Raw genomic sequence first — 144,179 nt, forward strand, 5'->3', positions numbered from 1 at the left:
CATGAAGCCCATTACACAGCACAGGCAGGGCAACCAGGGCATCAAACCCAGCAATCATGGATTTACAAAAGGCAGGTTCTGCTTGACCAACCTGATCTCCTTCTATGACACAGAAATCTGCTTAGTAGATGAAGGAGGCTGTGGGTGTTATCTATCTAGATTTCAGTAAAGCATTTGATACCATTTCCCACAGAATCCTTCTAGAAAAAATGCTTGTGGCTTGGATAAGTGGACTCTTTGATGGGTGAAAAACTGCCAGGACAGCTGGGCCCAGAGAATGGTGGTGAATGGAATTAAATCAAGCTGATGACCTTTCACCAATGATGTTTCCCAGGGCTCTTTTTGGGGATGATTTAAAGATGTTTGACATCTTTATCAATTATCTGGGTGTTGCAATTGAGTGTCTCCTCAGTCAGTTCATGGACAACACCAAGCTGTGTGGGAGTGTTGATCTGCTGGAGGGCAGGCAGGCTCTGCAGAGGGATCTGGACAGGCTGGATCATGGGCCAAGGCCGTGCTGTGAGGTTCAACAAGGCCCAGAGCTGGGTCCTGCCCTTGGGTCACAACAGCCCTAGGCAGTGCCACAGGCTGGGGCAGAGTGGCTGGAAAGCTGCCCAGAGGAAAAGGCCCTGGGGGTGCTGGTGACAGCAGCTGAACAGGAGCCAGCAGTGCCCAGGTGGCCAAGAAGGCCAATGGCATCCTGGCCTGTGCCAGCAATAGTGTGGCCAGCAGGAGCAGGGCAGGGGTTGTCCCCTGTACTCAGGGCTGGTGAAGCTTGAATCATGTGTTCAGTTTTTGGTCCCTCACCTTAAAAAGGACATTGAGGAGCTGAAGCTTGTTCACAGAAGGGCAACACAGTTCGTGAAAGCTTTAGACCATGTCATATGAGGAACAGTTTTGAGAGATGGGTTTGATGAGACTTGAGGAGGCTCAGGGTGGACCTCACTGCTCTCTACAGCTGCCTGAAAGGAGGCTGCAGTGAGGTGAGGGTTCATCTCTTTTGCTGTGCTTGCAGTGAGAGGACAAGAGGGAATGACCTTAAGCAGAAAGAGGGGAGATTCAGATACTAGAAAAATTTTTTCGCTGTTAGGGTGGTCAGAGATCAGACCAGTTTGCCCACAGAGGTGGTGAAGTGACTACCCCTAGACGTGTTCAAGAGGCATCTGGGTGTGGTAATGTGGTTTGGTGGCTTATGGGTCACAAGGATAGTGCAGAGTGGACGGTTGGACTGGATGATCTTGAAGGTTTTTTTCAACCTTGGCAATTCCATGACTCTTTAGTTGCAACTGGTTACTGGTGTAGTTGTAGTCTTGTAAGGTATGATGCAATGCAGGGATCACTATTGTACTATACTAAGCTTTTGGTCCTTATTTGAAATTGAAGATTAGGCAATATGAGTGTACCATAATTTACGGCTGAACATCCTGAGAGAAGTAAGCTTTAAGGTGGAACTCTTCTACCTTTATCACAGTTTTGTGTAAAATGCCCGTTTTAATCTTGGTAGCCAATAGTTATTTTGATGTTCTGGCTTCTATCACTTGGTGGGTCCTCCCTGTTAAAATAAAATTCAGCATTTCTTTATATGAAATATAATATGAAACATATATGGTGCCTGCAACACATACTAGAGATCCATAGAATATATGAATCGGTAAGATTAGGCCTTCAACTATATTTTTTGAAATTGTCAAAATATCTAACACATTAGCATAATGCAGAACATTTACAGCAAAAATCGCAGAAGTAGGTTCTGCTGGTGCCAAACTGACACCACTAATTCCCGGAGGCCAAAGTCTGCATGCCTCTCACTGTTAGCTGTTAACTACACAAATTTGTAATGGGAAATTACTGTTAACATTGAAATTAATAAATACATTACAGTCTCTATTTACTGGGAATATGAGAGCAACTCAGTTGAACTGGCACTTCATAGGTGATCCTGCCTTGGCAGGGTGGGATGGATTAGATGATCTTCAGAGGTTCCTTCCAATCCTAGCAGTTCTGTGATTCTGTGATTCAAAATTTTTGCCATCTGAGACACAATTGTTACTTAGTTTTGTTGTTGTTAAATAAAAAAAAAGTGATCTCATTTCAAAGGTGTAAGTGAAATAATTTTTCTCTCAAAATCAACAGTACAACAGTCTAAAATATCTAGCTATATAAAAACTGAAGCCATTCAGATATGTTTGTAACAAGAAAACAAATTTATTGATTTTAAAAGACAAGACACAATTTTGTTTTGAAAAACACAAGAAAGCTAGCCTGAGTTCAAGTCTGAAATATTCAGAAAAATCCTACTGTCTTTAGTATGTTCCAGTCATTTTTTATACAACACACTAAAAGTTAATATATATTTTTATAATTATAAAAGGTCCCCAGTTATTGTACAGTACACAATACAAATTGCCAACAAACTATTATTTAGCTCCTGCCAGTTTTGAGAGGACATTATATACTAAAAGATTTAGCATTTGTCACAAAAATCACATCAGGAAATACGTATTTACAAAATCAAATACATTATACAAAAAAAACCATCACGTTATTCTGTAAAGATGTCTTCTTTAAATAATTAAAAAGTATATTCAACTGTAGCCCAAAAACTGGAAAAGAACATTACATTATCTCACACATACAATCTACAAAAAGTTGCTTACCTCATTTACATAATATATTCAGTCAACTGGAAAATAAGAGTTTGAATATGTCCTAGTGTTATGATGTTTCTGTGCTGTGGGACTGGATAATGTAATCTGCCACTTACTAAGTGAAATTTAAATGATGGCACTTAAAAAAAATAGTGTATAAAATAAATGCAACAAGGGAAGTTTCCTAGAAGGTAAGAAAGCCCTGAGTGATGATAAAATTACTGATTGGTAGCTCTAGAATTAACCTAATTAAAGTTTACCACCTCAGGCACAATTTTCCAAGTTTTTAAAAGGCACTCGAAGTTTCTTTAACAGCCTCATTGGTTATTAACTGTAAATCCAAATTTTCAGTGGATATGAGTGAAAATGGGCAACTTGCTTTGGTACAAAGTGGTATTTTCCCAACATATTTTAAATTGCTTAACTGGGTTACTTTAAGATGGGTATTTAATGTTTAAATACAAGGCAGTCACTTTAATATTGTACGGAAGGAAACTTTACTTGGGGAACCCATTAAATATTCTTTGTGTAAAAAGCTTTTGCTGGTATCAGTGAGTCAAAAAGAATTGAACTGAGTTCCTGTTAAAAACCAATCCATTCAAGGTTGTTCCTCTGAAGTCTAAATTCCTCCTAAAATAACATTTATTATTTCAGAACAATATTAATCTAGAACTGAAAATTCCTGTAAGATGTTTGCACCATAACCAAGAAAGTGCTTAAGAACATACAAAGAACTTCTTCCTGAATTAGTGTTAAGTGAGGCTCATTTGATGCCCACAGTTTTTTTCTGGGCCTTGTTTTCTACAATGAATTTCAGCCTTAATGAGCAATCTCCAAGAACAATTCTTACCAAATATTTAACTACTCAGGGCTTCCAATCCCAAAATGCCAATTTATTTATTTTTTTTTTCAACAGGAAAAGGAGAAAAAAATCAGAATAAAACAAGAGTTAAAATGATCATTTTCAAACTAAGGCATTTTTTACTTCAAACAAACACTAGGCAGTCACTTTGTAAGTGGCTTTTACTATTTCTTAGTTAAACTGGTAAATTAAACTCAGGTCTACTGGCACATAAAATCACTAGCAGCAATGATCAAGGCATGCAAACTCAGAAGCATTTACAGTAAATTATGAATAAAAAAAGTTGTTAAATTAAAACCCTTTGAGTATTGCATTTATGTTAATTAATTATGCATTAATTTGCATGAACTGACTAAAAATGTTTACAACTTACTTGCACTATACTACTGACGCAATTCCCTTAAATAACTTTAAATGATACCCTTTTTCTTTGCCCTCAGCTGGACTTATTTAAGTCCAGCTGCTTTAGTGTTTGCTGACTGATATTGCAAGAAACCAGTAAAAAATGTACTGTATTCTCACTTAGTAAGGTGGCATCAGTATCTCTAAGTTAAAAGAATCTTTACTTGCTAACACTTGTTCCCTTGTTCCTGTAAGCAGTCATTTTAAGAACAAAGGGGCTTTTAAAAATATTAGCTCGTGCAATTTCTAGGTTGCTTTTAAAATTCTGACATTCAATAAGGGCCATCCAAACTATACCCTTATATGTGAAATTTAATTAAATACCTTCATCTTCTAGCTAGTCATTATTGCAGTGACTGAGTTTTAAAAGGAATATTAACATAATTGTGCACTTTTTGTTCCTGTTTCTCACAAACACTGCCAAAAATTTCAATGCAAACACATCAAATATTCTGCAAAATTTATTATTACTAAACCTTCTTTTAGTCCTAAAGATTTCTCTTTTACAGTACCAGAGTATTCCAACACTAATCTATCTCAGGAAATTTTCAAAATAGCTGAATATATTTTCTAAACCTTTATCTTCTAAAGGCATCTTAAAGTAGACAACTTCATATCTGTAGAATCATGTTTGATTTTCTTTGTATATATATATGCAGTTACGAAAACCAGGGAGCTGAGGTACTGCTTTATATTACACAGTACGTATCAATGGCAATGAATATTTTGCCTACATCTACTGAGCCCCCTATTAATAAAAAATCCCCATGTTGTATGCAAGTTTATGCAATCTATTTACTTTAGACATAATAAAAAAAATTTTACAACACTATAAACTATTTCAGAGTATATGCTCAGTGGACTAGTTAAATTATCTAAAAATCTTTGTTCCCATCATGTTACTTACAATGCTCAAAGGGTTAATGCAAGGCATTATATCAAATTAATTTCCTAATTCTAGAACTAAGCACTGTGTGTTTATGCTTCTATTCCAGTTTTCATTGTCAGTGTTAAATCACCAAACAAATTAGCAGAGATACTAGAATTCCATGTATCAATTTGCTTTAAACTGTATACAAAGAGCATGTCCTGTTAGTGTGACAAGGGCCCAATTTTCAGAAATTCATCTTGCTCTCTCAAATTTGTATTTTAAACTCTGAAATGATTGTTGTATACTTATATTACTAATAAATCTGGGGTTTTTGTCAGCACATTTATGGCTCTCAGTGGTTGGTTTTGTTTTGTAAAAGCATTCTGAACTGAATTGGATTGCAGTGCATCTCTAACATGGATTTTTTTCTGAACAGTGCAGATGTCAATGGTGAGAATGATAAAGATATCTGATCATTTCTTCTAGGGAAAACAAGATAAAACAAAAAGTGTTACAGATATTTAAAAATACCTCGTTTTAAATTAAATGGGTATATAGACCTATGAATTCCTGAATGACAGAACATTATTTTCTTATTTTTTTGAACTAAAGGCAGTAATGCTGTAAATAATCATTTCATAGGCAAATAATTTAACATCTATTTCCCAAATTTTTATGGAACTTTTTAAAAATGAAGGTGCTTAGAGCATGCTACAGTACAAGCAAAAAAAAAAATGAAAAAAAAGAAAAAATATGTTGAAAACTGATTTACCACAAGAAAGATGAAAATGTAACAAAACACTTTAACAAATACAAAACTTTTGAAAATTGGGCCCTGTGCTTTGAAAAGGTAGTTCAACAAGACCTCTTCCCCCACACTTTTCACTGTGCTATTTTGTGCTAATGGGGGAAATGCCTCTAAAATAATTATTCTGGATTCCATCTCAAGGTTAGATAAAACACACAAATCATGTCAACTCTCATAATGCCTACCCTGTGGACACATGCTACACCGCTCCATAGCATTGACAACAGACTTCAGAGCTGGTGTGGCAATGCAGCCGCACGCTACACATTGCAGAATACACACTGAGGTATTCATATCTCTCTACTTCAATGATTACTAAAATCCAGCTATTAAACAGCAAGAGTGTGCAAAAGGTTTTATCTAAGTGTTTGATTGAAATTTCAGTAAAAACAAAACAAAAGACCCCCAAATCTGTAAGACTACAACATAATAAGATAGTCGCTCTAAAAATATCTGGTAAAATCTTTAGAATTTAAGCATAAGAATACAGACTCCAGTCAGTTTTCTGAACCTGTGAAAGTTTCAATTTGTCTTGATAATTCCTTGTTTTCAGAAACTATGAAATACATTCCATTTCATGTATTCAGATTTTTGTTCAGTTTTGTTTTTTCACTTTATGACAGTTAACAACTGAGTGGAGTGGAGAGCTAAATAATGAAAGAAGACTTGAGTCCCAACATATTTAGCAATCTAATTTACCTTTTACAATTGTACTCTTTTCTCAGCAACAACAAATTCAACATTAAAGCAAGAAACAATAAGAATAAGAGAACACAAACAAACACAAAAATTAAAACAACTACTACAGTATTAAAAAAAAGTTGAAAATTAAAAAAATGTTGAATTATTTTACTTTATTTTACGTGTAAACATCTTATAATGCACAATGAAGGGGAGTAAATATTTATCACAGCTTAGTTTTAGCATTTTTGGTGAAGGGTACAGATGTGCTGATTTCTAAGGAAAAATCAGGACACACTGAGCGATATATGTGACAACAAAATCTATAATGAGATTCAGTGCATTTATGAGTTTAGAAATAATGAATATAAACCTCACTTTTACTTTTTACTGAGGCAAAAGCCATCTACTGACATTAGTAGGAATTATGCCAACACAGAATGAGCTGGATGGGTTCACAATTCTGCAAAGGAATTAAAATTTATTTTTGTGCATCAATAGTGTTAGGACATTTTAGTTTATGTGCAGCTGTATTTGGAGCATATGTAAACTCTAGCAACAAACTCGTTTCCTATAAATACACTTCCATTTTACATGCTCTTCTCCCATTTGGTATATATGACTTTAAAGTCATTTTCAGACACACTAGATAAACCAGAATAAAAGAATCCTAATTTTTTTACAAAGTCTTTCCTGTAAAGTTGATCTTTTTGTGTTCTCATTCACTTTTTGGCTTTTTTTTTCTTATGTAATTTCACTATGTTAGTGTAGCAAATTCATGTGTCTGCATAATGAAATGTTTGTGAAGAAAAACTCGAGTTCTTTTATGTTAATTAATATGGTTTCTATAAACTGATATTATTTAACCATTAAAATGTAATATCTGGCTGATACACCACAAAATATAGAAATTGAAAACATGCACTGCATTATGTACCTGCTCATTTATTTCTTTTTAGTTTTTAAAATTAAAAGTAGGCAAGGGTTTAGAAAATATATAATCATGCTTGGGACTATGGTCAATCTATTTTGACATTTGAAGTTGGTATTAAAGCTAGTTTTGCTTTCCAAATTCCCAAGCAAATTTTATTTCTATTAAAGTGAAATCCAGCTAGAAACGAGAAAAAATAGGTCTATTGTCATTCTAAGAGGGATATTAAAATCATTTAATAATAAAAAAATCCTTTTATTCTTTTGAAGGCTGTGTAACCTGTCCTTACTTCTTAGGGAATTTGAAAATGACAGGCACACCTTGTTGAATTAATTTAAGAGTTAAGAATAACAAAAAGTACTAAGTCTTAGCTTCAGTTCTGTTTAAGGCACCATGTAATAGCCGAGGTACAATGATCCCTGATGTACATTCTTAAATGGCAATGGTCCATCTAGCCACCTATTCAAATTCTACACAATTGGGAATAAGTACAAGTGAGGTGTGCCAGTTACACTGCCTTGTCTAATTTTTGTAAAAATTTAAATCCACTTTGACAACAAGGAAATGTTTTTGAAAGGAAAATGATGCAGGTTGCTACATTCCTTGCATTCTATAAATCATCTTTTCTAAGAGCAGCAGATTGAACCACTAGTAGGAAAAGACCTGGAATAGAAGAAAGTCATCCAAATGGAATGTTTTCCTGTATGTCCAGTTCAGCATAAGTAGCACATACACTTAAAATTAACAATAATCAAGTCACTTCTTTTTAGCTTCAGTTTCTAACATCTGCAGTGCCACTGAACAATCAAAAGTTCAGTGGCCTCACATACAGAATCAGTAGTCTTCAAAACAGAGGAACTGGTATGCAAATAATATCTGAAACTGTTGATTATAAATGAAGCTTGCATTGTTTACATCACGTTCAAATAATTAGGTACATTTATGCCATTCAGATTACCACATTCTGATACAATTCTGTCACTTAAACAGCTTCTTCCTCACAGGAAGAAACTAGGAGATCTTCTCAACCCTCCAGCATTATTACAAAAAAATCCCCCTGAATACTCACAATTTTATCAAAATAGTGTCTTCTCGTAGTACGAAGAAAAGCACCTTTTATAACAAATTTGATACATCTGCTGTCAAATAAGTATGCCTCCAGTGTAAATCAAAGAAAATAGTTCTTTTGATATTTCACAGAAGTGCATCTAATTAAAAACCTATCTATATGAAATCAGCATAACTAATAATTAACATTAAAATATTTTTTTAAACTATGAAAAAAAATTAAATTATTATAAGAGGACAAAACATTAACATTAAACTTTGCAAAAATCTTCCTTGCATTTGATACAAAGAAACCTCTTCATATTGAGTGGCCAATGTAGAATGATTTCGTTTACAAAAATTTTTTCTAAATTTTTCTAAACAGACCTGGCAAAATACATACACCCATTCCATTTAACAACTCCAACAAAATAATGATCAGAACAGTTACATTTGACAACAGTCAACCTTCGGACTTATTCTTTTTTTTTCTTTTTCATATTAAACCTAAACAGCTAATGCAATGGGGCGTGTGTTGGAGGCCAGGGGAAGTTTCACATTAGACTGCAGTATATGTATTTCCAGTAGCACTGCATTGTCTGATAGTCTGAGTAGTTGCAACAATGTGCTCATTATGAATTGGGTTCAGGAGGTTCTGCTGGACTCCACTCTCAAGCACTGGCTGCATGCAGCCCACCTGGAATGCCTGGTTTAGCTCAGTTTTCTCTCTCTTAGCTTGTGGCTCTCCACTTTCATCCAGCTCTTCATCTATTTCACTTTCAACTTCGCTGCCCTCATCTGCACAAACAAACCAGCATGTAACTACCACAAAGTGAGAAGTTTCTAATACAAGGCTCTTTATTTTGGAAATAATAGTTGAAATACAGGGGAGCAATCTGATAAAGCACAAACTGAAAATTAAAATTTTAATGGAAAAAAGTCAGCTGTTATCTCAAATAGACAAACAGATTCAGGTTTGATCACTTGAGCTACACACTTCTGATGTGAAAAAACCCCCTGCTATCTCAAAAGGTCTAACAAACAATGTTAACTTCTTATTGGAAAATGCCTCCTTTCCTAAACATGATGAGCAAAAGTTGCTACTTTTAGGGATAGATATGGAAACTGAGGTGAGGAGAGTTGTGGTCACTTAACCCCAAATTTTGGCAAACATTCTTATACTCACTAGTTGGGTGTTCTGAGGTCAAATCACCGCAAATCACTCAAGCAGTCAGTACAAGAATGCATGTCAAAATAGGGCATAAAGAGAATATAAGGAACTAATTTTCCCCTGACTACCTGCATACAATTCTGCTTCCTGACTTAGTGAAACATTCACTGCAGTTCAACATCCATAAGCATACTCTTGTCTTTCTTCCCACAGCTGTTACCCTCCTCCATCCTATTAGATTTAACAAAATTTGCATAAAAATTGGAATATTTCTTTGTGACAACAATAAGCATCTTTAAATTATTATTGTAGAACAAACCTACAGTATTGCAGTCATTATGACATGTGGCATATTATATACATAGCTATTGTATTATATCAGTGTATCCATTAATCATATACATGTACTTTAAAGAAGGATACAGCTCTAAATTCTGTTTGACTGTGTTTTTGAAACATAAGGATTTATTTTGTTCAGAGACACATTAGCTCTACATAGAATTACACCCTGGAGACACTAAAATGCTTACCTTTATCCATATTTCCCGGGGACACAGCATTTAAATCACCAAACTGTAAAATAAACAATAAAAAAAAAATGGACACAGTCTTAAGGAAATGAGGACTTAGAATATCTATGATGTAGGGAATCTGTGCTCCACTGGTTTGATGGTTGCATTCATTCAAATGCATGATCTTAGCTGCAGCCACATCCATAGCAGAGCAATTTCCCATTCCATTTCAGTCTTGTGCTTATTAAGACAATTATCACTAAGTAAACCCTCAAAAATTAGAATGGAGAAGACCAACCTTTTTTAAAGATTGCTTCCTCAGGGCCTTTGTTGTTTCAAGTGAACTATTTCTGTGTTTTATAAAGCCATAAATTATATTGGATATTCATTCTGAACTGCCAACATTACAACAAAAAACTCCTTTAAATTTTCCCAGGCACCAGTTTAATTGTGCTGGAACAAAAATGAAGCATGTCACAGTGTTGTTAATCCACCTGTAAGGCAGATGAATGGCACTGCTGAGAAGGGGTTTGTAACTTGGTAACTGATTTACTTCAAAATTTTCTTTTAAAAGAAGCAGCATGTAAGTTAGAAACCTTCTTCCCTTTCCTTCCTCCGTTTCTTTTGTGTAAAATTTGGAAGAATAAAATGCCACCAATGGATATCTAAACATTGTTTAGATAGATACATTTCTAACTTATAAATGATGATACCAGTCTTTTTCAGAAGAATTTTGCCGATACCTGTGTCCACGGGTGGAAGAAGAGGAAGGGAAAAGTATCAGAATGCTTTTCTCAGCTGCAACCAGTTTATACTGTTTTAAAGTGCTTGTTGGACAGTAATCTTCCTCATTTTATTTCAGCCATTGAACACACAGAAATGTAAGAAGACATGCATTTCATGCATTACTTCTGCCCTCACCTCCAAAAATTCTGCAGTACTTATTTCCTCACAGTATTTCCACCTTCAGTCTCATAAACTTTGTGGAAGGCCCTGTGCTACATTTATGCCTAACATTTTAAAGTCTTCTGAGACAACAAGAATGTAGTACCTGCATACTTGTGCAGTACCTTCTGCAAATGTAAGGCAAGAAATGTAAGAGCATGTACACTGATGGTGGGTCCTTCTACTAAGTAGAAACATTATTTAATTTTTCTGAAACATGTCATGACACATGATATAAAAAATTTGACAAAGCAAGATGAGACATTATCCAACTTCCCTTGAAAGTATATAATATCTTTATAATATTTGGTAAGTCTATCAATATATCTTGTGGGAAGGATGACAACTTAACTGACAAAATTACCTGTAATTTATAGGTAACACAGAACACGATAGAGTGACTTGCAAGTGCGAAAATGTAACAAATCTGTCCTATTAACAATTTAGCATATTTTCAAATATATCCATTTTCCAGCACCTTTGAAGCATTACTGTTTGGGAACAGTTCAGGCTTTCCTTACTTTCTTACTCAAAAGAAAAGGTCAGATGAACTACTGAAAGGAAGAAGATAAGAGAAACTTTGCCCTGCAGATACCATAGCTGAGTATAAAAAAAGAGTTATGAATTGAGACTCTAGATCTGCTTTTTAAACCAATTGTCTTTGAAATGCGTTGCAAATCTCTATGTATGTCTGCACTGGTATGTGAACGGCCAAAATTCCGTACAGCCAAAATTCTGCGTGTAAACCAGCTTTCATATGTCAAAGAGGGCATACATTTTGTGTGGGAATTATGCATGCAAATGCATGTAAACATATCCGCAGAAGTAACGTTTTCCTATTACTATGCTCTTTTTTATTTTCACATAAAATGTTTGGATTTCAAAAAGTGGAAAATGGCTGTGGGTTGATCAACATGCTTCAAACTATGCACATGAATCTGTGTGCAGATTCATAAAAGAGCAAGTTCATTTAGAAATAATTGATTTTAAGAATTCAGTGTGATTTTAGTATTCTTACAATGAACCAGTGAAACAAATTTGAAACCACTGTATATATTTGTAACTTACTCTATTGGCCTACCATTCCACAAACACACTTAAATATGTGCAGAAACACTTTCTCCAATTCATCACTAAATCTATCAGTCTAGTCTCTTACAATTATCTTACCTCTCCCATAACTGCAATAGGTGTCTCTCCTGTTGCCTGAGCAACACGATGTTCTACTAAGTAAAACATGTATTCATCGTATAGCAAGCGGATCAGATGAAAAGAGCCAAAGCTAGCAGCACTGCGCAAGGTTAAATCCCGAATCACCATTGAGCTATTTGAAAATAAAAAATATATATATGTTTATGTATTATATGTCACAGCCATTTTAACATTTATCCATGTAGACAGACATTTCACCTCAAAACCAATATTCTCAAAAGCAACATTATCCTTAAATGTCTGATTTAAAGGGATGACCAGGAAAGGGCAATTGTTTGCTTCTCTCCTTTCTCTGAAGATACTGTTGGACACCACATAAGAAATAACCAGACTGGATTGGTTTTGGTATTGACCTATGCATAACTACCCCTAATTCAGCAAGTGTAAAACTTGAAAAAACTTTGTCGAAAAATTAAACAACTAAAATGGCAAGAAAATTATTTGATTTTAAAGAAAGTATTGCTTAAATAGTGTCTCTTGTGTCAAACTTTCCAGGGCAATGCTTTTAATTGCCAGAATTTAAAAAGCTTTGAATCCTAGAATTCAAAAACAATAGGCTTGTGTGTTCATATTATATCTTCGTATCTTCAGCAAGCAGTTGCTACAGTCAGGTTCAAAGAACAAGGTTTACTCTGATAACTGTTTCAATAAGCAGCTAACATGGAATGCTTGTCTTAATGTTCTTTTCATATATTAAAAACAGCTTTTGCCTTTCTTATCTAATAAACATTGATGCCACAATGTTTTAATAAGTAATACTAAAAACAGTGACTTGATGACTGTGTAGTTTTTTAACCAAAACAATTCATAATATGTTTCGAACTCTGGACAAAATTACACCTTTATTCATTTTCAGATGGCTTTTAAATCAATAAACAAGGGCCATTTAGGTCCCTGTTAATTTGCTGATAGCCTTGAGTTCAATGTTAGTAACAGAAGTCCACTGAAAAAAACCCCATGTTTTTCATGATGTACCAAGCCACTGTTTGATATTAGATTTATCAACTTCAGTACAATGCACAATTCATCAATTAATAGAACAGTTAGAATGTTTTAAAATCTATTAAATACTACCTGTAGAAAGACCATTTTAACAGAAATTGCCGTGCTGCTTTAGGAAAGCTGGGTCTTCCTTCATATGGTTTCAATGCTTGCATCATTACATTATCCAGCCAGGCAGCCCACTGCTCCAGAGTGCTCTGCTGTTGAAGAGTCATCTTGAAATCTGTTTCCAGTCTCTGAACCATGTTGTCATCACACTGGCACACCCAGGAAGCCTGCTCCTGTTACAGCACATGGCAATTCTTGAATTGACAATACATAAGCCAAAGCACACAATGTGATTGTATCTCAAAGGTTAAGCTTTTCAACGGGTGAAAGAGATTGGACCCACTTACTAGACAGACTAAGAAGTGGTTTTTATTTTACATCTACTGTAATTTTGTTGAAAGCAAGTAGCTGGGAAAAGCATAGCAAAAAAACCAGACATCAAATGAAGTAATTAGAACAAACAATGAAAACAACAAAGGTTTCCTGTTTCCCACATTAATTTGTGAAAAAAGGCTTCTACTTTTGTAATTTTTCTGGTGAAATACTTATATCTTGTAATTTTTTTCTGACAGGAAGAAGTGTCAAATGCAGGGGACTAAAGTAATAAAAGTAGCAAGAAATCAAATGCAACATTCCTTTTATTCTGAAGAAGTTAAGCTTAAAGGCAAATCCTGTTACATCTTTATATAAAAGAAAATTTGTATGCAAACAAGGATTGTTTGCTGATTCTGTGCAGTAATAGATTACACATTACTTAAAGACAACATAAGCTGCACACAAGTGGAGAAACACATTATGCATATAGTAATCAGCAATTTAGTCAGTGTTACCAAGTTTAAATAAAGCTAACTTTTCAATTCAGAAAATGAGAAAAAATGACAGCTCACTAACTGCAAGCCATTTCCATTTAAACTCTAGCTGTCATGTGCCAAGTTAACATCTCATTCACAGACTCTGTATCCATGTCAACATATTACTGTACTTAATATATTCTATCTTTGGTCAAGAACTTTTGACTAGATTCCTGTTAAGTGTGTTAGCAAGTAAATACTTGTTCACAATGAAGAGAAACAGAGAACTACCAGGAATTGGAATTTTTCACTTTACTAGCTAAAAGGACAAAATTATTTTTCCTCAGACAAGCAAAAACACGTAGAGAAATTAAGCTTAGTAAAAACATTCATTTATGCTCTATAGGTTAACCATACTAATCTAATCTATTATTCAGGAGTGTTCAGGAGATCTTGTAAATTCAGGCAGAGCAAGGTAGAAAAAATATACTAATGTATAGGGTTTTAAATAATAGAGACAGTCTCTATTGAAAACACAATGCATTTAATAACTTTAAGAGAAATTCAGAAGATACGCTACTGCGATCAAATCCTAAAATACCATTTTTGCTATTAGTAAGCCACGATTCGTGGTGAATCCAAGAAAGTATCTGCTCTACATTTGCATAGAAGTTGGAAGAATATGTGCATTTCAAGAGAGTAAATGGAAACCAGGTAATGGTTCTGAGCTCTTATCTTCCTAAAGTGTAAGCTGTCACATTTGGACTGAGTCACTACATATATGAATGAACAAAATATTAGCGCTTGACATTCTTGATAGAATGATGCCTGACAATGATGTTCAAAAATCACAGACAAAGTAACACTTAAAAACCCCCTGCTATTCAAAACTAAATTTTACCTGAACATTGGCAAAATCAACACGGTTGAGATCATTGAGCATCTGGTTGATTTGTGAAGTATTTTGAAGCACAGCACGAGCTGCTTGAGCCAGGTGATTAAGAGATGTGTATCTTCGCAGAGTCTGGGCAAAGGCACTTACAGCGGCAACCTATGAAGAAATTAATTATTTTTAAATATTGTACTCCGCAGAGTAATTCTACAGATTGGCTTCCATCTCAATGGTGTATATTAATGGACTGTCATATTTATATTATATTATGTAGCAGATCAAATAATGTTATTGCCTCTCCCATTATTTGATGCTTGATGCTAAACATGAAATTTAGCATTAAAGTTAAAATGCATCTCCTTGAAAATGCTATTGCCCACTTGATTTGCCACTGCAAGAATAGTACTTCAAGTTTCATCTACCTTGGTTTGTATCATCCTCTGTGGAATATTGTTCATGGCATTTGAAAGCCAACCTTCAAGGCTTTTTGCAAAATTGCGAATGGCTTGGGTCAAGGCACCTGCGCATTGGAGAATAAAAACAGAATGAAAAGAAAGCAGTGTACCTGTCTTGAAATGTTTTACATCCTCAGAACTCTTGTACACAACTTTCAGGTCTGCTGCGTTTACTTACTAGACAAATCTAGTCTAGGTTAGAAATGCCTAACTGAGATAAAGATTACACAATAATGATTTTAGTTTTGGTTTAATAAGCAGTTGTGACTTGTTTGCGAATTTGCAGTATTGTTTTGGGCACTCCTATACAAGAACACCACAAATTGAAGCAGTTGTGGTGGAATTTCCCATCACAAACTTTCAGCTTTCCATTTTACCTAAGCACCTATTTTAAAAAACAAAAGTCTGGGGATAAATCCACTTACAGGAGAACTGCAGTTTTCCCTAAGTCCAAAGAAATCTTAAACTATGTTGTAGTGCTGCTTAATTCAGTTTTAAAGAATAAATTCCATTCACATGCAGTACTTAAGGATACCATCAATAAGCAAGATACAGGAGTGTGTTTCACTGACAGAAAGTGAAATTTTAATAATTTTAGTAAGTGAAATTTTATAATTTCAAATTACCACAATTTCATTTTACAAAGTATCTGTGTTAGCTGAGCCCTCTTATGGTATCAGGTTTTTTTCTCCTTTAAGGTTTACACATGAAGAAGCAGCTTTTTCCTTCAACTGCCAATCCCCTACCTCACTTGTGCTGCTTTGTAAATTATTTCTGTGCACTTACTGACTATGTATTCACCCACATTTTTTTAACTATCAGACAAGATGGAAGTAATATACATAAATTCTGTATGAATGGTACTTAGACATTTAATAAAAATATTACTGCTTTTTCACTTCTGGTGTTCTCATTACTCCTTTTTACCCAAGTATACATATGTTACAAAATTATTTGCATCACTGCAATGCTGATGTCCTTTAAAAATAAATATGGAAAAGCAGCTCAGGCCTTAAGAAAGGCCTTTAACTAGAAAGAAAAATAAACAAATTAAAGGAATTCCAAGTTCTGAAAAAATAAAATAGCTAAAGTAGCTAATCAGGCATCACTACTGTATAGAACCACCAGGAATTTCAAATGAACTTTGGAGATATATTAAACATACATTTTCTCATATCCGTATGTATACATTTAGCCATTACCAAAACCATAACCATACCTACATCCTTGAACTTCTTGAATTCCTTGGAGTTCATCTGAACCCTTCCAGAGGATTGTTGCATGATAAGCATGATGCAAAGTAAATGGCCTAAATCATTAACTGTTACTAGTCACACACGAAATGATGTGGCAATGGCTGAAAGTTGATTTGCATATATACCTAAAAAGCTTAATTTCTAAACCAAAACCCCTCTGACTTGTACAAAACTGAGCTCTACAGTCTTTCCAGTACTTTAATGTTTTGTCTGTCTGGAATTGTGTAATATGGTGTGGAAGTCTATTTTGCATAAATTCTCCACCTATCATGGAAACTAACTCACAAGCAAATTTGTTACTGGCCATTCTGCCACGTGTGAAGATGCAAGATGTCCATTCTAAAACATAATAGCTCTTGTCTATTGTCAAGGACGTTAGATAATTATGGTCTTTATTCCCGACTCAAAGGAATAAAGCAGCATTTCACCTTTGTCAGGGAAAGGAATTTTGTTGTTTTATACACAGCAATTCTTCACATTCTGTGGCTGCGAAATATTTCAGCTGACAAATTTAATACAGAGGTTAAAAATAAAACCATTTTTTTCCTCAACAGCCTATTTTTTCTGCTCCAGTAATATGTATCAACAATAGGACTTGTCTAAAAGAAAAAACACTGAAGATCTAAACAAAAAAAAAACCTTTTGAAAAATTATGCTTTCTTCAAGCCCCTTTCAAATTAATATTTTTCCCTGTTTTGAGCAGCAGCTGCTGCTATCTTTCCATTTATTTAAAAAAAACATAAACATGCCTTTAATGAAGCATTTACAGTCCCAGCTCCTCTACTGAGTGCAAACTTTCCTACAAACTACTATTTTCCCACAGAGGATGATGAATTTGTCTGCTTCATCCAGCTGCATTTTTGTTGTATTCAACCTTAATCCATTATCTCAGTGTCTTGTAATGACTGGAGATGCTTTTATTCAAAAGCAGGAATTAAATTGTAAGATTTTAACCATTTAATAGTGAAGAAGAACCTTAGATGGCCCATCATTAAAGGAAAGCTGCTTAATAAAGCCATTTAGTTAGCTGGCCCTAAAGGGTAAAGCAAGAAAATATGTTAGCGGTCTTCCAAATTGCCAGTGAGTGCAATTCTAAGCAGAAAACCACTGGACTGTTCACAAAAAAGAGGCAGAAGTCTCTTGGAATGAATTTGTCCAGGCATCAGATAATGTATTTGAACCCAATAGTCCGATAATCATTTCCAATAACACAGTAGGTATTAATTATTTAAATATGACTGGTAATTCTAGAAAGAAGGAAATAGCATGAAAAGGACATGATGCATCTAGTTATTGATATTAATTGATTTCGTCCCATTTTCTTGAAATCCTGTACTGGCAATGTCCAATGCACCTTATGAAGCAAGGCAGAAAGACAGCATAATGTCATTTAAGCAGCTGTCTAGAGACTGCCAGGCTTTGCAGGAAAAACAACTGAGAAGGAGAGGAACAGGTTTGATGAAAAACTGTGTCTGCATTACCTTTTTATTCAGAAATTAACTTGCTTTTGCAAGTGAGAATTTTCATTCAACCTGTTAAATTTAATTTATAATTAAATTTGTGGGGGTTTTTATTTAACCATTATTACTACATAATTGTTTATGATACACTATATTACTCTAAAATCCTCTAAAATCCTCTAAAATACATAATGGTATTCTCATTAGAGATGTAAAACCTGAAATATAAACCAATGCAAAACAAATTACACAAGTAATAATTGTCAATAATTGCATGCATTTGAGAAAACATTTTTCCTCTTTTCTGCTATATAGATGCATAAATTATGTCAATTGCTACCAAGAACTTACTTATTCCTAAAAAAAAAAAAATAAATGTAAAATGTGCATTGTAAATGGCAAACATTCATATTTTATACATTTCCAGTTTCACTTTTTTTTGGTATTATACATAATTTGCTAAAACCTGGTTTTATTCCTCTGGCCAGCAAGAAGTCAATAAAACTTTTTTGCAAGGTACTACCACCAAATATTCTTACTGAGTGCTTATTGATGCTGGAGTCACTATAGCAGAGGAGGTGTTCACAGCATGAAAATACAGCTTTGTTACCTGAAAAACTACTTACGGCCCTCATTAAAAAAAAAAAAAAAATCCAACTTTCTAAAGTAAATACTGTTTTTCACTGGAAGAAGATAATACATAGGAAATACGAGGATTTTAGTGGATTGCTAACATGATTTCTTTATAATATTTAGGACAGTATATGTGAGACAATAAATACTTCATGAAGGAATTGAACTTCACATAAATTTGTTTTCAACCAAAGATAGCCATAAAAATACACTGTTAGAGCAATGACAGGTTCCAGAAAAATTAAATTTAAAAAGAAAGTTCTACTCCTGGTAATGATGGTATGACTGGACAATTACTCACTATTTCATGCAGGATGTATGACAGGAAAACAGTAGATTGGAGTAATAAATTGGACTAGGAATTTCTCATTGACTTAATAGAACTGACTTCAGCAGTCAGGGACAAAGGACCTCTCCAAACATGGAATCACAAAAAACACAGTTCTCTTCCAGACTATTCGAAGATTAATATGTGATGTTTGAACTGAAAACTACTGAATTTAGTGGAAGGATTGACTGACAATAGTGCACATTGCCACAGAGCCACAGTACTTCCTCCTATCAGGCATCCTGGAGCCAGGGTAAAAGGGAAACATTTTTACCTGAAGACATAACAGATATAGACAAAGAAGTACATTTAGTATGAAATTTTATCCTAAAAACTGGATCTACGAACTTTTAGAATTCAAGGCATTTCCCAGCACAACTCCTCATACAACAAACTAAGGATAAACTATACATGGTATTTTGTAATTTTCAAACTTTTTTCTTAAGCTGCCCTGTGAGGCACAAATACACTACCATACACATGCTTGCAGAAAAATGTAATGATTTAGGTGTTGAACTTACTAGGAATAGGTCTAAGGACGTCAGGAATGAGAATCTCCACCAAAGCCTGGTACATCACATGGTCACAGTTACACATCCATTTCAGAATAGACTCATTCTTGCACAGAGTAATCAGCTTTGCTTTAGGAAGTCGACTTTCTATTTCACTCAGATTGCTGGTGTTAGAAAAAATGTAGCAAATTATAAATGATAATGCAATTATGGCACCTAGGTATATGGTTTAGCACTAACACAGCAGTGCTAGGTTAACAATTTGACTTCTCTGACCTAAAGTTTCTACAATTCCATGATTTACAGCAAGTAAAAACCTGGGTGTTAAAACATACTTTTTTAAACAGGCGTCATGGATGTCTCAGCTGCACCCAATATAACTTATTTACATGTTGTTTCACACGGAAATGGATTTAAGAAATGTCTCCATAATTCTTCTACAGCTGATAAATGGTGCAAACATATGAATGATCCTTTTGGCTTAAAAGAAGTGTATCAAATATTGGGAAGAGACATCTTCACTATAGTTGTCCATACCCCCATGGATGACACAACTGTTTCATGACTGCCCTTTGGCATATGCCCAGACTATACAAAACTGACAATATAAATTTAATTTGGAAAATAATCATAGGAGAAAAAATTATTAAGTTAAAGCTAATATGATTTTTTAAATTTCACACTTAGATTATCATGAGACACATTAAACAAAGAGAAACATTTACTGACCTTGGTTCATTAACAGGAGTGCCATCAGGTGGAGCAGAAGGAGAATAGCGCCAGAAAGTTTGCCACAATTTTTCTATCAGGCTGAATTGAAGATTAACAACCACATCCAGTATTGCCTGAAAAAATAAAACAAGAGATTGTACTGCCTTTTACCCAGAATCCCTGCACTCCCAACTCCAACTAGATCTACTGCTCTTTTCCTTCACCACATAGTGGAACCAAGGCAAACTGGACATTTTATAAATTGTATCTGTTTTAATACCGTTGATATCCATAAATTATCCAGCACTATAAACTGTTGTGCACAGAGACTTGCAGAAGACTTGCATGGAAGCCTCCTGGAACTAGTATGGCCTATGTAAATATCAGAGGAATTTAAGCACAAAAAATATTTACTGCTACTGCAAATAAAATAGTAAACCTGACATGTTGCTCCTTTTCATAATGCCTTATAAGTTGGAAGCGCCTTCAAAAATAATTTTAAAGGACATATTGTTCAGTATCAAATGCAGCTTAAATGTCTCAATGTTTCTTTGATAAAAGAAAAAAGTTATTGCTTATAATGTCAAAGAAAATAAAATCATAATCTATCCTGATTTACATTTCCTGTTGACTAAACCAAAGATCTGCATGCACAATCTGAAGTTTAACACTCTGAAACATTTAATTCTCAGCATCTATTACATATTACTCTTTCTCCTGTAAAGGGGATCCTCAAGGAAACCCTTTTTGTTATCCTTTTCAATGAGATAAATAAAATATAGTGGGGAAAGTCACACGCCACTACCATGGCTGGAATATATTTGGCACTATTCTCCTGTACTGACCTTTGGTTAAAGTCGTGGAGTTTCAAAAATAAATGGTTTAACAGAAATACCTCACAGTGCTCTCTATAAAGACTCTGTAGTGATTTGATGTCCTCAAAGGTAGTACCATCTGGCAGAGAAGATATTTCAACTTCTCCAAACTCTGGCAGTACTCGAGATGCATCTGTTGTCATGACAACATAATGACAGAGGTGCCAGTTACAGTATGGTTAAAAAAAAATTAAGGATTATACAAAGAAATAAATAAATTCCAAATGGTCGTAATATTAAAAGATTAAAGTATTTAATATCTATTGTATGCCAAAACACTAAATACATTAATAATTTTTAGTGAAAAAAATACAAAGTTATACTTGAATAGATTAAAATGCTATCATGTACACAGTATATCTATATAGAGAAGCTAACATGCGTTTTCAGATTATTACAGTGTGAAAAGAAAATATCTAGAGTCAGTGCAGGAGAGACTAATTCTTGAGTAATTTTTTTGTTGTTCAGCTGAAGAGTTTCTATGCTGCCAGGTGTGAAGGGGCTTAATAAACTCAATATACATTTTTACTTGGCATTTACTAGACTTTCAGGTAGAGCTAATATGTGCTTTTACTATTTGCCACAAATGTTTCCAAGAGACAAGCTGTTAAGATAAAAATACTGGACTGAAAGGTACCTGGAAAAGAAGACTCAAAACATTTTAATGCTACCCTTATGCTCCAAGTAGTTTTATTAAAAGCAAAATCCCAACCAAATAAGCCTACACTAATAGCAAACTCTATCAGCACAGCCGAGGACTCCTTTTACATGAACAATTAACTAAATTATGATTTGTTTCTATGACTGGAATACATGCTTAACTGGATCAATAAATCCATAATTTGGATATTTTTAAACATGACCTTTAGGGTTTCAGTTGAAACTATTTGTCCCATTCCACTTGCAACACTAGAATATCTGCTCAAAACATCCAGGGGTGGCTAACCTGCATAGTAGTTCAATGTCATCCTCCTACCCCAACTTTCATGAAATAAAAGACACTGTAATGCATGTGAAGGAAACAACTTTCATAGCAAGAATTTCAATAAGCCCATTTAATATAATTATGCAAAGCAACCTCATTTATGTAATATGAAGTATATCTCACCCTATTTTTCCTTTTATACTTACATGATACATATTAAATATTGCATAAAGCTCACATGTGTGAAAGTGCCTTTCTGCTCTGTTGAGAAAAAGGATTTTAGAGAGGGCATGATAACTTCAGAAGCAACTATTGTACTTGTCTGGCTTGATATTCACTGTGAATAACAAAGTTCATCTTATTTATATAGCAGTATAAAACCTGCTTTCATACCTAGAAACTGCTGATGATGTTGACTTTGGGCAATTACAGTTTGTTCAACAGATGTGCCTGTCTGTTGACCACTTCCTGTGAAGCCATCTGCAACTCCATCCACTTTCTGCATAGGCTTATACCTGCAAAAATATCAAGTACAAAATTATCCTTTCTTTATACTACTTCATAAATGGAACACAGAGTTTGCTTTTTCCATCTCAAAATAAAATTTTCAGGACAAGTGACAAAAGAATTTAGAGATTCTTACTTACTTTGTAAATAACAGAAGAATAATAGAAGCTAGAGTGTTAACAATGCTTTACAGAATTCACAAAGGTGGTATTCCAGCAGTACTCCAAATTTCTGGTAGAATTTAGCTTAGTAATAGCATATTGTAACACCGGCAAATTTATATCAAAAACAATCAAATCCTTCCCTTTCCACACAGCTTGACATAATTTTGTAATACAAAGGTAATGTTTCATTACTTTTAAGGAGAAACAACATTACTGTCTAAGGATAACGAAGACTTTAACATGAGCACTTTGGGATACTGAAGTTATGCAAATAAAAAAGGTGCATGGTTCCCAGATTAAGAAAAGGAATGAAGAAAAATGATGTGTGGCACACATTTAGTCTACAGCCTTTGCTGAAGAGGACTAGAAATGTTTATTCTATTAGACATACCTGACAGAGATGGTAGAATTGGTATAACTACCCAGAAAAAATATTGACTGCAATTTACCACTAAATTAAAAGACAAAAGAACCACGACAAATATTAATAAGCTGACAAAAGAGCAATATTACTATAATCATAAAAATTACAATATTTGTTCTTTTAGTTCTCTCTCAACAAATCCTCCTAGAATTTTTCAATACACTTGGGTAACAATGCTAAAAACACATACAGTCATATATGAAACACTGAAGTTAAATACTAAGCCTCCTATAGCACAGTATTTTTCATGTAACAGCTACCTATTGTGCATAATGGTACCTTGCAGTTCCCACCCCTCATCAACACCTTTACAGATTCCTGCAGCAGAGTTTAGGATTGGTGTGAATTGAGCCCTACTTGGGTGCATGTTGGTGCAGGTAGATGTGTGCAAGTGCAAAACATGAGGCACAGGAGAAGTGTGCAGGAACTGCACACAGAGCCGTATGTGTGATTTCAGATATAATTAAGGAACATACTGACACAAAGTTAAGAAAATGATGCCAAACAGACTTAGGTAAGGAAAATAAGGGAACTATGTAAGACATATGGTGGTGTTAAGTAAAAGAATCAAGCAAATAATACAGGAAAAAATATGCAACTATATAATGAAATTCCAAAATCACTTTTTCATTGTGAATCATGAAGAAGACAAGAGATATGACAATGTTTGGCTGACTAGCATAATTTTTCCAGAAATAATTCTAGTTAGACCACTGTAGCAAATGTTTTGGTGTACATACGTAATTCTGAATCCAAGTGAATGAAATGTCTAAGTCAATGACATTAAGTTGGTAAAGTAAGCTTGCTGCGAGATTTTGTAAATATCTATTATCATTCCTTACTATATAATTCTGCCATGGTTTTTGTAACAAGCATTTTCTACATAATGTTATTACGACACATCTCTTGCTCCTGTATTATGCTCAGAAAAAGGCAGTTAAGACCATATATCTTACCATGAGCTTCCATTTAGTGTTGTAGCTACTCTGTACTGTCTGGAAATGACAGTAAAATAATTTCAGATAGAAGTGACCTTTGTGTTTGAAGTTAAAGTTTGAAGTTCCATATCTCAGTCGTGTGCAAGGACACTAAATATACTTGGTACACTATACCAAACAGTTCATTCAACTGAATTTTTTTGAATGAATAAGTGTTCTAAAGGTGACTTGCCTGATATGGTGCTCTCCTATCTGTTAGTGTCATGAAATTATGCATCTAATATATTTTACTTTAAGGTAATATGGATGGCTAGTGACACCTGTCAAATCAAAATTAATTTCAAAAAAATTTACTCATTTTTTCCCATAAAATTTTCTGTTTAACATAATTTTTAATATGCATATTCACACATTCTTTCACCACCAGTACAGCCCTGTGCCACTGCTTGCAGCTAGTTCTGAGCTATCACAGGTTCCTCAGGAGCCACAGATACTAAGGGAACATACTTACATGTACTTGGAGGCAAATCATTGTGGTCATGTTAATTCTTCACAGGGAGATGAAATAAATACCAAGCAACTTAATAATAAGTTCTCTGATACGAAGTGTGAACATAAAATGATACAGCAATGAAAAGAAACAGGAATGTTTGAAATTAAAGCTCTTACTGCTTTTATTCAGCTTGTGGGGCAAGAACACAGTATAGTTAAGAAGAATCTGTTCATATTATAGGTCATTTTATTATTATTTATTTTCTAAAAATTTACGACAATTTCTAAATAAATATTCTTTCACATTGATTGGTGCCTGACGTCACTGACATCAACCGGCTATCCAACACACTTTTATTTTCACAGCAGAAAAGCTGAACAGGAATTCCAACTTGTCCATGTAAGGAAAAGTAAGGCTTGATGAACTAGAAATCGCAGTGAATAGCTGTGTTTCACACTTTACCTTTGTTTCTGCTGCATGGGCTGCTGTCTCATGGCCATATATTGCATGTCCTCTTGTAGTCGATTAAGAGGAGAATCTGGCTTGACACGAATCCCATAGTAATGATATTTGGAGTTTCCCCTTTATGAAAGAGTAAAAGAGCAGTAATACTAGTTTTACATATTTACATTACAATTACTTTACAATTTACATTGACTGGAAAATAACACACAAAACAGATCTGGCTCTCCTGTCATACCTGTTTTACATGAATGTCATTTTACTACCTTTGGGAAATTAATTTACTCTCTTAAATATTATCAGCATATTAACCTGCACTCACTAGAGTAACAAAATAAAATGCAAATGCAATTTATATAGTTATGGGCAAACAGTATTCTTAGTGATTTCCAAATGGCAAGTTATGTTTTATTTGTAATGATAAAAATCTGAAATGTAGGTACCAAAATATAAGCACAGAAACCTTCAAAAGCAGAAGAAATAAAACTATAATAGCATCTTGAGAAAACGTAAAACTCTTAAACATGAAGAAATATAACTGACAGACAAACAATAATATTTTAATGCAGGTTTTGTGTATTCTCTTGCCTGGCAGACAAGTTTATTATTCATAATTGCTACCTTTTTTTTTTTACTATAATTCAGGATTTTAACGGCACAAACCTAGTTCCAAGTCTTCTGGTCCGCAGTCCCATGAAGATTGACCGTATGAGTTTTCCAAAGGAGGCAGCATTGACTGGATCCAACTTGTGCTCCTGACAGTGTCGTAAGTAATGGTTGTAAAGGGTACTTCTTGGAAGGCTCACTCCTTCTGCAGTTTCATAGTTGTCTAAAAGCCACTGAAGCTATATCACATACAAAACAGAAAAAAACCACCCTATTACATACTTTATTAAAAATATTGTAGCCATACAGCATTAACTTCTGACTATCGGAACCACTCTTCTGGTCTATTAAAAAATTACTTCCTTCCTAAGATTGTCTTTAAATGTTAATTAAACAATAATGCTTTAATATATTCAGAATTACCAGGAAATAGCAGAACTCATTGCACTTGTGACCTCAAGAAAGTGTCCTTTTCTTAAAATATTTTTGGTTCAGTACCACACAGCAGTACAAAGTGACAAAGGTATCTATGCTTTGAAGACAAATTGTTAGTACCACAAAGAAATAAAGTAGTCATGAATGTAATGCACATAAATTGCAGAAAACAAACTCCTTGGACACAATAGGTAGTTAATGTATTTTTAAACCTGGAATATGATACTGTTGTTCTGTTATTAAAAACCATTAAGATCCAAATAAGATAAAAGTTACTGCATAAAAGTCAAAAAACTACCTAGGTAACATTGAAAATAACTGGTACAATCATTAGGGATACAAACCCATTCAGCTGTAGCCTGCTTGCCTTTGACTTCCAAAAGGAACAGAATGAATTTCTTGGTAATCTTAGTAATCTTTTCATGTAATTGTGGTAGATAATTAGAAACACGCAAGAAGAGACTTTATGTAACATCACAGCATGTTCTAAGAACAGCACACTCATGAAAAACTTCTAGTTATTGCTATTATAAAAAAATGTAAAAAGGACAATTTAATACTCCTAGATTAAATATTAAAGGAAAATGGGAAATTATGTAAAAACCAATATAGTCTGAGAATATTAATTTTTTTATAATGAATATTATTTTTTTATAATGAAACAATTTTTATTGTTTTATAATGGAACAAATTTCATTGTTTTAGTTTTTTTGATAAGTCAATATTTTCCCTATATTTCCCAGTACTTGTCATGGATCCCTAGCATTTTCTAAGCTCTAGAAAAAATACAGAAAGAAGATGCAAATGATTCCAAGACAAAACATTTTTAGCTTGGTTTGCAGGCAATTTTGCATTTCAAATAAAGAAAATGGAGTACAGTAAATTATCTCTTATCATATTATTGTTTTATATGTCCTAACACTCACAAGTTCTTCCAAACTGAGCGTCTGTCATTTTGAAATAAAGCTGAAGAAAAGGTGTAACTGTAAACATTTGAGTTTTGTGAGAATGTATTAAAGTTATTTCACTAGTAATCTGACATAAGCCTGTCTTGGCTTACAAACAAAGGTAATTATAACTTTCAACGGTTGCAATCTAGCCATACCGAAAATCTGTATTACATATATATATAGAGATATACTATATCTATATTTATTATATAAATCTGATATTGAAAATCTACTATTACAACTCTATTTTTATTAAAACATTTATATAACATTTTTCATATATTATTGGATCTAGAACTGAATCAAAGTGATACAGAATGTGAAGTACTTCTGCTTTCCCCAAGCGGGAAAACTCTGTCAATCCCCAAAGACTGACAAACAAAAAATAATTATTTTGTAATTAAGTTCTGCATGTATCATTAAAGATATTTTCTTCCAGATGGTTTCTAATATATTATTAATCACTTCGAGTGCACTTCATTAATTATATGAACTTCTAACAGATGTTATTTCAAACATAACTTGCATTATTCAACACACAAAAAGCTCCAAATCGAAAGTTAAGTTCGATATAAGAATTTTTGGTCTTGGAAGGAGTTACTAAGTAGCAAGGGCTTGAAATCCTTACTTGATAGATTACAGTCTGCAAAAAAAGTGTAGTTAATTCATGATTTTAAGAGAAAATTGAATCCAAATATTATTGTAAATAACTTTAGAAATAACCCAAACATTTGTCTACCAAGCTGAAATACAATTCTAAAGCTGTTCAGGTTTGAGTCTTGGCTTATAAATTTGTAGTACTGACCATAATGTATTGGTAAGATGGGGAAAGGTATGAAATATTTAGAGAGCCAGACCTGTTAAATTGAGTGTCACTTCAATTAAGCTTCAATGTTTATAAAACACTCAACTATCAATTAGTTGAATAAGTTGATCCCATGCAGAAATACACCAAGAAACAAGAAAACAGAGGAGAAATGACAAACTCCTTAAAATGAGAACTCATATATTTAGGAAGAAAAAAATCCTACAAAACATTGAGATATCAAAGGATGAAAATTTAAACCTGAACTAAAATATTCCCACAAATTAATCACCTACAAAGTGTGTAAGTTAATTAAAAACACAATTTAGAATTCTATTTTAAAATCTGTTAAGCCAATTATTTTAATAAATGGCAAACCAAACCATTAGAAGACAAATTCAAGAAAAGTTTAAAGAGACAAAGTGTACATCTACACTTAAACTTACTTTACACTCTCCTTGAGTTTAAAGAAAATAAGCATTGCTTTAAAAACAAGCAAAACATCCTGTAGGCTTGGTCTAGATTTTAAACTTCTTTCAAAATGACGAAAAACAGGAAAGACTAATTGCCACAAAAATATGCACAAGGGTTGTTTTAAATTTTTCTTTCCTCACAGAATCAAAGATATATCCCTATCAGAGTAGTTTTCACAAAGCGTTCACAGTCAAGAAATATTGTAAGTCTTTACAGCTGGAAGGACTGTGATCTTCTTATTAGGAAGACACTGAATAGTGCCTAGAACTAGAAATGAGTGAAACACAGTTTACTGAGGCACTGCAGCTTATCTTTTGATCTTTCTTGGTTTTATACAAAGACTGTGGACTTCCTAACATGTTTAAGCAGAAACTTACAATAGTTCTAGTGTTTCAAGTCTTTCCAGAAAGTTCTAAAACATTACCAAAAAAGTTATGATCTGTTAAAAATTACGTTTAAACAATGACTTTGATATTACCAGTCTAATAATATCTATTATTATTTAAATAATAATTTTGATATTATCTTATCTTCAAAATAATTATTTTGTAAGCACACAGGAAATCTAAATGTCCTACTGTATATAATTTCCTGTGAATTTTTATAATACAGCTTTCCTCTTCCAATTTTAGATTTAAGAAAAAAAAAATTACCTAAATTCTCAACAAAACATTTTAAATTTTAACTTCAATAAAACTGGACTCCTACAGGAAAAAAAAAAATAAAAAATTCAAACCCAAACCTTCTAAAGCATACATTTTTAATTTGATTTCCAAAGGACAACCTCTACCATCATATTCTACATTCAGACTGCAAACTAAATTTCAATTTCTTCTGTAAAGCAATAAGGGTATTTGAATTTTATATAATAACTAAATCTGAGAAGGAAAAAAAAAGCAGTATGAATACAAACCAATCAACATGGCAAAAATACAAACTTTAAAACTTTAAGTACCAACAGAAAAAAAAAAAACATTTCAGAAAGACTAACAAGTTACAAAGTAATAGTATTATTTATATAATATGTTTAAAATTAACATGGTCTTTTTCTTTTATGATTATATATAATGAACTTTTCACTCTATTTGGAGATGATGTTTTTGCCCAAATATATTTTAGTTTTGTCTATGAGAAGTTCTTAACTTTAAGACTTGCAGGGTAAGAACAAAGTAAAAGGCAGATGAATAAGACATTTCTGTGTACTCCAAACTAAGGCACTGCTTTCAATTTTTACCAGGTCAGCATAAGGATCTTTAGGATTCTTAAATAAGTAATTTCAAAATACAGTCTCTAGTCAGAATAAATGAAGAAACACCTACTAACAACCTAAATAATTATTTAGGTGTGCTGTTTGTTTCTTCTCTTCCTCTTCACATGCCCCAAAATTAGTATATGGTACACAGTTCTTACGACATAGAGAATTTAATTTAAAATGCCAAAAGCCAGCTAATTTAGAATTAATTGAACCTTAGCTTGACATTTACACTGTAACCCGCAAAACAGTCAAATGTGTTAACTCATCCTAACACAGGTGTTGAGCATAGGGAACAGGTAACACTCTGCAATATACCATAAAGACATTTAATCTGACAAAATAAAGCCATGGGAGGTGTAGTAAAAGATTACAAGCAACTAAGATGGGAAGATTAGAGCAAAAAGTAATAATAAAATAAAACAAACATTTAGAGGCAGGCTAAGCATGCAGAACAAGCAAGAGAGAGTGTATGTGAAGAAGAGACAACTTACATGGCTGTTGAGAAGAGAGCTTCTGTGAGTGGACAGACCATCAGACTTTTGCAGTGTCTCAATCGCCATTTCAATCTGATAATAGATGTCATTAAAAAAAGGACTCAAGATGGGATAGTAAAAAAGCCTGATCAGAGAAGTTTTGACAGATTCCTTACAGATCAACAGAAATGCCTGCTTTATTCCTGGCTAGGGCATATATTTTATCAAAAGGCCTCATTCTAGTGTCCCAGTGAACACAAGCCTCCTCAATGAGGTCAGAAAGTAATTTTGTTTTGCTTGTACATATACTGCAGGATCACAGCCTCAAAGTTCATTTTACCTTCCAAGCTGCTCAGAATGAGCTCAAAGAAGTAGAATTACTGGTGAGCTGCATTGAAATAAAAATAACCCAGACTGAACAAAAATATAATCACTAAAGTAAAAATAAAAATCAAATAAAAAAATCCCTAAATGATTTTCAGAAAGGCCTCCATATGTTTTCCCTTCAACTAGACCAGGAAGAAACATGCAGAGCTTGCAATAAGAGTTGAATTAGAAACAAAACTTTAACTATCTGAAATCACAGAATCAAATCCCAAACCAAAGTAATTCAATAGGTTTTACTCCGTTAGCTTCACTGGGACAGGACATCAACCCTTACTCCTGTCAGCACCCTTTGAAGATCCCCAGCTGTCAAAGTAAATGGAAAGTCAGGAGTTACACAGACTGCAGGATCCAGCCTTTAGAAAAGAGATTTGTTCACAATAATTTTGCTTTTAAAAAGGAAAAGAAATCACAGTACAACTAAAATACAAAGTGGATTTTTTTTTTTAAAATGCAAATGTATGGTTACTCTCACATCCATTTTCTTTCTTTTCCTTTTAAATAACAATGGGTATTTTGATTTTGATCAGTTTGGCAACAACATTAAAGGAAAAAACCTAAGTGCAATTTATCTGGGGGGCCAGAAGAGCAAAAACCAACAATGAAAATGACAGAGACAATGGAATGCACAGTAAGAAAAGGCACACAATTATTAGCTACAATAAATAGCCAAAATGAAAGCAATGGAACCACCACTTACACTTTAAAAATTACTTATAATTATCTCTGTAAACATTTTTAATGAGCCCTCTCTTTCTTACTTCAAATACCACAGTACTAATTATAATTTTAGTGACATATTTATCAGTATTGTCTGAATTTACTCTCTGTAAACTAGAAACAGAAAGCTGCTATAGCTGATATTTGAATTTACCTGTAAAATTACTTTCTACTTTTTTTCCAGGGCAATTGACAAGTATTTTAATGTATTAGCTGTGAGGAGTAATTTATTTTAATTGTATAATATTAACTTTGCAAGTCTTTGAAGAAAGGTATATTATTAAATATATACAATTTTTATGTAAGAAAACTTTCTTGCTTGGCAATTATGTTCTTCCTTTTAACAGTCTGACTTCTTCACTGACTTGCTTCAGTGGAAAATGCTATGAGGTCAAATTATTCAATCACACAGGAAAGATCAAATTTTAAAAACATGCCACATGATAACAACTACAAGCTGAAAAGATCATCATAAGGTCAGTTCACTATATATTGTAGCCAGAGAGTTTCCCTCCCTAACAAAATGCTACAATCAAACAATTGAGACTGTATAGATATTTAAATCCTAAATCTGAATGTTAGGTCACAAGTACCACAGTGCTTAATCTCCAGCAGCACTGTACACCAGGGTTACACAGCCTGCTACCCATTCCCACTACTGCCTTACTCTCATTTTGTTACTGCAACTTGTGGACTTCTTTGTTCAGGGAACTAATTTGTTAAAAAGATTGGCATCTCTAGTAATATCTCTTGAAAAGTGGCATTACAGATGACACTGACTCCTCACTGCCATGTTGATTCCGGGGCTTTTGGGGATTTGTCGGGCTTTTCATTATTTGGGAGAATTTTGTTGCTGGAGTGTCTTTTAGGAGATTTCATCAGTATGACCACTGAAGATGAAGAATCTGTGTTCACATTTAGTACATCACACAAGTCAAGCAACACTAATCACCACTAAAAGATGTTAATTACTTTATCAGGCTCAGACATGGGATCTATATTTAAAATTAGTCTCCACCATATTCTACTAGGAAAAGCTTAAAGATAAATTATTTTCACTACTAATTATTTTGTTCATAATTTTTAGGTTATATTTTGATTAAATAAACTTTCAACTTTATCTGTTTTTTTAAACACTAAGTGATTCACTTACCCTTTCTGAAAACTTACAGCTGCTTCTTGTTTTACTCTATTGGTCCCCTGCAGGGCTCAATTCTAGGGCCAGCTCTGTTCGTATTTTTATCAATGATCTGGATACAGGCGTTGAATGCACCATTAATAATTTTGCCAGTGTTATTAAACTGGGAGGTGCTGCTGACTCCTGAAGGACAAGAGCCCTTGCAGAGTGAGGGATCTAAATACAGTGGAGCACTGGGCATCACCAGTGCCATGAAAATGACAAGTCAAAATGCCAGTTTCTGCACCTGGGATAGGGAAATGCCAGATACAAATCTAAACTGGGAGAGGGGCAGTTCTGGGGGTGCTGGTTGGCAGCAGGCTCTGTGGCAGCAGGCAGGATGCCCTGGCAGCCAGAAGGGCAGCAAACCCCATCCTGGGAGGACCAAACCCCATCCTGGGAGCACCAAACTCCATCCTGGGAGCACAAAACTCCATCCTGGGAGCACCAAACCCCATCCCAGGTGCAGCAAACCCCATCCTGGGAGCACCAAACTTGGCATCTCTGGCCATCCAAAGAGGTGACCGTCCCTCTGTGTCCAGCACTAGGGCAGGGCCTCCCTAGTGCAGGGCCACCAGTGCTGGGTGCAGGTCTGGGCTCCACCACTTCAGAATGACAGGAAGGTCCTCGAAGGTGTCTGGAGAAGGGTAAGACAGCTGGTGGAAGGACTGGATACCATGGCCTGTGAGGAGCTGCTAAGGGCTTTGGGCTTTCTAGTTTGGAGAAAAGGAGGCTGAGGGGCAACCCCCTTGCTCTCTACAGCTTCCTGGGGAGGGGAAGTGGAGAGGGAGGTGCTGATCTCTTCTCCCTGGGATCCAGTGATAGGATGTGTGGGAATGGTTCAAAGCTGTGCCGGGGAGGTTCAGACTTGCCATTGGGAAGCATTTCTTTATAGGCATCCTATATAGGATGGTCAAGCCTGATGATGCCCTGAGCCTGTCAGTGTGTAAGGGGAATTCAGACAGAGCCCTTAACAACCTGTTTTACCTTTGGGTCAGCCTTGAACTGCAGCAGTTGTGCTAAATGATTCTTGTAGGTCCCTCACAACTGAAATGTTTTAATTTTTTTGTACTCTGTTATTCCAAGATTTTGTGTTTTCTATGTGACACAGAGTACCATGTGTACAGGAAATAGAAGCTACCCAAGTAAAAAGTTCCTTAAGTGAGGGATCTGTTCCTTCAAGCTTTTAGGTTCTAAGTTCTGGCCAGGGACTTTTATTTAGGCTCTAGAAAAACTGAACATTACATCTCTATTCAAAAAGCAATTAAGCAAAACCACAGAATAACTACACAGGTAATACAGTGCATATTATTGTGATATTTTGTGGAAAGATGAAAGTAATTTTAACATTTAAAACTATATTCTGTGTAAATACAAAAGAAAGACTGATTTCCTTCAATTTTTACACAATAAGCAGCAAGAGATTTCAGGCACAACTTTCTACATATTTATCTGATATATTAAATAAGAATTTCACATATTTGAATATGTGATCAGTCCTACATCCCCCCTTTTCTTCTCTTAATAAGACTAAAAACATTTCTTTAGAAGTTCTGATAACTGAAATGTACACAATCACACCCACTGCAATTCCAACTAAACCATGTTAAATGTTACACTACATGTAGGAACACTAATCAGTTTGTACAGTTACTAACATAGGCAGTCACTAAATTAAGAGCATTATAGATGAGAAAACTATAATTGTGAATTTCTTAAACTTACTTTGTTTGCTAGCTAAAATACTGCCTTATATTCTGACACAATCATTAAGGAATAAGGATATTCTCCTGAGGTTAAAAAATTCAGCAGTTTGATCCCAGTACGTGCATCTATAATGTAATCCTTACATATCCACTGATTTGGAAGTTATTGACTGGTTTTGCTAAGTTGTCTTAGTATTCATTAACATGTTACTTAGATAAACAAATTATACATAATAATCTAAGATGCATATAGCCGAGACATAGAAAATACCTATCCCAAACTAACTTTGGAAAAAACTCCTTTCCTCTTAGGAAGAAGAAAGAAATAGTGCTTTTCCATATGATTCAACTGACAATTTCCATGATCAATTAACAATTTAACAACTAGTACAAAATGTTTATTGTAAGTTGCTCTGAGGAGGTAAAAAAAAAAAAAAAAAAAGAAAACAATGTGCAAAAATTGAAGTCCTGAAGTTTAGTGAATAATCCAGGTATCCCACAATTATTTTTTTCTTTATCTGTTTACATTTGCAAACCACCCTCCACCACCAGCAGGGTAGGCAGGTGGTATCTTAGTATTCAATATATTGTTGCAACATGGTGCAAAAAGGACCTGTCTCTTTTTCCCCAGGCACTTCTCATTCACAATGCCCTTTATCCACTTCCAAAGGTTCACCCTTTTAGGCTTTAAAGGAAGCGAAATTCTAAAGCAGCTATCATCACAATGCTCCATTATGAAGGAATTACTAATTCATCATATGTATACAAGAAAGACTGATTTGGTGGTACTGCTAGCTAAGTCCTGAGTACTTGTGGCAATTGTGCTTACCTAAATAAGGCAGAACTAATCTGAAAATAGAGGATAAATGGACAGAGGCCTTTTGAAAATGTGGCACTTTCACCCTTTAAGGATGTTACAAACATTTTTTATGGTGGCTTTCAATTCTATTTCAGGACAGAGTATTCATGCATGTCATACTCTTCTCTGAAACCTGTGCCAGTGGGTTGTATTAAGCAGCCAAGTGTGCCTCCAAGACAAACTTGAAAATGAAATTGTATTGACCATGTGAGGAGAACTCCAGTCTAGACCATACAGCTGGGAGAATTAAATCTAAAAGATTTGCATTCCTGTCAATAGAAAAAGCTGTAGCAACACTTACAAAGAGGTTCTGTGAAATTTTGCTCAAAAACTATACTATTAAGAGAGACAGAAAGATAGTTCTTTAAGTCTGTGGAATGAAAGAAATGTAAATATGCAGAAAGAGAAAAAGAAAACAAAAAAGTAAAATAAGTGCATTATTTTACATAAAGCTGGCCTTAAAAAAAATACTGATAAACCTTAAAAACTTAGAAGAAGAAGTGCTTTTTTTATTCCTAAAACTCCCCCCCGATTAAACTGTAAATATGGAAGTTTAATATACATAACATAGGAGTCTGCAGGTACGTAAGGCATGCAGCCTGACTAATGTATACAGCATGTTCTCTAGTAATTATGAAAGAATATATGGTGTTGTTTGGGAGAAAAAGCACCACAGACTGGAAAAATTAAAAATGCTTGGAGGTAAATCCAGTTACCTTTTCCTTCCCAAATTTTCAAATGTAACGTTGCTGTCCAGGTCCCAAAGGACCATGACACACTAGAAATGGGATGATGCAAATCTCATTAAATTCAATAAAGTGAAGTGCAAGGTCCTACACTTGGGTCATGACAATCCCAGGCTACAGGTTGGGTGGAGAAGTGTGAGAGCAGCTCTACTAAGAAAGATTTAGGGGTGATGGCTGAGGACAAACTCAACAACAGCTGGCATTGTGTACTCCCAGCCCAGCAAGCCAACCATATTTCTGGGCTGCATCCAGAGCAGTGTGGGCAGCAGGGCCAGGGAGGGGATTCTGCCCCTCTGCTCTGCTGAGACCCCACTGCAGTGCTGCATCAGCTCTGGGGTCCCAGCACAGGAGGAACATGAACCTGTTGGAGCAAGCCCAGAGAAGGGCATGAGGTTGATAAGAGGGCTGGAGCACTTTCCTTATGAAGACAGACTGAGGAATTTGGGTTTGTTCTGCCTGGAGAAGGTTGTGTGGAGACCTCACAGCAACTTCCAGTATCTGAAGGGGGACTCTTCATAGGGAACTGCAGTGATAGGAAAAGGAGTAATGGATACAAAATGAAAGGGGAGGAACAAAGGTTGGAAATTAGGAAGAAATTCTTTGCTGTGAGGGGTGGACACGGGAGCAGGTTGCCCAGAGAAGCTGTGGCTGCCCCATCCCTGAGGGTGTTCAAGGCCAGGCTGGATGGGTAACCTCGTCTAGTGGGAGGTGTCCCTGCCCACGGCAGAGAGGATTGCACTAGATGATCTTTAATATCTCTTCCAACCCTTAACAATCTATGATTCTATGCTTACCTTCGTTGCTAGAAGTTCTCAAACATTGGGTCAAACCAACTAATTGACTGTCTTTTCCCCAGATCATGCAATTGTTTGTATAACTAATGTCTCTTTCTTTAAACATATTTTAAATCTTTTTCTCTGTGGTCATTTTCCCTACATTTAGAAAACAAACCAAAAAAATCCCATGTACAAATCTGTTGTCAACCTTGTCATAAAGACTTAAAATATATACATTCCATCTAACACTGAAAAACACATGTAAATACATCAGAGTTATTCACACCAGAAACCCAAAATAGAGAAACTAAAAAGAAAATTTAATTCAGATTACTATTAAAATCAAATTTGAAAACATTCATGGCAACACAGCCTCATTCTCAGAGAGTGGCCATATTAGGACAAATGTGTGTTTAATCAAAAACAAAGACAACCCATAGTCCTTTAGAAAGGTGATGCATCTATGCCATTGATAACCAGACTGTTTTGAGAACATCATGGCAAGTCTCCTGGTATCAGCTGATCATGCATTTTCAAACAAAAAGAATTAATACAAATTCTTTCCATGGATTAAAAGATACCTATTTTTGACAGCTTACGATTAAAAAACTGTATTTCTTAAAATCTTTTAAAAACAGAAACTGGAATACTATATTGGAATAAACAGAGTTTCCAATAACTTGTGTTTTTGATAAACAAATACCAGAATAAACATTTAACTGCCAAAACCGGAAACACTGTAGTTGCTACAGGGCTTTTATGCAGAAAACACACTAAAAGCCAATGAGGCTAGCCTGTATCAAGGAGAAGCAAGGAGCATAGACAGATGAAGCTAGAATGCAGTTCAGATAGGTGTGTCTGACCTTAACAGCAATCATGCTCCTTTTCCTCTCACATTCCTTGTCTTGTTAAGACGACATAGTCTCAATACAAGATTTTACAGTGTAGCAGCAAGGCACTCAAAGGGGCAGAGAAATACATAAATTATTCTGGTGACACTGCTACACTGAAACCTCTGGAAGAGAGGGGGAGAAGCCATGATGCTCCACAGCTCTGAAGTAGAAACCAAAGCAGGAGATTCATCAAGACACAAGACGCACCTGTACCTTTTTTTTCACAAAAGAAGTCAATGTGCTCAGTTGCAGAAATTTGAAGTAAATATCTTGCCTGTATATGATGTCAGACAAAATGATCTAATAATCCTTTTTGCATAAAAGTCTGTGCATCTTTGATTTGATCAGGAATGCTTTATTTTATGCTAAAATGGACTTAGGTACATCAAAATTACCAGAAAAGGGAAGAAATGGAGAAGGAAAAAGCTCCTGTACTGAGAAAGAAATTAATAAATAAAATCCCATCTCAAACTTAAATCTAAATTATAACCTTTATGCCCTTATGTAAGATTTTCAAGTTTCTTTGAAATAGTTAAAATACTTCCACTAGGATTGTATTATCAGGAAATCGTATTTACATTGGGCTTTCTTCTTGTTGTTTTCTCACCAATAATTACAACGTATTTTCAGCAGGTATCATGCTTCCTTTAAAGTAAATAACAACTTTTGCATGCTGTGTTTACTAGAAGAACTAATGGTTTGTGGTGATACACTATATGCATATTAATTTTGATTATATTTTCATGCAGATTTAGATTTGTACTGAAACAGGATGAATTTCTATAACAGCGTGAGTGGAGACCTCCTATGGTTGGTGATGACTGCTGAATGACAACTGTAAATTGAGGATCAGTCATAAAGCTTGTTAGAAAACAAGACTAATATATGGGAGCCTCTCACTGACTGACAAGCATAACGACACATTTGTTACTAGAAACTATGAATTTTTTAACCTTGTGATATTATGAAATATGGTGATTAGAGCACCCTTTTCATCACAAGGACAATCCTTAGGTGTTTACATATCAGAAAAAAATGGAAGGTGATTTACATTTCATTATTAACATGGCATCCAAGTTTTTGGAGAGTCCCTTAAATGTAGTGGTTCCTTATTTAATGAGAGCTGCCAGTAAACCTAACAGATGACTCTTTCATACAGGTTTCAAAATGCAAATTTGTTTCAAATAGACATCCAGCTAGGCTAAATCAGTTCTTCTTCAATGCAATCACAATATATTCTTGACCAATCCACAAACATACTCACATGAAAATGGTAATTTTGGAAAGCTGCTAATCTACTGAGCATCTTATACAGAAGTTCTTATAATCTGAATGCCTTTCTTGTTTTGTGAAAAAAAAACTTTTTACCATGTACAGAAAGTAGTTTAATAGGCCAGCAAGGGATATAATGGGAAGAAGCAGTGAAATCAATGGAAATGAAAAAAGGAAAGAAAAAGCTAACAAATGTTCTTCATACATACCAAAAGAAACCACTACTGTATATATGTTGGAATGCTTTTGAAAGAGCACAAGTCTCGATATTTTTGCTATAAAAACAGTACTACTGCATGCTATGGCTTACTAAGGAGTGCTTTCTTGTATAAATATTTGACAGAAAATTTTAACAAATTAAATATTAAAACCAAAATATTAGCTCTTTATATTAAAAATCTGAAGCAGAACTCAGAATTACATTAAACCATAAAGAAAAAAGTTGAAATAAACCTGTTACAAAGTCTATATTTAATTGAATTCTGCATAAAACAAATAGCTTACCTGCTAAAGAATAAATCAGATTTTTAATTTAATTTATCTAAAAGACAGTTAAGAAAATTTACCTATTTTATATATTTGACTTTTAACCTGAATCTCTCTTGTTTCTTTCTTTCTTTTAACTTAAGCTAGATGTATCAGAAAGAGATAACATCATTCATACAATGATTTACTTATTACAGAATGTAATGATTTGATCAGTGAGGGTGATAAATGACAAAACAGCTGAAGCTATCAGAAAAGAGTAAACAGAACTAGTACCTCTATGGCAAAATAAAGAGAACTTGCGATGATCACATATATTAATAAATAAATTCTTATTAATTCCTATATTCTTTTTCTCTATATGAAAATTCTCCAAACTAATTAAAAATTGAGGAAAAAAATCTGCATATTATTCTAGAAAAACAGTCTGGATAAAGGTGACTTTGATGGCTCCAATATATTATCTACACAAGAATGAAAAAAGTTATGATGGTAAAGATCAAATGAGGATCACAAGTGAAACAAGCTCTACCTAAAGTGCAATCCAATTGAAGTATTACATTGCTCTATTTAACTCAGTTTAATTATGCCCCCTAGTAAAATTAAAACAGACTTGATGCTTTCAAATGAGTTTAAACTGAACCTTTAGTGATTCAATTAATTCTTGAATATTTCAGCTGAAACACATCTAGTCTAAAATTATGATCTAAAATCACGTTATGTCCCACTTCCTTAGCAAGAAATGTACTTCCGATGTACTCTAATGTATCATTCTTATAAAACTATATTATACAGAAGAAATAACACCCTAAAAAGCAGAGGAAATCACTTGAGTGCCAAGATGGAATTTAATTTTAATTGCTATGAAACCAGCAGTATTTTTTCCTATTCATAATAGTGAGTTGATACAGCAATATGGAATTTATTCTGGTCAACTAAAACAGGCTATTTCATTGACACATAAAGCAAGAGAAAAATTCTGCTGAAGACATGAACCTTAGCTTTTGTTCAATGTTGCTAAAAACTACTTTTAATTTTTGAAAAAAAAAATCAAACCAGTTTTTAATTTGCAAAATATAGTGTGGAGTTCTGACATTCAAATAATTCTAGGATTTTCAGCTTCAAAGTAACTCTACTACTCTTCATTTGTGTTTACTGGATACATTTAATGTGAGAACATTTCACTTGTTTTCACAGTCTGTTAAGTATCTGAAATCTGAAAGAGGAACGACACTTTTTTCAGAAACTCTGTTCTTCTATTAAGTTATGCAAAATACAGGCAAATGTTAATATATGCCCTTTTTTATAGCTCAAGTAAAAAATTCTCTGTTGCTGTGAAAGCTCCCACTATGTTCAAGTGGGATAGTTATACTATTCATGAATTCTTCAAAATTTTTGTTTTCAGGAAATAATCCTAAAGTGTTTTTTTAGATAAAGTAGTAATTTTTCACCTAGTACCAAAAATTGTATTTATACACACCAATCACCTAAGATTCAAAGTGGAGAGAATTTTCAGATTATCTAAATTATCCAATGCTTTTACATTAGTTCCTAAAGATTAAATCCCCTAACTTTATTGTCTTTTTGAATAGTGATGACTCTGTATCATTACTGATGCTTTATCTCCTTTCTATATATTTAAACTGCTGCTATCCTATGTTTCACAATTCTCTTCCCCATTATGTCCACATCTCTCCACATCTGCAGACCAGAATAATCAGAAGAATTATGGTTTTGCTCCTTAGGGCACCAAAGGTAAGATTAGTATAAACCCAGTTTCCTAACTGAAATATAGCCTAATTGAGTAAGTTCTCAGGTAAAACTCTCCATGCTCATGTTTATGTATCTATACCACAGTTGTAACAGAACGCATCTTCCCATAGCACTGTCAGACATTCCCACAATGAGCTTTTAATCTGGAACAGAATTTGAAGACATACCATAGATAAGTAAGAATGAAGTGTCAAAACATATCACCTCAGTATTCTGAACAATTGAAAATTTTTTGAAATAAGCTACCAAAACTATACTAATATCAGGTAAACAAACTAATTAAATGCAGGGAAGTTACAGATACTGATCTATGACTTACATTATTTAACATTTACAACTAACATAGTTACACTCAACAGCAATGTATTTTTCTTATGTTTTCAGAAAAATTATAGAATGTTAAAATTTAACATATGAAATATAATTATTCACAAGCTGTCAAGGGAAAGGTATGCCTTCATGTATTCTTACTCCTGTATCTTATATATATATATATATAATAGTGCTTTTTTTACAAAAAGTACTACATAGTCCTTATTCTGTCAACATAAGACCACAGCGCATTCTGTCACAAAAACTGTGTCAGTCTGCAAGAACATCTGAGTGACTAAGAGACTGGTCTCAAAGGTTTTGCATCAGTCTGAAATACTTACTGTCGCTGGGGAGGCCCGCGTTGTGTGAGTCACTGTATGACCAGAATTTTCCATTGAATTGCCAATCAGATAGGTGCCTCCTGAGCTGCTAATGAGTTGTCCTCCTGTTACGCCCATCTGAATCCCTCCAGTGCCCACCATGCTATGAGACGAGACCACTGTTGTCACCTGTGCAGAACTTCCTTGAGTATCAAAATAATTTCCCCCAGTGTTTTGACTGTACATCTGGGTTTCTGTGTAAGGATAAGTTGTTGATCGGCTTCAAGAAAAGAAAACAAAAAAAAAAAAAAAAAAGGAAAATACATTATTTGTATTTCATTAAGCTGAGGGTAATGTTATAACTCTAGAAACTGATTTATAAAAACTAAAATCAAATCAAATAAGATTCACAAACAATCCCTGTCTCCTCAGAGAATAACAGTTAATCAAGTCAAAGCATTAAATAACTAGCTCAGTGTCAATGATGTCAAGTATCCACCGAACATTACAGAAAAACTGTCAGTTCTACATGAAGAAGAAGAGAGAAAGAAACAACAAAAACTAAAGGCAGGCACATAGAGCTAATCCAATTATTAATATATTGCAAGGTAATTTACAAAGTTCTGCCTGAATCAATATTTTTTAAAATTTGACAATAGAATTTCTATTTCTAGTCAGATGTTACATGTTTGCAGTTTGCAAAACTACAAACAATTCATACAAATGTCAGCTAACACAATGTTCAAGAATCCTCTGTTGTCTATTTTAAAATCCATTGAAGCTCTTTGACTGAAGCTTGAAATTCAGAGTCTGCTGGTATTTTGGGAAACACAGTTATTTTTACAGGGCAAATGCAAAATTAGACAGGAATTCATGTAATGATAAAAAATTGAATTTAAGAAATAAAACCAAACAGAACTATAACTTGTAAAACAGTTGCAAAGATTAAGAAGGTAAAGGAATGCAACAGTAACATTTAAAAAATAAAAGTATGAAACATTCACACATCATTAACTAGTTCACCCTAATAAACTACTCAGCTACTGAAAACTTCTATCATGTGTTTCATGTTCTTATTCACTTATTTTGAATCATTATTCTTCATGTGTTAAAATCTACTTATAATTTTTGAATTTGTATTTGTTCCCACAAACTAAATTTGGTATTTAACATATTTGAAATTGAAATTTTGATTTGAATTGAGATATTTTGTATTTCAAAATGATAAAAGTTTAATTCCTTATTTCGAGGACTGCATATCTGTATGTTGACAAGCATGATACCAAGTAAAAATCAGTTTACCCAACCATTAATTTTCTTATTTAAACATAAAAATCTGTAACATTTCTTGTAACCCATAGGCAGTATCAATTTATATGGCATGTAACTAAACAAGTTAAAAAAACCTCAAGAGCCAAACAACAAAACCCCAGATACTTTGGTACAGAAACAGAAGAGGTGGATGCAGCACTCATGTTTTATGCAGTAAACTGATGATTAAGACACCTATGCAAGAACCTGAAGTCAGGCTTTTCTTCTCCCTTTATCTATACAACATTTATTTTTTTAGTAGAGAAAAAATTAAGGCAATTTACAGTTGTTATTTTTTTTAATTATGAAAACTTATGTAAGATTACTTAATTATTAAACAACAGACCCAGAAATTATAATTTCTTCTTTACCTTCAGAAAAGCATTAGGTCTGCATAAGTGTAAAACATAATAGTCAGCAACAACCAAAGCCAGAAATTTTGCTTTCTTAACTATGGCTACAACAGCTTCTCCCTTCTCCTGCAGAGATTTCCACAATCTCTAAAACGTAAGTTTTAAAATCTGAAATGTTTCACAAGCTTCATAACTCCTTACTCCCTCTTACCCCTCTTTAAGCTACTTAAACACGTTCCATTTTATTTTGGATATTTCAAAAGCCTCAAGATCAGCGCAAAGTGCAAAAAACCTCAAAGCAATTCCAAACGCAATGCCCTGCAGTCTGCTGAAAACATAGCAAAATAGTTCTTTCAGGGACTAATGCTCAAACACACATTTAATCTATTAACCTTTCTTCTGGAAGTTAAAATCAGTTGATCTTTACATTGCAATAACCTACACATATATTGAGGTACCGCGCAGGTCCTGATTAATCTGTTCTCTCCAGCCAAGGTATCATGATGATACTTTGTGATACCTCTGGGATACTGTTTATCTTAGAACCATAGAAAATATTTACTGAGTTACTAAGGTTGGAAAAAAACTTTGAGTCCAACCATTAACTGAAGGCTGCCATCTTCATCCCTAAATCATGTTCCCATGTGCCTAGATGTTTTGTGAACATTTCCAGGAATGGTGGCTCCACCATTTCCCCAATCACAAAGTGGCTGACACTGAAACTTGCCCCAAAAGAGGAAAGAAAAATCTTGGTATCAACCTCCAGTAATGAAAGGACAAGATCATTGTTGACAGCAAAAATAGACATGCCTAGAGGAAATAAATACATTGTACAAAAGATGCAAGGAGAAAAACCTCACTTGCAAAAGTGGAATTGAATATTGGAAGCAATGCAAATCCTAGACAATTATTCAAATTTGGAAGAAAATTAAGTCACAGACTTGGTGTGGAATAGGAGACAAAATATTTGTTTGCTTTTGCCTTGTTTAGGTATATTTGTATATGATATGTATCATATGTAGACCTCTATATCACACATAGTCTCGAAATGTACAGCACCTCAAAGTGTAACAGCACCTACTTCTGCTTATAATAGCACTCTGTATCACTGCATCAACTGGACGTATCAATGGGTTTGACTCCAAAATAAACACACTCTTCTGTTTGGTCCAACAACCAGCAGGCTTTTCTAGAACACCTAATCATTGGAGATGATTTAGCAAACCTTTCACAACAGAGATCAACCATGTACTTAAAAGTGAGATGACACTATTATTTTTACATGCAATAATAATTGCAACTTAGCAATGGGATATTTAATTTAACCAAAATTATTCAATCTGGAAATTAAAAATGCAGCTGGATAAGATGATGTTTTAGAAAGCAGTTTTGAGAAATGATGCTTTTAGAAAGCAGATCTGAGTGTTCTGCGGTCATTGCACATGATAACATGACCCTTAAAAATAAAGTTGCATCAAAGAGGAAAATAATTTCAAATAGGAAGTAATCTTCTATTTCTTCGTATCACTTGTAGCACAAATATATTATACTTTCTCAAATGGTCTGACACATATCATAGTTAGTTCTTTCCCACTGCAAAGGTTGTAAAAGCATTTATAGCCCTTCTTTCCTTTAACAGCTGCATGCAAAATCACACAGGGAGTAACCTCAAAGATTTCTTGCTCTTATTGAGAGCATATTGATGATTAACTCTTGCTTGAGATAGCAGAAAGGCAACAGAATCTGATAGTTTCTGCCACTGAAACAATACGAAATTCAGTACTTTAGAATTCTAGTACTTAATAGAATGTGGCACTAGAAAGCTTATCAGATACAAGTAAACTTAAAGTCTACTTTAAGTACTTTAGTTAGGTTGCAGATTCCTAGTTTCCAGGAGGTTGTGCAAAGTAGATCATGTTTACCCTGAGAGCAAGCAACAAGAAGTCAGGCACTGTGTGAATTCAATTTAGATTAAGCAAGCCCAGAACAGATGACAGATGTTAAGGTCCTGCACTGGAAATTAACAATACCAGCAAGAGTCAGACTACCATTGCAAGGTACAATAATTCAAGGCATTTCCTACTATGCCTCATTGCTTGCTTACATACATTTTATAATGATTTAAAAAATAAAATGCTAGAAATAAAAGAGATGCAGTTGTAGTACAAAGTTTAAAACACTATTTTTTTTGCACATGAAAACAGAAAATGACTGATTTCTACATTCAGTAAGTCCCAGCATTACCATGCAAATCAATTGCAATGTCTTGCCCTACATTACAGACTCTAATACAATGTTACTGAGCCAAATTTTTACAGATGTTTTTGTCTCTTCAAAGACACATTCTGAAAAAAAGGAGAAAAGTAAAAAAAATGGCACAGAAAGAGTAAACTTGTTGTTACCCTTCCTTAGTCTTCAGTGTGCACTATTTGAATTATTGGAAATAATTTATTCCCATCTACACTTACGCAGATTCTACATAAATACCCAATGCGTGACTACTATGTGTCAGTGTTCAACCTTAGAAATCCTCCAAACCAAGAAATTCTTTCATGCCGGAACAATATGCTCAAACTCCTTTAAGTTTTTAGGATAATTCTGTCCTTAAGCTAACAGTGAGCTTCACAGAAACTTTGTCCAATACTGAGGGAAGGCCTTACCAGAGCCAGATTCTGGAGGTGAGGTATCCTAAGCAAAGGGAAGAAAAGGAAGTGCCATACACCCTGAGACTGTCACAACAGAACATGATACAGCCATTAAATTATAACAGTGAGGCATTTATTAGCCATAAAAAAAGAACTGAGATCTTCAATGCTCAGTCCACGACCATTTTCCACATGGAAAAAAAGCAATTAAAGCATACACAATGCACAGCTACAGAATACCCTGCAAATCAGGGAATATAGTAAATTAAAACAAAAGTGCAATTCTACAAATTCTGTTCTCGGGATCTGTAATTTAGACAGTTAAGGAAACATTAATTACATACTTCTAAAATTCTGATGAAGTACAGCAGACTTGTGGTCCAAGAAATATGGTATTGCCACTGCTAGCAATATGTCAAAGGATACATACTAAATCTGCAAGACCTCAGGAGTTGGGCTTGTCAGGCTTTCTTTGTCTAGGCTTCTCAGGGTTAATCTATAGTTTTGTTCTAGCAGTGATTACTGAACAATTAGATAAATGTTACTTAATCTGTTTCCTTTTAATCTTACCTTTCTACGATTGTGTGGTATGAAACCTATAATTAAATGCTGAGGCATTGTTCTGTCTAACAGACATAAATATCAAATAGCCATTCTGTACACAATAAACAATCCATGACCCTAGATCAAAACTGTAGCAAAGAGGACCAGAAGCTAGCGTAACAGTATTCAAGAAGTATTCATTCTGGCAAAAACAGACCACATAAAACAAATTCAGATGAACTGTGGAAATGAAAACCCGTGAAGAACAGGTAAGATATAGACTGTGCTAGAACACATTAAAAATTGCTGCAAGTGGACACACTGTGGAGTGGCCCTCACCACCCATACATCCTCCACATATAACACCTGCATTGGTGGTAAACTGCTGTAACTCTGTGTACAGAGCTACAGGAAGACAGGAGCCTTCACCTTAGTATGCAAAAGGGTAATAAAAAGAAAAGGAGTAAGAAAAGGAAAAGGAGAATGCCAGAGAAAAAGGGATAGATACTATTAACTAGTAGAAAGATAACAACTTCAACTTTATTGATAATAATTACTTCATTTAACCGTGAAGATTTCAGTTAAGGTAGTACTAAATTTGCATAAATGGTGTGTTTTGCTAACATAAACACCACAAATTGCTGTACAAATTGGTGAAAAATGTGGCTTGGATCCAACAGCAATAGTAATCCTTGCACCATCCCAGGAATTCAAACCCTCTTTGCAGCATCAGAACTACCAGGTAAATGGCTACATTTTATTCACGTGTTACAATTCGTAAGAAGAAAATTCCCCTCTAATATGCGAAGTCAATTGCCTTCCTAACATAGGTGCAGCAATAAATCTTAAAATATTCTGAACAGCCAAGTAAGCCTGTACATGCCATTGCAGCAACAATTCACTTTTGTTTCAAGATAGTGACATGCTTGACAAGCAAAATTGTTGTCAACTAGAGACAAATGTAGATAACATAGTTCAAATATTCTTATATCTTACAATGTATGAAACATACAAAGTTGTGGGCTACACCCCCTGTATTATTATATTGCCTCCAATTATAATAAAACCAAATAACTTTAAAGTGTAGACAACTCATGAGATATAAAATGAGTGGGAAGATTTGTATTAGAAGAATGCAACAGTTACACTTGACAAAAACTGTGAAACCTGATAAACTTCTTTTTTTTATAATGCAAAGAGTTAGGTAACATTTTCCTTATACATATTGTAACTGTGTCTTTTGTTGCTATCGAATATGTATTTTAATCAGTGCTAGTTTGTAAATGCTGTATTTTAAAATAAAGGATAATTCTTTCACAGAACTGTAGAATAGTTTGGGTCAGAATTGTCCTTAAGGATCTTCTAGTCCAACTCACCTTGCCATGGGCAGGGACACTTTCCATTAGTCCAGGATACTCAAAGTTCCATCCAACCTGGTCTTGAACACTGCCAGGGATGGGACATTCACAGCTTCTCTGGACAACCTTCCTCACCACTTTCTGAACCAAGAATTTCTTCATAATATCTGACCTATCTAACATTAATCTCTCCTCTTTTAGTTTAAAACATTGCCCCTTTAGTCTATCATTTTCTGTCTGTACAAGAAATCCCTCTCCCACTTTTTTTGTAAGCCCTCTTTAAGTAATGGAAGGTCACAATAAAGCCTTTCAGCCTATTCTCACTTGTCCCCATAAGAGAGGATGTCCAGCCCTCTGGACATCTTCATGGCCCTCCTATGTACCTACTCTAACAGGTCCATGTCTTTCTTATTGCTGAGGACTCTAGAACTGGACACAACACTTAAACTGGGGTCTCATGAGAGCAGAATGGAAGGTGACATCTTTCATCAGGCATGCTGTGACAATTTATTCCAGAGAATCCCATATGAATTAATGTCTTCACCCTAACTATGGTTTGCAGAATTAATCTGTTGCTAGAGCAGTACTGTTTCTTGATAGATTACAGAACAATCCCATATCTGATTTTGAGTTAGAACTAAGATTTTGATTTATCATAAAGGATATCAAACACATAGGAAGACTACAGAAAATCTGGTTTATAAAAGCATATGGGAAATGTGCTTCTCTGTATAGAATCTTTAAAAAGTCTGAGTAGAAACACAGTCTGGGTCCATTTTCTGTCAATGAAATTACAATTTTTAGAAAGGCTAATCTTTCTGCAAGGATTCAACAAGAAATTGCCTGTCCACTACATTGCTGCTCGCAACAACATAGGTAGAATCTTCTTTGTAGGATGGAAAAACAATCTTGATTTGGCTCACACGCTAAAAGCTTTCTTCTTTTCTATCCTATTGACTGATTTTGCAGCAACTGACAGAGGGATTCAGATACAGAAATACAATAAAACAATGGAAACCTGAAGATTCATACAAAGTAATCAGTCACAGCTGCTTCTGTTTCTCCCTTGGACTGTTATTAGTAGTGTAGTACACTTTTTTTACACTGACAAAAGTCCCAACAGCACATATAAGAATTTAAAAGTATCGAATGAAAAGAGAAACTTGAAAAACAACTTATTTAAGAATGACCTCTTTTGGAAGCTAATAGTAGACTACCATAGTCACAATGACGTTATGCTGCTGTATGTGTGTGCTGGCCTTGGCTGGGGTAGAGTTACTTTTTTCACAGTAGATATTATCAAAGCCATTTGTAGCCTGAAACGCAGCTGTGTACTAGTTACTAGGAAGAAAATTAATCTATCCCAGACAAAATCAGTATAATAGAGAAGTCTAATGCATATTTAAAATACATTGTTTAGGATTTACAAGAGAGAAAAAAAAACAGAGAAGACAGTATGTGAAAAATTAATAAATCAAAATTTGCTAGTAGAAAGGACCAAAAAAACACTGTCAGTGATAGCATCCTAAGTCTCTGAACTCAAATAATATTACTCTTTTGAACTGCTTTTGGATTACCATCAATATGTAAGTACCTCAGGCAATCAAAAAGCTCTCTAAATTGTACTTCCTCGTAAAGCCAGTTAGAAAGCAGAAATAGTAAATGAAAAAATGATGCTGAGAAGCTCCTTTTTAAGCAACACAGTCTACTTTGAAGTTTGAGGCAATTTCAAAGGTGGTGTTGCTCCAAGCCTGTTATTAGACTAGGTAATGTCCAGAGGTCAGACCAAATCTAGATTTTTTTTTTTGAGTCTTTCTTAACTTGTGCATTGAAGAAAGAAACTTGATGAGAACGCTCATTCAGGAAAGCAGAACATGCAAAATCATGTTAAAGAAGCAGCAAAATGAGGCTGTTAATTTCCTTCCTCTGCTTTTCCTCATTCCTTCAGAAAAAAACAAACCCTGATCTCATTTTATGAAACACAGGAATGAAATTACATTACTACTTTCTTTAGATAGTAACTACAGCTACTGCACCTTTCTATCATTTGCCACTAGGATTGCAGCCAGGAAGACAGTAGGCCCTGCCTTTTGTCCTGAAGACATAAGTTATACAACATGTCTTTCAGACAGAACATACCCATTAACTAGAAGATATTTTTTTAAACTAAGCCATACAGGCTGCAACTAAAACAATCACAAGAATTCTACTTACACAAAACTTCTGACTTATTAAAAACAAATAATTGTGAATTAAAAACAAATAAAGTGTGAATTCACATTTTCATCAAAAAAACTATTTTGACACTAGAAGAACTGTAATTGAGTAAGTTTTCTTTCCAATTTAATATACACTAGTTGATAGAATATAACTGAAAATATATATTTGACTTCATATTTTAATGAACATTAAAATTCTGACCATTTCCAACTTACATAGCTCCATTAGTGTAGACTGTGTCACTTCCCTCCACATACTGAACCTGGGCTGGGTAGACATGCTGTACCTGTTGCACAGTCTGTACCTGCTGTACCTGAAAACAAGAAAACCAGAAGTTTGGGATATCATAAAGAAATATGAATGCTCCAATGCCTCACGTGGCTTCTAAACAATTTGGGATATCTCTGTTCTCAAGATTGCTAAAGGTGTATCATAGCACTAGCAAAGAAAATTACTGTTCTTACATGATATTTGTGCTGAAAGTTTGATAAACTGAGCCCTAACACTGAAGATGCACACTCATGATGCATACATATCTTCAGTGCCCAAGACAACTATCTGAAGAGCACAAAGATGAGATGAAGTATAACTTTGCTTTGCACCAAGCTGAAGAATTACATTTACCACAGAAGAAAGTATAATTTCATTACATTTATGCTTTTTCCATGTAAGTCCTAAATAATACGAGCCCTAAAATCATAGCTCAAATATGTTACAGTAAGTTCAGAAATACATGTTCTCATTAAGATGCTTTAGCTTTTGTTTAACTGGAGTTAAATTACAGTGATACAAGAGGTTTTTCTTTGCGGTGTACAATTACAGGCCAAAACCCCCAGTCCGAGTAACCACTTTCCCAGAATAAAAAAATAAAAACTCCAACACAACCTGGTTTTACTTCAAGAGCTAAGCAACAAGAGGTAGTAAGGCAAGGATTATCTTCACATGTATTGCTAAAGACAGTTACTCATCAATTAGTTTGATTCATATGCTATTGTAGCAATGTTTCAGGTCATGGCAATTTTCTCTCCTGTCTCAATTTTTTGTCTTCTGCCACAGTCAAGATGGAGAATTTCACTTTTTACACCTTCCATCTTACAGAGAAGCCATATTTTGGTCTAAGAGAAGTCCAGAATCTAAAACATGTTAAAGGAGTTACAAAGACTTCACAGATTGACAAAATTTTGCCCAAGAAATTTAATCAAGAAAGAATCAATGCTTAATTATTCAGTAAGTAGATTTAACATTAAGTGACAATATTTTTTCTTGTATTTATTGTTATGAGGATACTTCAATCTAATTTAGTTGGTTCTTAGGACTGCAAACACCATAATCCTAGATCAGCCTAGGTTTCATGAATTTAACGAATCCCCTCCAAGAGCTCTTTAAAAATATCATAATCTAATACTTTCACCTGTGTTTTAAAAAAGTTTTGCAAATAAGCACATTTCCTACTTTTTCATAATGCTGGCTGACTTTGAAACACAAGTCTAGATTTTCAGATAAACCTTCCCTTAGGTTGACAATAAAACCCAAAGTCTGAAAAAGAGACAAAACAGCCAGTTTAGAAAGTTTAGAATACAGCTAAACTACTATATATCTGATGAAAAATCAGATGCTTCTGTCCATTAACAGCAATGAGACAAAACATGATGGCTAAGATATATATTAAAATCTAGTTTTCTGATTTCCCACATGAATTACATAAATTGAGAAATACACCTGAAACACAATTTTTCTACTTCAAAAAGTATACTTTGAAGATGTTTGCTTAATTATTAAGGTAAGGCAACAGTGTACATTTCTTCTCCTAACAATATTTAGTTATTTAACAGAAAGGTTCAGTTCTGAAAGTAAACACAAAAAACTCCAATCAAAATTATTTGCATTACTAAGACCTTAGAAAATTCTTCAAATTAAAATACATAAATAGCTGTATTGTGCAAACACCTTCCAAAATTAAAATATTCTATTTCCATCACTTTTGACTTACTAACTTAAATTAATTCAAATCCTAATTTCATGGAATGGGCTTGATCCAAATCCACAGTAAGACCTGTAAGCTTGTTATTAATCTGTACCTCTCAATATTCAGATCAGCCAAGCTCTGACAAAATGACACACACACTCAATAATCGGCCAAAATACGTATGTGCTTTATTGTGAAACATATGTGCAACTTACTGAGATATTTTTTAAGTTTAACTCTAGGCATATTTCTTCCTTTTGGGTGAGTGAATTGTATGACCTTCAATCAATGGGAGAAGGGAAGTCATTGTTAATCTGCCTACTGCAGAACACCAGACTGATCTACTTGACCTATGGTGTGAGAAAACACCTTGAAAACAGGCTTTGTTCTTAAAACCAGTAGCTTGTCACCTGACATGTAATGGATATGCCCCATATTCTTTCTCAGTTGCACAGCTGGGGAAACACTGTGGAAATGATGCTGTTGTCAGTATCAATTCCATATTCTCATCCAACTACTCCCAAAATGCACTTTGTTCCCTATTCACACACACTGAATATGGCTTATTATTCCTATTAAGAATAACCCACACTATTTTGCTGTTAATAAAGGAGACATGATTTTCTCTCTGTAACCTGCATATACTGATAAGATGGACCTCTACATTGTATACAAACACAGCATTAAAACAGAAAGGTCATGTTCCCCTCCTATAGAAGGCATTATATCCTCCCATTATTCTTGAATACAAGCTGCTACCCATTTCAAAAACATCAGATTCAGCACAGTGCAAGACCTTTCTGTCAGAAGCAAGATGATGCTGCAGGGACAAAGTGTGTATACAGTACATCAACATTTGTTGTCTACTGGACAGGAAACCGAAAAAATCCAAAATGTGTTTCTCTTCTCATATGGAATAAGAACAACAAAAAGTTAATTTTGAAATACCAACAAAATACCAAAATCTGTTAAACTTAAAAAATTTCATTGCTTAATTTCAATTTTCCAGCAATTTTTATGGAAGTTCTTTACTAGCCTAATATGTAGTACTACTAGAAACTTCAGGACTATTTATGCTAGAAAGTAACTTATTTTTAACTTTAAACTAAAGAATGGATATGCTATAGTGCTATTAAAACATTTTACCTACTTTTGAAAATCAAAATGTTTCTTGTTTAACACTGAAGTTCAATACAAAGAGGACCACTGATTTTTTTTTCCAATACAGTAATTTAAAAGGTTTACAAAAAAAATTACTTTGCTTCAGCTTCTTTGAAACTCAGTACTGCTACAGTTAAATTTATTATCCTGCCAAAAGAAGCTGTAGTCACTACATGGTATTGCAATATATTTAGAACTTTAGGTTAGGGAAGGTTATAGGCAAATATTTTTCCTGTCAAGCTATGACAAATAAAATAAGTAAGGAGCCTTCAGGATGGCCTTGTATATGAAAGTTTCACACTTTGAAACTTCTGCCATAATAAAAATCTTTCTTATTTGATATTTCCAATACTAATTTTATTCCTTATTTCATTTTTAATGCTTTAATGAGAATTAAATCTAGTGCCTCTGAATTTTCTTTTTAATGTTCAACAGAAAGAAGTGAGACACATATATTTAGTCTCTATGAACATAAAATTATTTGAGAGAAGTTAGTTATAAGGAAACAAAACTCCATGAAAAAATGTGGATAATATGAAAAAAGGGGTTTTTTTCTTCACTTCTGTTTTATTTATCATTATCCTTTCGCCTTTTAGTAAGCTGTTAACGGAGTGGTATCAGCTGAGTCATGTAGTTTTTGGGGCAGAGCAGAAATTGTTGACTATCTTCCCAGTGTTTTCCAGAGACCTAAACCTAAATGGCCTTTCCAATAATTAATTGAACTGGGCTCAAAACAGAAAACACAATAAATAAAATATTTATTAAAGAGCAATAGTATTCAAATACAAAAATTATGTTCTAGTGTGGACCAGTGAACTAGCCATGGTAATTTTCATTATTGTCTGGCTGGAAAACAGAAAATTAATAGCAATTTTTGACTTAAATAAGGTCAGCCAGTAGAGCCTTCATTCCTCCTGCTTCAGTGACTCTAGCCTGAAATAAACAGCTGTAATAGGAATAGAAGCAAGAAGCTGAAATGTTGCAGGACAACAAGAGGTGAATGAAAACTTAGTTTATTATATATGTGTAGTTATCTTTACCAGCTGAAAAAGAAAAAAAAAAGGAAAAAAAAAAATCTATTTTTAATTATCCTACCATAATAACCAGAATAAACAAGGGACTAAGTTATATTTTATCTATGAAAGTTTGTCAACAAAAATAAAGTATATAAAAGCATACTGAAATGCTGAAGAGCACGAATCAAGAGTGAAGTTTTATTTCCAACAAAAAGTGTGTCTGTTCGAAGTACTACTAAGCAAAGACTAGAAAAACAGAGCAATATATAAGGATTTTAAAATTCCATTTTAAAAAGAACATATAATTATCCACTGTGTCTTTGCAAACAGCTTGAATGTGCAACATTTTCTGTCCTTGGAGATAAAAATAATTTTTTTCCTTCATCAGTATGGATTACTTTTGGCAAGTAACATATAAATAGCACATGCTGTAATATTCTAAGCACATTCATATTTATATAATGGCTAATGTCAGCTCATGATTATGTGTTTCATATGCTAAACATGATTTTGCATTAAGAGCAATTTTGATTAGCAGAAGTCTGCATCTCCAGTTAATGAATGATAGAATGCTTTGTGAATGTGATGGCCACAAAATTCAGTGACTCTGAAGAAATGCTTTGCCCAACTTCAGTTGCATGGATATATTTTTATAAAACAGCTTATTTTTAGTTTTATTTCTCCAGTTCTTCCACATTGCATGGCATAAACTCAAAAGTGAGTTTAATTCTGAATCCTTAGATGCGTACTGCAATGAGCTGAACACTGCCTGTTGAAAAGGGAATGATATATTAAAGAAAAATCCTTGTATTGAGAAAACAGAAGACTAAGAGAATTCCTCAGATTTTAAACAGAATTTAACTACATGCAAACATTTTTGGTCTTACTGTAGTTGTTTTTTGCTTCTTATTCTCCTCCATCCCATCTCAATAGTGACTTCTGCTGTTTTGCATGAAACCAGCTGCCACTAGAGCCACTTTTGTAAGAAGAAAAATCCAGGTTTTCATAAATGGTACCTTCATTGTTCCTATTATTGGAACATTACAGCAGACTTTCATAAACTGCATATTAATAGCATGTATATGGAAATTAGGGATTTGTTTTAGCTGAAAATATCAAAAGTTACTCTTTTGTTTATTGTTCAAAAGACAGGATGCCTGTCTACAAACAGCTGAAGAGAAAAGGCTCTTAGTCTGCCTTCTACTTATTCAGCTTGCCCTTTTTCAGGGAAAAAAATGTATCATTTTGAAAAAAAAAATGTGCATTTTGTATGCATATGAAATCAATCCCAAATTAATGCATTCAGGTGATGTCATTTAAATATGGTGAAAGTACATGAATAGAAACCTGGGAAACAGAAACCTCCCTAGAAAAATGAAGTACTACATATTGCTGTAATATTAATTAAAAACAGATTCATCTAAAATCGCATTATTCACTAGAAAGCATTAATAAATTTTGCTTTCTGCAAATCATGACATGGAAGTTTCAGCTTACATCAAATTGTTCTATATACACGGATACTCATGTTACAGTATCCTTGAATTTAACAAAATCCCAGAAGCGTCCCATTGTTTTTAGCAATGCATATTCACAATATAATATAATCAAAACTTGAATATTCACATGTAATTTAGATACAGTTGAAATCATTAAGCATGTTCATTATAAACCATAAAAAAAGAAACCATATTTTATATACTCTTGCCCAAAACCTTCTCTCCAGCTTTCATCACTGGTAACTTTGAATGTGCAGAAATAGTAAGTCCTCCCTCTGCCATCAAAAGAATTTCTTTATTAAAATAGCCATTATAATGGCTCTTTCTCCTACTTTTCTTTAGGCAAATTGGCCCATTCCTACCAAAGGTCCATAGAGACAATATTACTTTAGGCCAGTGCAATCCATACACAGGTAATTCCTCAGGACAGATCATATCTGCTATTTCCTCAACACAGCAATTGTTTTTATATTTGCTATTCCTTTTTTTTCCCAACCCTGCAATTAAAATTACCTATCCCACCTACATTCTTCATCACATCTTCTACTGGCATACCATATTCACATCTTCACTATTCCCTTTCTCCTCACTACTTCTATAATCTAATCACCTCTCTCTACACGTATCTCCTATATATATATATGTGTTTCAATCACTGTCTGCATTGGATTTCCCAACAATCTTGTTGGATCTTCAATCCCCAATCATTTAGATTTCTTTTCTCAAACATTATGCTGATTATACAGTCAGTGTTAAGATTCATTCAGGAAAGTATAATTTACTATGTCTAGAAGAAGAAACAATCCAATATAATGATGGTGTATTCAATACAAAGTGACACTCAAAAGTAGCAGTACTAAAGAAAATGTACATAAAGGTGATCAGGAACAGTTTTACACACTCAGGGCAACAAAAAAATACTGTTTGCTGCTCTTACTAAGGTATAATCAAAGAAGGAAAAAAACCATCTGATCCTCAGCTTCTATGTTTTGACACAAGTGTACCATTATTTATGGACAACTAGCATTACTTTAGAAAAGATATAGACAATTGGTGACAAAGATTAATACATTATTTATGTGGGAAAATACATTGAGGAAACTTCCCAGTCCGACCATTCATGAGCCTCTCTGGAAATCACACTTCCAATGCAGAGACTTCAACTGCTGTGTTTGAGGCCCCCTTCACAGCAGGAGGCTCCAGTCAACAAACGTGGAGACAATTCTATCCTAGAAGTTTTGGAAAAAGTAGAAACTTTGCACAAACAAAGTTTACAAATACCAAAGTCCTGCTCATTCTTCATTTGCTGTAACTTCATTTGCTGTAAGAGTAGAACACAAATACATAGAACACGACCTTACAGTTCAATCATACAAACACTAGGACTGCTATAAAGTATCCTATATGGCACTAATTGGTTACCAGTTTTCAGTCCTTCACACTGAGCAGTACTTCACAAATTCAGTATGTAATATTAGACTGTTGTATGTGTATCTGATATGCTGAGAACAAGCAACCATGTAGCACTACCAAACTGCCATGTTGTATCTGAAAAAGTGAAATACAGGAATAGAAACACAGAAAAAAAAAATAAGTAATATAAACTACATGTATGAAACATCTGTCATCATGAAAGAAGATATAAATCAAACAAATTATCCCAGAAAAAAAGTCTTTCACTCACAAATCTCACAACAGAGCTACAGACAAATCTCCTAAAAAGTTAGCTAAGTTCGAGCATCATATGATAGTAATGGAACTACTACTCACTACAAACAGTCTACACAACAGGAAAGAAATATAAATTAAATGTATGAGACTGTGAAACACATATATAAAAATGCACTGGAATTTAATAACTCAAGAAATAGTGAAGTTTAATTTAGAGGTAAGCACTCCACCAGCACAGAAATGAATGGCACTATTTAATAAAATATGTGTAGTTCTCATATTACTAATTTGGAAAATGGGAAGTCAGATTTTGATGAGAAACATCAGATGTCATCCAAAATACACATCACATGGACAGCTACTTTCTGTGTTTTCTGGAAAAGCCCTGGACAGCCATCATGGCTTTCATATTGAGTCCCCATTTTCTACCTCCATACTTTTTCTTTTTAGCTCCCCATTTTCTTCCAGCTCCATTTCTTATAAAGCTCATGGGTGCTGCACAGGAATAATCACCTCATGTAAAAGAACAGTGCACTGTGCTGGCTGCTACACCAATCTTCTTCCTCCCTTGGCAAATTTACATTATGAGTTATTGACTGTCATACCATAAAATCTTTCATGACATTGTGCATATATCTGCAGGCAGTCAAGCCTAGATGCGCAAAGAACAATGCTTTTAATATTTACATTTGTATTGCACTTGGACATCCAAACAGATGAAGAAACAACATATCATCGATAATTTCAGAAACATGCAATATTCAAAGGAAAAAATGTAAATATTCAGTAACATAAAGCAAACTTCTGTGAGCTACTGCATTAATTATATAATAAATAACAGCTAGAATCATGTAAGAGTACTAACAGAGCTTGTCAGATGCTCGAGTTAAGGAACAGGTCCTGAAAATAGCTTGCTTTTCTCTGGTTATTTTAATTTCAGCAAACTAAAACTGATAAAAGCAGAGCAAAAGTTCCTTTAGCAGTCTTGCACAAAATCAAGTTCTTCATTATATTGTAAAGAACTATAATTAGAATTTTTTTTTTTAATCTTCTCAAAATTAACAGCCACATACCTGTTGCTGGACTGGTACTTGCTGTACCACCTGTGTGGGCACTGCTGCCTGGCCAGCCACGGATGTCTGTAAAGTCACAGTCGAACCTGTATCCGCCCCAGTCTCTGATGTCTGCATTGTGATCTCTGAAGAAAATTAAAACATAAAATCAAAAAGTTAGCGTATAAATGGTTTTATTTTGCCACTTAAATTAGCACACTAATTTGTCCCTTATTTCTATTAGTATTTTAAAATGAACTAATACCAATCTTTTTAAGAGAAAAAAGAATTTTTTCCCCCCCTACTAGGACACAAATAGTATAAATGGGGTTTTATGTTATTTTTATCTTACTTATATTTGAAATATCTTTTGCTCATATATAAAGAAATGTGTCCCTTATCTGAGCTTTTTTTTTTGCTTTAGGAATAACTCAGAAAAACCAACAGCAGATCTTCTCTCAGCTTGTAAATAACTGGTCAGCATTCAAAACCTTTTTTTCTCTGTCTTACTGAATGACACTGAAATCTCTATACATTCAAATTCAAGTTGAAGCAGGCCACAGAATGAAGGTCTCTACTCCAGAAAGCAAACTCTGAAAAGCATCTAATGAGTCACAGTGAAAAAAACACTCAAATAACCTTCTTCAGTAGAAAGCATTAAAGCAATTAGTAAGAAACTTTTTGACACTAAAACCACTCAGAAATACATAAATGGTAGACAAGTGCCTATGATCATGGCCCTGATGTTTAAAGGGAACAACAAAATTTGGGTAGAATGAATAAATGGTTCAAGAATCAAGGAAAATGCCTGACAAAGAAAACTTATCGGAAAGACAACCAAGACTGACATGCCTTCACATGAAACATAGATTGTGAGCTGCAGATTCCTCAATTTTGCATAGCCAAAATGACAACACAATTGATTGGTGACAAACCAAAATTAATTCAAAATTGTGAATCAGCCTTTTATTTCCCTTTCTTCTTAAATTAGCTACAAAATACTTTGGCAATTTGAGAACCACTGTCAGTAAAAATGAGTAGCCTTACCATGCATAATAAAAGAGATTCATATGAAAAAAAAAATTATATATACTTAGAATTACCTATGCAAGTGATTTTTTTTACTCATGAGAGCCAGATGGCTGACAGTGAAGAAAATGGACTTTAATCCCTACCACCAAACAACAAGCTCCTCCAAAAACTCTACAATTTTTTTTGAGACAAAACCATAATAAAAAAAATGAGGGACATACCACTAGATAGCAGGAAGAGTTCATTACTGTGCCAAAAAAATTTCAGTGTCCTCCTTGCTTGACAACAGAACCACCTGTCAACAGCAAACTTTCCTGTCAAAGCTGGGTTCCACAGCAGTTTAAGCTGATTTAAAGCTGGGTTTCTGAAGTTCCACCCTCAAACTATCTCTAGCTCACTTTGCATTCAAATGCAGCCACTGCAAAGCAGGAAACAGGTATATAAATATGGTATGAGGTCAGGCAGTAGGGCCAGGACCTTGCCAATTGTGACCATTCTAAGTTTAAACTCCAGGAAACCATGCCTATGGCACACCTGATAGATTTAAATTCTTCTTCTGAAATATTCAGAAAGACTGACAAATTCTTAATCAAATTAATTTCAGATTAATCAACAGACTCTCAGAGTTTCACGTTAACTGAACCCTCTACTTTTAAGCCGTGGATGCACTTCAGGACCCAGCACACCCAACAAAAATCAGCATACAAAAGAAAAAGAAGAAAGAACCAGAACTTCAGATTACATTTACAGATTACAAAATCCTAACAATTAAAATGTATGTCCACATGATAAGTATGGATAATAAATATGGAAGTCTCCATGCTGCTAGAAAGTTACGACCTAGTTGTCATTATTCAAAGTTGGTGAGATGAACCCCATGGCTGGAGTGCAGCTGTCAATGGTTACAGGCTGTTCAGAAAAAAGAGGTAAGGAAGGGGAGATGGGTGTATTGCGTTTGTCTGGCAAGGTTTCGGTAGCAAATGAGGGGGGACTACATGGGTGGCTTCTCTGAGAAGCTTCCCCTATGTCTGATGAAGACAGTACCAGCTGGATCCAAGATGGACCCAGCCCTGGAAAGCTGAACCTTGAGCCCATCAGTGACAGTGGTACTGCCTCTGAGATAACACATCTAAGAAGAGGGAAAAAAAATGTTACTGGGCAGAAGCAAATTGCAATTGCAGAAGAAAGGAGTAAGAATACATGAGAGAATCTGCAGACATGTCAGTGGAAGAGCAGGAGATGGTGTCTGAGCTGAGACTAGAGCAAGTTTGCTGGCAGGACTTACGACTCCAGGGGAAAGCCATGCTGGAGCAGTCTGGTCCTGAAGGTCTGTACCCCATACAAGGGACCCATGCTGGAGCAGTTTGTGAAGAACTGTAGTCCACTGGAATGATTCACAAAGAAATGCATGGAGGACTATGTTCTGTGGGAGGGACCCTAGACAGAAGCTGAGGAAGAGTTTGAGGAGATCACCCCCTGAGAAGGAAACAGCCACAGAAACAACGTGTGACGAACTGATGTTAATTCCCATTCTGGATTCCCCTGCACTGCAGGAAGGGAGAAGGTAGAGAATCAGGAATAAAGTTAAGCCAGGGAGGAAGTGGAGGGTAAGGGGAAGGTGTTTTGAAGATTTAGGTTTATTTCTTACTATCCTATGCTGTATCTGACTGAAAATAATAAATAAAATAAAATTATTTTTAATAGTAATTAATATTTTATATAAATTAAAATAATTTCCCTCTAATCAAATCTGTTTTGCCTGTCATGATACTTGGTCTTTGGTAATAGATCTTTCAGTTGAAAGATGAATTAATTGGTACTCGATCTTTCCCTGTTGTTATCTTCATCAATGAGCTTTTAGTTACATTTTCTCTCCTTTGTCCAGCTGAGGACTGGAGTGATAGAGTGGTTTTGGTGAGCACCAGGCATGCAGCCAAGGACTACTTCCATTGTTCTGGCTTAAATCCTAAAAGCAAAATTTTATTATAGCTCAGTACACTGTACAGATTTTTCCCTCTAGGTGCCATACAACATGGTTTGACAGTCAACCTTAAGTATCTTCCTATTTACTAGAAGTTTTTCTAGCATCATGTCAATGATGAAGTCAGTGTAATTCCTTTACATTGCATCAATACTGAGAACACACTTCTGGTTTTGGCTAGGGTAAAGTTAACCTTCTTCACAGTGACTGGCGTGGGGCTGTGTTTTGGATTTGAACCCTGAACACAGGGTTGATAATACAGAGATGTTTTTGTTATTGCTGAGAAGGGATTTGCACAGTGCTAAGGCTTTTTCTGCTTTCTGTACTGCCACACTGGGGAGGGGACTGGGGGTGCTTGGGAGGAGACAGATCCAGGACAGGTGACCCCAACTTACCAGAGGGATATTCCAGGCCATGTGGCAGCAAGCTAAGCTAAGCTCACTATAAAGTGAGAGGAAGAAAGAGAAAGGAGGGGACATTTGGAGCAATGGTGTTTGTCTTCCCAAGTCACTGTTACAGGTGATGTGGCCCTGATCTCCTGGAGCTGGCTGAACACCTGCTTGCCTATGGGAAGCACTGAATTAATTCTATGTTTTACTTTGCTTGTGTGTGTGGCTTCTGCTTTCCCTTTTAAACTTTAAATTTTACCCTGAGCTTTTCAGCTTTTGCCCTTCTGATTCTTTCCCCAGCCCCACTGGTGGGAGAGTGAGTGAGTGGCTGTGGGGGCTCAGCTGTTAGCTAGGATTAAAGCCACAACAATAATCTAAATGAAGACTCTCCCAATTTTCCTCTAACACTCCATGTAAGTAAAGGAAGTGAATCGTCATCCTTGCCTAATTGGACTGTCAGGTGTATGACAAACAACAGATGAATGTTTGACAAGGTCCTTTTTATTCTGCCTAATTAAGCAGTTGGACACACCCATCTGTTAATGGTATTGCTTTGTATATCCAGTGCTTGTTGCAGGATGTGAATGTAAGCTAAACAGGCCACATTCTGAAAGAAGACTAATTAACTCCTCCAAGTGGGAAAAGATACTGTTGGGACCCAGCTGCTGAATGCAACAAGGTTAGTATTTCCTCAGTATAATGGGCAGAACTTAGGCAAAGCTACTATGCTGAAAATTATTCATTTCCTATACATTCTGTGCAGTTCCATGCTGTCTGTTAAATTCCCTAAAGATTTTTTAATACACCCAAATTCTCAATTGGAATCCTTCTGTTTTCTAGACTTGAAATGTGAAGACAGAATGATTTAAGCGCATAACTTGCTCTATTACTTATCAAAAGAGATGGTTAAAATGTGTCAGATTACGGTTTATTTTGTTCCTGGACTACTTCTCACTGAACTAATTTACTTTTTTAACCGACCAGAGTTTGCAAAGTTTTGTTCAGCTAGGTATGCTTTATTGTCTAGATCAAATAATGTAGCAGGCTTTAATTCAATGCAAAAAAATGAAAGCCTGTAATTTAGCCTTTCAAGTGCAGCAGGAACTTTCTTTTTTCTCCTCCAGAGCCTAAACAAAACATCACAGAAGATAAACTGAACTAGATCTCGTAATCACAGTCAGTAATGGGAGGCTTTTAATAGTTAGAATAAAAGGCTAATCTTAAGATCTTATCTATTTACAATGATGAATAGCCAATATACTAATTAAGAATTTGCAGCAACATAATGTGTTTCACAATAAAGAAAAACTTCTCAGAACATTAAATTTCAACAATTAATACAGAATGCTTGGTTCCTGAACAAGAGTATAAATGGAAATAGTTTTCAATAATACACTAGCTTAACGTAAGCATTCCTTTTCAATTTTTGTATAAAAAAAAATTTTATGAATTGACTTCATAATTGTGTTGCGTTAGAGCAGAAGATAGATTATGCAAGCTATTCACAGAGGAAGAACAGAATATTACAACAGTTTCTAGATACTAATGTATTTTCATGTTAGAACCCCAGTTTCTTACTGAACACTATATGATTGATTGTCTTCTCCCAAGGTTCTTGTGAATATCAAAGTAGGCAGCTGGACTCTGCCTGGTACTACTAGTAGCTGCTAAATATTGCAGTTAGTACTACACATTTCCTTACTCTTTTTTCAGCTTTTCATAGATTTATTGACGAGTAACAGTTAACGGAATGGCACAGAATGAAGTTTAGAAGCTGCCTCTCTGGACTTTTATATATTATATATATATATATATATATATATATATATATATACTTCAGAGTAATAAAACCGTGTAAAAGTGTAACAAACAGAAGGGTGAGATACAGAGATGCACACTGGAAGGGACCTGTGTAAGTAGAATCTCCTGGTAACTCCTTCAAAGAAAGTTCATAATAGAAAAAGCACAGTCTGAATGATCAGTTTACTAAGTACCTAAGAACAGTCTTAGTCAGTAAGTCATTATGAAACTCCATATTGCCAGCAGATCACAGCACATGGGTGCTTAGATTGAATGACTATTTCAAGATTTTCTCGCTTTGATCTACTTACTAATTTTACCTTCAAAACCATCAAAACTGTATTTACTCTTGCTGGCAAATAAAGAGTATTACACAACAGCCCTACCCATTAGTACACACCAGCACCAAGATTATACAAACTACCCTTTGAGAAGGATAAACCTTCTCAAAATTTTTGTTGTGAGAATACTAGCAAACCATCAAACAATTACATTTATGCTATTCTAAAGGATTTGTTTGTCCACTAGAGATACTGTGAGTAGAAAAGTCTAAATGGTATTTTCCTTCATCCTGGGTAAAAGGGTGTTGGGAAGAAGACACTGATACTGCATTTCAACGCTTAAATTGTAGAACTGGCACTGGCAACAGGGCTTCGGGTTTTATGATCATAGGGCCTTCCCTAAGGTTAACAGCTTGGGAGAGAGGGGATGCACCTCATTAATTGGGGCACAGTTATTTTTGCCAGCATGATAGCTGACCTGGTAAGGACTGGAACCAGGAGTGATATGGGAAGGGAAAGAGTTTCCAGCTGCTCTGTGCAGGAGTGGTGGACAGGTTCGACAAACAAAGGCATGAATGAAAGGCAACATGAACGAAAGGCAATACATAATCAAAAAATGAGGCTTAAGGAGGGTCCTTAAGCACATGCATATGAGCAAGGAAGCAGCTACAAAGCATCTTTATGAGAAAGCCACACAGACTTTCTTTCAGAAATCAGCATGCTGAAGTGCCTGTCTGAAGAGCTCATATGAGAAGGGGTGTACAACCGACTCACACTCAGCACGGAGAATAAACACCAGGAATAGGGACCTCTCTGCACTTGCAGGACTATCATCTTGTTGAGATGACAGTGATGTGCTGGGATAGCAAATATCAGTGAAGGGCAGCAATGGAGGGACATAAGCTATCTGACCTTACCATTTGTTTTTTTCAGAAATAAAAATATATTCAGGAAACAATCTAGGATGAAGTTTACAGGAACTTCCTTGTTGGGATGGTATTTTGTAGCTTAACCAGAAACAAGTTTTGATAAAGAATTTTATTACAGAATATTTCTACAAATTTAGTGTGCTTTCTAAATTGCTATTTACACCTCTAAGTCTAGTATATTATGGCTTTTAATTCACGGTTAGTCATGTACTATCCATCTTTAAATAGTACTCAGATACTTTTCAGATACTGAGGCATCTGTCTTTATTATATTAGCATATATATATTAGCAAAACTGTCATGGGCTGGAATGAGCATGCTCACAATCTCCCAAAAATATGTCTATTCAAAAAGATAGTTACAATATCAAATGAAATTTCTACCTTGAGCCAAGATCTTTTTCAAAGGCTCTAATGATAACAGCAGAATTAATTATAAAGTCTAACATGTATAATGCCACTTCTTCACATCTTTCAAAGTTACTGACAGCAAAATGTATTTTGATTACTTTCTGAGGAAGAATATGAAAGCAGGAGAACCACCTGGACAAAACAGCTTTTTTGCTTCTGCATCATTAATAGAGTTATGAAAGGAGATCTTTAGGTTGCTTCAGAAGTTAGTTATGGGTGTTTGGGTGTGATTTTTCCTCCTAGTATGATACTGTGCTGCACTCCTTTCATCAAAAGACTGAATGCATACCTGATAATAATGAAATAAAGGGAGAAAAAGTGATGTCAAAATGGAGACTATTTATTTTGACTACTCAGTAGATCAAAACATAAAATGAAAATTCAAAACATTATAGCTGGAAAAATCTGCTTTATTAACAGAAAGAGCAGTATTAGAGGAAACAGCTTATGTTCTCCATGTGTCACCTCTGTGTCACAGATTTTCTGTTTGTGATTCTTACTGTTGGACTTCCACCAAATGACAGCAGAGTTCCAGAGACTGGAAGGAATCTGCTCAGGCAGTGCTATCTAAAAGCTTCTACCCTTCTGCCCAGTACCACATCCAGGTGACTTTCAAATACAGCCAAGGATACGAACTCCACTGCCTCTATGGACAACCTGTGCCCATCCTTGGTCAGCCTCACACAAAAAGCTTTTTTCAGGCTGAGAGAGGACCACCTGTTATTGCCCCTTTCACCTACACTGGGCACCACTGAAGAGTCAGCTCTGCCTTACCCCATGTCATAATTTAACACCTCAAAGTTATGACATTAGTAATACAATGACATCTTTCAAATGCTTCATTTAGCCATTTCCTCACCAGGTACAAGAAGGAAACAATTCATCCCAGAATTATTGCCCCAATGGCTGTGTTAGTTTTCTTCCTTTACCCATCACCTTAGCAGTAGTTAAACAGATGGTGAGACAGGTGACAAACCATGGCTCCCCTTTGAATAGGGATGGGGGAAGCCAATTAAGAAAAAAAAAGGGAAAAAAAACAAAAACTGAGAGAAATAAAAAGAGAATCTAGTGGGAGACATATAACACTAAATTACAACTTCACCACATCATAGTCAGGTTACCATCACTATCATTTGCCAAACTAGAATTTACAGTCACTGGAGAGGAAAAAAGGCTTAGTATAAAAACTGATGAAAGCTGATGAAAGGGCTATTTAGAGCTCTTTAGAAACCAAAATTGGTTCAATATTAAGATATCTTTAAATGTTGGAACATATACAGAATAAGAAGATAAAGAGCATGATGCTGTCTTGCTACATCATATTAGAGAACAACAGTTATAATGCAAGATTGTGCATCTAAGGGAAAAAGAAAATTAAGAGAAACATATTTTCCATTATTCTGAACTACAGCAAAGTTTGCTTCAAAATCCATGTATCACAAAACTATCAGATTCCAAATAGCCGAATTTTTGGTTTGTTTTAGTTAGGATGCATAAATCTTAATATTTCAGTTTTTGAGAAGTTGAAGCAGTTGAAAACATTGAAAACAGTGTTACAGGCTCACACATACTTCACATGATTTTCACGCAGACAGCATTGATACCAGTCTATAATCCTAATCCTCACAATATTAAACTGAAGTGCCAAGTACACATACTATAGTTAGTGTGTAACTGTGTGATGGCACCTTGTGTATACAACACCTTCGAGTTAGATGAAATTCTCTATTTTTGCTACAAGTATTACATTACAGTACAATTAAAATTTTAAATTCTTTTAAAATAAAGTGTTTTGGTAGTAGCACAAAAAACTAAGTTTATGCTAGAAAAATTTACTAATAGGAATATGTTAAGTAGATGTTCAAATAAAAAAGTATCACATTGTCTAACAGCATTATATCAAGTTTTGGACATTTAGTCTCTGCAGTTCCTCTTCTACTATGAAGAGTAGAAGTTCTTCATAGCAGCTTCTCTGCAGCTCCTGCTTCTACTATGTAATACTCTCTCTTGACTAAAATATAGAATACTGCTCTGAGATTTGAGGATATTAGTGAAAAATACTGTTGACACACTGAAAATTATTTGGAGACTAACACTGTAAACATCTCAGGTTTAGGCTGCGAAAACCAATGATAAATTATAACAGAATCGTAGAATCACTAATACTGGAAAAAACCTCCAAGATCAAGTTCAGCCTTTGACCAAACACCACCATGGCCACCAAACCATAGCACAAAGCACCATGTCTGCTCATTGACTGAATACTCCCACAGACAGTGACTCTAATGTTCCCTGGGCAGCCCATTCTAATGCTTAACTACAGCCAAAATTTTTTTCCCCAATATCCATCCTGAACCTCTGCAGGCAACTTGAGGCCATTTCCCCTTGTCCAGTGACTTGCTGCCTGGGAGAAAATGCTGACCCCCATCTTGCTACAGTCTCCTTTCAGGCACTTGTAGTCAGTGTTAAGGTTCCCCTGACCCTCCTTTTCTCCAGGCTGAACACCCCCAGCTTCCTCAGCTGCTCCTCATAGGACTGGTGTTTCAGACCCTTCCCAAGCTCCACTGCCCTTCTCTGGACATGCTCCAGCACTGCAGTGCTCTTGTAGTGAGGGGCCCAAAACTGAACACAGAATTTGAGGTGTGGCCTCAGCAGTTCCAAGTATGGGGGGACAACCCCTGCCCTGCTCCTGCTGGCCACACTATTGCTGATTCACATCAGGATGGCTTTCTTGGCTAATTGTGAAATCCTCTTGGTTAAATACAGAAATACAAGCTGTAGAAGAATACAGCTGTCTTCTATCTATGAAAGTACAAGAAGGGAGACTTCAAGTAGAATATTATATCTCTGACACCAGTAAGGACTCTATTGGCTTAAAACAAAGAAGCAAGCTAAGACAAATCCTTTCTATACTGACCTGGGAAACATGTAAATAGGCTTACAGCTGGGATATCGGCAGGCTTACTTCAGGGATAACTATATGCAATCTACTTAAACAATGAATAAAATCTCACCAGTTTCTCCCATTCCTTTCTTCCTCGACCTGCAATTTTATTTCATAAGAGAAAGATGTGTATCTTGTATGTCAAGAGACAAGTTAGTGACTATTTTACTTTGCTGATGACTGAGACTTCATTTGAGGCATGTCTTTTCTTGGAGATCTCGTTCCTGTACTGAGAAGGTCTATTTGTGAAATATATATTTTTATTCTTCCTCTGAGACATTACACTACTTGCTTAAAACAGAAAAATAGAATAAATTCTTGTTCACCTTATACCCAGACACCAAAAAAGAATGAATTAGAATCAGAAGTACAGTATTTTATCATATTGGATTGTGTTCCACAGTCTGCAACTATTTGAAGGAAACAGATGCATGGAAAGATGCCTGAAAAATAGGTATCAACCCTCTGAAGAAACCTGAAGACTAATGTATTTGATTAGTGCTTGATTCTTAGCATGTAACAGACTAACCAGCTGGTAGTAGAGCATAGAAAAATGCATGCCTGAAATCTGGAGATTTGATCAGTGTCTCTTAGAATATTACCATTACATTACATTACCATTACAACAGTCCCCAATTACCCAGTAATAATAGCTGCAATAATACACACTTAGCTCCAACCACTCTGCTTGGTGTCAACTCACTTGAAAAAGAGAAGCAAGCACTGGGAATGCAAGACAATTCTGAAATGCAATGCAATTAGAAAAGAATTAAGACGTCAGGGCAGGGAATGTAGAAGATGGTGAGGACATACTGTGTCCAGATGATCTTCACCATACTCATTTACATCTGTCATTTTGCACCTAGCAGATGTGTAGCCAAACAAGCCTTGTTTATCCTTACACCTTTCTCTCAAATTACCCTCCTATCCTAAATTATTCTTACGCTTGCTTATGTTCCTGATGAAAGAGCATTAATTAAAGAAAAAAGAAAGAAAACAAGAGAAAAAGAAGTCTATAGTCATCATGTAATTTTGGCTGGAATAGAGTTAATTTTCTTCATGGTGGTTGGTGTGGGACTATGTGTTGGATTTGTGCTGAACACAGGGTTGATAAAATAGAGCTGCTTTTGTTATTGCTGAGCAGGGCTTACGCAGAGCCAAGGCCTTTTTTGCTTTTGACGCTGTCATGATGGTGAGAAGACTGGGGGTGCACAGGAGGCTGGGACGAGACATGGTTGGAACATCAGCACATGAAGTGAGAGGAAGAAGGAGGAAGAGAGCGACATTTGGAACAATGGTGTTTGCCTTCCCATGTCACCATTATGTGTGATGAGGCCCTGTTCTGGAGACAGCTGAAAACTGCCTGCCCATGGGATGCACTGATCTAATTCCTTGGGTTTTATTCTGCTTGTGCATGTGTGCCTTTTGCTTTTCCTATTAAACTGTTTTTATCTCAACCCATGAGTTTTCTCACTTTTCCACTTCTCTTCCCAATCCCTGTGGCAGGGAAGTGAGTGAATAGCAGCATGGGGCTTAGCTGGCAGCTGGGGTTAATTCATAACAGTCCTTTTTTGGCAGCCTATGCAAAGCACAAAGGGTTCAAGATAACAACAGATTTGACTCGAATGTACTAGATCAAATTTATAGCAAATGCCATTTAGCTAGTAATGAGCAGGCTCCTGTGCTTGCCATGGGGCTTGCTTGCCTGACTGAGTATTAGAGTCTAGTGCTCATTAGTAGCCACTTGTTGCCTTTGCTGCTCGCTGCAGCACTGTGCTGCTGATCACCTCACTGTGTTGTGCCCAAGAGCATTTCAAAAACAGCCATGGCAAAGTGCCTGGGCTGGCAGGTGGCCAGGGTGTTGCTGCAGTTTTCTGCGCTGCTGTACTGGACAGGCTGGAACACCAGTGTGGACTTGAGTAGAAGGATGAGTCTATGCAGGAGCAGCTATCCACTTGCAGAACATGGAGGACCCCATGGTGGAGAAACTGAAAGCAGCTGTGACCCTGTGATAGGCTCATGCTGGAGCAGATTCCCAGCATCTGTGGATGCATGGAGACAGGAGTCCACCCTGTAGCAGGTTTGCTGGCAGGACTCGTGACCCTATGAGGGACCGATGCTGGAGCATGCTGTTTCTGAAGGACTGCACCTTATGGAATTGACTCAGGGCAGGTCATGAAGAGCTGCAGCCTGGACAAGGACCCACATTGAAAAAGTTTGTGGAGAACTGTCTCCTGTGGGTGGTACCCCATGACGGCAGGGAAGCAAGAGATTCCCCAGCACCCTGTTTCAGTGAAGACCATGGTGAAGCACACTGTCTCTCTGCAGCCCATGGAGGTCAATGGTGGACCACAGCAGGAGCCCCTTGCTGCCAAGCAGGGTAGGAACAAGTGAAGGAGTTAACATTGCAATGTTAAACCATAAAACACGGCCCAAAAGGATGAGAGACAGAGTTTGTAATGGATATACCTTTAAACTGTTGCTGTAAGCTATTATTTGAGTTGCATCTTATAGGAATTACCGTGAGACTAATGGAGGAGAAGCCTTGCAAGAAGTTTCAGTGCAGCAGTGACCTGAACTGAGCTGGCTTTGGTGCCCAGTTACTCCATGCAACACACCTGTTCCAAGTGACCACCAGAACAGATGGAGCCCAAAGTCATGGACTAAAGAAACACAATGGATGTTTTGTGGACATTTTAGGAACATTTTGCTGAGGTGGTCCTCAGACTAAAGGAATGATATCTGTGTATTGTATCAAACAACGCAAAGGGGGCAGTGGTTAATGAGGTCTTACTGAGTAGTATGGGATCTGAGCATGATGCAAATGACAGGAAATAAGGGCTGGAATTAGCTGGGGTAGAGTTAATTTTCTTCACCGTGGCTGGTATCAGTTTGGGTTTTAAATTTATGTTGAACACAGGGTTAATGACACAGAGATAGTTTTCTTATTGCTGAACAGCATTTGCACAGAACCAAGGCCTTAATTTACGCTTCTTGTACCACCCCACTAGTGAGTAGGCTGGGGGTGTGCAAGAAGTACAGTATTTTGTGTGGGAGGGGACACAGCCAGGACAGCTAACCCCAACTGACTACAGGGATAACCCTTCTGATTCTCTCCCTTATCCTGTTGATGAGGAAGTGACTGCATGGGGTTTAGGTGCCAGATGGATTTAAACCATACTTAAACCAAAACATATTCCAAAGAATAAAATGCAGTGCTTCTGCATTCAGTGAGAAGCACTGATAAGGAAGCCATAAAGAATGAACCAAGTTTTGTGAACACATCAGTGCAAAGCTTCTTTACTGATCACATTCAGTCACAAATTATGCAGAATGCTCTGGGCAGAGCATGCAAACTCTCCCTTAGCACCAGAGTAATTAATTCTGCCTTGAAGCTTCAGTCAGCCCTGAACACTGACAAAGCTTGCACATGATGGTCTGCACAACACCAGGCAGATGTATCCTCTGAACTCCCTAAACTGAAAAAAAATTCTGAAGTTATTTCAAGGAACTTAACTTTAAGACCTAGAAACTGATCAAAAAATTCACACGAACATGTGGAGCCTGAAAATATGGAACTTACAGTGGAAAATTTTTAAAAAATGTAGCATTTTGAGTAATTTCAGGTCCTAGACCAACCACAAATTGGTAGCTTAGTATTCCTGACTTATCAGAAGGCTTGTTTGTTCTTAAACCATAATCTGATATATTTTGTTTATCAACAGGCAACATTCCTCTCTCTTCCTAAGACTACTTAAGACTGCTCCTCCCTTAACAGCACTTGTTATAGTAGAACATTAATCTTTCAAGATACTTTGACAACTTTATTTTATATTGCAAAGAGAATCTGCATGGACTAAATTGTTTAAAGAACACACCGTGGAGTGTATTTTAATTTATATCTGTGATTTTTAAAAGGTACAAATCCCAGCATATTATGTGCTCTCTATTTTAATAATAATAGTAGAAAAAATATTCTCATATGCTTTATTTTGTGCTGACAGTTTTAATAATGTCTGACTTTAACTTCCTTCAGATAAGTCTTTCTGATCTCCCTAAACAACAACACACTGTAATATGTATAAAGTGTTGACACTGCTAAATAGACACAACCGGGAACTGTAGATTGATATATCCTTGCAGTAAAGAGAACCAACAGCAGACTTGACTGTAACAGGTAAGTGCCTCAGCTGCAGACTGTAGACTCCACCTGAAATGCTCTATCCATCTTTAGACTCCATGGAGGGGGGGGAAAAAAAAGAAAGAGGAAAAAACAAAACAAACAAAAACCAAAAAAAACACAAAAAAGCACAAGTCTATTTGATGATTTTATGTGAAAGGCAGACCAAAAGACCAGAAGGGATCTGTTCAACCTTAATACCTTAATAGAAGCTTATATACATATAATTTCATATATTTTCCTGAAGAAAGATCGACAAGTAAATTGCTTGCCTCCCGAATTTCATGGCATACCTTTATAACTTCAGAAACATACAAGTATTTTTAGTGGTAAATATGATTACTGCATTACCAGCATTTCTCTGAGATAATCTCCCCACATACTCAATCTTAGAAGCAGCCAGTTTCCAGATGACTTGTGTTCTAAATGCTGAAGATGATGCTTATGCTGTAGCACAGTGACTATAATTCTTAAATAAATCAGTAAACCAGTAGTTTTTCTAAGACACCCTAAACCTTGATTAAAAAAACAACAAAACAGAGTCTTAAGCAAAACGCTTAGATTTCTTAATTCAACCTAAAGAAAAACTAACAACCTTCTTCCCATAACTCATTTATCTCTTCTTAACCCATCTAACATCTTGGAGGAAACAACAAGTAAATCAGCAGTTACCAAATTACTATCCTATATTCAGATTTACTAGACATTCTTGCTTACCTACTGGTATCTTCCAGGCATCAAAAGAGCAGAAATTTTTATTGGAAAACTGGAATGCTTTTAGTTTCCTACAGATAGGTTCTCTTACATTTAAGATGCCTGTACAAAAAAGTGAAAAAAAACCATACTGACTGGATGCGGCAACTCTCAAATTGGTTACAAAAAGAATGGACTCAAATCAACAAGTTATTGACAATATGGCTCCAGATTCAACAGTCTGCATCTGATCCAGTGTGGTTGTACACAAAAGAATAGTGCGACCCAAAAACAATGCAAGCAGACTGGAAGATGAAGTTTAAAACACTATACATAAGAAAAATGATGTAGGTTTTTGAGGTAATAAAATTTCCTATTAAGAATGAGCTTGGATCTCTACATCATATTCACAAGCAAGAGACAAAAAGAAAGCTCTCAGATAAAAACAGAAATAAGAAGCAAATTTTTCCGCCATTTGACAAATGGAAGTAGCAAGATTTAATTCAAATGGTTGCTCAGGTATAAAAAATAGCTTAGCATACTTTCTAGTTCACATAACTTTGCCTTACTAAGAATGAACTTCAGCATACACAACATTACTATCTGCCTGGCTTGGACAGCATGATACCTCCCTATCTCCAGCTAAGAGACACAAAAATTATTTGTTCTTTCACTGCTCGCATCCTTGCAGCATTACAGCAGTAGACTTGCTATTCTTACTGAAAAAAAACTGTTTGATTCCTTCTACAGCTTTTATTATAGCTTTTGCTCCATAAGGCTTCATCCTACACTGTGAGTCTTTCTCACTTTGTAAAACTTAAATTGGTGCTACTGTGCTGGTTTCTTTTCACATGGAAAGAGAGCATCCTGATGCCAACACGTGGAACTTGCACTGTATAAACCAGCATGTACTGCCCTTCAGTACAAGGAAGTTTTATAGAAGTCTGCAAGGAAGTTTGTTGTAGAGATAATATTCCAAGTCTATCTACAATTTCAAAGCAAATATTTCTTACCTTACCTAAAAAATAAATCAGTATGTTTGTGGCTTTTTTTTGTAACTTTAGGAGGACAACTGTAGGATGAAGAGTTGAAAGCCTGAGCTCCTCTCAACTATTCCCTCATTTAGCATATAGAAAGACAAATATTACCAGCAGTTCTCCTACAGTTCAACAAAGTAAGCAAAAACTATCAATCATCGTAAGGCAAGTTCCTTGACTGCAAAAGAAAACTTGCCTGTCAGACCCCATATAATTACTTATGTGTTTTAAACAACTTTGCTGGAGTGTTACTGTTCACAGTACATATGCCAATGCAGCTATTATATTTAAATTTAGTATTTTAGAATTGAAAGGTATCACACTGGCTACATCATGCTTAGGCAAGTGCTGACTTTTACTTCTGTTAAAGAGCAGCTCTCCTTTAATTCTGTAGATTGTAGTTCGAGTTCCTGGTACCAAGTAAAAAAAATATGCCAAGCTACTGCAAGATTTACCTTCACTACAAGTGAGTCAACATTGATTTGCTATGTCATATTGTGTTACTTCTATGTGAACAATACTGCCCACCTACCAAATATTTATTTTGTCTTCATTTTAAGAAAAAAACCAAAAAGCCACAGAACTCTACAACTATAATTAAAATACTTAGTCAGCTAAAATGTCCAACTCTGATATGTTCCCAAGTGATTCTCCATTTTTGGGGGATGAAGATAATGACACTAACTACCTCAACTGCTTAGAGAAGGCAGGACAAAAAAATGTAGTTTAACTCACACCAAATACAAAATAAAATCAGTGGCCATACTTACAGGAGTTGAAAAATGTACAGATTTTGTTCCAGTTTCTGCTGTATCCACTACATTTTCATAATATAAATGCAAATAAGCACAATGGTCTACTTGCATTTGAAATGTCAGGGCTGCTTAGTAATCAATGAAGCAGACAATCGTATTTACTACTTTTTTCAACTACAGTGTTTAAACACTCCAGACAAGACAGAAATTTCCTATATGAAGTACAAATTACACAAATCTGGAACAAACAAGGACAAACTGCACAGTTATCACACACCACACAACAAAATACTACTAAATATTCTTCCCTTCTTTCAATTTGTTTACTAGAAGAGAGATGGTGTATCTCCTAGAATAAATATCTCCTAGAATAAGGGGAAGCCACAACTGTATCCTTACCTGGATATTTACAAGAATTGCTGTTTTTTTCTTCTTTCCCTTTCCATCTCTCCTCACACTTTCCCAAGATCCTCAAGCTTCTGGACAAAAGTTTTCTACACTGCAGAAGACTACCTGGACCTTACTGCTACCTAACACAATCCTTTAACAATGCATTAGTTTTGAACTTCAGAATGTGCCATATTTTATATCAACAGAAACAATGCAGCATTTGCATGGTTTTCACTTAAGAGATGGTGCACACAAAAAAATATTATACAACTACCACATAACATGAGACAGGACAATAAAAATAAAGGTGTCTGGAAGTTCTCAGTGCAAGGTGTATATGACAAAGTTAAAATATTTCTATTAAGACTTTATTCTAGAAACATAAATTTGCTTTAAAATATAAATAAATTGCATGTATTTTACATGCCATGAATATAATGAGCTGTTACACAGAATGCTAAAATATTAAAAAGAAAAATCCAGGAAGTTCTGTGCAGATATAACAAAAATAAGTTCCTGACCTACTGGACAGAAGAAATAACTAGCAACCTTTACATGTATGCATGTATACTTGCCTAGAAACAACACAAAAAAAAAAATTATAAAGTTATTTTTAAAGTTGCTCTAACTTGTTCTAGGATAGCCAGATATGCTCAACAGAACCATCTTCAAACCACCTTGCTATATCCTTGCTGGATGCCTTGTAACCTGAGAAATCTATGTGCCAAGGAAACACTTTCATGTTTAAACCATTGATATGCATGTATATATGCACAACAGGTCCCACCCTGAATTTTCCCCCTTGAAAGAAGCTAACTTGTATTTTGCTACAGAAACGCCCAGCTGCATTACGTAAAGTACTGAAGACAAGATCAGGGAGATGATCACTGGCCTCTGCTTAGCACTGGTGAGGCCACACTTGGACTGCTGTGTCCAATTCTAGGCTGCTGTATCAGTTGGGTAGCAGAGGGGCTATAGGCTTGGCTTCTGTAAGCTTTCAGAAACTTCCCCCATGTCAGTTAGCCGCTTCCACTTGGCTCCAAAATGGACTCACTGCTGACCAAAGCTGAGCTGAGCAGCAATGGTAGCAATGCCCCTGTGATAACATAATCAACAGAGGGAAAAAAAAACCCCATCCAACAGCAGCTGAGAAAGACAAGCAGACATCGAGAAGAAGGAGGGGGAGAATGCAATTCAGGTGCTGGAAGAGATTCTTGAACCTTGCAGAAGAACATGGTGACACAGTTTGTGCCTCCACAACCCAGAGAGGTCCACAATAGAGCAGATGTCCATTCTTCAGACTGTGACTGAAATACAGGAGGGTCCTACTGAGTGTCAGGAAAAACATTTTTTTCTGTGAGGTTGAAAAACCACTAGAATAGTTTGCACTATCTTCATCCTGAGGATTTTCAAAAGCTGTCTGCATGTACAGATTTTGTTCCAGTTTCTGCTGTATCCACTACATTTTCATAATATAAATGCAAATAAGCACAATGGTCTTATCTGCTCCTGAGCAACTGACTCTTAAGTGGCCCTGTCTGAGCAGGTGTTTGGAAGAGTTGCCCTCCAGAATTTACTTCCCACTGCTATAGTTTTCTTACCACAGGTAGGATCTGTCTCCCCTGACAGACCTTTAAAGTGCCAAGAATGAGTGCTTCATATGCACCAAAAGTTCCCTGCCTGCACTGCTGCACTGCCTGTTACTGAGTTCTCACACTAAGGGGAAACAGTCAGTCATTACACGATCTGAGGAGACTGAGGCTTAGCTCAAAAAGCCAGCACAACAGGACGAACATCCTACGATTCAAAGGTTTTCCCCCTTTCAGGGTGTTTATTGTCCTCAGGTGCTGGTTGTGGTGCAGGCCCAGAGACTAATGTTATCACTGTGGGACAAACAGCCACAAACTTCAGCAGCCAGTGCATTTGATCCACGCTCCTGTGAGTGCACCGGGGCCCTCGGTACCGCTGAGGGCTTCCAGCCACTTCCTCCTTCCCGACCGCCTCCTGCGGGCACCCTGTGCTGCGGGCACCCTGTGCCAGCCGAGTCCCGCTTGCTGGGCGGGAGCCGTGTGGAAGGCAGATTTCTCCTGGAAAGAGGGGCACCGTGCCCGGGGGGAACGGAGGGGAAGGCCCCCGTGGAAGGCAGCCGAGGGGCTGCTCGGTCACTTTCCACTAAGTCGGTCTCCTTTTCCCGCAAGGAGACATTTCGGGAGGCCCCTGTCTCCCCTCTCCGCCCGCGCTCTGGGGCCTGCTCTGCTGCCCGGCTCCTGGCTCCAGAGACGCTCCAGCCTCGGGCCCGTCTCTCGGCAGCACATGGCGCGGGGCGCCGAGGAGGCTCTGCAGGAGAGCGGCTCCGCCGCGCCGGCCGCCAGCAGCGGGGGGCAGCGGGAGGCAGCGCCGGCCGCGCTCTGCCCCATCTGCCTGGGCGACGTGGACAACGCGGCCCACGTGGACACCTGCCTGCACACCTTCTGCTTCGGCTGCATCCGCCAGTGGGCCGCCGTGCGCGCCGCCTGCCCGCTCTGCAGGCAGCGCTTCGCCCGCATCCTGCACACGGTCAGGGCGGACGACGACTACCAGGAGTACGCGGTCGGCCCGTCCGGCTGCCAGCAGAGCGCCGAGGCCGAGCACAGGGTGCGCGGCGCATCCCCGCACTGGCGCTACCAGCTGCGCCCGCGGCCCCGCCGCCATCCCGCTGCCGGGAGAAGGGAGCGGACGGCAGGGGACCGACGGACGGCTCCAAGCGCCTCTGGCACCTCTGCCCGATAGGCTGCAGAGCAGCGCTCGGCCGGCCCTGCCCGTGGCCCTGCCGTCCTCTTGCACATGCTTGGGGGCGCGGCTCATGGCCCTCATGCACTTGGAATGAACATCAGAGGCTTTTCGGAGCTCGCGTCTCTCACAAACACTTGGTATATTGCACGCTCCTTTTCGTTACTACAAGCAATAAATTATTTTTTTTTGTTTAAATTAATAAAGTGTTTATACCTTAACTGATAAAGTTTACCTTTTCCCTTCCGCAGAGGGTGCATGGCGAGAGGCAGAAGTTGGGGGAGGGGATTGTGCGAGAGGCTTCATAGTGCTTAGTTCCCAGCTGGGATCAAACCATGACACTCTTCAACTTTTCAAAAGAATCATGGTGGCTCCCAGTGGCAAAAAGGAGGAGTGAGCTAAAACGACGCTAGTTTTAGGGGCATATTAATATTTCCAAGAATTTCAGTCTGTCTTCTTAAAGGAACTTACTATATCATGCGGATACTGAAACAAATTGCATTCCGAATGTACAGTCCATTTTTTCCCTTTTTTTTTTTTTACAAAAATGTTCCTTGCCTTGCGTTGGATTGCCTTATACAGATAAGTTGCATAGGTTAACAAGAAGATGGATTTTGTTGGTTTTTTTTGTTTTTTATGAAATTTCCAACAAATGCTAACAAGTTTATAGATATATCTAAGCAAGAAAGAAACTCAACAAAAAAACAAACAAGAAAATCCCAAGAGATATCACTGAAGAAAAGGATGATTTTAACAGGAAGTATGTAAACAAGCAGTATACAAAGGGCAAAAGTACAATGTGACCTCAAGCAAATAAGTGTATACTTCCTTTAGCAAGCTGTCATAAATTAAACTGTTACTGTTACCATCCTCTGCAATAAATGTCAGATAAGAATACATTCAGAAGTTAATGTTACATCAAAGTCACAATATATTAGCATTTTACCATTTCAGTCTTAAAAATTACTAACTTTTGCATGAAGATTGATGTATCTTCATGATAATTAAATTATTAAAAATTTCTGTTGTGTGTTACTTTAGGATAAGCAGCACATTATTTGAAGCCCGATTTTATTAGAGCCAAAAAACACTCTGGAAGGAGTAAGTAACAACAAATAACAAATACAGACTCTGAAACAAGTAGCAAGTGTATCCTCTGCAACATGTGTCATGAACTAGAATGTGAAAGAATGTGGTCTTTACAAAAGCCCAATAAAACCTCAATAAAATATAATAGCTTAAGAAATTATTCTATTATCAAGTCTGTAGGATATTTGGTCACTACCAGCAGCTCATTGAGACTGATTGTTTTCAAAGTTAAACTCATGTAGATTTGCAATTTATTGCCACATTCTGTCAAGACAGCTTTAAAATAAGAATAAGGAAAGCTGAGCAGGATTTATGTAATTTCACTCATAATTTTAAGTAAATTAGAAAATTAGCTGATAAATAAATAACAGAATAAAAAAGAAAAGGAAAGAATACTAATACTGATGAAAGCACAAGGCAAGGAAAGTGAAAGTTAATGAAAGGTTTGTGTCTAATCTGTTTTAAAAATGGATTTGCATAATTACGATCTTGTGTGTCAAAAAACCCCAAAGATTTAGTACCCTCTCCCACTTTCCTGGTCAAAACCACAATACAGTTACTTTGGGATACCTGAAATCTGGTACTATTTTGTCATCAGGAACATAGCCATCATTACTGGAAAAGAAAAAAATAGTGCTAAAATACGGGATTTGCAAAAAAACCCCAGGAATTAAGATTATAATCAGCCTACCATAGTAGTACGAATTTGATAGCAATGCCTGTCATGCAACCCTTATGAACCAGTCAGTGCACGAGGGCACACACAACTTCGAGAATGTCCTGTGACTGACCATTTCATATAAGCATACAAGTGCAATATTGGCCCAAGAGAGAGCCTGCCCCACTAGTGACTTCTTACGACTAGAATGCAAGCATATTGAAATATTTGAAGTTCTAGAATTTTGTGGGTATTTACTGACACCCACATTTCAAAAGACCTCTGAATGGAATTTAGTAAGACAGTGTTGTCACCAGTGGCACAAAGTTCAGCAGGTGGCCAGTCATCAGTTCCAAGGATCAATACTGGGTACAGTACTGTTTAATGTCTTCATTAATGACCTAGAGGATGGAACACAGTGCACCTCAGCAAGCTTGTGGTTGATACATAGCTGCAAGGACTGGTTTGTAGACAGTGGTTCGTAGTGACTAAAAGCCATCAGGAAATCAATTTCCTTTTAAATTACTTTAGCAATTTACATTCTTGCATTGACAAACAACAATAAGGATCAATTTTTGTGAAATAAATGGATAAGATTAAAAAAAACCCACTTATACTTGAGTTCCAAAATATTTTTCTGGAGACTAATAGATGCTAAACAATTTTAGCCCTCAATTTAGCCTCACTTCTTCTCTGCTGATTAGGATATTGTCAAATTTATACCAGTACATTATTTTTCTCAGATAAAAGCTCTTCAATCTGATTGAAAAATACACTACATAAAAAGTACTAAAAAAATAAAAAAGTTAAGTCAAGACTGGTATCTCCTAAATCCTAGCCATTTCCTTCTAATTTTCACAACAAATTTAAAGTGCTAAACCTCAGTATGTTTAAACATCTTACACTTTTGAGAAAAAAAAGAAGAAAAAATATCACAACCAAAAAAAAACCCCTAATACTTAGAAACTCTTACTAAGGATCAGCTAAGAGGAATTAGATTACTGAACACCTTCAGGTATGTAGGCCTAAACAATTAGTTCTGGATAACACACAGAATTAGCAACACAGGGAACAAAGTGTGAATTTCCAGATTTATTCTAGATCTTCCTTCCTCTTCATGACAGATAAATAAGGGTAAGCCTTCAATTTAGAAAAACACATTATTAGCTCATAACCACCTCTCACAAAATATAAACACAAGTCCTACATGATTTCACGTTAAAACAGTATGTTTTTAGCATATTAGTTTATTTTCCTGTGTGTTCCACTTTACCTATTTGGATTTGACAGTTTTGACATTGACTTATTTCAAACGGGGTAAAATATTATTTCAGAGTATGAAATAAACTTTCTTTTCTCTGTAATTTCCATTACTGATACAGCTGTCAAAAATTAAAAAAAAATACCAAAACCAAAAAACCAAAACCTTGTTTTCAAAGTAATATTTAAACAGTTGTTTCCATACTAAAAGCAACCCAAACTAACAATAATTTTTCAAAACTAACTTCTGAAACCTGAAGTGTTAAGGTTTATACATTTAGGACATTCTTTAGGCTCTACCACACACTTTTTTTTTCTGTAGAGAGGGGTGTAGCTGTCAATCATGCTTTCTCTTGCAACACAAATGTTCTGCAACTTTTACTTATCACTTCCATTACATGTAAGTTGGAAGGTTAGTAGAAGACACTAAAAACAAGTGAAGAACCTGCAAAAGTTAAATACATAAATTATTATTATAGTGACAGAAAAGGTAACAAGTGTCTTGTGACTCCATTTGCTTTGTTTGTTAAGGAAGAGAAAACTAACTAACTGCAAATGCCAGCCATAAAGACCTAGACCTGTTTATGTCAACATAAGCTTTGGAGAAGCTAAAATATATTTCACAATTAAACTTCACTCACCCTGCCCTGTCTCCTTTATGGAAAGAAGGATGTTATTACAAAACAGTAAGTACCTACAAAAGAGTGAACACATCAGGCATAAAAATTAGAATAATTTAATTTTAATAATCCATTATATTATTTTAAATATACATATGATATATGAAATATCTTCATTTTTTGATTATCATATTTCAAATTTTGTTGTAAAGAATCTCTTTATATAAAAAATTTAATCCAAAAATTACAGCAAGTTAACTGGTTGCAAATTTAAATTTTATGTGGCATTGTTCAACCTTTAGACTAAAAAGGCTGGATATTTCACAAAAAAATGGAAAATACTGCAATTTTTATTTCATTTCTGATTTCAAAGAGAAACCTAAAGTCTTGTTAAAGTACATATTTTAAGGACACTCACACAAAGTGAGAGCTTTAAAATGCTCTTTTTTCAGTGTGTTCCTCTATTAGTTTCTTGTCTGGCAAAGTATAAGAAAGGAAAAAAAGCAGAAAATGGGAGAAAGCAAGGGTAAAGGAAGGGGTGTGATGGACAGACAGGAAGAGAAGGATGAAAAGTGTACTTTCTGTCCTTGATTTTCTAACTGTTTAAGGTACCAAAGTCATTGCCTCTAGAGCTTTCATGAAATCTTAGTTTTTACATATTTTTCAAAAACTAAAAATTACTATCTGTCTTGAGGTGACTTTATGATGTTTGTATCCCAAGTCGCCTTGTTTATGTTACATATTAAATTCTGTACCTTTAAGACTGGTTCTGAGAGTGAAGGGGAGAAAGAAGAAAAGCCACAGTTTGTGTTCAGAAAGAGCCCTCACTCCTCTGCATCCCCCTCCTGGACTGTGTTCTCTGCAACATGGAGAGACAGCAGGACGGAGTTCTCCTTTGCTGTTAGTTAGTTTTTAGTGACCTGAGGCAGAGGAGCTCGCTGGACTGTTTTTTTTTCCTTTTTTCTTGGATCTGTTCAAACCTGCTCTGGACTGAAAACCCAGCCAAACCCCAGGAGCTCACACCTGTGGTCCACTGGGGCCTGGGCCTTTCTGGCACTTTCCAGGGCCAGAGGGACTGATAAGAGACTGAGTGAGCTGAGCTTCATCACATGAAAAAGACTCTTCTGGATGTGCCATCTCTTTGAACAGTGAGAAGTTTAGTTGTTTAATATTATTCAATTTCTGTTAAATAAACATTTTTTTCCACTTTTCTCCAAGGAAACCTTTTTCCCAAACCAGTTGGGGGAGGGGCCACTTGAAGTTGCTTTCTGGAGGAACCCCATTCGGAGTTTCTCTCCCAAATTTGCCCTAAACCAGGACAAATACAATTATTGGCGCCCAACGTAGGGCGCAAGAAAGTGGAAAAAACCTGTACTGATTATATTTTGGTTGTACTTAGTCTGTATTGTGTATACACTACCTTTTATAGAAATCTATCTGTGCTACAATAGTTCTCAAACTTTTCCTTCCCTGTTCTTGTACTGAATGCCTTGATTCCTTTCCACCTCCATCTACAGCATGTGCTTACTACAACATGCTTTCTCAATCTTCCATGCTAAAGGCAAGGTCTCACCAGTTGGCCTCACCTTCCTTTGTGTCTGCTATCACAAACACATTGTGACATTGATTCCCCTGCACAAAATTTGATTTTCAAAAAACATCTTCCATTTAGAAACTGCTGTAACAGTCAACTGTCCATAGAGAAAAGTGTCCAAGTACAGAACATCAAATAAAGAGACCATGTCATCAATCTGAAAATTGAAACTTCTGGCCGTTTTTAACATCTTTGTTCTTAAATTGACACCATGTGTTACAAAGTCAGCTGAATAAAAAAACCACATTGCTAGAATCTTTAGAAATTGCAGCCATTGCTAATAGAAACTGAAGTGATCAGGTTCCTAGGAGAGTTACTGCTGAATGTAAAACACTACGAGGAGTTTTGTTCAACTTCAGCTCAGAAAACAAAGATTTGTAGAAAACAACTGCACCGAAAAACATGTAAAAAAATACACAATTGTTCCTGTCCAGGAAATAAAGGAAGAACTCATTCTAGAAAAAAATAAATTGGCCCACAGGGTGGCAGAAAAGACACATGCACACACACACACACACACACACACACACACACACACACACATGAGGTGTAACAATGAGGTAAGGTACAAATTTATTCACATGGCTTTCTTACACATTCATGATAGTATGGAAAACTAGGTAAGTAGTATATTATAATGTTGTAACTGCACAGTTTTAAGAATACTTCTTATGCATTTTCTACAAGAACTACTATCTAGAGATACTAGTCAGTTTAGTCAGCATAGCTCTTCCCCAAAGTGTATTCTGTCTTGCCCTTAGATTAAAAAGTTGTTCATGTAGTCTAGGGTTTCTGATAAAACTATTACAGAGAATGCTGTCTAGTTCTTGTTCCAGTTTAGCACTGGTATAGTAGTATTCCAGTTCAGCTTAAAAAAAATAATAAGGGCAGGGGACTACATGTTTTCAAACAAGGTCAAAGAAAACCCCAAACATACGAAGTTAACATTTCCTAGCTAAAATGCCAATCACCACTACTGTCATAGTATCTAATTTATATAACTACAATAAAGCAGTACAAAGAAAGCAAAACAGTTATTTACATAACCATCCTTGCAGTTAAAGTCTTTAAACTCCCTGAAACCTTAAACACCAAGTGCATAAAAATAAAATTTGCTACTGTAGAGATATTTGAAAACAGGCTGAGACACCAATCCAATCCTTATTTTTATGACAACCACCTACTAGATTAACTACACACACCTGGTAGTTTTTAACTCCAAATGCATGCCTGCTTGAAACTATCACCTAATTTTTTCCCACCTTCTAGGGATTACAGATACCTACAGAGAATTTGAAGCCATATGATATTTATTTAATTTTGCTTCTTTTTTGATCTTTCTTGTTGTAGTATGCAGAAATTTCTTTAAAACATGAAACACCTGAAATTAATGAAATGGAAGATTAAAATATTATCAGTGGCATGATCTTTCTTACCCACATGCCATTTTAAATGCCTTGAGTAGTTATCTCTCTCATACTAGACCATATTGATCTGACCATCAAGGTAACGTACTACATTAAGTGTTCCCCTACAGTGACTCAGCTTATGAAACTTACTTTTTAAAAATCAGTTAATGAAGATGTTGTTAGGTCAACTCCAATAGTATCATTGAAGATAAACTGATAAACCAATGCAGCTCTATTATGTTACAGTCATGAATGAACATAAACTTCAAAAATTACCTTAATTACAGTAAATTCTGAAAAATAATTATGAACATGTGGATCACACAGACCTTAATACACTAAGAATATTGCTCAGCTGCAGCTAATCCTAGAAGTTCTAGTCCATAGAAACTCTACTTTGGCTGCTTACTAACGTCATTTTAGTACAAATTGTGGTGGCTTATTATGCCACTTGAGTAGATTTGCTGATTTGGACAACTGCAAAATCATTACAGGAGGCGTGTGCTGTACAACGTGATAAAAATAAACCTCAGGTGATATTACAGTTTCTTCAAAATGCAAGTAATGTACTAATCCTCTTGCTTTTCTCACCCCGTTTTAGAATGTTTAGAATTTAACCCTCTAATAGGTAATAAATTAGTGATTATATTCATCGTACTAGAGGGTCGAACTCGAGCTAGCAGCAGAACTGAGTCTCTTCAGCTCTAGACTCTAATAATATACACAAAATCAACATCTATCTCCATATAGCCACTTACTGTTCTGCATGTCCTAAGTATTTCACCAACTTAAGCATAGAAAAAAAATTGTCAATATATCCAGTAGATGTTTCATTCTCTATATAACCTCTAGGCTAGAAAAACAAAAACAACTCTTGTTTTTGCTGGCCCTTGCAGTGAAGATCCTTGTCTAAGAGCTGAAAATCTTTAAATTCAGTACTCTGTTTTCCCACACTCCTTTTCATGATCTTCAATACATCTCTTTGCCTTTTCTGCCATTCAATCCTCTTCATCAACCTTCCCATCTCTGAATTAGTAATACCCAATAGTAAGGAAATGGCAATTTACAGCATAAAATGAATTATTGACACATATGTAGGACTGAAACTGTTGGCTGTAACAATTGACTACTGACAGGTATTTCCTATGGAAATAAGATCTGCTTAATGTTTATGACCAATAAATCAATTCTGAAATACCTAATGGTTTTAGTTCAAATATTCACAGATGAACAACAGACACTGACAGCAATTGTATAACCTGCCAAGATTAGATTTCTCATTTAAAAGCAAATCATGAGGAATAAGCTCACTGCTGAGCAATAGGTCACATAGCAAGTTATGCAGTGACAAAGCCATGGGAACATTGGCAAGGGATCTTTTTAATCACACCAGTGTAAATGAAAAGTAAGGAATAGTTCTATGCAGTTTACTTTAGCATCTGGACTTCCACTATGCTCTGGCATTTAGTTCAGATTTAACTCAACAGGTTTTTCAGTTGATCAATGTATTTAGCAGACTAAATTAATGACATCCAACTCACCATGAACAATTCTACTCTTTAATTACTTCCTTAGGTTAGTCTTTTACTAGCAGAATCTCCACTATCCTAAAGCATCTTTAATAAACCAGATAGCAAAACAGCATTGAAAGCGTTCTTACTAAATCGTATCATGTTGCATTCAGAACAAATATTCTGAAACTGGTAGTTGAATAGCTTGATTGTCCAGTGATAGTATGTTTCTAGTCAGCATTGTACCACAAAAGAAAATATAATCCAAAGCAAAAGTGAACACTACATAGATATCTATTAATTTGAAAAAAAAGATTTAATAAAAAGGAGTAAGACATGTGGAAGAATGTGTAGTTATTTTTAATAAGAATATATACATGAAACAACTGCACGTCTGTGGTAATTGTCTACAGATAGAAGCATGGATCAAATATGTAGTGAAAACATATATCCCCAGCCCCACACCTGGAACATCCCCTGACCACCATGACCTTTCAAACAATCGAGAGTGATCTCGCAGTGACATTGGTCAGCTCCCTCTGCATTCTTGTGTGCATTTTCCCTGAACCAATGGACTTTTTGTATATCTTGTTAGTTTAAACAGTCATGACCTGACACTCCTCTACAGAGGGCAAACCTTCCATGATCCACAAGTTTTCCACTGGTACCTTCAACACCTGAAGACAGATCTTACCAATAAAGACCAAGGTGAAGATGGTACCTTGTCCTTTTCTACCAGATCTGCCCCAAATGGTATCTAGAGAACTCATCTTCAATTAATATCTGGGCATTTCATTCCCTATCCTCCCTTCCACACATTTCTATATTTAAATAATCCCCAAAGAGAGCATTGACAGCAACTTATTTTTCACAGTCTTTAGCTGCTCCCTTGTGATCAAACTCACTGCAAGACTGTGACATCACAATTGTTTTAGTCATACAGCTACAGTTTGATGTTTTGTTGATTCAACTCAAAATTAGGCTACTTGCTTTTTTAATTATGCATTTGTCTCACATACTAAAGAAGAAATAGAAGTGAAAAGTGCAGGGGAAAACTGTAGTGTGCAGACATAAGAGACTAATGGTACAAGCTGGGGGTCGAACTCTCCACATTTAAGAAATCATTGCCTGGTAGAAGATATCTTTCCCACACTACAATGGTTTTGTTTCAGATATTAAAAACAACAATATCAAAGAAAGATAAAATGGTACTAGAATTCATTTGGAAACATTCCCTTCAACCCTTCCCGCAAGCTCAAATACATGGCACAACTGACATGTTAATAAATTCTCATAAAATTACCTAGTCAAATGCATTAAGGAACTGAAACTTTTCAAAGAACTGATGTATGTCTGAACTTATAACATCGTGTTTTTACAGTGAGAATTACTGGAGTTATAAATTAATATTTTGAAGTAACAACAGCAGATACATCCTAAGTTTGCCACATTTATAACAACGCTGGCATGGCAATTAATTATTCAAAGGAACTACACTGATTTTAATGTCACATTTGTCATGTCAAAGCAACCTTCAAGTTCAAAAAAGACTGTCTTCTACAGAAAAGGAAAAAGGGCCTAGCTGCTGAGACTTCAAATAATTACAGTATTATTTATTTAATGGTTAGAGGCTTAATATATTTTATTTCAGTGAGATAATGACTGTAAGGTGGTATCACCACTATTCTCATATTCATGTAAAAATGGAAAGGCATATTATCTGAAGACATGAATAACTTAATGTTACTGGCTGATTTGGGCTTAGTAGTTCTATTCCATGATCAAGTAAGAGAAAACTAAAATTAGGTTTGCTTTATAGGTCAGCACCTTCAATGATTGCAATAGAAAATTTCTGTGCTTCTATAAAGACCTAAAATTTCATGCTACTAGAAATTACCCAAGTTCCAAACACAAGGTATTTTGTTCAGTATGCTTCAAAAATTTTATCATGAGAGACAGCAATTCACACTATATCTGTAAAATTCTTACAAGAGAAGTCCTTAATGACAGCTTTTTCATCAACAACTAATACAAAACAGGTAGTCCCAAGGGCTACATCTAAGATTGCATGATCATAGTCATCATTTTCAAAATAGTCAAAAATTCAATTAAAAAATACGAGACAAATGTAACACAAAGAACTAGTACATGAAAGTATAAATGTGAAGCTGTATGTAATATTTAGCAATAAAATTATTTAGGTACTCTCCTATTTATTTCAACATAAAATGCATTTGGAAGAAAAATGGCAAAAGAGTCTTTTTTCTCAGAATACCACAGAAATCTTAGATTCTCAATTGTCAGAAACACAGAAAAATACCTAAGAAAATCTGTCAATCTTAGGCAACTCAGAATTTTCCAGTAATAAAATAAACCTTTGCAAAAAAAACCTAAAGCATGAGCTTTCTGAGGAATTACTTCCCAGAAATATGAAAATACATAAATATGAAATAAACAGGCATAAACCTCATAATCTGAAAACTCTCCCTCTCTCTTCAAAAGGTCACCATCAAAGATTATTTTTGTACATCTTTGTCCTCTCTAGATAAAAGCACATCTGATTCACAGGAATACTGCACAGTAGCTTCCTACACCTACATTTCCTATACAAGTAACTTTAAAATCTTTAAGGGTGGATCAAAAAGAGAGATACTGATACAAGCTCAGGTCCAATGCACAAACAGCATTCTGTACTTATATGTGATTAACAGCTATATGATGTAGACCTATCAAGTTGGGTGTTAAGTATTTAATTAAGCAGAAAAACATCTCATTGACATTCTTCACTCTTCTTGGCAGATAAATGTGGCATAAATAACAGTATACGATCAACGAATGAATATTGTACGTAAATTTATGAAAGAAAAGTATCATATATGCTCCAGTAGCATATAAATAGCAGTTAAGTCCAAAAAATTAATTAGATCTTTTAGTTCAATCCACACAAAAATTACATTTAATGCTAATATAGCTTTCTGCTTGGAAGCATCCACTACTTCAGCCTGTTTCTTTACCCATTAAAAAAACTCTGCATTTTTAAACATCTTGTAATTTTACACAGCATTTCATTAACACTATATAAACCAACATTTTACTTGTATTTGTTATTTTAGTCATAGTTAGTGTATTGAGAAAAGGAAGACATCACTACAAAAAATAAACAGAAAACATATGAGATGTTTGTTTCAGAATTGGTGTCTGGTCAATTACTCCAAACTACGCTTTTAAACTTATAGACATTAAACAAAAAAATAATCATTCTGACTTACTAAATTTTGACTTACAATTACTAAATTGTAGTGTAATTGTTCTTACAATAAATCAATATGAGAATAGAGTATGTTTACATGAAATAGAAAGTTCTGAAAATAAAGTTCCATATCAACGGCACTAATTAAAAAAAAATAGGATTAAATACACAATGCCATGCCAGAACACATTACATTTCATGGTAGTTCAGTAGGAGGATAAATGTACAGCCCAACAGACTACACAGATTTTTTGCCAAACTTTTTGTTCTCTATTGTCCTTAGAACTTCAGAGAGCTACTTCATCCCAGTCTTTCTTTCTACATTTCCAAACACCTGAACGAATTTCCTAAAATTACACATTACTACAGTTTAAAATAAATAAATAAAATCAGAAGTATTCTTTTCTTTTTTGCTCACCTTCCAGTTTTGTTCCTCAAGATTTTCCATTGTTACATGCTACAAGACTCTTCAGTCTGTTTTCTGTCCTCTCAGTTTTTAGTTATTGTATTAAATAATTTCTTCCCTTTCATAAAAATTGTAAGCTCTAAGAAACGCAAAGTATCTTTTCCAGATGTAAGTTTCACTTGAACTCCCCTAAAAGCACAGGAAGCAAAGAAACACCCATTACCAAAATATCTGGCACAGAGTCATATATCCAACTTCTGCTCTTTTGATCTGAATGGAAAAAAGGTTTTTTGGTTTTTTAAATTATGAAGCAAGCAGCCTGATAGGTTAGGTCTGGATGAAGTAAAAGCCTTAACCCACAAATCCAGTTATTTATGTTTGCACAACAACAACAACAATAATAAGTAACTATTCTAAGCAACATCTCTTGTCTAAAAGTAAAAGCAAGCATTAATACAACACACAGAAATCCAGTTGTGTAGGAGAAGTGGCACAGGGAGCTGAAAAAAGTTAATGACCGCACTTCTGGAAATTAAAGTACATTCTTACAGGGATTCTGATTGTATTGTACATGATTCAAGAATGTGTATTTGCCATAATGAATACTAGATACTATTGTTACAATGTAAAGTCAAAATGCTTGAGACTTCCCTGAAAATATCACAACTGTACTATACAAAACAATTCTCAGTAAAAATACCTTTAACAGTCATAAATATGAATGCTCTAAGTTACGTTCCTGTGTTTTTAAATTTCTTTAATTCTATAACTTTAAATTTCTTCTTGCAATATCCTAGCTGTAATTTCATTATCAGATTTTAACCTTTTTCTAAGTTACAAACCTCTACTAAATCCTTCAAACTCTCCTAGCTCTCCAGCTGTGGCAGTAGTTACTTTACCACAGAAATACCTCTGTAGTGCACAAAATTACATGTCAATCCACAAATGATAGTCAAGTGCTTTTGCTTAGAAGTCAGACTCAGACTAGATTTCACTACTAAATAGCCTTTTAAGCTTCAAAAAGGTTCAAAATTCAAGAGTTTAAATGAGTGGAGTCTAAATTACAAACATAATACAAATTCAGAATGTTGTTCAGACTACCACTTAACTCTCAATTCAAATAACAGAACTCAATTTTAAAATACAATCACATAAAAGCATCTTGTTTCATTGAATATATTCAAAATATGTCTCTATCACCATGCTAATACCCTCCACCCTAAGAATTCTAGTGCCAAATGAGGAAAAACTTAGTAAGAAATTCTTAACTGTGAGGCTGATGAGACCCCGGAATAGGTTGCCCAGAGATACTGTGGATGCCCCAACCCTGGCAGTGTTCAAGGCCAGGTTGACTAAGGCCTTAAGCAACCTGGTCTAGTGGGAGATGTCCCTGTCCATGGCAAGGGAGTTGTAACTAGACAGTCTTAAGGTCCTTTCAAATCCCTTAGCATCTATGATTCTATGAAAACACTGAGAGGAACAGCTAAAATGAAGAATACTATCTGTAGTCATACCTAAGAGGTCCACTGAAAAGAAAATAATTTTTTCAGAATTCAGTTTTTAAAATTCCTGAGACAAAACACTATTGATAAACAACCGAACATACTGAAACATCAAAATCCAGTGAAATGTCTCAAGTCTGTAACTTCCAAATGTTTAATTTTATATTTTTTCTTCAATATTGTAGAGCCCCCAGAGTTTCCCCTGTTATTAGTAACTAAAGATTAACTTTTTATATTCTTATAACTGTTTTCTTCTATTCAGAAAACAAAGGGTGCCACATAAATGGCATATACCACATTAAAATAATAAATTGTCCTTTTTGTTAAGGTAACTGGCCTTTACTATACTGACACTTCAGCACCATCCCAAAAACAGACACAGGAACTGAAAAGAAGTGTTAATCTAGTGTAAATCTTTATTTAACAATCAGTGTTAAAATTTTCAACTGTTAGCCAGGTCAAAACATTTAAACTGAAATATAGTCATCCAGAATTACAACTACTACTATTTTGTGAGATTATTTCTGTCTCTCATTCCAAGTCACTTGCTTGTCCATATATTTCTACCTTTCACAGCTAATGAGTGTGAAATGTGAATATGAAATACTGACATATTAGTGACATAAAACAAATCTGTTACTCAATTTTATTCATTACCTTTTAACAGTATACTGACAAGATATTTCCTAACTATTCTAAATAATATGTATATCGGTACAGCTAGGGGTTTCTATGAAGATTTGGTACAGGTCAATTTATAAAAGAAGTTGAGATTTAAAAGCAATTTAAAGTGGTTACTAAACACTCTTTTTCATTAACAACTAATTCAATGTTTATTTGTTTTCCCCAATGTTCCAAACTACTAGACGTCAAAGTCATTCATTTTAAGTACCTTGTCAGTGTTTTGGTACCTCAATTTTCAAAATTACTTTAATCTTGCAAAGAGGTTCACCACTCTGAGAAACAGAATCTCCCTAAATTCAACACCAGTTTACTGTGAAAAGAAAACCATGACAACTGTTTGTACTCTTGCTTTATTATTACATCCGGCCTGGTCACTATTGGAAATTCAATCTATTATTGTTGCTAGGAGTCTGTTGCTAGGCAACCTAAAAGGGCTATGCAGCACTTTCAGGCTGAGAAGCCTTGAAAACACCACAGGCCTTTTCCTATGTCTCTAACCAGTTTATTTAAATAGATTAACACTCTCCTTAGTCAACCCCAATTCCAGGCATACCCTTAAAAAAACTTACAATGACAGATTTGAATACTGTATACAAACACAAACCCCAAAAAATTACACAGAAGCAATATATCTGACTTACCCTGCATGGTATAACAAAGCAGACAGCAGTATTTCCTCTAATCCTTCATTTAAATTAGCAAAGTTAAAATCTGTTAACGCCAAACTTCTTCAAAGTTTAACCTTCACATACTAATCAGCTAGTATAATTGAGTTGCTAAACATGCTCTGCAAAGATATTTTATAATAAACTTTTGTCAGAACAATACATTTTCATGCAATTTTCATACTCTAGATCATAAAAGTGGGGAAAATGAACTTAATTAACTCTAAAATGGCAGAATATTTCTTATTTATAATTTGTATCAAGAGATGTCCAACAAACCTCTAAGCAGATTTCAAGTGAGTTCTGTTTTTGTGCGTCTTTGTTTACCTTTACACATTCTACATATTAGATATCTATGTAAATCTCTGCAGATTAATTTCTTTCAGCAATATTTTTGTAAATCTGCTTTAGAATGTCTAAGACATGACATGCAAAAGAGCTGATAATTATGGCTTTTCTTTCTAATACTTTGAGGCAGTTCCCGTCTGCATCAAGGAACAAGTTGTTCTATGGCACCAGAATTGAGAAAACAGTATTTCCTCCAGCTTGGTCCTTTAAATGGATCCATACAACACTGTAGGATGGATTGTGAGTATTTGCTGCCTGACTATCCAGAATGTTGGGTGTGAAAAATAAGTTGAAAATGCCTCTTCTTCAATGGTATCACCTATTGTTGCTTACCTTTTCAAGCTAATTATTTTGTTAGTATGTTTTTCTGAAACTTATAATCTTCTTTTGAATAAGACAGACAGGCATATCAGAAAAAAACCCAAAACTTATTTTCTTCAGAGTAAAAATTTAAGAAATTAATGCATTGTCCCAAAAATTATTGGAAATACTAACATTAGTCATCTAGACAACAGATGTAAGAGATAATGCCACAAAATGGATTCCAGTAGTCATAGAAGGAAATGCTAGCATTTATCCTTTCCAAAATGCTTTGTACTACTTAATGGCTGCTGTGTTTTAGGGGAACCATGAAAACAATAACAAATATGAAATGTATTCTGAAGACAAAATTCTCAGATGCTTGGGGTAAAACAGCAAGTATCAGCAGAATGCATTCATGAATTCAAACTTTTCCAACTACAACTTCATTGCTTTTCCAGAATTTTTGATTTTGTAAAATCTTTTTCGAAGGGAAAACTGAACTTTACACCTGTGTCAGGGCAACATCAAACAACAAAAAACCTTTCCTTACCCCCTGTACTTAAGGGATTTAGCCTGGAACAATCGACAGCCACCAATCTAGTAGAGTGTGCAACCAAATGCCAGAATGAAACACATTCTATCGACTTCTGCAGCCAAATCCATAAATCTGAAGAACTGCTGTGTATAACCAGCATTTACTTCAATTTACTTAAATGGTGGTATAATGTGGTATAATAATATATAATGGTGGTATAACCACCATTTACTTTAATCAGTTTACTTTTTATGATTTTATAAAAAATGAATCTCTGTATTATGTTACTGTAGACATCATGACCTCAAAGATGACAGGCTGCTTGGACAACACCAACAACTAGATACAGCTAGAGGTGTAATAGAAGCATGTCATGCTGTAAAACTACCTGCAGGTTTAGAATTAAAAAGTAGGTACTGATTATCTGAATTAAGTTCTGCAGTCAACATTTTGTTAGAGCTTGTTACATACTTCTGTGTTGCCCAAGAGTTTATTAGAGACAATGAAGACTTTGACAAAGACAACAGATGCAAAGCTACGTTCATCCACCATTTTTCCTTAAATGTTCTTCTGTAAGTATATTTACTTACATTATATTGTTACTGAATCAAATGAAATTTGTACACATCAATGGTTTATTTACACAAAACAGAATAGGGCCTTGATGCCTTCAGTCTGGTGAGACACACTGGTCTCTTCACTGACAGTTTAGTAAAAGAAATTTGACCAGAATCTCACTATCATTAGCTTAAAGATGAGCCAAAGAGTTCTTCATCCTTTATTACAGAAGGTAACTTGCTTGTAAACTGGCCATTCAAATAAGCTGTACAAGCTGAATATTCCCTTGGCTCTAGGAGACAATTCCACATTAATAAGATGACTTACGGAGATAATGTTTCTCTCATAAGTCTAGAATCCTATTCTTAGGATATAATTCACTACCACCACAATCAGACCAGACCAAATACATGTACTCTCCTGACTTCCCTCAAACGGCAACAAATATACGCCCACCACCAAAACGCCCAAATAACTAAAGATCTTAGTTTAAGATACTCTTCCAGCATTCCACTCCTCAGTAAGTGGGGTTATTTTCTGCAGGGTCTGGAGATTTACCTGTTCTCATGTATCTTCTAAAACAAACAGATTCTGAATTTCTCAGTTCAAGTTACTTCAAATTACATCAAACTGACTAAAATGCCATTCTTCCAAATACATTTTTATTTACCAATTTTGTATACATTGCCATGAAGCAGGCTAAAGCACCCCAAAAGAAAGCTAGAGATTAGGAAACATGAAAGCAAAGCGGCTGCAGGCAAATAAAAAAATCAGGCAGTCCCTGAAAGCCAATCTTGGCACCTGTAGGCTATTCCTACAACCAAAGAGATTTATGTCAGCACTATGTGATGCTTAGCAGACTAGTCACACCCCACTATCTCAGGTAAACTGTTAAATATTAAACCACATCCAAGCTGGGCTTGGAAACACATCTATTCCCCAACAGGGGAAAAAAAAACCAAAACAGCCAAACTGTGGATACTGACCTGCAGTGCTTAATAACTAAGAGTGAGTGCCACAAAAGTACTGAAGAAATAATTCTAATTGCAAAATGTAAGTAAGCAGGTACCACTGTCACCAATGTTGATATAATAAAGCAGCAAAAAGAGAACTACATTATAAACTGCAAAGGAAGGAAAAAAAGCTGACATAAAAAAAAATTCAAGACTTGCATATACTTTAATTTGAAAGAAGAAAAGAGAGAAAGGAACATTTACAAACTTAGAAATTTAGAAATCCATTTACAGAAAGCTGTCTCATTATAAAATACTGCTTTATGTCCTAAAGATAACCTTTACCCTGCCCTACCATCTGGAGTTTAAGTATCTCTTTACAAATCTACTGCTTAGCTTTATAACCATGTATTTGAAGAACTGCACCTGTAACAAGGCAACTAATATTTCGCTATGCTTAACATGGTCTTTATTTTTTTATTTAAGAAATTTATACTCAATTTAAGAGCAAATTCAGCAGCAACAATTCTACAGGAAATATGCAATAAATGCATTATGTTGAAAGTAATGACAGAAAAACTTCTTACTCTAAAAGTATTATTTTTCCAAACATGCTTGAAATTTACTCTCATACCTGACAACATTATTTAAGATACTAATTGTAATTTTGTTTACCTTCCTGTGTGACCTTTCCCTATATCTTAGCTTTCACAAGCACATATTTATTCACAAGACACTGTTACTACCAGTGTTGATTTTGATGCCACATGAAATGAAATGTATTTTAACATTTAAAATACATATAAATTCATACATAAAAAAATAAACCAAAAAATTCTGTAAGCCAGACATACAAAACAACTTCCCACATGGCTTTTTGTTGACCTCACTGTAAAAGACACTCAGTTCCAAACAGCACATTCTGTTCTGTTTTTCTAACCTAAAAGTACTGAGCACCTGAAAAGATAGTGATTTGAACAAGTCACAGCTTGTATTTCCTGGATAGATACCAATATTTTATTTTTATTCCATGTGTGACTTAGAACAAACCACTTCAACTTATATTTTCAGATTATTTATTTAAGGTGTTCATTTATAAACAATATCCTAAAATTTTTAAATCCTCTTTACTCACCACTACCTTTCTCACAAAGAATCAGTTCTCTAAGTTCTTAGCTAAGATTGACTGTAGAAAACATTTGAAAACATGAAATTGTAAAATGAAAACATGCATAAGGATTCTTACTACCTAGGCTTATCTAGCATGGCTTTTTTGCCCTCAAAGAAAAAACACTGAGTTAAAAAAAATGAAGTACAATATAAAACTCAAGTAAAGTAAAGAACAATGAAAAGCATACCAGCGCAGAGAAATGCAAGTACAAAATACTAAAAAAAGTAAAAATTTCAGGGAAATTAATCAATTATAAAAAAAGAACAAAGAATGTCATCAATCAAGCTGGTATTGTACAACAGTGAATACTTAACTAATCTCTATGTTTACAGTAATTGTACTTACAATACAAATTGAGTATTGAAAATTGCATAATTGGATCCAAGGCATATTTGTTTATTTATTTGTTTTCTGGCTTCTAATGTTAAAAAGCATTCCTAACAAAAATTTTCATATAACCTGACAAAAAGCTTAATGCCCAGGAAGTTTAAGTAATATTGCCTTCAAAACATTCTTTGACAAGAGGTAATGGTAACTGATTTTTATTATTATTTGGGTTTGGTTTGTTGTGTTTTGTTTTTTTTTTTTTTAATTAGGCTCCAGCCTACTTCAGGACTTAACAGGAACATTCTAAAAGATATGTACCTTAGAATAGAGGCACTCAAAAAAGGTACTGACTATGCCATGCTATTAGATCATTTTGAGCACTTTGAATTTCACTGTGCATTCATATACTTCGTTCAATCAGAAAAATGATTTTCCCTTGGAAAAAATTCACTGGAAACACTTTTTGGAAATCCTACATCCCCCTTTAACCTAAATTCTCAAATTTGACAGAGGTAAGTTTAACAAATTATGAATAAAATAAAAACATGTCCTATCAGGCCTTAATCATTCAATTCAACTCAGCTTAGTAGCTGGTATGAAACATCTCCATTTAAATAAAGGGATTACTTTCTAATATTGTCATGATTATCAAGACTACCTTTATCATAATTAGTAATGTATATATATATATTTGCTTATCCCTCAAGCAGTGATAAAAAAGAATAAGAGAAATCAAAGTAATTTTGCTATGACTCTGAATCATCATGATAAACTCCAACCAAAACAAACAAAAAACTCCCAAAGAGAACCATTTCAGTCAATTGAAGTATCGATTATTAACCTATTTTTCTGATTTCACCAATAATAGTTACTGGACTACACACTTCCTTAGATCCTTGCTCTTGATCTCTACCATTGCTATTAATTTTGTATATGCAGATATACGATAAAGCAAACTTTTTTTTAAAACAAACATTTCTTTACCTAGATTTAAAAATCATTGTCCTTGCTTCTGAAATCCTTTTTTTTGGACACAAAAAAAGTCTAGTTCTTATCAAAGTAAATACAGATATAGGCAAGTTACAGGAAAATATTTTAGATATCCTCATTACAAAAAAGACCCTTTCTTCAGATTGCTGTTATGTACACTGAACACCATTTACAAATCACCACTCAAGTTAGCCAAATATAGAATGTTTCACCAACACCCCTAAACTTGTTTCAACAAAGAAAAGAAATGATCCAGTTTATTTTAAAATTCTAAAAATAATTTAAATTGGAAATTAAAAATAATTTCCAATAAAAATGTTGTTTGTAGTTCTTCCTTTTTTTTCTTCTCTTTTGCTACAACAAAATAATTTAAAACTGCATTTAAGACTTTGACACACAAATGTCCACAGAAATCAGCAACTGGGGTTTGGTTTTACCAGGTTTTCAATCAAGGTGCCTCCTTATTTTCTAAAACCCTTTGTTGACCACTGTTTTTTCCTGAAGAGACCTAAAAAAATTTGCTTTCTTGTTAGTGCAATTTTCTCCACCGCTTTTATTTTTTTTTGCCTCTGCAGGACTCCAGTGCAAAGTTTCAAGGTTTCATTCTAATATATTGTAAATAAATATGAGGAATCCAGTCTATGTCCAGACCTAAGTTTGCAAAATGCATAGGATGAAGCATTCAACCAAAATAACAGAAATGTAACACACTGAAGAAAAAATTAACCCAAGAGTTGGGTTGTTAGAGAGATCATCTCCTCGGCACCCAATCCAGGTCTTTGTGATACATATCAAGAGGACGACTGTGACTCTAGCTCTATCCTTCCACTTTTACCTCCGCATATGAGGATGCAAATGCAGTCCTTGCAAACTGAACTGGCCAACAAGACTAGAAGGCAAGCTAGATCGCATCTAGGATCTTCTGCTGTAGATCAAGAACCACAAGTAAAATCACAGTATAACTTGGGCTGCCATGGATTTCGGAAGCTGTCATGCCCAACTTCCATTCCAAAGCAGGCTGAGACTTGGCATTAGACTAGCTCCCCAGGGCTTTATCCAGTCAGAGCTTGAAAATCTCCAAAGATGGAGATGGCAAAACCTCACCTGGTCTGCACTGTTGGGCTGTCCTCATGCAGTAAAAGGTTCTCCTTGTCCCCAGTCCAAACCTCTCTTGTTTCAACTTATGAAGTTGTCTCTCATCCTTTCACCATGCACTTCCACAGGAAGTGCATTTCCAGGGAAGGCTGCTGTTGGGACCCTTTTAACTCCCTCTTCTCAAGACTGAACAAGTCCATATCTTTCAGCACCTACTCACAGACACATGCACTCTAGTTCTTGACCATCTTAGTGGCCCTTTCCTGAACTTGCTCCAACCAACATCTTTTCCACAACTGCAGAAGAATGAGGGTAAAAGCAGAAATGCATGTGCATGTTGTATAATAAACACAGAAGCTAGATGGTGTCCTGGTTTAGGGTAAATTTGCAAGAAAACTTCCAAAGGGGGTCCCTCTAGAAAGCAGATTCAAGTGGTGCCTCCCTCAACTGGTTTGGGAGAATATTTCCTAGGGGAAAACTGGAAAAAACTTGTTTATTTAACAAAGAAACTCTTTACAAACATAAAAAAAAAATGAATAATATCAAACAATAAAACGTCTTGCTGTTCTTAAGAGATGGCAAATCCAGAAAAGTCCTGGTTGTGGAGTGTAGCTCAGCTCGCTCAGTCTCTTATCAGTCCCTCTGGTGCTGGAAAATGTCACGTCTCGGGCCCCAGTGGGTGTGAGCTCCTGGTGTTCTTCTGGGGTTTCAGTCCAGAGCAGGGCAAATCAGTTCCAAGAAAAAGAAAAGCCACCATCCAGGAAACTTCTCTGCCTCAGCCAGCTAAAACCACTAAGTAAAAGTAAAAGAGAGCTCTCTCCCACTGTCTCTGCTGCAGACAGCACAGTCCGTGAGAAAGAATGCGAGAGAGCAAGTGCTATTTCTGAAAACAAACTGCGCGCTTCTTCTTTCCTCATTTTGTTCTCAGAACCAGTCTTAAAGGTGCAAAACTTAATATCCAGCATAAACAGAACAGACAAGCAGTATAAAGTCACCCTAGGACAGGTAGATAAACATTTCTTTCAAATTCGTGACTATAGCTGTGCTCATACAACCCAAGAGACATTTTTGATCTTTCTACAGCCAAGGCACACCGCTAGCACATGTTCAACTACCTGACAACCACAGGCCACAGGGCCTCATCCAGCCTGTAGTCCCAGCCACCCTGTCCCCAGCCTGCAGTCTGCAGCTACAGGTCTGTGAAGCCCTAGAGAGCTTCACAGGATTGGCATTCCAATTATTGTAATAATTTCAATAAAATTGTATTATTTTGTATAATTGTAATAAATATTTGTAAATAATTGTAATATATAAAAAATATAAATATATATACTATAAAATAAAAATTATATATATATATATAAAATAATTGTAATAATAATCCAAGATTATTGTAGAAGTAAGTTAAAAGAGTATTTTTTTTAGGGACTGCTTTTGTTCTAGATTTCACTAAGACAACTGTGTTTATAACAGGTAATCTGTATTTTTGCTGTAAGAAAATATAAGCTTTCTAAAACCCTGTGAAAGATAGTTAAAAGATTATTTGAGAAAATATGCTCTATACAGAAACGACATACCACTCAGTGATGTGAAAACCACCAGTTTTACCATCTGTCCTAACATAAGTAACCCCATTTGACAAGTTGAACCACCTGGATTAAAATAAAATGTCCTGTTCGATGATTCTTATTCCTATGAAATTATCTGCCACATTTCTTTCACTCTTCAAGGTGAAAGAAAACAATCAAGGGAAAAAAACAATCAACCAAATACAAACAAACCACAAACTGCACACGATACAGCCCTGAGTACCCTAAACACACTACCAAGTTAAATGCATATAGAATGTTTTTGAATCAGTCTGTGGAAGACAAAAGTACTTAATGTAAAATGAACATATTTTAAAAAACAAAATTTAAATATTAGCCAAAGAGAACAGATCATTGGGAGGTCAGAAGCATAGCTATAAAACAAAGTTACACTTGTGACCATGCAGTTTGTTTTATGGTGATGAGACAGATAATTATATTAGAGGACTTAACATATTATGAATCAACATTCCAATTCCTATTAATAACACCAAATTACATCTTCAAGCCATTTTTAATGGCCAAAACCTGTTACTTTTCCCTTCTTATACTACAAATTCTGGGACAAGTACTAAAGCTTTTCTGACCAAAACTTAAACTTTCTTTATCAGAGATGACAACAACATAACTTCTATTTTCCTATCTGCCAGATCCACCTGTTTTTCTGACTTGGACACTGTATCTTTTCCCATTTTATAAAATATGAGAAGAAAACGCTCATACTTTTTCAAAATATTATTTTCAAGTACATAAAAAAACTTAACTGCTGGCTCAAGCTAAACGCTTTTTTCAGTAGGCTAAAGATGGTCAGTCTGTTGATGTTGAGCTTTCAACAAATTCAGCTGTGTCTGAAGAATTACTCTCCTTGGATCATAGCATGTAACAGGAGATACAACTACGCTGACACAAGAACTTTAGAGTATCTCAAACTTACAACTGTGATGATGACTCAAGATGTTAAAAGCAGCTGAGATTTACAGCACTGAGTTGTTACAAGTCTTAACCAAATAACCTAATATTTCATCCTGAAATCAAGCTGTGGGAGCCCTTATATGACAATCTTCCACATGCAAAGTAATCCTGAAACTCCTCTTCATCTCAGCTGCCTGAAACATGTTTGTGATAAACAAACTTGTAACTGGTGATTTGAGACCACATGAAGAAACAATCTTCATCGGGTCACGAAAGTTGGTCACTGCACTGAAATCATGATTCTGTGTCCAGCTCTTCCTTGAATTCAAGAAACGTCAATTTCTTCAGAATTCAATAAGGAGAAATAAATACTAAAGTAAGCCAAGGAGTGAAGATACTGAAGACCTTCAAGCTCTATTAAGGATAGGAAATTTGACTTAGTGGCCCATATCAAGATCATGTCAGGAAATTGTAATATCTGAAATTTAAATCTGCCCCCACAGGAAGTATAGATATAAAACAGTAACACAAAATCTGGATATCTCAGACCACACAAGTTCATAAGGTTATAGTGTTTGACAACTTAACATCTGAAACAACAGCATTAAAAAGACCACTGCACCAGATACAACTGAATCAGTGTAAAACCACAACTTTTAAAATACTGGAAGGTGTATTTCATAAGACAGAATCATTACTTACATGATAAATTATGCTATTGCTTTGTAGGACCATCTCTAATTCTGAGTTTACTGCAAATAAACCTTACTCAGTGGGACACAAGTTTGCTAGAAAAGGGTACTTCGGACTCAAAACCTAAATTCTGTGAACTAGCCTGATGTTCACAAAACCTTTTAAGCCTTTCTCATCGCAACACCACTACAGACCCAGCATAAAGAAATACAATTTTATACATGTAAATATACATTTACTTGCTCACTCCTCTTCCATGAAATGCACTCTCAGGACTGTGCTCCTTACACTAGAAAGGAGTTTCAGATTTGGAGAAAGCCAGAGCAATTCAGGACAACCATGCATTAGAAAGCACTTATAAAAAGACAATACCAGAAGAGCTGTGTTTTCATCTTAATTCATCCACTCTTGCCTCACTTCAAAATCCAGACTTGCAGCTTAAAAGTAGTTTCACAAAATAAGGGAATGAAGCTATCTATATTTCTGTCCTACTTAGCTCCACTTATTATTAAATAATAATTATATTAAATTACAATAAATCTATGATTTTACTAAGCATGTTTTACTCTCTAAAATAGCTGTAAAGATAACATAGCTCACAGAAGGCTGGTCCATGCCTTTCAGAAAGTCCAACAAATAAACTCCCTAGAAGTTACAGGGAATTGCTATTACTATTACCTAGAATCAACTCAGGAATTGGAAACATACTGGATTCTACATTTTTCCATTTACTAAATCTGAGAGGAAAACAATACAATGAATATGGAAGAGTTATTTCTCAACTCCTTTGCAAATTACAACTCAGTTGACTGATTTAACACCGAGTGGACAGAACAAAACAGAAGTGAACTAAATGTTAAAGACAAACACAAATGTTGATATGATCTTAGCTACTACAGTGTATCAACTCACCTCATGGCTAGTCAATTTGATAAATCAGCTACTACACAGGTAGCTCAACTGCTCTTCACTATCCAAGGCTAATGTAACTTTGAAAACAACTGAACTTTCCTACAGAAGTAACCTAAATAGTTTTCATAAGTCATGTATTTTCTGATTACAATAGTCTCTTGAACTATATATATATTTAAACAACACCTTTTTGTAACTTAATTGTAAAATGCATATCATCTGATCATTAAGTTATTCCAGATTTTTCAATCAGAAATTTGGAGAAAATTTAGTTTTTAAATTGTGATTGCAGAACAACTATCTTTTTTAAAAACACTATAAAGGAAGAATGGGATTTTAATCAAAGGAAGTAGTTCTAAGGCAAGGTTAATTCTTTATTGTATCTTTTAAATTCTCTGAGATACAAAGTAATTAACACTGACTTCCAGTAATAAACAAAATATATAAAATCTTAACTAGAAAGACAAATTAACAATCCTTTGTGCATAGCCACATGTCCTTCCTAATGGAAAACTACAATGTGCACCTCATCACCAGAAATGGGGGCTAGGAAACATTCTTGTTTCATTAAATCTGTAACTATTGAATCTACTCTCACACCACAGAACAATAAAGAGATAAGAATACAGCAGGCATCTTACTGGGAGAACAGAACAGTTAGGACTCTAAATAGAGAATTTTGAATACTTTTTGTAGCAGTTAAATAGAAAATAAGTCTTCAAATTTATGAAACATTTAATGTAAGACAGAAATCCTGACATTGACCACTGCTTCCAATGGTATGAGAACTACAGCTGTTTTGCTATTTTTGCTTTCCCCTACCAATAATGAATAGTTTAAGTCCTCTTTAGATAATGCTAGTTACTTCTTACCACTCAACTCTCTAAGTTTCACAGTTAATTTCACTCCCAGCTCTTTGCAGTGCAGAATGCTACCACAATGCAAGGAAGAAAAAGCTCAGGTGATAAGACTCTAATTTTGTTAAAATGAGGCCACACGGTACAACAGTAACATTTCAAAATGCTTTGTGGATAATCTGTAACAGGTCATGCCAAAAGACAATAGCACAAATTGACAGTCCTAATCGCTAGAAAGGAAACTCCAGAAATTCGGTAAACATCTAATCTTGTCAGATTAAGAGAGATATATAAGCAAGACTGCTCTCTCTTTTTCGTGCCTCAGACTTAGGAATTTTTGGGGAAGGTGGAAGAAAATCAGAGCAAAGGTATTAGAGAATCACCGAGAAATTCAGCAGATATGAACTAGCTCATTGGAGCCAAAAATGTATTTCTGAATAAATAGCTATCTATAACCTTAATAACTGTCTTGTAAGTAGTTCTGTCACAGAACCTTGTATTTTGAAGTATAAACACTACATAATAATCAGACAAGAAAAAAAAAAAAAAAAAACCAACAAAAAAACCCCACAAAAAACCCAAAATATCTTAACTGAGGTAGAATAATCCAACTCAATGGCACCTGCAAACTGACATACTTCACCTTTTAACAGATTTGCCTGTTTCTATTCCTACTTTGTAGTATTGCATGATTTAACTACACTGAGTTTCAGAGTTTAGAAAACATCCCTGAGGTGGTATGTAAGAGAAAGAATAGTTAGATTAAATTTAATGAGAGAAAATCCATTTATTTGGTACATGAACAGTAAACACAACTTTGAGCCATTAGTTGTAGGAGCAACATCCAAAGCCTGAAGAAAATCTAAATACATGGTTCTTGCCTTAAAGGCCTTATAAACTTACTCAGTGTTCAATAAGAGGAAAATGAAAGAATTAAATATACTGTTTACTCAGAGATGGTCTGAAAAGCTGAGATGTACTCAGCGTACTGGGTCTATGGGTGAATGAAATGACCTTTAAAAATAGGGCTAAATTTCTCTCTCCTCTCTTTGATGAATGAATGAAGTTATAAATGCTACAAGTACACTCCAATTCAGTTATTCATATACAATATTTAGCATTCTCAGAGCACTGCTATGAATGTCACGCAAGAATTTAAAGAAAACAGGTTGGAAATAAATTAGGTATTCAAAGAGGAAGTCTAAATTGCTAGAAATTAACCTTCCAAGTCTCACTAAAATTTATATTGTAAAACAGGAAATTTCTTTATCAAATAGAATTTACAATATATTCCATCCACTGCCTCTTGGTTTTAGGACACTAAAAATGAAGTTCATAACTAACCAAACAACTTGCAATAGCGGAACAGGTAGAACAATGAAATTGTTTGCAACAATGTGCAAAACCAAGCAATTTAAGGAGTAGTACCCAAGATACAGTTGGCATCTTTTCCCATGCTTCTAAAGGGAAATTACACTAAACTAGACACCATTAACCACCTACACCCAGAAAAAAAAAAGTCTTACTAATCTTATGGGGTATGATAAAAAAATAGACATTACTAAACTACAGAAGTTACTACAATTAATTTCTAATCTGACAGGGTCATATATCCATAGACAATTTTTTGGGATGAAACATAATGGTACTTATAAATATGTAGAGGCAGGGGTTGATTTGAGTTCTTTTTTTTTTTGGTAGGGGGAGAGGGGGTTAGGGGGAGGTGGGTTCGTGGCTTTCTTTCCCAGAACTAATGAATGATGGAGAAAAATATCCTGTCCTTTTTGCAATTCATAAGTACATACCCCCCCATGTAAACCCCAGTTTCATCTAGGAAGAACTCCAGTGAGAAAGGAAAAAAGTTCTATATACAGAAATGCATTTTTAAAAAATTGTTCACATATGAGTAAATTAGCTACATAAAATGTGAATATAGACTTAAAAATGAAAAAATATAGCATACAATAAAGGTCACTCCAAAATGCATGTGTGTCTCAGATAAGTTCATGCAGTACTTCAAGAAGTACACAGCTTATATAGTTTCAGCTACATGTGAAACAGACATAATTTACATATAAACATGTTTTCTTTTGATGAACAGAAATTGCATTTTAAGTGTGTGAATCTACACACACAGACTAATCAGATCCAGAACAGCCAATTTCCTCTATGATTTTTAACATAATATTGTCAAAACAGTAAGTTTTCTATATTGCACTGCAAAGAAAAAAAAAAAGTGTGAAAATTTAAGTAATGTTTATTCAAGCCTCATATGCATTATCAATGCATTTCAATGAACAAACTTTTAGGATTTTCTTTCCTTTCTGTATTTCAAATAGCATAGCACCCTCTGGTGCATCTGCTAGAAAGAAAACAACTAACAATAAACACCAGTCATTGTGATAAAAAAGTCAATGTAAAAAAAAGAAAAAAGGAATCCTTAGAAATAAAAATAACAAAAAATTATTAGAAAACCAACATCAATTTCATTCTTTTTTATTAAAATCTTTTGTAATTGAGAAAATTATTATTACTGAGAAAAAAATTTTAAAATAAAAGAAACCTTCTGATGTGCTAATACAGCAGAGTGCTAGGCAAAAAAAATTAAACATACATTAGTTTGAAACTAATACCATGTTCGTAATAGTAATTCCTTTTTATTAAAAATTATTCCAAAATGAAATAATCTTTAAGTAGAAAAGATAAGGTAGTGAAACAAAATGTTACACCAAGCAATATATCTGCTCTTGGCCTTGCAAGAATAACAATTATTAGGTCTACAGCAATCCACACATTCAAATTACTGAATTTCAGATCAAAATAATCACATCTACTTTAAAATGAGAAAATGAGATTTCAAAGAGAAATTTTTAAATTATTGTATTATATGAAACACTTGAAACTCTGCTATGACATTTTAACTATTAAAGGATAAACTCTAATATGACACATCAAACTATTATAATACGCCAAGTCACTAGGAAGATAATTTTCTACAAAAGTGCATTTTTCTAATCACAGAAGTGGAGATCACCATCTGCTTTAGGAAGCTCTTTTGTAAACCTCTGGAAGTTTCACCACAAGGCACAAGAAATGAAAGTGACACCTGTTTAAATCAGCCATCTGTCCCTAACAAACTAGATTTAGCCAAATCAGTATATATACTGATCCTTAAATTCCCAAAATATGGGTATGCATAGCATCTGTGAGAAAAGAGAAGCATTGTATTGATTGACAACCAACTGTAGGCAAAATACATAGACAATAAATGTGTGGCTAATTGAAATACAAGGTCTTAAAGAGTCGTTATTCATATTAAAAACCTCATTAAGTTTTCAGCCCTAATTTTTACTAAAAAAAAAAAAAAAAGGCATTTTCATTGATAATTTCAAAATATTATTCTTTTTGTATTCTAGTATATAAATTTGATAAAGAGCTCAATTTTGAAATGGAACTCCAAGTACAAGAACGCTACATTGCCACTGAAAGCTTATTTTTTATTCTGTATTGTAGAGCATTCAGATGTCTTTCCAACTAACAATGATTTTTAAAAACCATTTTCATAGTCATATATATTTTTTAAAGCCTATTCATTTTTTAAGCATTCTGCATGACACATACCAGCAGAAGGCAAGATGTTGAAGACTGCAGGTAAAATATACAACTAATCTAGAATATTTTCAGAGTGAAAAAAGCCTTTCAAAATAAAGCATGAAAATGAGAAACACTAGCTACAACACTAAAAGGAACTACAATGATAAAGTGCTATTGCATTTTAGACACTGGGTTACATTTCAATTAAAAGAAGAAAACAAAAGCAGCCTGACCTCTCAAAAGTTTAGTAAATGGAAATAAAGTGAAATATTTATTTCTTTAGGCAGTTTTTGATTAACAAACTACCCTGTCAGGCAGGAACAAGAAATGGGATAGTGCTAACAAAGCTGAACCTAATTATCTAACAAAACATCATGATTAAAATCTTTACCAGCTTTTAACTGTATCTTTGATGCCAGCTGCTTTACCTACACTACCTCACAAAGGAATTCTCCAAAGTATCATAATGTAGGTTAACTTACTAGTAATACAACAGAGTATATGACACTGACTGTTTTGTTTGGACAGGTTGAAACAAAATTAGATAGTCACACTCTGTAAGACATGAAAGCCAATGTATTTAAAAGAAATAAATAAAAATCACAAGCCATGTAATTTTCAAACACTAGTTAGCATCACAAACACCAACTATTTTGTTAGCTGCGGGCATTAGGGAATCAAAATGCATAATGTAGATCTCATCTGTGATCTGCAGTATCTCAGAAACAATAAAGAGTCAATACTTTCCTGAGTAAAGTCCATAATATTAAAAGCAGTGATTACACCTGCTTTATTATTTTCTAAACTGTAGTCATTGGCTAAGGAAAATGCAGCCAAATAGTAATATAAAGGTCTTTGCTTTCAGACAAAAACAAGTGCTCTTAATATGATTTTTAAGAAACATCTACATACATCACCACACAGGGTTAGAACAGAAACTCTGTCTCACACACAGGCACACACTTTCCTACCCAGTGGCCTGGATACGTTCTGCAAAGACAGATTTCAACACCCAGTAATGATTCCATCCTGAGCAGTACTCTGTCCTGCTCTAGGAGAGCTACTCAAGAAAGGTATGATGCAGAACTGACATCTTCTCTCTTCAACAGTAGATGCCAGTAATTATTTCAAACCAATGAATCACAGAGAGTAATAACAAATTAATAAAAACTTAGATGTGCCATATAACAGATACCCTACTAGAACTCACACTGAAAATTCTTAATGTACTTAGAACTTATTTACACCAGGAACTACAAAATTAGCATGCAGTGGTTTAATCTCGGAGTAAAAAAATTAAAACATGATGATGTAGAGGCTTTTGGTCATTATCTAAAACAATTTATTTATTAAGCTATTTTGAACTATGAATATTAAAACACGCTAAAAAAAAAAAAAAGATCCAATATGCCTTACCTCAAAGAATATCACTATCAAACAATGCACTATCTACTTAGCAGATTTTGTAGTTAACACCTGCTTGAAAAAATTGCCCCAGTCACACTCATCGATAATTCCAACGTGAGACAAATCCCATCTCTTACACTGGATAGCTAAGGATATAAAAATGGAAAAGGTGTATATACAATTAAATGTAGGGTTTAGATTAAAAACTAAACCATTATTTTTTTCCTAATTATTTTGCTACATTAAATAAGGAAATAAGTAAGTAACCACTTTAGAAAGAATAAAGTTTGCCAAAATAAGACATCATTTGACAAGTCAAAGCGGAGAGTGCAACCGGGTATGGAAATGTTAAGATGTTAAATGTTTCAATGACATAAAAGATGCCAAAAATTCACTTAATCCAAAGAATTCAAAAAGTATATGAAGTATGATTTGACATCAATGACTACACAAATATTTTGATTTTAATAAGCAATCACTAAAAGGATGAAGAAAGCAAGCATTTTGGAATGAAAATAAAAAGGAAACCATACTCATTAATAACATGAGTCCAACTGCATCTCTTGGAGGGGTAAATAGCTACCCCTTCCTTCTTTCACTAAAGTACTCTTGAAAACCAGCACCACTAACAAAATCACAGACTTCTTTCTCGTGCTGTTCTTTTTCTCCTTTCTTTGCTGCTTAGCACTGAAGCTCACAGTATCGTGAATATCTTTCATCATGGAGAGTTTAAGGAAACAAATGGATTCTCTCCACATGAAGGTAACTCACTGTGCAATAAACTAGACCTACACACACACTTACACTGTCAGTATGAAAGCATCATTTAAAAACAATTCCCTGCAGAAGGAGTGCAATAAGGAAAAAAAACAAAACAACCTGCTACTCTGTGTGTGTATTGGTGGGGGTATTGAATAAATAAAACCCCACTTCACAATACAAAGAAAATATAGCTTGCATGAAAATAATCCATAACATTCATTATGAATAAAAGAAAAAAATACACAGAGGAAGCACCCAAAAAAAGGGGGTTGATATGATCGATACCACGAGAGTATCATTAAAAGATACAGCAAGTTCACAAAAACCTCCAATATTTAGTCATTTGGTAGTCACATCAAATCAGAACAAGGCCCCTGTAAGTGAAAGGGGGAAATCAACCCCTACTCTTGCTGTCCTACAGGATGCGTCTCCGGCTGCATCTTTCCTCATAACCCTTCGGCTTTTTTCAGGTTTAAAGCCATTAACCTTTGGCTGCGGCCGCAGCGCGTCCCCCGATTTCGCCATCTCCCGACCCGTACAAACGAGACCCAACTCAGACGCGCACCCACCGCATCCCAGCGATTGTCCTGGAGGTCCCGCAGCGTGCCTGCGTCTCCGGCATCGCCCAGCCTCTCCTCCTCCTCAGCCCGCACGGCGGCCGGCCCCGCTCCCCGCCCGACACCCCCGTTTATGCCCGCCGCCCCTCTCCCCCCAACCGCACGGCGTTCCCGGGAGGGCCGCGGGGGGTCTGCGGGGAGCCCCGCGTCCCCTCGCCGCCCCTCGAGCACGGGCGCAGCCCGAGGGCGCAGCCCAGGCCCGGATGCCGCGCGGAGAAGGAGGAGGGAAGGCCGGGGTGCGCCCGCCGAGCGCATTCACCTGTGCCGGGGCGGGCTGCGGCGGCGCTCCCGCTGTCGCTGCTGCTGCTGGCGGCGGCTGCGGTTGTTGTTGTTGTTGTTGTGGTGGGTGACGGTGAGGCAGGGGGTGCGGAGCAGCGGCAGGAGGAGGAGGAGCAGGAGCGGGAGCGGAGCGGCTGTTGTTGATGGGTAACAGTCGCCAGGACTACGGTGACTATGGCGCTCGACTCACAAGGCAACGGTTGCTATAACTCACAAAAGGAGAGCGGGAGCGGGAGGGAGGGACCGACGGGCGGACGGAGGGAGGCGGGGGCGGCGGCGCGGCCGAGCGCCCCGGAAGGGGCGGGGCCTGCGGTAACGGCCGGCGCGTGGCGGCTCCCCCGGCCCCCCGGCCCGGGGCGCGCGCCCGCCTGGCTCTCCGCCCGCACGGGGGGGCGCAGACGGCGGGCCCGGCGCGGTGTGGGGAGCGCGACGGCCGCGCGAGGCCGGGCAGGGGGCGTGGCCGCGCGGGGGCCGCCTGACGCCACTTCCGGCGGGAGGCCGGGCAGAAGGGGCCCGGCGGCCGCCGTCCCTCCCGCCTCAAGATGGCGGCGGCCGGGCCGCTCCCCCACCGCCCGTGGCCCGAGCTGCCATTTTCGAGGGGGGGGAAGAAGAGGAGTAAGAGTGGATCGTCGGCGACAAGCGGCGATGGAAGGAGAAGGGCAGCCGCCACCATGCGTGGCGTCTTTCCCGCCCCGCCGACTCCTTGGTGGCCTCGCGGCAGTTCTGCCAACCCTGGACTTCTACGAGGGGCCGAGCCAAGGCCCCGGAGTGCTCGGTGGCTGCTCTCAGCCCGCGTGGCCTTCAGCCCCGAGTGCGTTCGTTGGGCCGTTGTTCCCAGCTGGCACACCGAGTCACAGAATCACTTGGGTTGGAAAAGACCTCTGAGATCGCCGATTTTATTTTGTGACCAAACACCACTATGTCTTCTAAATACGGCACTGAGTGCCACGTCCAGTCTTTCCTTACACACTTCCAGGGAGGTTACCACTAAGTGTGATAGTGACAGTGTCAGCTGTCCTGACAGGCTGTGTCTGCTCCTTCCTGGTGCCTCAGGGTTGGAAGGGACCTCTGGAGATCATCTAGTCCAGCCACCCGTGCCAAGGCAGGGTCACCCAGAGCAGGTTATACAGGAACATGTCCAGGTGGGTTTTGAATGTCTTCAGAGAGGGGAACTCCAGGACCTCGGTGGGCAGCCTGTCCCAGTGTTCTGCCACTCTCAAGGTAAAGAAGTTCTTCCTGTGGGTAGGTGACCTTGAGGCTGTGTATGGTGCCCTTGCATCTACTGGTTGCTACTCTATCGCCTGGCAGTCCCTGTACATCCCCATCTGCAGCCCTTTACTAACCAGAAAAGTATCTCTGAAGCTTTATACACAGCAGCAGTCTGCATAGCCAATAATTCTTGTCTATAATCTATGTAAACCATAGGGTTCCCTCTTGGCCTATGTTCTGGTCTGTGTCCTCACATGTTCTACCACACATGGTTTACCAGTCACATCTTACACCTTCTGCTAAAAGCACCTGACATTTGTGTGGAATGGCCTACAATCAGCTCTATTTCATCTGTCCCTAGAGAAACAAACAGAAATTGCTCTTACATTAGTAGATTTACTCTGATTTTCAGGGCCCTGTGTAACCACCTTAAGCTGTAACAACTATTTACTAAAAAACACTGGGAAATAGGGTTAAGTTTATATAAACAAGATCTTGACTGATAGAGATTTAAGTCTATAATAGAACAATCTTGAATTTATAAAACTAATTAAAGGACTTCTACAGCTGAGGCTGTATCTTGACACTTCTGCTGTGGAACCTAATTTTCATGAGATGCTAAACTAGTAACTTCAGCTGAGATCTTCAACCTCATTGGATGTCTGGGTGTTTTAAGAGCATACACTCACTTACATGACTAGCCTTTTCACATACATGAAAATGAGATACAGTTATAAGCAACCTAATTTAATAAAAATATGTAGCAATGTGCTCAATTCAATCGAAGGTAAAAGATATTTTGATACGCATCTTTCATTTTATCTAGCAAATACAGGTGTTTTAATTTAGCTTGTACATGGGAAGGTTTTAGGATTTGCATTTAATATAATTTTAAATTCCATATGAACAAGATGAAAACCAAATAGAGGTGTCAGATACTGAGTAGTTTTACCAGAAAATTGTTGCCAGAGTGATGTGACTTGATTCCATGGTAGAGCTTTAGCAACATTCATATAATCTATGTTGCTAAAGAAAGCATTGACCTTAAGTATTTTAATTCTGGGTATTTTCCGTTGTGTCAATTGTCACTTGCATAGTTATGTGCTTGGCAACCTTAGTAGGGTGAGCTGTGGTGAATGCAGTGAAGTTGGAGGATAAAAGCACTGGGCTGTTGATTTTTTTCCTGAAATCATGGAACTTTGTCTATCTATCTGTGTGGAAAGAACAAATCAAGGCCTTGGCAGAAATTTAAAATATACATATAAATATAATTACACATCTTCTCTGAGACAGTATATTTGGAAATATTTTAATCTATAGCAACATTTCAGTCGATAAGAAGTAGATTGATCCTTATCAATTTCTGTGTTAAAGGGAAGTAGCTACTTTTGTTACAGTTAGATTATTTAATCACTTCAATATTTTGATGTTTCCATCTATGAAGTTAATTTGCAGAGCTAACCACTTAGATCAGTCAGGACCTAAAGGAATCTGTTTCAAATAATTTCAAATAAATTTCTGTAAATTTGTATCCCAACATTTTATCAATTTGATCTTTATCCAAGAATACATGTGTCATCTTTATTTTTGATGAGTTCTTTTTAAAATTTACTCAACAGTTATTCACTGCAAGACAATCACTAAAACATTCAGTTCCTTCACAGAATTTTTGTAACTAATGACAGTATTAAACAACCTGCCAAATTTAAATATGAAAGCACTGTTGATTAAAAGTGGTTGTGTTGCTAAAAGCCTTGTGTTTTGTATTTAGATGCAGAATATGCTGCATATCTCAAAGTAATTTTGTTCCTTACTATGTGGATAAGGAATAATCAGAATATAATCAAAGTCTTTCACTAAAAAGTGGTTGGACAGAAGTTGCTCGTGTACCTTGAAAATTACTACTTTTTGTTGTCAGATTCAAAACTTCAACACTTCTGAAAAAATAACTAATGTCATATGCAGGAATTTCTACTGCAACTTTGTATGTTGAGAATGGTAATAGAAGGAACACTATTCCAAATAATTTCTTTCTTTTTTTTTTTTTTTAATACTAGATTTATAATGCTTTAGTTTTTTTTTTGTTTTCAACAGAGTAGCTCTCCCTCAGAACTTTTCCAAAATACAGAATCTTAAACAATTAGGATATTTCTTATAAAGTCATAATTAGCCTGTCTAGTAGTTTTATGTAATATTGACCATTTTTTATTTAAGTCCTTTTCCATGGGTTGTTTGCATTTACGAACAGTTTTCAGATACATTCTGCCATTTGTGGCATATCTGAAATAAGTCATTCCTGTCAGACGTGTTGTGCAGAACACAGTAGCTATCTATCTAATGAAACAATATGAAGACAATCCAAAATACTAAAGTAAAGTGTGTGAGAGCAATCAAACTGATTCAGACCATAGGTACATCAAATCCAGTATATTTACTGGTCAAGATAGTAGAAGTTAATGCCTAGACAAGTGCAATAAGAAGCATAAGCATATTTTACTTGTTTAACTTTGCCACCCTATGGCCATTTTCAGCTCATTTCTGAATGAATCCTGTATGATTAATCTATTTTTATATATATCAAAGAAATTTTGTATACAACAAAGAATCTTTACCAAGAACTTCTCTAGTCACCCCTCAAATTCATGTAAAAGCTTTGCTTTTGCAAAATCTTTTGTCAAGAAAAGCCAAATGTCTGGCAGCAGTTATATGAGGAAACAAGCCGTTTTGCTTTCTCGGAAGTCTAGTCCCCATTGGTATTTGTGGTTTTAATTCTCATTAAAGAGTGTTCATGATGTGGGGGACAAAGGCAAAGGAGGTATGTATAGATGCTGATGTTAAAGGATAAGCAACTTAAATCAGATCTAAACTCTGCAATGTCTAATTGCTTGCCAGGCATGATTCTTTTTGGATACTATTGTAAATACACAGAACACTAAACAATTCTACTTAAGTAAGTTAGTTACTTAGTTATTACTTACCTTTTTGGTAAATAGTAGGACATACAACAATCTTACTCTTCCATTTTCTTATAGTCATAAGAAGTCATTCACTTGTCTCTTGAGTATTTTCTACTTATCCCTCTTATGGCATGAATGTCCTCTCTTACTTGGTGATCTGCATACCTTTACTCCAGCTGTATGTGGTACATGTTCTCCAAATGCCTACTAATATTTTGGGATTTGTATAGGGTTAGGTGAAGTTGTCTTGGTCCGTAGGGTCAGTCCCTTGGAGTTTGCATGAACAGTATATGGGGTTTTTATGTTGACTTTATTTCTTCAGGCAGTGTAGAGGAGGCCCAGTCCTCCGAAAGGCTTCTTCCCTGGAGATCAATACCTTAAGATAAGATAAAACTGCCTAGTCACTGTGACTAAGCCGTGGACCCCTTCCAGCTTCAGGACCCCATGTTATCTCCCGGTTAACTATTGGTCATCTTATCCCTTTGGTCCCCTTTTGGTCATCTTATCCCCATTGGTCCCCTTCCCAATTCTCTCCTTCCCTATAAAAACCGCAGCTTTTGCCCAGCTCAGTGGTTAGACCATCACTGGCCCCCTTCACTGCAAGCCTGCATTAAAGACTCTCTGTGGAACGCTGTATGGTGTTCCCGTCTCTTGTCTGCATCGGCAGGGGTAAGCCTGGAACGGAGCTGGCTGGGCTGAACAGAGCTGATCATAGAGCAAAAATCACTGCTAAAAGAGCTGATCACCCAAAGCCTTTGCCCGTGCTCCAAAAGGTTACCCCTGGCTGGAGACTGCCTACAGAACCCCAGACAGCAGCTCTGTCTCCCAGGACATCTCTCTGGGCTGTTGCTGGCAGAAGCTGGGGGTTGGACAGACCCCCCAGGGCCCAGCTGCAACAAGTTAGCATCCTGGAATGCCACAGAATCACAGTCCTAAAATATTTTGGGTTGGAAGGGACTTTTAAAGGTCATCAGTCCAATCCCCCTGCAGTGAGCAGGTACATGTTCTGTTGTGTTACCTGGACCTGTGTCCAACATTACCTTGTATGGTTCCACGAGGGGCATCCACCAGCTCTCTGGGAAACCTTTGGCAGTGTTTACCACTCCCATTGTACTCTAGATATCTAGATATCTAGTCTGTATACCCTTAAGTTTAAAACCATTACCCCTTTGCTATCGCAACAGGCTGTACTAAAAGGTCTGTGTTAATCTTTCCTTTAAGTCCCCTTTATAAGTACTAAAAGGGTGCAATAACATTTCCCAAGAACCTTTTCTCCTCCAGACTGTTCAACCCCAAATCTCTCAGCCTTTCGTTATAGCAGAGGTGCTCCAGCCCTAAGCCTTGTGGAGCTCAGTTCCTCTGAACCTGCTCATACAGGTCCATGTCTTTACCAAGGATTCCAGACCTGGATGCAGTACTTCAGGTGGAGTCTCACTAGAGTAGAGTAAAGGGGACAGTCACTCCCTTGTTAATCACTCAGGTACACCAGAATTACTCTATCAATCTGTACCAGATAGTTGAGGATCTGAGAGTCCTATTCCTCTGACTCAGCTGCCTGTACAGTCTGCAGGTTTGACCTTGGGGATGGGAACAGATGGCCTAACTGCTTTGCTGGGCAGGACATTCAATTGTGTGTACCCTTTAGGGTGGCCTAGGCACTCTGTTGTACTGCTATGCTGCTCTGCAAGTCCTGGGTTCTGATGAAGATAAGTTGATACCTTTTCCACATAGAAAATACTTGATTTTCTTAAATTATATTTTATCCTCGCTGCTGGTCCTCTCATCAGTGGCTGATGAGACATCCATGGTAGACCATCAGTTTGGTGTCTTCTTCATACTATGGGCTCTCTCTCCACTCAGTTTTACAAGAAGTTCTCTTTCCTGGATTCCCTGTAGGTTCCTGTGTGGCCCCTTGTTGATAATTCCAAGACACAAGTCATGGCTAATACCATAATTTGCAGGAATGAGGAAGGGGCAAGATTGCAAGAACTGATCATACTTGCTGATCATAAAGAGCATATGTAAAACTGGTGACACCTAGCCTTTTATGTGCATGAAAAACACCGCAGGGTATGGCATAAGCTGTACATACTGAGAGCTTTCTGCTCCTACCTTTGTGCTTGCTATAAGTCCACTGGTGGACTTAAGTAGATGCAGCCTGCTCACTGAGTTGAGGCTCTTGGATCTGCATTAGCAAATCAAACATGTTATGTGAACTCATGGAATTCACCTTCCGTGGGCTACACTGGAAAGTGTTTGAAAAGCTGTATGAAGTTTGTACGTACAAGATGGTATCATGAAGGGAATCAAAGCATGATAACTGAGTGTAATAGATTTGTCTTGACAGTGTGACAGTGTGACAGCTTTAGTATGAACTAAAATGCTATAGTACCACATATATGGGTAATTCAGACATGTTGATCAGTATTTTTAGTATGATTAAGAACTGTCTTGATTTGGAAGACAGGTGTCTGCTAGGGAGGGCAGGAGCCTCCCTTGGAATTACTCTGAATTACTACAATTTGAAATCAAGGGGCTCTCAGATCAAGGCAGAGATCTGGGGATAGGAATAACAGTTCTTTACTAGTATGTATAACGAGGCACACGAACAACAATAACTACAGCATTAGCAAGAAAACAGGACCAGGGACCCCACGACAGCTTTCTTGGCTGAGGAGGGAAGGGATGGAGGAGAGGCTTTGCTTCACAAACCCCCTTGGGCATGCAGTCCCAGTGCTCCTGCAGGGCTCTGAGGAACACTCAGCTGGAACAGCAGGGATGAGCTGAGATCCTGGGTGAGGATCGGTGGCTGAGGTGTATCAGCAGCTCTGAGGCAGTGGCTGGCACTGCCACACGTCCCAGCAGGACACAGAGTGCAAGGCCCACCAATGAAGAAGGAAGAGGGAGAAGAAGCAGCAGCAGCTCCATCTGGGTGATGGCAAATTCCCTTTTCCCAGCCTCAACAGCTCCCATCAAGAGTTCTGCTCTGAAGCTGGAGAAACCTGCCAGCCCTCAGCTGCCCCCACCTTCTTTTTTTCCTGCCCACCTTCCTCCCTGGGCCCAGCCGAACACTTTGTGTTTCTCAAGCACCCACTAAGTACCAGCAGTCAAAATTTCCCTGCCACTGATGGTAAAAATTCTCTAGGTGAGACAGAACTAAAGGAAGAACACCGAACTCTGAACAGGAGCTTAGAGATAAAAAGGGAGGGTTTTTGACCTTTGGAAGAAGAAGTAGGTAACTCAGGAAGAGTACAAGGATGTCATTAGCACATGGTAGAGAGAAATTTAGAAAGGCAAAAGCTCAACTAGAACTCAATCTAGCCACTGCTGTGGAAGATAATAAAGAGTGATATTATAAATACCTCAACAAAAGGAAGGCCAAGGAAAATCTCCATCCTTTACTGGGCATGCAGGAGAACATTGTCACCAAGAATGAGGAAAAGGCTGAGGTCCTTAATGTCTTTGGCTCAGTCTTTAACAGTAAGACTCTTATCTTCAGGGTGACCAGCCCCCTGAGCTGGGGTCAGGGAGCAGAATAGATCTTCTGCAATATACAAAGTACTGAGACATTTAGACACTCAGATGTCTATGGGATTGGATGGGATTCATTCAAGGGTACTGAGGAAGCTGGCAGGAGAGTTCACCAAGAAAATCTCCACCATTAGTCCTGTCTAACTGGGAGGGTCTCAGACCTGGAGGCTGGCCAACGTGATGCTCATCCACAAAAAGGGTCGGAAAGGAACTACAGGTGGGTCAGTCTGACCTCAGTGCTGGGGAGGGTTATGGAACAGATTGTGATCTTGCGTTATGGAATCCTGATTGTGATCACTCAGCACATACAGGACAACCACAGGATAAGGCCTGGCCAGCAGGGATTTAGGAAAGGCAGGTCCTACTCAATCTCCCTTTATGACCAGATGACCTGCCTAATAGATGATGAAAGAGCTGTGGATACTATCTACCTGAACTTCAGCAGAGCCTTCGATGTTGTCGCCCATGGCAGTTTTCTGTAAAAGCTGGCAGCCCATGTCTTGGACTGGTAGAATGTTCATTGGGTTAAAATCTGACTGGGTGGCAAGCCTAAAGAGTGGTGGTGGATGGAGTTACATTCAGATGGTGACTGGTCACCAGTGGTGTTCCCCAGAGCTCGGTACTAGTTCCAGTTCTGTATAGTATCTTCATCAATGACCTGTATGAGGGTGTCAAGTATATCCTTGCTAAGTTTGTGGACAACACAAAATTGGGTGGGAGTATTGATCTGCTGGAGGAACATTTTTCAGAGGGATCTGGACAGGCTGGATCAACGCGCCAAGTTTTGCAGGTCCTGCACCAGGCAGTGCCACAGGCTGGGGCAGAGTGGCTGGAAAGCTGCCCAGAGGAAAAGGCCCTGGGAGTGCTGGTGACAGCAGCTGAACAGGAGCCAGCAGTGCTCAGGTGGCCAAGAAGGCCAATGGCATCCTGGCCTGTACCAGCAATAGTGTGGCCAGCAGGAGCAGGGCAGGAGTTGTCCCCCTGTATTTGGCACTGGTGGGGCCACACCTCAAATTGTGTGTTCAGTTCTGGGCCCCTCAGTACAAGAAAGACACAGAGGTGCTGGAACATGTCCAGAGAAAGGGCAGTAGAGCTGGGGAAGGGTCAGGACCACAAGTCCTGTGAGGAACAGCTGATGGAGTTGGGGTTTTTTAGGCTGGAGAAAAGAAGGCTCAAGGGAGACCTTGTAACTGTCTACAACTGCCTGAAAGGAGGGTGTAGCCAGGTGGGGTTTGGCCTCTCTTCCCAGGTAGCAAGTAGCTAGACAAGAAGAAACGGCCTCAAGCTGTGCCAGGAGAGGTTCAGTTTGGACATCAGGAGGACTTTCTTTACTGAAAGGGTTGTTAAGCATTGGAATGGACTGCCCAGGGTTGGTGAAGTCACCATTCCTGTAGGATTTCAAGAAATTACTGCATGTGGCACTAAGTGTAGTGGTTGAGTTGACAAGATATTAATAGGTCAAAGGTTGGGCTTGATGACCTTAGAAGTCTTTTCCAACCCAATGATTCTGTGCTCATATGATCTAAAGTTGCTTAGAGTTTGGCTGCACTGTGTTTTTAATAAACAAGTATCATACACAGAAGTGTCATGTCAAAATTTTTAAAATTATATTGAGATATGTTCCTAGAGTACCTTTACCTGTATAATGAATAAAAGTAATCCAGCATAAGACATTTGTTGTTCTTCAGTATCTGATATTACAAATGTAAAATACATTAGGAGACATATATTATGCCTCGTTGTATCTGAAATAAGTAAATACAGACTTGTTTAAATGCCATGCAAAATCTGAGATTATAGAAGCCACTGAGAATATGTGGTTTTTTTCAGAAAATTACAAAATATTTCAGCCCTAATCCTGAAAGAAATTCCTTTGATTACAGAATTCAGGGTTTTTAGTTGTTTAACCAGAGTTGGGATAGTCATTTAAACAATTGCTGCAGAATTAATTTTGTCCCAAATTTTTAATGTCAGGGAATGGTGTCAAATCGATGACTTGTAGGAGTGGCAATGTCAGACATTCCTGAGTCTAAGCAGTGACTTTTGTACAGATACCAGAGAATTGTTCTGGCTGGTCATAGATAAGGCTTTAAAATTTCTTCTTTATGTTCAAAGAAAATGGCAGAAACGTCTTTGGAAGGGTGTATGGAATCATCATCTTAATCTGTTTTGATTAAATTAAACTACCCCAGACATTGACAAAGGATAAAGTAATTAATTGTCACCTTCTACATGCTGGTGTCCGCAGTTAATGCACGTCCTTGCCTTCATCACAGTGTGGCTGGACTTCATAACTGCTGTGAAGACCCAGTGATGATTGTCCTTTCTAGAAAAAACTTCCAGACACCTGAAGTTGTAAATGAATGCAGCACACAGTACTTGTGCAGTGTGTATGAGAACTCTACTGCCTACTCCATGAGTGGGTGATATTGCAGATGAAATTTAAGAATCGAGTAGATACCTCCTATAATACAAATATCCACCCGGAAGAGCATATGCCTAGTAGATCTTAATTTAAATTCAGCATACAATTATAAACTAAATCATCCACTTATTTACATAGATCTGGCTTCTTTGCTGAAGTCAAATGGTGATACTTCACTGGCTGGGCTAGAGTAGACTGATCTAGAGTCTTCTAGTAGGCTTGGCATCTGTAAACAACAGCCTTTGTTTGTGGTATAAGGCTTTGTATGTTGAATCAGCAAGCCAAACACATACAATGTTATGAAAAACAAGTTTGCAGTGGGAGTTGTGGTATACAGTCAAGGGCATTATAGCCTTGTTTTTTGGTGTAAATATGTACAGTTTTGCAGTACAGGTTTTTTACTCATTGCAGTCAGCCTGGAGAAAACATTTATTCCAGCCTCTTCTGTATATTTTCATTTCTTTCCTAATTTGTGCAATCAAATCTGTCAAATACAAAATCTGGTACCTACTAAAGCTTAAAATCAGTTGCTGTTTTGGGATTTAATTTTTTTTTTGGTTTTGGTAGCATCTAAAATTAAAATTATGTGAAAAGACTCAAAAAGTGTATGTCCCATTCCACATAGGCAGAGTCGGGGTTCTCCAGCTCATTTGCAGAGTCTGTGATACTTCTCCTGGAAACTGATATTGCAATGGAACAAGGCTATCTGTGCACATAGGTGGTGGCAGCAGGGCTGTGAAATGGAGCCAGACAGGTCTGTCCCAGCAAAGGTGGTCAAGCAACGTGGGCTGCAAGTGCTTCAAAAGGCCTGCTCCAGCAGGCTGATGGGGGACTTGGGCTGTGCAACCACAAGCTTCATGATTGTTTAAAGCAGCAGGAGGCAGGAAGAGCAGAAGTACTATTTGTGATAGCTTCATAATCAGGGCAGGTGCAATCGCTGCCAGCAAGCCCGCTCCATAACCTTGGCATCTTGCTCAAGGGGCGAAACAAGCTCCAGTTCTTTGGAGAACATGGGCATGAAAGCCTTCCTTGCTAAGAACATTACATGAGCTTCCTCAGGAAGCTACCCCAGGCTGTGCAGGACCATATTATGGGTAGCTGTGGGCCAGGGTAAGCAGGGGCATCCTGTGAACGCAGAGCTTCCTCACTAGGCTGCTGATCACAGGATTGCCAGGAAGGAGCATGGCAAGGCAGCACAGCAGTTAAGTCAACACAGGAGAGCCCTGAACATCATGGGCTCTGCGACAGCAACTAGGAAAGGCAAAGGACAAGACTTAAGGCAAAAAGCGAATGGTCAAAAAACGGACACAGACTGACATTAGAAGATAGGGGCAGAAACAGATTTTAGTTTTTATCCCTCTTTAGGCTAAACCCTCTTCATTTTTTTTTTTTTTTCCTCGGGTGCTGTTTGTTTTCTTAAAGCATGTGATATATAGAATGAAAGACTACAGACCTACTCCATGTGCCCTTTTGCTTTCTAAGTATAAATCCAGGTCCTGTTCTTTATTATTGAGGGAATATTGACAGTAGCACAGTGCTTCCAGTCTTTGTTCCTGTGACTGTGCTTTGCTACCATTGGGTCTAACTGAGATTCTAGCTTCAGAACTGTAGAAGCATCAAAGCTGGTTGGCACCTCTGGGGCACACACAGTCCCACCCCTGCCCAGAGCAGGTCAGCCACAGCAGGTTGCTTATGGCTGTGTGTCCAACTAGGTTGGAGTATTTCTAGGAATGAAGACTTCACAACCTCTCTGAGCAGCCTGTTTACAATCGCTCTCATTCAACCTCCAATCAGTCACCCTCACAGTGAAAAAACTTTCCTCTTATTTTTGAAAGGAATTTTGTGTATTTTGATGTTTGCTTTTTCTGCTGTCACTGGGGACCAGTGAGAGGAACCTGGCTCTGTCTTTGCTTATCAGATTTACGGACAGTGATAAGATCTCTCTGGTATTTCTCCATGAGCAGCTCTCTCAGCCTTTCCTTTAGTTAGAGACTTGCTCCAATATGTTCATGTCTCACTTGTGCTGGAGAACTCAAGACTGTGCAAGCACTCTAGGTATCTCTCATCAGGGCTGAGCAGAGAGTAAGAAAGAAATCTCCCTGGCTGCTGGCAACACTCTTCCTGATGCCGACTAGGAAGCTGTTGGCATCTGCTGTAACTGCATGTTGCTGGCTCATGTTCTACTCATCCTCCAGGCCCTCCAGATAATTTTTTGGTCAAAGCTGCTTTCCAGCTGGTCAGTCCTCAGCCTGTGGTGACATGGAGGGTTATTTCCCTCCAAGTGCAGGACTTGGCATTTTCCCCTGATGTTTCTGTTGACCCATTTCTCCAGCCTGCCCAGATCTGTCTGAATAGCAACACTTAGCTCAGTTTTGTATCATCTGCAAATTTTCTAAGGTTGCACTCTTGTCCCACCACTTCTACACCCTTAATGAAATTGTTGAACAATAGTGGACTCAGTCTCAATCCCTGTAGCATACTAGTAGTGACCACCCCACACCAGCTGCTGTTTGTGCAAGTCACCTTAACTGTTTGAGCCTGAGACTGAGGTAAGGATGATAAGTCTATAGTTTTCTGAATCATTCTTTGTGCTCTTCTTGAAGATGGGGGTGGCAATTGCTTTTTTCCAGTCTTCAGGAAGCTTCTCCAATTGCAGTGACCTTTCAAAGATACTCAGGAGTGACCTCACAAGGACAAGGGTCAATTCACTCAGCACTCGTGTTCAACCTGTCAGGTCCTGTGGATGCATGAACATCCAGTCTATTTAAATGTTCTCTAACCTGCTCTTCCTCCATCAAAGATAATCATTCTCTATTCCAGTCTTTCTCTGTGGTCTTAGTGAATTGGAATAACTATCTCTTATGACTGAGGTGAAGAAGGTATTGACTACTTGGCTTTTTCAATGTCCCTTCCAGATCCTTGACCATTCAGTAATGAGCCCATATTTTCCCTTTTTCCCAATGATGAACCTGTAGAAAGCTTTCTTTTCCTCCCCATATCCCTCATCAGAGTCGACTTTCCTAACCCTTCATAAACACCACTCCTCACATTAGGATTTGCTTAGTAATCCTTTGCCATGAGGACCCAGCCACCTCATTACCCAAGGCAGGGAACCATCCCAGGGAAGAGACTCATTGATCCTGATGGTTCTCTCACATAAAAGATGATGTCCCCTCCTCACCTTCCCAGCCTGTCCTTCCTGCAGACCCTGAATCTGCCCATTGCCCATTGCAGTCCTTCCATTCTATGAGCTGCCCCAACATTCTCTCTGATCACCAAATCTTGTTTCAGGCCTTATAGTTATTGTATGTTGGTGCTTTTAAGCACTAAGTAACTGTCACTGTCATGATGACTAACGTTATTATCATAATCTTTGTGAATCACAGAAATCCTATTGCACTTCAGTATTTGGACCACATTTCACAAGAATCTAAATACAATATATGTGATAAAAGTGCACTCTTACTTTACATCACTTTTAAGAAAATTCAAGAGTATATTTTCGGAATTTAGACAGAAATCCCTTATACAGAATTTCATGTCAGGTTTTAGATGAATGCCATTTTAAATGACCGTGATTAAGTGGATGTATCACAAATTAGAAGTTATTTCAAGTAACTGTGGCATGTTTTATCTTTTATTTTTGGCAAGGTGTAGGGGGAACAGTAAGATCTAGATTGTGCAAGTTGCTTACTGCCAAATTCAGTGTCTATTCAAATACAATGTTATCATCCAAAGGAGTATAAAGACAGTTTTTGAAGACAGGAGAACAGAAACATGAAGAAGTGTGAAGGTTTTTCCAGGATCACACACAGAATCAACAGATCAAAAAATCTGGATCCTCATATTCTGCATCTTGGTAAGAATATTTTACTTCTCTGATATACATAGAATTATTACACAAGTTCATAAGGCACAGTTTAAACCAGGAATTTCATGATGCTGTTATTATCTCTATGTCCATTCAGAGTGTACAGTCTGTAAGTTGTGGTTGATGGCTGCAGAGACACAAGAAGCAATTTTGGCAGGCAGTCCAAAAAGTGTATGTGCATAGTCTCACTATGGACAGAATGGAAGGAGTTTGGTTAAAATGAGTGCAGGTCTTGTCCAGGCAATGGAAAGGGAACTGTGGTGGAACAGTAGGCATTTTCAGCTCAATACCCAAAACCGTATTTGTTGCAAAAGTGAGTATACAGTATCTCCCAAAAGCAGAAGCTAGAGTCCTCACTGCCTATGAAGATCACAGGAAGATTAGTTGCCACAGGAGGGATTCACTGCCCCTTATGAAGGTAAAAAACATTTAGCTTTCAGGCTACCCACTGTTCACAGTGTTGTGAAAGGCTTAAGCCTTTCATTCAGGTAGAGCAACAACATAGAAACAACATGGAATCACAAAATCATATGGTTTGGAAAAGACCTCTAAGAGCATAAAGTCCAATGTTAAACTCCACTGCCAAGTTCACCATTAAACTTGTCCCCAGGTCCCACATTTACACATCTTATAAATCCCTCCAGAGCTGGTAACTTCACCACTTCCCTGGGTAACCTGTTCCAATGCTAAGCCTCCTTTTCTCCACCCTAAAAACCTCCAGCTCCCTCAGCCACTCCTCATAGGGCTTGTGCTCCATACCCTTCCCCAGCTTCATTGCCCTTCTCTGGACATGCTCCAACATTTTCATGTCCTTGAAGTGAGTGAGAACTGGACTTGAGGTGTGGCCTCACCAGTCCTGAGTACAGGGGAACAATCCCTGCCCTTGTCCTGTTGGCCACACTATTGCTGGTAGAGGCCAGGATGCCACTGGATTTCTTTGCTACTTAGGCACACCCTGGCTCATGTTCAGCTGCTGTCACCAGCACCCCCAGGGCCTTTTCCTCTGGGCAGCTTTCCAGCCACTCTGCCCCAGCCTGTGGCACTGCCTGGGGCTGTTGTGACCCGAGGGCAGGACCCAGCTCTGGGCCTTGTTGAACCTCACAGCACGGCCTTGGCCCATGATCCAGCCTGTCCAGATCTCTCTGTGGAGCCTGCCTGCCCTCCAGCAGATCAACACTCCCACACAGCTTGGTGTGATCCAGTGTTAGAGAGTGCACTCAATTCCCCATCCAGATCATCAATAACAATATTAGGCAGAACTGGTCCCAGTACTGAGCCCTAGGGAACACCACAGGTGACCAGCCACCAGCTGGATGTAACTCCATCCACCACTATTGATGTACAAAACACTCGCTTGCAGTGAGAGACTTCTCCAGGGTCAAGCTGTTCAGGTATAAGCAGCTTATTACATGGGTAAAGAGAGGGAGAGACCCGTGTCTGCTGCCAGCCTCGGCGCACACGTGGTCGGGGGGAGGGGAGAGAGTGCGGAGAGAGCAGGAGAGGAGAGGTTAAAAAGGGGGAGGGAAGAAACAAGAGCAACAGAGGGAGAGCGGGGAGAACTAGGGAGGCTTAGGAGAGAGGAGGAGGACAAGAGAGGGGTAAGAGAGGGAAAAATCAAGAGGGTAAGAATAAGAGCGGGAGAGGGGGAAAAACAAGAGAGAGAGTGTGGGGAGAAACTAAGAGGGTAAGGGAGGAAGAAACTAAGAGGGTAAGAGTAGGGAAAACAAGAGCAGGGTAAGAGCAGGGGAAAATTAAGAGAGCGAAGTTCCTGTTGCAATACAATATATGTCTTTCTATAGTGAATATTCTAATTCCCAGTAACCAATCACTACAAGATACAGCCACTAAAGATTTTACATACAGCCTATAAGAATCACTACATTAATGTACAGTGTTGCAATTCAAACTCTAAAAGCTTTACAAATTCTTCCCTTGCTTCTTGACCTTTGGACTTGCTGTCAGCAGAAGGACATTGTTTCATCAACAGGGATTCTCCTTTAGCTGGCTAGGCTATTGTTCTTTGGTCATATAGTAACTAGTACTCAGCATCTTATGACTCAAAGCAAGCTTTCATTTCTATTTCGATTCTAGGCTTCATATTTTCAGAATCTTCTGCCAAACAATCATATTCATAAGGTTTCCCTGTTTCATCCCCCCCAACACACCACCACTCTTTGGGCCTGGCCATATAGCCATTTTGCTTTCACAGTGTACAGTGCACCAATCCAAGATAATTTCTCCAAGAGAATGCTGTTGGAAATGGTGTCAGAAGATTTACCAAGTCCACGTAGACAACATCCACATCCTTCCTCTCATCCAGTAAGCATGCCAGTCTGACACAGAAGGAGATTGGGCTGGTCAAGGAGCACCTGCCTTTCACAAATCCATACTGACTAGCTCTGATCCTCCTGGCTGCTCTACAGTTGCCACATGATGAGACTTGGGATGATCTATTCCATGACCTTCCATGCCACCAAAGTCAGGCTGACAGGCCTGTAGTTCCCTAGGTCCACTTTCCAGCTCTTATAGATGGAAGTCACATTTGTCAAAATCCAATCAGCTAGACTCTCCTGGGTAGCCAGTACTGCAAATAAATCATGGAAAATATCTCAGCAAGCAGTTCCACCAGATCCCTTAGTACCTCTGGTTGCACCCCATCTGGCCTCATAGACCTGTGTGTCTAAGTGATGTAGCAAGTCAGTGACTGTTTCCCCTTGGATTGTGTGAACTTCATTCTGCTCCCCATCCCTGTTTTCCAGCTCAGGCAGCCAGGTACCCTCAGAACACTGTCCTGCCATTAAAGACTGAGGCAAAGGTGCCATTAAAGACTGAGGCAAAGGTGCCATTAAGTACCTCAGCCTTTTTCTCATTCTCTGTCACTATTTTTCTTCCAGTAACGGATGGAGATGCTCCTTAGCCTGCTTTTGTTGGGAATATATTATAAAAACATTTTTCATTGTCTTTTATGACAGTAGTCAGATCAAGTTCTAGTTGGGCTTTGGGCCTTCTAATTTTCTCCCTGTATAATTTCATTACATGTTTTGTAGTCCATCTGAGTTGCATGCCCCATCTTTAAAAAGGCTTAAACTCTCCTCTTTTTTTCTTCAGTTTCAGCTGAAGCTCCTTGTTCAGCCAGGCTGGTCTTCTTCCCCAGCACCTTGTTTTTTGCTACATGGGGAGAGCCTGCTCCCGTGCCTTTAAGATTTCCTTCTTGAAGAATGTCCAGTCTTCCTGGACATCTTTGCCTTTCAGGACTGTTTCCCAAGGATTTCTGTCAATCAATGTCCTAAATAGGCAAAGGACTGTTTGCCCTCTGGAATTCCAAGGTAGCAGTTTTGCTGACCTCCATTCTTTTCTCTCTGAGAATTGAAAACTGTCATTTCACTGTTGCTGTGCCCAAGACAGCCAACCATCACATCACCCACCAGTCCTTCATTGTTCATAAACAGTTCTAGCAAATGTGTTCCCTAGACTGCTCACTCACCAGCTGTGTCAGGATGGTATCTGCCACATGCTCCAGAAACCTCTTGGGCCGTTGTGTTCCAGCAGACATCTGTTGAGTTGAAGTCCCTCACAAGAACAAGATCTAATGCTTGTGAGACTTCTCCAAGGTGCTTATATTTAATCTGCCTCTTATCTTGGTTGTTTGGTCTGTAACAGAAACCCACCAGTATACCTGCTCTGTTGGCCTTCTCTCTGATTCTTACCCATAAACCTTCAACCCCATCACCACAATTAAGTTCTAGATAATCAAAACTTTCCCTAGCGCACAGGGGCTACCCCACCTCCTCCCTTGCTTATCCTTTCTGAAGAGTTCATAGCCTTCTTTTGCAACATTCCAATTGCCTGAATCATCCCACCATGATTCTGTGATGTTGTCCATGCCATAGTATTCCTGCTGCACAGTGGCTTCCAGTTTCTCCATTTCTTGTCCATGCTGTATGCATTGGTGTAGAAGCAGTTCATTTGGGATCCTGATCCTGTCACCTTTCCAGGGAGAGAAGCCTACTGCTTATGTCAGAATTCTCTGGCACATCTGTGGTTTCTAATCCATCAATAGCCCTCACGTCTTTGCTATTGCAGGGTCTTGGTCTCCTACATCTATTGAGATGGCCACGTGAGTGACCTTGCTAGTACATCACCCCTCAAATAATGTCATGCCACCCTTAAGCTTACATCTAGCAGGCCCCATTTTATCCCTTTCTCCTTCAAATCTAGTTTAGAATTCTCTCAATGACTCCTGTTAAATCCTGTGCAAGTTTCTTTTCCTCCTTTGTTTCAAGTGTACCCCATCTCTTGCCAGCAGGCCTGGTGTCATGTAAACAAACCCATCATCAAAGAACTCACAATTTTTCCAGTGACATCAAGCTCAGATCCAGGTATTGGTTTGTGATTTTCCTGTTTCTTCTCTCATCATTCCCTGCAAGTGGTAGGAGAGAGGAGAACAAACACTGCCTGTGCTCCTGATCCTTTAACCACTCATCCCAAGGCCCTAAAATATCTCCTTTGCCCATGGATAGAGACCAGCAGAGCCATGAGGCTCTGATCCCCCCTGCTCACTGTTACACATTGTGTATTTGTGAACAAAATCCTGAGAAGGAGAGAAAAACCAACACGAAGGTATTTGTTCCTACAAATCAGAACGAAGAGGCCTGTATGAGGAGGGAGTGAATATGTCCTAAAACAAGGCAAAACAAGACAAACAGGAAGAAATAGTATAGGCAGCAGGTGAACATTTTGACAGACACTTTTTAGTAGTATTAAGTTCAAGGATAGTAAACAAAGAAAATAAAATACCAATATTTGTTATGTTACAAGTCTTTTTGCCTATTGCAACTTGTTATCCTTCACCTCTTTTGATACATGGTGCCATTTTGCTGTGTTACCCCTAGTAGCAGGATGCAGGCATTGCATGTTACTTTTGATGCAGACAGCAAAGATGTTATAGTGACTGTAAATGACGGGGTGTTGGGTGTCCCTTTTGTATGTAAAGATTTTGGCATAATAGATGAACTACTGAGGCAGCTCTAAGTTTAAAATTAAAGTTTGATTCTGGCATTTCTGGAATTCTAAGCATAACTTCAAAAATTTAATATTCTTTCAACCCAGTTTTTCTGTAGGGAATGTTAAAAGAATCAGCAGTAGAGATAATTCTGTCGTGTATATTCATAGCCAATTAGAACTCTATTCAACTTTTAGAATACTCACGCATGATTATATGTAATTCTCTGTTTACAAACCCAAAGAGCCAGGAGGATGCCTTCAGAAAAAAAATTGTTTACTTGTTTATGCACTTTCCATAGCTGAAGGGATAGGATTCTAGAACAAAACTATTGTACATTTATATTTAATTCTAATATATACTTTCTTATAAATATAAGGCATTCTGGTTTTAATACTAGAATATTTCTTTTTTACAAATTCTCATACAATAATTATTTCTTTGTAATTACTTTGGGTTTTTGGGTTTGTTTTGGGGTTGGGGGGTTTTTTGGGTTTGTTTTGGGGTTGGGGGGTTTTTTGTGTTTATTTTGAGGTATAGCATTCTGGGTTTTTTGGTTTTTTGTGTTTGGGGCTTTTTTGGTTTAGTTTGGTTTGCTTTGGGTTTTTGGGTTTTTTTTGGTAAATTCCTTGGAGATCTCAAGATTATTGCAGCTCTATTTTTTATTTCACATTTTGTATTTTTTTAATACAATATATGATGCAAAGTCAATGGTATTCTATTGGATTCTTCACTCAATATTTATTGCACTTTTCTTGTCTGGGTTCAAACAGACTTAATCAAAACATGAAAAGCAATTTCTCTTGTGCTGGCCCTTTTGATTAAGTCTCTAGGCTCCATGCTTATGAAATCTATATAGTTATTAGTTTACTTAGCATGATAGTTAATTTCAAAGTATGATCTTTTCACTTTTCACCAAAAAACTTCCAGTGTATGCTAATAATTAAAGTAAACTCTATCTGAAAAGTGACTACATAGTATGGCACCTTTTTTATTAGACAAGGACTCTATATACAGACAAGACAGATATGATATGAACCCTGGAGATCTCATAAGCACTGTGAGAAGAACAGGGGAAGAGCTAAATAGGAGAGGAGGAAAAACTAACCTTCACAAGTATAAGCCCTGTAGGACTTCCTGTCCTTCTACTGAGAGAGGAGCCCAGGTGCCCCAAAAGAAAAAAAGGATTAAAAGAAGACCCTGGTGTTTTGCAGTGTTAGCTTGTTTTTTGTGCTTCAGTAGGAAACAAATAGCTTGGGAGCCAGCTTAGGCTGCATTTAACCATTGCAGAAGGTAGCATCCAAGCACTGGCTTTATCCACTACTTTTCAGCCCTCTGTTTGGATACTGGAATGTGTTTGTGCTTTCTCAGGAGATATTTTGACAATAGTAACCCAAATATAAGTGACTGCAGTGACAGGAAGACAGAGCCTGAGTATAATTCAATAACTAATCAGAAATAATTAAAAGCAGAAGAGGAAGGTACCTGTGTGATACTGTGGGGGTAACAAGATGCACTGTGGATGGCAGCTTGCTGCTACCATTGCTGACTGCTAGTTTATGGGAAGTGTCATTCTATTGTTCTCCTTCATAGCCCCAGCAAGTCTGCCTGGCAATGCCTGAAAGTAAAAAAGTTGCACTGAAATTTTGAATGCATAATGTAGCAAGTGACCTCAGTATTCTTTCTTTTCTATATGATGGGTTTGTGTGAGCACACAAGTCCTTTTCTAATCAATCACTGTCAGAAGAAAGCTAGCTCAGCACTTTTCAGAAGCCTCCCCAGGAGACTCTCTCAAAAGTCATTCTGAAATCTTGGAGTAAATTTTCAAATATAAGAAAGTTTGAGTTCTTACAGCAGTCCAAAGCAAACTAAGCATAAAACTGTCAAGCTTTCTGCACAAAGCTTCCATTACATATGAAAATTTAACAATGTAAAACTGTCCTTAAAGACACAAGTGGTCTCTGTCAGTCCTGCCTCTGCTGTTTCTAAACCTCTGAAAAGCTCACCTCTCTACACCTTAACTCCAATTGTAACTTCTCTGTGCAAAATGCTGAATTTCATTTTCTGGTATTTTAAAATATCTATATGGCTACAACCAGCACATACCAGTAATAGAAAAATCAAAGAAGTGGTAAAGCTGAACACCAGTTAATGACATGCAACCATTTTGAGCTATCACAGTTCAATTTCGTCAAGGTGTCAGTTTCCCAAAAGAGCTGGACAAAGGAATACTCACACAGTATCTGGGACCAGCACCATCAAAAGAGAAAGTAGGGAACAAATCAAAACAAGTAGGTTGCTAATGGCTCTTTCAGCCTCCAAAAATGGCTCGACAGATTCTACTGTGTCTCCTGCTGAGAGAAATTATAGGAAACTCTGTTCTAATCTTTTCTGTTTGTCAGGGCCAGAAGCTATGCCACATCTGCTGCCTGGCAGGTAAGTGTTCATAAAGACCATTAGCCCACTCTTCGTCTCTAATAGCCACATTTATAAGAACTTCAAATAATTATCTGTCAGTTTTAAGAGGTAAAAATAAGTGGCAGAATGTTTAAAGACTTCCCAGCAAAACTGTATAGGAACCTTAAGTAATGCTGATGCTGCTAGAACAATTTCATCTATTTTTACTGTTGGAAATCTGATGTAGAAACCAGTTAGAAAGTTTCTAGTGTAGGAGTATTAATTTAGTAGTAGTATTTCCACTTTCACAGGAGTAACAAAGTGAAAGAGAAAAAAATAAAAGAACCAAATTGTAAGGAAATATTTTTTCAGCCTCATTCCTATCATGACATTCATGGGTATTGATTTAAAAAACTAATACTGCCAAAGTAGCCAAGTGAAAATAACTAGTCACTACTTCCAGAAAATACTGTTAGTAATTTTTAAGAATTTTAAAGAGATTATACTTATTCAGCCTGTGTTTACCTTGGCAAGTGTTCTTCCTGAGTCACACATTCCCAAAATGAAGTAATGTTTAAAGGTCAAAATACAGCCTTGAATACATGTGAGATATTTCCTCCATTTGCAGAAGGGCAGTTCCTTTAATCCCTAGCCATTATGAGACAAACAACCTGCCTTTTCATCCTTCTAAACATGATTAGAGTCCTGCAACATTTTACTCAGTCTTGCCTTCAATTACTTTACAGCTTTTCCTTTGTACTCCTGCTTCTCATTTACATACCATCTCTTCTCACTTTAGGGTTCCAGTGTACATTTTCCAACATCCTTTTTGCTTCTCACACTTTCTAACCAGCATTTCACAGTGCCCTGTTCAAATCAACTATCCTCCCCATACACAGAATGACAGCAAATCCTGGTAATGTTGTTCTCTGTTTTATTTAAAAAAAAAAAAAAAAAAAAAAATCCTTACAGGAAGTACTTTAGCATCAACTTAACTTCTAAGATTGCCTGTTTACTGAAAATTCAGCTGCAATAATTTAGCACACCTACATATGTATGATGATTCTCTGACTTGGGGAAAGCAACACTTTGCTTTTAAGCTAGCAGAAAAATACCAGGATATCAAAGCTCAAAGGCTGCTGCTGTAATGTATCAACTAAACTTGGGATAGTTTTTGTTAATTCATATATAACCTGCATGGGGTTTTTTGCAGTCTGAATTTTCCACTGAATTGTACTAGCTTACATGACTTAATCAGAAAATAAATACTAATTTTAGAGAGAAAGTGTCTATTCAGTTGACTTCAGCTCTGCAGAAAGTAATGGAAATGAATGGACTTTTGGGTGGGAAAAGGAGACTGCTTCAGAGCATTACCAATTACATGCCAAAATATACACACCAAGTTTTTTCATTACTGCTAACATAAATAAATTAACAAATGAAGATAATACACATAAATAAATTAACAAATGAAGATAATACACATAAATAAATTAATAAATGAAGATAATACACATTTCCTACAATGACCTGTAAAAAGGTGGAACCAGTCCATGTGTAAACCATGTGCATTACAATAATAAAGATAAAGATAAAGATAGTTAATAATGATGATAATAATAAAATTTTAAGTAAAGATGGAACTAAGAAACATTTAACCATTTCTCTTTGAAGAGGGTTATGTAAGACTGTGGGATGACACAAATGACAGCACTTATATAGGCCAAAGTACAGCACTAAAACAGCTAAAATAGTTCAGAATAGAAAATATTTACAAAATATTTTCTACATACCAAAAACCGATGCAAATTTACATTGGAGGAAGCCCTGCTAGGGCTCACTAAAGTTTTAAAGGTTGCCTTAGCATCTGATTTATGTCATCTGTTACCAGCTGTTAAGTGTAAAGGGAATGGCTCATTCGCTGAGCTTGACTTGGGGACCAACGGCTGCTTTGGAGCCTGCTGTTCACTCACAGCTAGCTTAAATGCCATTAGCTTCCATGAAATGAATATTTGGAGTCACTAGAATAAAAATGTCTAGTAGGATTAATACAGTTACTGCAGTAATACTGAACCACAGTCCTTTCATAGCAGTCTAAAGAGTCCCTTTGACACAAAGATCTAAAAAAAGCCATACTGTGACCAAAAGATGAGAGGTAGACAAAACAAAATCAGCTAAAAGTGGGAATACTCTGATTTAATTATTCTGCCAATACACAAATGTAATTAGATTTTTTTACTTTAAATTATGCATATTTACTTTTTCATTCCAGTGAAAACAGAGGAAATGATGACATTAAATGACTGAAGGGTGAAGGTGACTTGAGACAGGTAGGAGAGATTTTAGTACAATCAACAAAGCTTAGCACATAAGAGTTAAGTATTCAGTGAGGTTCCTCACAGGTATTTCCATTTTTATATAGTAGTGGCTTTGGTGGAGGCCTGAGAAAACAGAGAGGAGAGGGATCAGATGATTTATAGCATTCATGATCTGACTGTATTGGCCTTCAATGTACTGAAGGAGCTGTGAAACTTCCACTAAGCAGGCAAAACCCCTCCAGCTTGGTCTACAAGCCAGGGGGACCTGTGCAGACTGTGTCTGATGTTTTCCAATAGTATTTGTGCTACAGTTAGTATTGAATTTATGTACTTGGAAAGTGTTTGGCCACAGATGTGAAATCAGTAATGAAATAATTGGGAGAAACCTTATTTCATTTCCCGAAGAGTATAAAATGAATTAGTTTAGTATTTGAGAGGAAAGGTCATGATTTGATATTAAAATGGAGAGTGGCAAATTAAGCACTAGTTGTTACCAGCTAGCACTAGCTGACTTGCACAGTCTTGTGGAGACCTTGTGAGCTAGCTGGCATTGCATCCAGTGAGCTCACATTGCAGAATAGCTTCATGACAGTACTGTCATTAATCTTGCAAAACCTCAGGCAAGCATATTTTAAAGAACAAGAATGGTCCCAAAATCTGAACAGTCTCAGCATATCTTCATAGAAGATGTGGTCCAGCCCTCTGGTCATGTTCATGGCCTTCTGGACTTACTCCTATAGAAGTTCTATAGCTGGATGCAGCACTCCAGGTGGGGTCTCATGAGATCAGAATTGAGTGGTAGAACCCCCTCCCTTGCCCTGCTGGGCATGCTGATTTGGCTGTAGCCCAGAATATGGTTGACTCTCTGGGATGCTAGAGCACACTGCAAGTTCTCATCTACCAACACACTCAAGTCCATCTCAGCTGGGCTGCTGTCAGTCCATTTATCATCCAGACTGTATTCATGTTTTGGATTGACCTAACTCAGATGCAGGACTTAACACCTGGTTGTACTGAGCTTTGTAAAACTCACACTGGCCCATTTCTCAAGCTTGTAGAGATCCCTCTGGATGGCATTCCTTCCCTCTAGAATATCAACCTCAACTAGAGTATAAATTAAGCTTGGCATTGTCAGCAAATTTGCAGAGGATGTGCTCAATTCCACTGTCCATGTTGCCAATAAATATGTTAAATAATACTCATCTCAGTACAGATCCCTGAGAGATCCAGGTAATCCCTGGTCTCCGCCTGGACAAAAAGCTGTTGGCTGCATTTTTTGAGTGAAACACCCAGCTAATTCCTTATACACCAAATGTTCCACCCATGAAACCAATGTCTCCCCAGTGCAGAGACAAGGTAGTATAGGACAGTATCAAATGCTTTGCATGAGGACAAGTGGATTATGTCAGTCATTCTATCCCCATCTACAAATGCTGTAACCCCATTTGAAGATCACCAAATCAGGCAGGCACAATTTGCCCTTAGTGAAGCTGTGTTGCCTGTCACCAATCACTTCCCTGTCCTCCATACACCTCAGCATAGTTTCCAGAAGGATTTGCTCCACTATCTTGCCAGGCCCTGAGGTGAGACTGACTGGGTCTCATATTGCAGTTCCCTATGTCCTCCTTTTTAATCCTTCTAAAAAATGCGAATTATGTTCCTCTTTTTCTGTTACTGAGAACTTTACCGGTTTGAGTGAAGCAGTATCTCCTTTAACTTTGACTAATCTCCTTGTTTAGCCTGATGGGACCATTACTTTCTCTAGGGATTGCTGCTTTTTTTTAACAGAACACAATCCATCTGTCCCGTGTAAAGAAAGCTAAAGTAGATTGTATTTTTTTTCTCAGTCACTATTTATACCCTGCTTAAGTACAACTCCTTTAATTGCTGGACATATGTAATTGTTTCTAAAATTATACTTGAAATATTTATAGTAATCTTCAATTCTATTAAAAATTTAGAGTACCATATTCATAAGAAGTGTTCACAGCATAACACACCATGTTATTCCTAGTTCATGCAACCATCCCCAAACAAAACTAAATTGGGAAATAAATACATGTTAAAGTCACTCACACTATATACAGGCATGTCGATAGTTTAATACAATGTAAAAGTCCTTACTGGGTAATGTAGACAATTGATATTTAAAACCCAAACAGATTCACATGGATTAGGTTAATCTATATGATATGATAATATTTCTGAACTTTGTTGCAAGGGACCTAATGGTAAAATCAGAGTTGCTTGTGCATTTAATATATTGAGACAAGTATAGTTTCTAAAATACACTATGTAGAATAAGGAATAGGTTAATCTGTCTCTGCTTGAAATCTGTTTGTTTAGGTGAAATCTGTTCTGTTGTATCTATTTATCACGTTTTTTTCTCAGACCTTTTCAGTTCAAAAAGCAGTGAAGATTTTGAAACTTACTTTACACTTTTCTAATGGCTAAATCACCAAAGATATTGTGCAATATATATAGAAGAAGTGATCTTAGAAAGAACTGATCTTAGAACATATTTATAGGTAACAGGATTTTAAAGAATTTCTGAGGCATTTTGGAGGACATATATATATATATATATATATACACACACAAAGGTACCATCTAAAACTGTTTTGAGAAATTTGATATTTTTTTTTCATTAGTGTGAATTATTCCAAACTACACAAAAGGACTAGATGAAGCCTGCTTAGGCATTCATTAAAATTACTGCATCACACAAACCAACTGAAATGACTGAAACCTTTCAAAGCTCATGCTTACAGTAAGTGGAGAAAACACACATTATTATCTGTCTTCTGCATGGGACATGAAGACATGAAAATCAAGGTTAAATTCATTAGAATGAACTTAATTCCTGAAAAAAGTTAATAAATTAATTAGGTAAGGGGGAGAAGTATGGCTAAGACTGGAATACGCTGTTTTTGAGCATGTGTAACTTCAAGCTAAAGAATGCTTCGCTAAGAGTAAACATCTTTCCCCTCTGTCGAATACCTCTCTTTTTTTTTTCAGTTTTTGTCATGATCTTCACTCATGGTGATGCTAAAGAAAAGGTAAGAAACTTCAATGGACAGGAGCCTCTATCTTTTTACCTTAAGTGATAGTAGTAGTAATAGTAATTATAGTAGCAAAACATTTAGTATAAAGTGGGATATAAGCACACAAATATACGGTAAGAAATCAAGCTTTTGTATTAATGCAGTAAAGCTAGACTATTAAAATGTAAATCTCATAGGACTGTTCCTTCTGCCCATCTTTCCTGCTACCATGTGATATCAGCAAAAAATTTATCTTTAATTTTTCGGCATGATGGTCTTGATTCCACATTACCACTTGATTTTGATCTTATAATTCTGCCAAATCAAAAACTCTCACAGAAGGAAGGAAAATAAATCTGGTATTACAGAATATCACCCTTGTATAAGACATTTCTCATTACACCAGCAAAACATTTCATTATACATTTAAAATTTGCTTTTGGCAAGGCAGCAGCTCTACAGAGAAGTCATGGCTGTTGAACAATAGTGAATAAAGGGCTCCACACTTTTCCCCACCTGCTTTTCCAATTGTTAAAATAAAAATAACAACTCTGTGAACAAAAATTTATTTTATACAACATTGCCTTGCAAAAACCATTTTTGGTGTTAATTTAAAATTTCTTGATTTGAAATCCCCTCAGTACTGATTATGTCCTGCAAACTTTATTCTCTTGAGATTAGTCTTCAGTAACACAGCTGTTGACTGACAGAAATTTAAATATGTCCTGTACCTTTGCATTATTGCAGCGTAACAGAGGTGACTGGGCCATGCCCCCAAAAGATCTTGTTAACAGCTGATGGGTAATGCTGCCAGGTCCAACCTCTTCCTAGCAAAAGAAATTGAGAGATACAGAAATTGCTTGTTCTTCTAAATTGCTGCTGGGTTTAGATTAATAGTTTCAAGGCTATTACTTCAGGATTCTCAGTTCACCAGCATACACACTTAGCCAACAGCCAAGCAATAAATCAAAATAAGTATCACTTACAGATTATCCACATAAATTTAAAAACCAAAACTTATTCCTGGTCAAGACAGCACTTTGAGGCTATTGACTTACCACCTTCAGTTTATTTAGTTGATACTTTTCTAGTAACTAGTAGATGTATCAAGCTTAAATGAGGAAAAGAAGTTACTTCTCAAAATCGTTCAATTCTTGGCATATGCATGGAAACAAAAGTTTTTATCTCATTCTCTGAAAGGAATCATCAGCTGTTTAACCACTGATCTTCTTGATGTTCAATTAAATCAGTGCTGGCTAGAGACTCTTCACTGAAAGAGGCAAGGGCCCTGACTCTGAGGCATTCATAAGAGACGCTAAAAACTAATATGATTTAAAAAGACTGCGAAGATTAAGACAATATAAAAACAGTGCTCAGTAGCTGTGACAATGTACATGGAGCTGTAGCTCAGGAGCACTGTTTTCCTTTCACTGAGACAAACACTGAAGGAAAAAGTAAACAAAGCTATACAGTTTGAATTATTGTCCCCACTTTCTTATCTTAAGGCCAGACAGAAACAAGGGATGGAGTGTGTATTACTTCAAGATGTCATAGTCAGATTAATGGTTAAATGTTACTCTGAAGATAAATATATCAACCATGTACATCTACCACCTATTGAACACTGAAGTGCCTTACTGCTCAGAGCTGCTTTCAAGCACCTCCTATTGTCGTCTGGATGTGTATATCAGGTCCTCATTAGAAGTGTCTTTCCTTATTATTTCAGAAATTATAAAATGAGAAAGGTACCAGGAGACTTGAGCCCAAAGGCACCACACCTGTTACTAGCACAGTGAAATCAAATACCATTCTGTGCATATTTTGCTCACCATAACCACAAAATAAACATTTCCTTGCATTTTACCCTTAACATAAAACAAGAAAAATTCTTCAAAGATTTTGACAGACTACCTTTGTGCAGCATATCACCTGGAGAAATACGTGCTTATCAGCCTCTCTGAGTTTTTTTAGGCATATTGGAGAAATGAATGGAAATTAGGATTGCTTAAGAAGGCCATATGGAGATGCATAAAATCAGAAGATGACGTATGTTCTGTGTACTTTGTAAACATCCAGAGGAGCTGATTTTACTGTGATATCTACAACTATCAGGGCAGCATTAACTCTTCATTCACAATCAGAATTACTCATTTTAATATTAATGTTTTGGCTTGTAGCCTGCCATGTGAAAAAAAATGAACCATTGTTACTCAGTAAAGTCAAACTTGAGGATGGTGGTCAGAGAACCTTCCTTGCCCTGTTTACTCAAAGCCTCAGAAATAAAGTAGACATGAAATTCATCATACGAAATAAGCCAATGCTCAGACATGTATCATAAATTTGAAGAATAAATTATTATTCTTCACTCATATGAGTGATTCTCAGTAGTTTTTATACCACATTTATTCTTTCAGTTAATCAGATTCATGAATCTCCCTTTTAAAATAAAGACAATGGATTGATCACAGCCCTGATATACAATGTACAGCTTCAAGCTCAGAGATTAAGTGGAAGTACTCTTTAGTCATAAATGGATGAACTGCATATTTATTTCACCAGAACAATAATGGAAGAAAAAACTGTCAGCCTGATTATCATCTGCAAAGATGTACTTCATGTACCTCAGCGCTGAAGATGATGAAAATAGACATGTTTACATTAGCATTACCTTCAGTCCAAGCATGAATTATAGGATGTTTTACTGTTGTGAACAAGATGCTCTGAAGCAAAAGCATATCACTGTAAAATAATACCATTCATCATGACTGAGGAAGGAAAAAAAAAAAGAAAAAATAAACAGCTTGTGCTGACAAACATTGTCAGTTCTGTGTTCTGTCTTCTCCTGACTTGTGCACTTTGGTAACATGATGTAAAAAAGCTGTATTCTTGCATGTTCATGTTTTGTTCAAGTACCATCTGCCAGGGACTGGGAAAAGCTGACTGGGTGCCTGCAAATGCAATTTCTGCAGAGAAACTTCTCTACTGACTGCAGGAAAGGCAGCTCCACCTACTGACATCTCTGTCTGCTTTTTAAAGGGTGGAGGGAATACTTCATAGTGGCATCAAGTCTCATTTCCCAGAGGAAATCCTGTCCCCAAAACACTGGCAACTAAGTTCTGAGCTCTAAAGCTATCAGTCAACATTGGGGTGTATTTTCTCTCTTAGGATACCTCAATCATCCTGTAGATTCAAATACTTAAAACATGACTTTCTGATAGTATGAGAGCTTTAGAAAGAAGTACCCTAGCATGCTTAAAATGAGATATCAATTTGACTTTAACCATGATCTCTCTGGAAACAGCGTATGTCTATCTCTTCACTTTTGGTCTCATACTTTTCTGTATTGCAAGTGTTTAAATATTTGTCTTTATAACCTAGCACATAATAATCCACAGAGGTCTTTCAAAGGATTTCCTTGAAAAATTTCTTTTGAAATGGCAAACTTTTGTCAGGTTTTTTTCTGATGCAACATTACTGTACTTGGTACATCAGTGTTTTTTTCAAGACAATACCTAATGCATGGTCAATGCCATTGAGGCAAGTAACACTTGACTTGGACAGTATCAGGATTTGGAAGTAGATGACTCACACCTTTGGAGCAAAACTTGGTCCATGACCTCACAAAGAGTGCTCGGACTGCTTTAGAACAAGTCAAAGAAACTAAAAGCACACCTTTCAAGTGGCCAGATGTGGAAAAGATGAAAATATCTGTTGTGCCCTGAACAGCCTAGACTGACTGCTGTAATGAGATGTTTGGGTGGAAATGTGAGTGAAGTGAGCTTGATCTGAATGCTAATGCAGCTGTAAGTAGAGCTGACCTCATTTCTACTGACTGAGTGGATGGGAAATGAATTTACACAACCTTTATTCTGCTTTTTCTGGGAGGGGATGATGTCAAATATACATGCATCCCAGATTCTTACAAAAAAATAATTATTTTTTAAAATTGCAATTTTGCCCCCAGATTTTGCAGACTTTTGAATAATTTGGTTTAATTTACTCACTTAGAAAAAGAGAACTTCTAAGCCAAAACATTGCCTTGCTGATTTGGTTGTGTGAGTACTCCCGTTCACTAATTCAGGTTTTTTTCCCTAGTTTGATTCATATTTATGAAAGTGAAAATTAGCTTATCCAGTGTTAGTGATAAGCACTGGTCAGTCCCTTAATATATCCAGTAGATGGCTAGTCAGCTAAAAGCAACTTGTAGTGGAATATTGATCACAACTTACAAGAGAACCTTACTACAGTGAAGACATACAAAGGCAGAAACAAGAGTGAGTTACTGAGTAACTTCAGCCAGTATCTGAGAAATGATGGATTTATGACACAGAAATTGACATCTCTCAGATATAAGAAAAAGCTGCTTTGCCTGCATTTAGTCTTTCATTTAGTGGCAGTTAGGAGTGCTAATTTTAACAGTGAAGAGGTAAATGCATTTCTACCAGAGAGGTATCACAACTATTGTCAGGTTAGCATGAAATTGGTCCACCTAGGCTGCTGTCAAAAAACAAGTTTGGAAGACAGCTCTTGTTCCTGAGCCTCAGAGACATAGGTTGCTGCCTCTCCAAAGGCACACAGCTCAAGCTGAAATAAGCCAACTCTGCCTCAGAACCTAGGGTCCTAACTATTCTTTATCACAGGACTTCCATTCATCATGTCTAATGTTTTTTTGCTGAGTAGCATTATGTGCATTATTTCATTACACACACACACACATACATGTATTTCATTACAACTGGAATACAACTTACTAAGTGCTTAGCACAAGAGGAACTCATTATGGCCCAAGGTCGGAAGTACTTCAACGATATAAAATTGACCCTTAGAATTTCTCTGTTACCACTGCAGATGTGGTTCCATCCCTTTTCAAAGACACATTACACATGTTTTAAATGTAAAGGTTCGGGAGCTACATATGACAGCTCTCAGAGGAAAAACAATTTGTTCCATTGTTTGTTAGGTGATTAAACACAACTATGTTGAAACTCCTCTGTAATCAAGTTGTACCACTTTGGAATAAATGCTTTCAATTAACTGAGTTAAGGTCTTCATTTTCAGATGCATCAGACAGCATTGTCTTTTTTCAAGTTTTTAAAGCAGTTTCACAGGTGCAAGGCTGATATTAAGACTAAATTCAGAAAGGATCCAAGTCAAGAAACAAGGTAATAAGTGAGTATACTAGAAAGGAAGATTGATGTAAGACAGGCATATTACCAAAATGATGTAAAAAAACATGGAGCTGATGTAAAATAAAAAAATTTTACTCCTTCGCAGAGAAGTTACCTGTGTAGAGTCTGCTAACACTACTGGTCAACAATACAGAGCTATCGTTTTATTAATATTTTTCACCAAAGCTTACCAAATTGTGTCACTAGTTTTTGATCTACATAGAAAACTTTTCTGCAGGTCTCTAAAAATTCCCTGTTATGTGAATAAAGGATGATTATTAGCATGTTTTCCAAGACACACTATTTTGTGAAAAACGAATACCCACATATTTCTTTCTCATTTGCTTTCTGCCTCGTATCTCTTCCAGTTCTTTATCCCCATCCTCTCTTGTGCAATTGTACTGTTCTATTCCCTCTTCTGTCTTGAGAACTTGAATTTTGCTGTTGGCTTATGTTCTGTTATTATGAAGTCACAGTATGACATAAGTTACTGCAAGTCCACTGAGCCCCAGAAGACAGTGAGTGCTCCAGCAGAAAATGTGGACCCCTTGCCAGGGATTGTAATGCAAATGAGGACAGTAGTCTATTGTCCACAGGAGTTTCATTTAATGACTTCAAAAAGACTCAGGCTAGTACATCATTACATCATTACATCATTAACTGCTGAGAAATTCCTGAAATTCATGGAAATTTAGTATGGGGAAAGAATGGAGACTAAAAGACTGTTAAGTTTACCTTCTGTGAGTTATTTTATGGCATGTTAAGAAAGTGAGAGTATAAAAATTACTTCTGCATAGTTTTGTAAAAAAACATTTTCTTCTGTTTTTTCCTCCTTTCTCCCCCCCCCCCAACAAAAGACAAAAGATTTTATGGTTTTATTGTTTACATCCACTTTGCCAGGCCTTAGGTTCTTGAGGATCTTTAAACTACCAACGACATGAAAATAGTTTGTTTAATCTGAAGTCATATTTGAAATACATGATAAAGAATCAGACTCTAAAGTGTGTAGTTTATAATTGCTTAAATTCTTAATTGATTTGTTGTTTTGTTTCCCTGTTTTATTTTTTCCATTTTGGCACGTAAGATTGTTGGTTGTTTCCATGGCAATTCTAATTTTATTTTTTTTACCGTTGAAGCTTTTCAGAAGCAAAGCCCTTCTTTATGCACATTTTATTTCTTGTAGAACAAATGATCACACCGACTGTTATTCAAGTGTATAATATAGCATCATCTTCAACACAGCATCATGCCAAGATCCCCCAATTCTTGCCATAACGAACTCTTGTATACACGTCCTGAATGAAATCTGAGGTAAGGTCTTTCTAATCTATCTATACAAATAAGAAACGTCTTTCAGGGCTCAGCTGCCATCCTAATTTTCAACTGTAATTATGTCAACACTCTTTTATCTCTGAGCAAAGCAAAATGTTACACTTACAGCTCTTCAGCATGCTAATGCAAATATACTTTCACTAAACTGTGATTTTCATTACCCACCTATACCCTGCTGCACTCTGGAAATTTCTCTCCTTTCACCAACCATAAAATATTGATTTTCATTTTATGTCTCCTTTTAGTCATACCTCCCGTGTTTCACTTACTCACTCTCAGGAATTCAGCTCCTTCCTCTAATCTGTCCATAGCAGTAGTCTTTGTTGCCTGTTATTTATATGCATAAATAAACATTTTCACATACTTCCTTATGTTCACAAACAACTTTCACTAACTATTTAAGGCTAAATAATCTCTATTGTAAGTGCAATGATAAAACTAAGAACATCTTCAAAAACCTTTGTAGAACTGGTTTTTGTCAGTCATAGCTTTATAAACACAAATATGTTTATTTATATTTTGGTGTCATTGCAGGCATCAAATAACAGAAGATCACAGATAAACATATACATATAAACATAAATAACAGAAGATAAACAGAT

At 36.6% G+C, this 144,179-nt stretch overlaps 1 protein-coding gene across 6 annotated transcripts; it reads right to left on the reverse strand.

Moving 5' to 3' along the window:
* Positions 1-2,181: 2,181 nt before the first annotated feature.
* On the reverse strand, positions 2,182-110,595 carry RFX3 (regulatory factor X3). 6 transcript variants are annotated; one of them, XM_015653181.2, is made up of 17 exons: positions 110,304-110,595; positions 58,205-58,329; positions 50,034-50,131; positions 41,410-41,668; positions 29,983-30,057; positions 25,630-25,811; positions 24,967-25,086; positions 22,372-22,493; positions 21,074-21,186; positions 20,197-20,312; positions 19,477-19,631; positions 15,246-15,343; positions 14,833-14,982; positions 13,165-13,373; positions 12,049-12,202; positions 9,952-9,994; positions 2,182-9,048 (listed from the first exon to the last, which is right to left on the reverse strand). In XM_015653181.2, the coding sequence occupies exons 2-17, from the start codon at positions 58,319-58,321 to the stop codon at positions 8,810-8,812; spliced, it is 2,250 nt and encodes a 749-aa protein (XP_015508667.1). In that variant the 5' UTR covers positions 58,322-58,329; positions 110,304-110,595; the 3' UTR covers positions 2,182-8,809. The 6 variants fall into 6 exon arrangements, 5 of the variants coding, with proteins under 5 accessions (XP_015508667.1, XP_015508668.1, XP_015508666.1 ...); XM_015653182.3 differs by lacking the exon at positions 110,304-110,595 and adding an exon at positions 109,997-110,106; XM_015653180.3 differs by lacking the exon at positions 110,304-110,595 and adding an exon at positions 60,501-60,687.
* Between the last annotated feature and the right edge of the window lie 33,584 nt (positions 110,596-144,179).

The sequence above is a fragment of the Parus major genome, chromosome Z (genome assembly GCF_001522545.3).
Source record: "Parus major isolate Abel chromosome Z, Parus_major1.1, whole genome shotgun sequence".
Classification (NCBI taxonomy): Eukaryota; Metazoa; Chordata; class Aves; order Passeriformes; family Paridae; genus Parus; species Parus major.

Coding starts and splice junctions, on each gene's coding strand:
- RFX3 (XM_015653180.3), bottom strand. CDS start 60,555: ATGGGGTACAGACCTTCAGGACCAGACTGCTCCAGCATGGCTTTCCCC. Junction 20,313..21,073: donor TTTATAGAGAGCACTGTGAG/GTATTTCTGTTA, acceptor TTATTTTTTCAG/GCAATACTGGATGTGGTTGT. Junction 9,995..12,048: donor CTATTGCAGTTATGGGAGAG/GTAAGATAATTG, acceptor TTTATTTTACAG/TTTGGTGATTTAAATGCTGT.